General features: G+C 51.9%; 11 protein-coding genes across 13 annotated transcripts; 7 read left to right on the plus strand and 4 right to left on the minus strand.

Annotated features, from left to right (window-relative positions):
- Positions 1-6954: 6954 nt before the first annotated feature.
- ALG9 (ALG9 alpha-1,2-mannosyltransferase) lies at positions 6955-27979 on the minus strand. Its single transcript, XM_066334763.1, is given in 16 exon segments — positions 6955-7894; positions 12650-12780; positions 15231-15360; positions 16063-16210; positions 16856-16985; positions 18886-19040; positions 20568-20690; positions 24168-24273; positions 24416-24503; positions 24826-24961; positions 25323-25411; positions 26244-26314; positions 26555-26689; positions 26941-27079; positions 27797-27928; positions 27930-27979. Coding segments are annotated over 16 exon segments (1884 nt in total). The 3' UTR covers positions 6955-7773.
- A 1318-nt stretch (positions 27980-29297) lies between these two features.
- Positions 29298-33114, minus strand: FDXACB1 (ferredoxin-fold anticodon binding domain containing 1). Its single transcript, XM_066334787.1, has 5 exons — positions 32934-33114; positions 32138-32294; positions 31826-32029; positions 31143-31301; positions 29298-30823 (listed from the first exon to the last, which is right to left on the minus strand). Exons 1-5 carry the CDS (start codon positions 33097-33099, stop codon positions 29665-29667), a joined length of 1845 nt encoding a protein of 614 aa, XP_066190884.1. The 5' UTR covers positions 33100-33114; the 3' UTR covers positions 29298-29664.
- A 3690-nt stretch (positions 33115-36804) lies between these two features.
- CRYAB (crystallin alpha B) lies at positions 36805-39994 on the minus strand. The gene is made up of 3 exons (XM_066334782.1): positions 39528-39994; positions 38502-38624; positions 36805-37156 (listed from the first exon to the last, which is right to left on the minus strand). Exons 1-3 carry the CDS (start codon positions 39723-39725, stop codon positions 36953-36955), a joined length of 525 nt encoding a protein of 174 aa, XP_066190879.1. The 5' UTR covers positions 39726-39994; the 3' UTR covers positions 36805-36952.
- A 1514-nt stretch (positions 39995-41508) lies between these two features.
- Positions 41509-44194, plus strand: HSPB2 (heat shock protein family B (small) member 2). Its single transcript, XM_066334778.1, has 2 exons — positions 41509-41708; positions 43284-44194. The coding sequence occupies exons 1-2, from the start codon at positions 41615-41617 to the stop codon at positions 43733-43735; spliced, it is 546 nt and encodes a 181-aa protein (XP_066190875.1). The 5' UTR covers positions 41509-41614; the 3' UTR covers positions 43736-44194.
- A 4398-nt stretch (positions 44195-48592) lies between these two features.
- On the plus strand, positions 48593-56225 carry C23H11orf52 (chromosome 23 C11orf52 homolog). The gene is made up of 4 exons (XM_066334637.1): positions 48593-48624; positions 54483-54523; positions 55197-55243; positions 55934-56225. The coding sequence occupies exons 1-4, from the start codon at positions 48593-48595 to the stop codon at positions 56168-56170; spliced, it is 357 nt and encodes a 118-aa protein (XP_066190734.1). The 3' UTR covers positions 56171-56225.
- A 5325-nt stretch (positions 56226-61550) lies between these two features.
- DIXDC1 (DIX domain containing 1) lies at positions 61551-87797 on the plus strand. Of its 2 annotated transcripts, XM_066334760.1 has the most exons (20): positions 61551-61735; positions 70586-70715; positions 71386-71511; positions 73001-73241; positions 74831-74944; positions 79223-79335; positions 79633-79781; positions 80635-80724; positions 80804-80857; positions 81254-81304; positions 82217-82321; positions 82748-82801; positions 83339-83431; positions 83508-83579; positions 84053-84139; positions 84283-84444; positions 84543-84609; positions 85206-85314; positions 85507-85615; positions 86462-87797. In XM_066334760.1, the coding sequence occupies exons 1-20, from the start codon at positions 61673-61675 to the stop codon at positions 86540-86542; spliced, it is 2070 nt and encodes a 689-aa protein (XP_066190857.1). In that variant the 5' UTR covers positions 61551-61672; the 3' UTR covers positions 86543-87797. The 2 variants fall into 2 exon arrangements, with proteins under 2 accessions (XP_066190857.1, XP_066190858.1); XM_066334761.1 differs by lacking the exons at positions 61551-61735; positions 70586-70715; positions 71386-71511; positions 73001-73241; positions 74831-74944 and adding an exon at positions 77144-77243.
- Positions 87798-89509: 1712 nt separating this feature from the next.
- On the plus strand, positions 89510-97965 carry DLAT (dihydrolipoamide S-acetyltransferase). Its single transcript, XM_066334762.1, has 14 exons — positions 89510-89734; positions 90392-90493; positions 90746-90870; positions 90987-91143; positions 91945-92071; positions 92353-92537; positions 92933-93098; positions 93327-93394; positions 93996-94079; positions 94168-94275; positions 94721-94836; positions 95100-95262; positions 95695-95831; positions 96270-97965. Exons 1-14 carry the CDS (start codon positions 89516-89518, stop codon positions 96397-96399), a joined length of 1887 nt encoding a protein of 628 aa, XP_066190859.1. The 5' UTR covers positions 89510-89515; the 3' UTR covers positions 96400-97965.
- Positions 97966-100250: 2285 nt separating this feature from the next.
- Positions 100251-104393, plus strand: NKAPD1 (NKAP domain containing 1). 2 transcript variants are annotated; one of them, XM_066334775.1, is made up of 5 exons: positions 100251-100366; positions 101770-101870; positions 102054-102209; positions 102685-102738; positions 103221-104393. In XM_066334775.1, the coding sequence occupies exons 1-5, from the start codon at positions 100298-100300 to the stop codon at positions 103744-103746; spliced, it is 906 nt and encodes a 301-aa protein (XP_066190872.1). In that variant the 5' UTR covers positions 100251-100297; the 3' UTR covers positions 103747-104393. The 2 variants fall into 2 exon arrangements, with proteins under 2 accessions (XP_066190872.1, XP_066190874.1); XM_066334777.1 differs by having other exon boundaries at positions 102057-102209.
- A 657-nt stretch (positions 104394-105050) lies between these two features.
- SDHD (succinate dehydrogenase complex subunit D) lies at positions 105051-108522 on the plus strand. Its single transcript, XM_066334786.1, has 4 exons — positions 105051-105136; positions 105466-105570; positions 106578-106722; positions 107894-108522. Exons 1-4 carry the CDS (start codon positions 105091-105093, stop codon positions 108057-108059), a joined length of 462 nt encoding a protein of 153 aa, XP_066190883.1. The 5' UTR covers positions 105051-105090; the 3' UTR covers positions 108060-108522.
- A 1162-nt stretch (positions 108523-109684) lies between these two features.
- IL18 (interleukin 18) lies at positions 109685-112272 on the minus strand. Its single transcript, XM_066334639.1, is given in 6 exon segments — positions 109685-109724; positions 109726-109928; positions 110061-110206; positions 110954-111091; positions 111558-111566; positions 112199-112272. Coding segments are annotated over 6 exon segments (603 nt in total). The 5' UTR covers positions 112266-112272.
- A 5272-nt stretch (positions 112273-117544) lies between these two features.
- TEX12 (testis expressed 12) lies at positions 117545-119165 on the plus strand. Its single transcript, XM_066334640.1, has 4 exons — positions 117545-117550; positions 118087-118192; positions 118294-118345; positions 118612-119165. The coding sequence occupies exons 1-4, from the start codon at positions 117545-117547 to the stop codon at positions 118754-118756; spliced, it is 309 nt and encodes a 102-aa protein (XP_066190737.1). The 3' UTR covers positions 118757-119165.
- The last annotated feature ends 2319 nt before the right edge of the window (positions 119166-121484 follow it).

Raw genomic sequence — 121484 nt, forward strand, 5'->3', positions numbered from 1 at the left:
TTCCCGGAGCTCCCAGCCCTGTGCGGGGTGAAGAAAGGGAATAAATCTCCAGGGGAAAAAAATAAGGAAAAAAAAGGAAAGGAAAAAAAAAGAAAGGGAAAGAAAAAAAAAAAAAAGGAAAGGAAAAAAAAAAAAAAGGAAAGGAAAAAAAAAAAAAGAAAGGGAAAGGAAAAAAAAAAAAAAAAGGAAAGGAAAAAAAAAGAAAGGGAAAGGAAAAAAAAGAAAGGGAAAGGGAAAGGAAAGGGAAAGAAGGGGGAAAAAGAAAAAAAAAAAAAAGAAAAAAAAAAAAAAAAAAAAAAAAAAGAAAAAAAAAAAGGGGGGAAAGAAAAAAAATTAAAAGAAAGGAAGAAAAAAAAAAGTGGTTTTAACTCCCCCTTTTCCCCACCAGCCAAAGTGGAGAACATCACCACCATCATCATCACCATCACCGCAGCTAATTAGCAGCCGAGCCTCCTTTTAGCCCTGCTGGCGGGTTAATTAATGACGCCGCTAATCAGGGGCTGTCGGCAGGAGCCGGGCGGAGGGTCCCCGGCGGCGTTCCCAGGCCAACATCCGCCTGGGTCCCAGCGAGCTCCGGGTAACTGGGCTCCGAAAAAGTTATAAAGTAATAAAAACCCCCAAAATAAAATAATAAAAATCATTATTATTATTAATAATAATAATAATTTTAAAACTCCCCCCAAAAATCTAAACCAAAAACCCCCAACCAACCAACCAACAACAACAAAAAAAAAAAAAAACCACCACAAACAAACCAAAAAAAAAAAAAAAAAAAAAAAAAAAAAAAAAAAAACCCAAAAACAAAACACAAAGCAAAAAACTCAAACAACCTGAAAAACCCCCAAAACCGCCAAAAGGAAAAAAAAAAGTGTCAAAGAAAAGGTTTGTTGTGTCAGGGGTGACTCTGGACACAGCACAGCTGAGTCTGCAGGGAACAAACCCTCCACCAAGCCTTTTCTTTTTTTCTTAAAACAAGACGGAAAAGTCCCTGTTTTATAACAAAAAAAAAACCCCAAACCCTTCATGTGAGTGGAGTTAAAATACAACTGTGAAAATACAGGTTTTTCTCACACACAAGGCTTCAGCCCAAGCTCCTCTCTGCCCTTTTTTGGGACATTTCTTTTTGGTGTTCCCTACAGAGGAAAAGCACCGTGAAAATGAGCTCAGATCCCACATCCAAACCCCTCAGGGTTTTATTTTAGGGTTTTTATCCCCTAAAGGCTGCTGGAATTCAAGAGAGGAGCTGTTCCCTCCCCAGGAAGATCAGTCAAGTCCCAGAGAATTACTGAGCAACCTCTGACATCTATCATTAAATATTAATAAATATTGTAATAGAGCTTTTAATTATAGCATCTTAAATCCACTCTTATTTATATCTGCTCGTAATTGCTCATTTATCACACACCAAGTCAAGCTGGAGGCACCTGAAAAATTCCACTTCAGCTTTGAGAAAAGGTTGGGAAAAAAGTTCCCAAAGGGATGGAAACAGCCCAAAAGGGCTGTTGGAAAGTTGGACCCCTCGGAGAGAGAAGGATTTCTCCCCAAAATCCATCCTGAATTTCCCCTTTTTCAGTTAGAAAGGTCTTTATCGCGTTATTCCCGATCTGGGCTCTGACCTGAGGGGTTCAGGGAAACATCCCCACTGAAAACCCAACCCCACAACAACCTTTGAGGCTTTGGGGATTTATTCTCCCTCCCTCCCCTGCCAGGGTTTAAATCAGGGATTTTTCCACAGAAATTCCAGGATTCTTGTCCAGGATTCCCAGGATTTATTTGTCCCCACCCTCATTTCTGACTGCACCAGCCCAGGCAGGGCTAAGGAATGACAGAGCTGGGGTTTGAATAAACCCCTCAAAACAGCTGAAAGTGCAAAGGGCACAGCAGGAACCAACCAGAATAAATCTGAATTGACCAAAATAATTCCCAACAGGAGAAGTGACGGTGCCAAAAGGTAAAATAAACACATTTTTTTTATACCAATGATTCCTCCTTTCTGAGGCAGCACTAAACAAAGATAAACTGGTGCAAATCAACTTTCAAAACCATTGTGGAGGCCTCCTGCACACAAAAACTTTCAATTTTCCTCCTCCAGAGGTTCGAAATCCCAGCAGAGCCAGGCTTGGAGCCAGTGAGGAGTTACCACAAGGGACCATTGGGGAGATTTCATTTCGTTTATTTTTTTGGCTTCAGCTCCGAGGGCGCAGGGATGGATTTCACTTGGCCAAGCTGCAGAAAGCAATTAAGGAGCAGGCTGCCTTCCCCTCAGCAGTGCAGGAGAAAAGTTCCCTGCTGGAGCCAAACAACTTGAACAAAGCCAAGTTTGCCAGGGAAGAGCTTTGCCAGGGAGGATCTTCAAGCCTCTCGTCAGGGAAGCAGGAAGGGAACTCTGCACTGAAAGGCAGGGCAGGAAAATGTCATTCCTCTCTGGAAAAAAAAAATAAAATTCCTTGGGGATCATAGGAATTGCAGTTACAGGGAAATGGAGTGTGTCAATAATTAAAAATAAGAACAAGGAGCTGCAGTGACAAAGCTCCAGGTGATGTTACACACAAGTGGTGCACATCCCAAAAATCCCTTTGGACAGGGCAAAGTGTATCAGGACTCCTAAAAAAACTGCGGGGGACCGTCCTGGTGACCTTCCCTGCTGGGATTTTGTGGAGGCAGGATTTCACCTTGGGACTGAATAAATGATGCTGTGGCTTCTACTGAAAAATTCACTCTGGGACTGAATAAATGATCTAGTGGCTTCCTCAAAAAATTTCAGCTTGGGACTGAATAAATGATGCTGTGGCTTCTACTGAAAATTCCACCTCGGGACTGAATAAATGATGCTGTGGCTTCCTCTAAAAATTTCTCCTCGGGACTGAACAAATGATCCAGTGGCATTCCCTTCCCAAGCTCCAGCCTTCCCCGAGGGCTGGGACAGAGGAGAGGACACAGACATGACCTGGCACTCACTGGGAGGCTCCCCTCAGCCTCGATTTTTTGGAACACAAAACCGATTTTTTGGCTGCACAAACAAAAGCTGCCGGTGTGGGAGACTCTGGGGCAAGATTCCAATGAGGCAGGAGGAACAAACCCTCAAAAAAACCCACCCCAAAAACAAGAGAGCAGCAGCAGCAGCATTTGAACAGCTTGCCTGGGAGAGTAAATATCGCCTGGCTGAGGGGGAAAAGCAGCTCATGCTCCTTTTGGGTGGCACGGAGGAGAGGAGCCCTGCCAGAGCCAGCAGCGACACAAAGCACCAGGAAATCCCCCAGCAAATCTTCTCTGGAAGGTGGTGAGGGTGACCGAGCTGTGCCAGGGCTCTGTCACCGCCCCGGAGGTGTGGAGGGGAGCTCCAAACACCCAGGGAATTCCCGTGCCTGGGAAATGGGCTCTCCACAGCCCTGGAGAGAAGGGAGCAGAGGATGCTCCAGCAGAGAACCAAGCGCAGCTCCTCCCGGGGAGATGCTGGACTCTGCTCTAGCCGGGAGTCCTCTCTCAGGAGCCTGCAGGGTTTTGTTTTTTTTTTTTTGCCTTTTCGGTTTTTCCCTCGGCAGATTTGCAGCCAGAGCATCAGCAGCACTTCGGTCAGCTGAGGCTGAACTGGCCGGAGCTGTTCAGGGAGTGAAGAGGGGAACACAAAAAACTCACATCAGCAGTTGTCATCGGCTCTCTGAGAGGTGAGGAGCCCAGAGAAAGGGCAGCTGTGAACTCCCCGGCAGGGATAAGGGATCCTTGGGATAGCTGGAATGGAAGGGACCCACAGGGATTGTGGGCTCCAGCTCCTGGCCCTGCACTGACACCCCAAAATCCCATCGTGTGTCCCCTGAAAGCTCAGACACCCCAAAATCCCACCCTGAGCATCCCCAAAAGCATAATCCCAATGCTCCTAGAGCTCTGGCAGGAATGTGACCACTCTCTGTGACCGTTTTCCCTGTGCCCAAACACCTTCTGGGGGAAGAATATTGTGCTGACATCCCCTGGCACAGATCCAAATTCACCCCCCTCTTACCGTTCCCAAATTCCCAGCCCTTTCCTGGGAGGGGAAAAAATCAGATTTTGGGGGCTGGAAGAGAGCTGTGGATCATCTGAGAGGCCCAGCTCAGAGCTGCTGCTGCTGTAAATCATTCCTCACATGTCACACCCCAGGTGACATTGTGACATTTCAGAGGCAGCCCTTTAAGCCTCTTGGTGAGCTCCTGGAAATCTTCTCTCTCCTTTTTGTTAAAACATTTCAAACCTGCCTGAAACCCGTGGAATACACACACACTGCAGCCCAAAATCCCAGCGAGTTTTTACGATGCAGAAAAGGAAAATAAAAAGAGTCCTGTGGTTTGTTCTGCCTCCTTCTCCCGATGGTCACAAAACGGACAAGTCAGATCACCCATTTCTCTCATAAATTACTGCTCCCTCTCACCTCTTTGGGCTCAAAAATGTGAATTAGGATTGCTCCTAATCCTTCTGGATGATTGTCCTCCCCAGGCTGTCACTGCTGGGAAGGACAAGCACAGCCCTGGACTCTCCAGCAGCTCCCACAACTTGTTTTTTCTTTTGGGCTGCTAGGGATTTAAAATGTTTGTCAGCGAGACAGAGCTCAGGGAGGCCCAAGTGAGAGGGAGCAGTGAATTGTGAGTTTTCCACCCCAGAATGGATTATCTGTCGGTAAGTGTCATCTCTCTGAGAGCCACAAATAACCCAAATTAACCAGGCGCTGTCCATTGTGGCACTGGGGACTCCTCCAGGGACAGAAAGGGAGAGAAGTTCCCCTTCTCCAGCCATGGAAAACCTGCGAAACCACCTGCAACACCCCGAAGTGAACCCCCTGGGACAGAGCAGCACACGGGGGGCTGCAGCTTCCATCCCCAAATCCCAAATCCCACCGGCAGCACAAGCCCCGGAATTCCAGCCCCGGCTCCTCCCGGTTCTCCGGAGCACGGTGCCCTCTCCCGGGAGCCCGAGGAAGAGCTGGAGCAGCATTTCCCAGCCCGGAGAGGGGTTAAACCCCGCGAGGTCCCCACCAAGGAGCCTTTAGGAGCTGAAAAGCGCAGGCAGCAGCCAGCAGAGCCGGCAGAGCTGGAGGATCCCAAATCCTGCTGGGATTTACCACCCTGCTGACACTGGGCTGGATGTGTCACCCCCCAGCAGGAATTTGGGGGGCTGGAAGGGTGAGCTCAAGTAGGGAGAAGCTCCAACAGCAGAAATTCCTTTTCCTTGCCAGCCCTGGAGAGGCAGAGAGAAAATCACGGGTATTTATAAGCAAACCTGTCTCTAAGGCAGCAGTTCCCGGAGTCTAATAATAGGGTTTGGGTTTGGTTGTGGAGTGATTCAGGCAGAACTGCAGGGAGCTGCTGGGAAAGCTCCTGGCCCCGGAGCAGATTCCCGGGAAGCTGGGAAAGGAAGGAGCCAAGAGCCTGGGAATTGCCTTTCTGACCCTGCTGGAGCAGCAGGAGAACCCTGGACAAAGCTCTGTCAGGGGCTGCAGAGCACGCCAAGGGTGTGGGGAAGCCACCTGTCCCCAAAATGCAGGTGAAACCACGACTCTGCCCACCGGGCAATCCCAAACCAGACCCGGCAGTGGGAATCCACATCCAAAGGACTTGGAGCTGTTTCTCTGCTGACTCCAAAGTGTTGGAGCTTCCCCAGGCAGCTCTGAGGGGAGGGTGAAAAACAGGAAAGGTCCGAACAGGCGGGTCTTTGTGCAAGGCAGAGAACAGGGCTGGGCTGGGCAGCACCTGGACACGCTGTTCTGGGGCTGGAGCACTGCAGGGATCAGCTTCCCCACCCTGCTCCTCACTCGGAGCTTTTCCAACCGCCTCATTTCAGCACGGAATTCCTCTGTGCTCCCTCCAGTGCTGCTGTCACACCCCAGAGGGTGGGACTGGGACAAGCTTCACCCTTCCTGTGTCACCTGTCCTGTTTAACCCTCACCCCGTAATCCACCTCCCCGGCAGGATTTAGGGAGCTGCAGGACACCGAGGGACAGCACTGCACCTGGCTTTACTCCCAGCACAAAGCACTTGCTCTGTTCCCCTGGACGACATTGATAACTCCTAATTACTGCCAATTATCAGTCCCCAATCGCCGGTCCAGAACAGGAATCCGAGTGGAAAGAAAGGTGGAGCAGCAGAGTGGTTTCCAATGGGGGTTTACTGCACCAAACACGGGGCCAGGGCTGGGACAGGGACAGGGACAGGGACAGGGACAGGGACACCACAGCAGCCCTGTTGCAGTCACTGCTGCAGCAGCAGCTGGGGCTTGGTTTGATTTATTTGATTTTAAGGGTTAGCAAGGGAAGAGGCAACAAGCAAGGCAAGAGGTTTGGTTTGGATTTAGCAGCACCAGAGCCCTGTGCAAACCTGGCTGCAGGGAGGGAGAGGAGGGCGAGATGATGGACACACACACACACAGACACCCCTGAGGTCAGCTCTGCCCTCCCACACCGTGCCCTGAAACCCTCAGAGCCCCACAGCCCACACTGGGGAAGGTGAGATCTGCATTTCCCCGAGGATGGCACGACTCAGAGCCCACCCAACAGCTGAATTTCGAGCCTCAGCTGCTCTGAGAGCAGTGGGACTGCCCGTGGTGGGACCATCCAGGCTCCAGGCAGGGCACAACCATCAAAAACCTCCTCAGTGAAGTGCTGGGATTCAAACCCCCTCCATGCTCCTGAGGCTGATCCCATGACCCTGAGCCAACAGGAGCAGCTTGGATCACACAGCCCTGCTGAGACCTGCACCAACACACGGATCCCCAAGAGCTTTTCTGGATCCCAAACACCCAAATCTGCTCCCTGATGCCCCTGCTCACACCAACCCAGGCAGTGTCACACCGTGGGGCAGAGCAGAACTTCCCTCTGCTCCAGCCCAGCCCATCCCTTCCCCAGAGAATTCCAGGGATTGATGTGAGTGAAAACAGCTCCCTCCATCCAGCTGGTGATGCTGCACATTGAAAAAATGGAGATATAACAAGCACAGCACAGCTCTGAGGCATGTTGGACCCACGTAACACATCCTGGCTATTCTGGGAAACAGAACTGCCAAAAAAAAGAAAAAAAAGAAAAAAAAAATTTTTTTCCTTCTCCTCTCTGGATGATTCCAGAATTTTTAAGATGCTGATTTAGAATTCAAAGGGTCTTGAAAAAAATCATTATAAATAGCAAACGAACACGTGGCTTCACAGATAGCACAAACACTCTGATCCCATTAAACACATAATTGTCTCAGTTTGGTTTTTTTCCTTCCCAAAAGCACAGGTTTATCCCTGGAAATGTCTCCTGGACAGAGCAGCTTTGGCTGTTCCCTCTGTTGGTGCACGACGTTTCATCCCTTGAGACTCACTGCCTTCAGCCCACTGTCAGTCAGGTGTTTCTCCTCCTTTTCCCCTTGGGAGAGGAAAATTCCTAAGCTTTGTTACCTGAAAAAAAACTTTCCCTGGGTGAAAGACAGCGCTGCTTGAGCAGGTGAGGACAGTGGAGGGTGGGTGGGGGAGAGACAGACACAATCTGAGCTGAACTTTCCCAGATTTGCAGCCTGGAGCAGAACCCGGTTTGATTTCCCATTTTCCTCTTCTCTGCTGTGAGCCACAACACGGGGAGCAGCGGGGAGAGCACATCCAGAGGTGCTGCTGGATTTTCCGAAGGCTGCAGGCAGAGCAGAGCTCCTCAGGGAACCGTCCCAGCACCATCCTTCCCCAGGGAGCTGGCCGTGCCTCGGGCAGTGTCCAGGAGCCCCAGCAGATGCTTCGGGTGGCGTTTTTCTGCTGGTTTTTTGCCGGCCCAGGTGTGTGTTCCTAGCCTCCCAGCTTCTTCCTGGCTTGCTTCCTGCGGGATTTCAGGATGCTGTAGTTGGAGTAGGTCGTGTGCTGCTCCGACAGCAGCGGGATGTAAAACGCCCGGAGCAGCCGGGAGGACCTGGGAGAGCACAGAGAAAAGGCAAACCGCCCTTAAGTGACATGGAAAAGGAGAAAGGAAAAGCAAATCGTCCTTTGGAAACATGGAAGTGCAGAAAGGGAAAGTAAATCGCCCTCTGGAGACATGGAAAAGGAGAAAGGAAAAGCAAATCGCCCTTTGGAGACCTGGAAAAGCAGAAACTGAAAAGCAAAAAGAGCAGAAAGGAAAAGCAAACCGCCCTTTAGAGACATGGAAGAGCACAAAGAAAAGGCAAATCGCCCTTAAGTGACTTGGAAAAGCAGCAAGGAAAAGCAAATCGTCCTTTAGAGACATGGAAAAGGAGAAAGGAAAAGCAAATCGCCCTTTAGAGACTTGGAAAAGCAGCAAGGAAAAGCAAATCCCTCTTAAGTGACATGGAAAAGGAGAAAGGAAAAGTAAATCGCCCTTTGGAGACCTGGGAGAGCAGAAACGAAAAGCAAATCGCCCTTTAGAGACTTGGAAACGCAAATCACCCTTTGGAGACCTGGAAGAGCAGAAAGGAAAAGTAAATCGTCCTTTGGAAACATGGAAGTGCAGAAACTGAAAAGCAAAAAAGAGCAGAAAGGAAAAGCAAATCGCCCTTTAGAGACATGGAAGAGCACAAAGAAAAGGCAAATCGCCCTTTGGAGACTTGGAAAAGCAGAAACGAAAAGCAAATTGCCCTTTGGAAACATGGAAGAGCAGAAAGGCAAAGCAAATCGTCCTTTTGAGATAAGGAATAGCAGAAAGGAAAAGCCACCGCCCCCAGGTGTCCTGTCCTCCCCTCGCTGGTGCCACCAGCGCCACTCTGTGCCATCGGCAGTGGTCCCAGGGCAGCAGCTCGTGCTCACCATCCATCCCCAGGGGAGTGAGGACAGAGGGCAGGGAGCTGCTCTCATTACTGAAAGAAATTGAAACCCCAGGTAGCAGCGACCAGGAGATCCTGGGGGTCACACAGCCCCGCGTTTCCCTCTGGATTCTGCTGGAATTCCCCCTGGAATCTGCTCTTTGCCATCTTTTTGGCTGCCTTTTCCCCCCAAAGCCTCTCGGAGAAGCAAAAAGCAGCTTTGGTGGGCACTGGAGTTCTGAAGTTTGGCTCTCCAGCAGATCTCCTGTGGGAATACTGAATTACAAGAGATTCGGGCAGCTGTAAAAGCTGCACTCGCTCCGTGCCCTGCTGGCATTTCCCAGCCTCTCAAAACCAGAGGAGCACCGAGGGTTTGATGATGTCTGGGGGAAATTAGCACCTTTGGTTGGGTGGCTAATTGCTTGGCTGAGAGCGCGTTCCCCTGATGCAGGTTTCAGTGTGAGAGGGGACAAATAAAACGTCCTTCAGCTCGGAGCTTTGGGAAGCTTCAAAAATAAAAAAAAAAAATAAAATCTGAGCAGCTCATTGAAATCGGGGCTGAGGCGGAGTTTTAATTCCTCGGCACCGCAGCTCCTCTTTCCATGCCTTAAAATCAACTGGATGGGGAAATATCAAATAAAATATCAACCCTTGCCACAGTTACAGGTGTAACCCAGTCACAGGCAGCTTGGAAAAGCAGCAGCACCTCTCAAATTTGGGTTGTTGAGTGGTCAAGGATGGCACACACTTGCTGGTCACTTCACCTCCCACCTCTGCTGCTCTGGACATCCAATTCAAGCAATTATATTTTTGGGTTTTTTTGGTGGTTTGTTGGGTTTTTTCCCAGCAGAAAGTCGAATTGTGTTTTGTTTGCTTGCACTTTGGAGATCTTTCCAAAAGGCAGCTGAAGAACAAAGGCAGGAACTGCCAGTGGGAGCTGCATCTCCCCTGGGGCTCCCGAGGCTCCTGTCACCTCCACGGTGCCCTCCCAGCTCACAGACAGGGAACCTTCCCCTCCTGTCACCTCCTGTCACCTCTCCCTGTCAGCTCAGCCACCTCAGACAGCAGATGGCACATGGAAGGGGTGACAGATGACAGGGAATATATTTAATGTTCTATTTGCATTTGCTGCTAAATTTGTCCCCCCAGAGATGGAAGCCTTCATCAGCACTCACTGTGCTCCAAGCTGGGTGAGCAGAGCTCGGTTTTTTGGGGTTTTTTGGGGTTTTTTGGGGTTCTGGAGGAGGCTCTGCTGCAGGACAGAGCAGCCCTGGGTCACCAGAGCTGGAGCACAGTGATCCTCGGAGCTAAGCCTGAATTTCAGGAAGAACAAGTCAAAAACTGTCCCAGCAGTGCCACAGGAAGCTCTTGTGGGACGGGAGGAAATCCCAAGTGAAGATGTTCCAGTCCTCCCCTTGCCAAATTCCCAGAGTGACACGGAATGGCAGCACTTGGACACCTGCAGTGGTGACGTCCCTCCTAAGGTGCAGTTTGTAACCTGAGTTTGGTGACAGCAGAGCTCAGAGAGAGGCAGGAGAAGATGGGGGATGGCAGGAGGAGGCTGAACTCTGCAACAGGGACAGGTCCCAGTCACAGGGACAGCTCCCAGTGCCACCTGGATGGGTCCCAGTGCCACCTGGGCAGGTCCCAAAGTCACCTGGGCATGTCCCAGAGTCACCTGGACAGCTCCCAGTCACAGTGACAGGTTGTAGTGACACCTGGGCATGTCCCAGAGCCACCTGGACAGATCCCAGTGCCACTTGGACAGGTCTCAGTGCCACCTGGGCAGGTCCCAGTGCCACCTGGGCAGGTCCCAGTGTCACCTGAGCAGGTCCCAGTGCCACCTGGGCAGGTCCCAGTGATACCTGGGCAGGTCTCAGTGTCACCTGAGCAGATCCCAGTGCCACCTGGGCAGGTCCCAGTGCCACCTGAGCAGGTCTCAGTCACAGTGACAGGTCCCAGTGCCACCTGGGCAGGTCCCAGTGCCACCTGAGCAGGTCTCAGTCACAGTGACAGGTCCCAGTGCCACCTGGGCAGGTCCCAGTGCCACCTGAGCAGGTCTCAGTCACAGTGACAGGTCCCAGTGCCACCTGAGCAGGTCCCAGTGATACCTGGGCAGGTCCCAGTGCCACCTGAGCAGGTCCCAGTGCCACCTGGGCAGGTCCCAGTACCTCCCAGCCACAAGAAGCTCCTGATCAAAGCTCTCTGCAAACCCCGTCACGTTTGCATCTCCTCTGGGGGTTAAATTCTGCACCAGCACACAAATGTCAGAAGTAATTTAGCTGCTTTAAAAACCAAAATATGGAAAACAACTGGAGGAAAAACACCATTAAAGGGAACAAGACAGCCTCTTATCAAAGCAGGGTAATGCTCTGCTCCAACAAGGTGACCCAACCATTAATTTTGCACTGAAATTTTTTTTTTTTTGATGGAAAACCCAAGTGTTTGGAGCAAGCAGACAGCTCAGCCCTAAAGAGCTGGGAAATATGTTCCCCTCAGAGGGGAGCTGTGATATATTTCCCCTTTTCTGTGCCAGATTCGGAGCGCTCCGCCAATATAGAATTAAATGGACCTTGGCAAAGCAGCTTCCTGAGGAGCATAATTAGCTGGTGGCTCGGAGTGCTCTCTAATTCAATTAGCAGCACCATTTATCAGAGCCAGCTGAGATTCACATTTGCACTTGCTGACGTCAATGGGAGACTCGCAGCGAGCCCCAGAAGCCTCCAGTGCAGCAGAGCTGCTGGGGTCACTCGTGTCATTTATTCCATTTGTTCTCACACAACGAGAGCTGTGCTCTGGGCTCAGCTGGGGAGGGGCTCGAGGGGGTTTGGAGCTGCAAACCTGAACCCTCCAACTCGGCTCCAAAGATAAAGCAGCTCGAAGGACACACAAATGTGGTGTGAAAGCAGAGATGCACATCGAAGGGCAAACCCTCTGCACAAGGAGTGCCTCTGCTGCCTCATTAATAAAACTCATTGGCCACCTCCTTCCCAAATGTAGCAGCAGGTTCTCCTGGAAAATACAGTTCATGGAAGATCCAGCCAAGGAAAGCTGTTTGTGTCAGCAAGCTGGGAACACCAGAGCTCCCCTGGGAGCTGCTCAAACATTATTTCTCACTCCTTGGCCCTGCCCTTCCCAGCCCCACTCCCTGCAGGGCCCAAGGGTCAGGAAGCACTCAGGTCTCTCATGGAGAACAGGAGGCACTGAACCCTGTTTTTCACAGAGGTTTTTCCAGTCTCTATCCTGGGCTGACACCTTTATGAGCAGAGCTCTGAAGGCCTAAAGCAGATCCCTGTACAGCTGAAGGCTCCTGTGCTTGCAGGAATTCCCTGATCCCACTCCCTGACAGCCTGGAGCAGGGGAAATCCCAATCCCTGTTCGCACAGAGACCCCTGGCCAGGCACAGCAGCTCAGTGAGCAGCACAAGCTCTGCAGAACAGACCCCAGCAGGGATCTCTCCCCTGGATTTCCTGGTGCCCAGTGAAGGTGTGGCCCTGCTGGCTGCCTCCTCTCCCTGCCAGCTTTCACAGCATCCCTCAGAGCTCATCCCCTCTGGTGATGATTTATACCTGTCCTGGATTTGGCTGGGACAAACCAGAGTCAAAAGTCTCCTGGGAGGAGGTGACGTCCACTCGTTACTTTGGAAAGCAACCCCAAAAAACAGGAAAAATTTGTTTATTCCTCCATAAAAATACTCCTCACCACCCTCCTCACAGAGTTTCACCCTCTAAAGCAACTTAGGTCATAAATTTTGCAAGCAGGAGTTTGACAAAGGCTCCACTTGGCTGGAAACTGGATTTCAAGCTGGCATTTGCCCACGGATCTCTCTCCTCCCTGTCCACTTCTGCAAACAGAAATCACAGACTGCCATCCTAAAGCCCATCCCTCCTTCTCCAGAGAGCAAATCCTACCTGGAAGCATCAAGGAATGGCTTGTAGGCAATGGTCACCCACTCCTCTCTGTTGGAGGAGTACCTTGGCTCCCTGGGGCTCTCTGTGGCTGTGTCCAAGTCCACCAGGTAGTGGCATTTGGAGATGTCGACCTGCAGGAGGACAGACACGGATTATTTCCACTGGGTTTGGTGGTCTGTCTTCACTCCCAGCAATGAAAACAGGGTTGAATTCCCAGCAGCAGGACACAGGTAACAAGATTTGAATGTTTGCAAGCAAAAAGAATAAACCTTTGTGGGGGAATCCAGCAGGAGAGCACATGATGAAACCTCCTCCTTCCCGCTGGGATTCCTGTGTCTTACCCTGCCTCAAACTCTTCCTTGAGGGATTTCAGTTCACTCTCCCACAAAATTTTACTGCCATCTTCCTGGGCCGTGCTTGAGATCCCTTTTCTGAAGCACCTCTGGGGTTTAATGTAACAATTTAGGCTGGAAACAATTTAATTAGGTGGATGGCAGATGGCTGCACGGCATCACAACGGAGCGGCAAATGGAATTACACGGCAGGAAACGCAGCTGAGGATGCTGAATCCACTCCTTGCTCTGTGTGAGAGGAACACTGCAGGCCCTGGGAGAGGTTCTGCCTCATTAGCAGAAGGGCTCCCAAACCACTAACCAAGTTTTTCTGGAAGTGATGCAGAATCATTCAGAGAAAGACAAGTTGCTGCCTCAGGGATCTCACTTGTCTCACCCTAAAAGGGCTGGGATTTCAATATCCAGGTGCAAGGCAGGTTTCCCTTGTACTTTCACAAGTCACAGTGAAGCCAAGGACAATATTCCTCCTGCTCTGAGGGCCAGCACAGCCCCTCTGCATTGATTTGGGGATTTACACAAGCCTTGGGTGATGCACACACCTTGAAACGAAAGAAAGGGATGAGTCTTGGTGAACAAAGCTGAGAGGGATTTCTGAATTACATCCTCTCTTCTTCTGTTCCCCTTTCCTCTTCCTCCTCCCACTCTTTCTTTATTTGATGCCAAGTGGGGGAGAGCTAAGCTGGATCCCATCCTGACTGACAGGAGTGGGAAGAGCCCGGAGCTGGAGCTCAGGGCACATCTGCTGCTGCCATGGGGGCTGCATGGTGCTGGAAGTGAAAAGAGAAAAAAAAAAAAACAAACCTAGAATGGTGCTAGAAGTGCTTTAAAACCCCCTTTCTCTGAGGGCAGCTGCTGTTAACAGCTTTCAGACCCAATCTGCTGGTCCTGCTTGGATGTATCTGGGTAAGAAATAATATTCCTTATCTCTTCCTTTGCACTTCCAGAGACAAATGCACCTCCCCAGCCGGGCAAGTGCAAGGTAAGTGCTGCTCAGTGTGATTAAGGGAAGAGAGATTGCAAAACAAGATCAAATCACTCTTTCCCCAGTGTCTCATAGCAACAGGAACACTGAGGATCCCTCTTTCATTTCCAAGCAGAGCAGTAATAGATACTCACACCCAAAGCAGTTGAGATCTCCAGCCATTAATTGGTTTTATCCACGGCTCAGAAAATCCTCCTGAACCATTTGTTTTCTGCCCTTTAAATGACCATCAGCCTCGTGCTGTTTGGATTTATCCCCTCTCATAGTTCTGTCCAGTTCTTGCTAATTATTCTTCTGCCTCTTTTTTTTTTTATTTTTTTTTATCTGAATATGCTTGTACTCACTAAATCTGGGGAAAGATCTTGATCTCTTGGTGCAATCAGCAGCTCCAAAGTCAAGAGTTTTAACCCTCTGCTTAATTTCTGCTTTCTGAAGTCCCAGACCCTTGAGCTTGCAGGAGAAACACCAAAGTCGTGGGGTGACATTAAGGAAGGAGCATGAAACAAAAGTGTGTTTTGCTCTATTAGTCACAGGCTGTGGAGCAGCCAGCTGTCTGTGCTAAAAATAAGCCCCAGTTAAAGATTTCATAAATTAAATGCACTGCAGCAGACAGCTCCTCTCAGGTGGGAACACGCCTCCTTCCCATTTCCAGTAACTGCATAATGAGCCTCAAAATAGGAGTTTTAACCCAGAAGACTGCCAAGATTTAACCTGTTAGTAATTTTAAACATGCCAGCTAGCAGGAATTTTATAACATTCCTGTTTGTGCACTGAAGTTTTGTGCAGCTGAACCAGGAAACAAATCAATAATACCAATATACATTATCTTAGCAGATTCCCACTAACGTAATTAAGTTCCAAATGAAGTTCCTCCTCAGCTGAAAATATGATGAGCAGTTTTAGATTTACAAAGAAACAGAAGAGGAAAATTTCAGCTCCTGCTCAATGACAAATATTTTCTGTGGGGGACTTCAAATTACTCATTCCTGGGATCACATGAACACACTACACTAAACCCAAAACTGCAATAATTGGGAGTTCCTACTTCTGCTGCTTCTTTTATTATCATCATGACTTCTAACTGTAGGCAAAAGGCAAAGAGAAAATGACAAAAACAAGCCTGGGGAGATTTCCAAGTGGTTTGGAGCCCCCCAGGAAACAGAAATGGGGAGATCCACTCAGAAGCATTGCATTAATTTCAATTATCCAGCGAGGTTAGGGAAAGAAGGCAGGAATAAATCCTCACATATCGAGATGGCTCCTCCTTGTTCTGGTCGTTCATGTCCGTGGGGATGATCCTCGTGGCCATGGGCCCCTTGGCAAAGGGTTTGGGCAGCTGGCCCCGGAATTCTGACAGGATGAACTGGAGCTGCCAGCTGCAGACAACAGGGAGAACATTTGGTGTGGAGAGCACCAAAACCAGAACCGAGGACATCAACCCCAAGGTGGGCAGGTACAGCACAGACTCCCAGGAACTTGTGGCCAATGTGAGAATCCAAAACCCTCAGAATCCTTTATTTGGGCACTTTAACTCTGTTTGTGACATTGCTGGTGACAACAGAGGCCCCAGATCCTCAGGGACCCCACATCTATTATGATGCCCCTCATTATTGTGATGCTTTAACTTTTAGTCTTCGCTGTATTTCATGTTCTGTGGTGCCCAGGGGTGCAGCTCTGAGCTCACAGTCAGTGTCACTCAGCTCTGCACACAGCAGGGACACAAAACAAATCCTTCTCCTGCTGCACACCAAGGACAACTTTCAGCCCCAAAGCACAGACAAGGGTGGGCTGGAGGGAGGGACAAGAAGGATGGGACCTCACAGCCTGGAGCTGGAATGGGACAATTCAACCCCAGAATGGACCAAAACTGATAAAAACATGAGACCTCATGACCAGTCTGCAATCTGTGTGTGGCTATCTGTAGTGGACCCTGGGTGCAGCCTTGGTCCTGCCCAAGATGTACCTTAAAGCCCTTTCAATAAATCTTGAGTTTATTCCAGCTCAGCCTTCCCAAGGCATCAATTATCCCTCTCGTTATCCCTCTCCCCAAATTACCCCTTCCCCGTGGCAGCACTCACTTGTCTGGCAGCAGGAAGCTGCTGGGGAACCTGTGCCACTCCTTGCCCACACAGACATTGACTGGCCTCCCCTCGGGCACCGTGTGGAGCCCGGGGTCCGTGGCAATCCTGTGGAATTCCGGGTACAGGTCCAGGGGCCCGTGGTAGCCTGTGGAAAGCAGAGAATCATAACGAAGGGTAAAGTCAGGAGAGGGGTGTGTAATGAAAGCTTGCATTAATTGTGTCATGTAGAAGTTTTTAAATTGATAACTCATGGAATAAATGAACTGGCCTAAGCTAAGAAGTGGCTGGATTCAAAGCTTCTCCTGTTACCCTTGGTGCACCTACCAATTTTATTCATATTTTCCTGTCCTGGCTGTCCATGGCCACCAAACCTCCCCAAAAAATACAGCTGAGGTGGAAAGGTTCTGATTCCAGGAATATCCAATCCATCCCCACAAAGGACTCGTGCACCTAATTCAATTTTATACAGGAAAATGCTCTTCCAAGTGGGATTATCCCTTTGAAAGCTGAAGTATCTGCTTTAATTCCAGTCAGGTTTTAGATCAGTGGAGTTGTTACTGGTGGAAGGTGAAGAGGATTTTTAAGTGATGTAACTCTGGTGATGCATTCGTACATGTATAATTAATAGTTAATTAATAACTGGTGACCAGCAGAACTTAATCCCTTCCCCTGCAGCAACAACATCCAAACTCCTGGAGCTTCCTGATTTTTACAGGTGAGGCAGCACAACTTCTGCAGGCCCTGAGCCCAGGAGGCAGGAGAGCAGAGGGCAAAAATGTGAAAAACCAACCTTTGAATAAGGCAACAGAGCGTGACAGGGACAAAAGGCCAAAGAGGAAGACAGTCCCCAGGGCCAGCCAGTTGGAGGACACTGTGTAGTGCTCCAGGCGGTAGCGCTGGAAGATGAAGTGGTAACATTTCTCAGGGAAGAGATTAAAAAGAAGAGAGAGACAATATCAAGTTACTCCAACTCTGAGCTGTTCAGCAAAATTCTCATTTTTCGTAACAATTCACGTTTTTCGTAACAATTCACATTTTTCGTAACAATTCTCATATTCTGTAACAATTCTCATTTTTCATAAAAATTCTCATTTTCCATAACAATTCTCATTTTTCATAACAATTCTCATTTTCCATAACAATTCTCATTTTCTGTAACAATTCTCATTTTTCATAAATATTCTAAATTTCCATAACAATTCTCATTTTCTGTAACAATTCTCCTTTTTCACAACAATTCTCCTTTTTCACAACAATTCTCATTTTTCCTAAAGGCCTGACAACAGTGAATCCCCCACCAAATCTTTGTTGTTTTTATTTATTTTTTTTTAACTCAGAGCCATAAAAATGCACAGCAACTCACAGGGTTTAGTCACATTGAAGTGACAATTCGGGGTATTTCAAGAAGTTTTCAGCTTTTTTAATCTAGGAAGGTCTCTGGGCCTGAAGTGTTCTCTCAAGGGCTGCAGTTTGGTTGTCCCCAGGTGACCCAGGGGCAGGTGTCCCTTTCAGAGAGCTCTGTTCCCTGCACAAATTCACCTGATTTTCCATGCTGGGCTCAATTCCTAACACAAAGCTCCATGACCCAAATTTCCAGAGTGACCTCTGCTTTGTTTACCCAAACCACAGCTTTGAAGTGGAGAAAAAGAGCACCTTTCTGCATCCACCTCTAAACACGAGTCGCTCTGATAAAAGCAAAACTGATAAAAAGAAAAAACTGGTAAAAAAAAAAAAAAAAAAACTGATAAAAGAAAAATCGATAAAAGAAAAACATTTTAGTTTTTGGTGGGGTTTTTTTGGGTTTTTTTTTCCCAATTAAAAAGCCTTTCTGGGAATAGCCAGGAGGAAATACATCCAGTCCTTGGCCTGGTCTCTCTTCTTGCTGTTCTGCAGGAGTTATTATTCACCCCCTACCCTCATTAGTTTCTGTTTCTCTTGTCCTGTTTGCATTTTTTGCCATAACAGCCCAAATAAATCCACGTGGTTTGGAGGGGCAGAGTGACAAGCTTGAGCTGCTGGGTCCAGATTCTCAGCTGGATGCTCCATACTGGCCAAAACGTCATCACACAGTGGTAAAATATGCAAGAAATGCACAGGAAACTTCCCTGAAGCCATATTTAAATAAAAATAAATGAACATCACTCTGGGATGTTCTGAGAGCACAGAGGAACTCAGAGCCATAAAATTGGAATTGAGATTCCTGAGCTGGATCCTGCGTGGAGGAAAGGACTGGAACCCATCTGGGAATGAATGGAGGTGCAGAGTGAGAGGAACTCCTGAGCCAGGGGAGGATGAGGCACTGAGGGCAGGAATTCCAGCAGTGGACAGAGCAGGAACAGCAGGATGAGGCCAAACAGCTGGAACAGGCTCCAGCAGGGACTCCTGGCTGCATTCCTGAGCCTTTTTAACAGCACATGAATAATTCCCAGCTTTGGGAAGGTTTATATCAGTCTGTGTTAGTGCTTTGCTCTGTGAAGTGTTTCAAGTGATGTTTACTGAACAGCCACCTTTTGGCTCTTCCAAATGCTCAGTGCAATTTCCCAACATTTAAATGAGATCCCTTTGCCTTTTTTTTTTTTTTTCAGCCCATGGAGGGATTCCTCCTACAAAAAAATCAAAATGCTTTTCCTACACACCCACATTCCTGCCCTTAAAGCTGAGCCAGGGAGGCACAATTCCATCTGCAGGTTACTGAACCTTCAGGGAATCTCCTGGATTTTGTCTGGTGTTGGGCACTCGAGCATCACAACCCCAGGAATTCCCATGGAATAACAGCTGGGAAATATTCTCAGCTATTTATTAACAACCACTGGAACTTACCTGAAGAGCAGAGAGAGCCACAGCACCAGAGAGACAGATGAGGGGGTAGATGGGGAAGAGAAATCTCTCTTCTTTGTGGGGCTGGCTGAAGAAAATCAGCATCCAGATGTACATGGGAGCCAGGGTCAGCCAGTAGGGACGGCCCAGGTTCTGAACTGGAAGGAACACCACCTCAGCAAAGGAATCATGCAAGAATTCCTCCTCTTGCACAATCCTCTCTCACACCCACAGCCCCCTCTGGAGACCCAAACACACCCTGCTGCTAAACCCCAGGTAACACACCCAAAGAGCCAGCAGGGCTCTTTCCTCAGAGGATTTCTGCGGATTCCTACCACAATTCCAACAGCCTCAGGAAGACCAGAAGCAGAAAATGAGTGTTACAGGATCCAGCAAGCAGACACAAAACCCACCAGGAGCTGCCAGGTCTGACCAGGAGTGCTGGGTTTGCATTGCACACACACAGAGAGCAGAAAGAGCCTCCCCGGGGTCTCTCCTTCCCCTCTGTGCTGGGTTCACCCTCCCCAAATGCTGTTTAGAGCCCCCAGTTTGCCCAACCTTCATCGCCTCCTTACAAAAATAACACCACTGGAGGTCTCTCAGGCGCCTCCTGCTCAACAGAGGAAATAAAGCCATTCAAAAATAACAACAATTACCCTGAATTTCAGCGGCTCTGAGGAGGGTTCTGCATTGCCCGACAATTTCCAGTCCCTTTCCTACCCCCTTTTGCTGCTCCCAGCAGCGGAGTTCAGCAATTAAAGCCAACGGCACTTCACAGACAAGAAGAACAAAGCACTTGGCAGAGCGCTGAGTACAAGAACACCAAGCGAACAGCAGGAAATCTCGCATTTACAGGAGCCCCCACTGAGCTTTTACTGCTCTCTCAGAGTTTGTCACTCGCAGCCCAGGAGCAGATAGAAGCAAACACCCCTCAACGTGCGTTTTCATCGAGGATTGTGTTACTGTTTGCTGTAAAAAGCAGAGAGAAAGAGCAAAGCTCTGACTGGAGTGATGAATGTGGAGGCTGCTGCTGACCCTTGATGAATTTTCCAGAGGAAAACAGCAGAGAAGAGTTTACACTTCCCCTCTGGAGTCACTTACAAGTGTCATGTGCTCGAGCTGATGTCATTTTATTCAAGAAAAAGCCCAGTGTGAAGCAGGGAATATTCTGGTTCCTCCTTTTATTATTTTTTATTTTTTTTAACTCTCAGTATATCCACACCCATGGGGAGCCTGGCTGCCTGAAAATCCACAGGGCACAGAACAAACCCCAAAGAACCCCTAAAGGTTCTCGTTCTTTCTGGATTTCTTCTGTGCACTGAACAAACCCCCAAATCCACAGTGCACAGAACAAATCCAGCCTCAAACCCCAAAGGTTTCTACCTATTTCCAGCTGCAGACAAATGGGAACAGCACCAGGTCCAGCTTCTTCTCCCTCGAGGATAATTGACTGGGCCATTCCTGGTGCATTAAATGTCAGAATGAAGCTTAGGAACCACACACCTTGTCAGACTTGCTTTTTCAAACCCATTTCTCCTCCTGAGGTGGAGGCAAGGAACAATCCTGAACTCTTGAGGAGTTCCAGGGAGTTTCCTGGTGCTCCAAAGGCTTTCACTGCTCCCAGTTTCACTTCCAGTAAAGCAAAGCTGCCCCTTGGCAGGCAAACTCTGCTGGTTTGCACTCACCACGGAATTTCTGCAGCAGACACTCCATCAGACAGGTCAGAGGCAGCACGAGCAGGGCCAGCACAAAAACCACGTTGAAATTCAGAAAGCCATTGATGAAATAAAAGTACCAGGGTTCTGTACCTAAAGGGGGAGAAAGAAGGAGAAAAGAGGTTTGAAACACGAGCAGGAGCATATGGAACAGCAGCTTTGGTCCTCCTTTGCCTGGCACAGCCCACCAGAGCCTTCACACTCCCACCTGCCCGAGAAACTTCATTGTCTTCCTGCTCAGAAATTGGTCTTCTCCTTATTTTTTTTTTTCACTGGGGGTGAAAACCAGTTGGTTTTCCACCTGCTGCTGATGCATCCCAGACCACTCCAACAGAATCCTGTGACACAGAGCTCACCCCTGCATTCAGGAGGACAGCAAGGAAGCAGAGCTGGAAACCTGTAAATCTGGGAAACTCGGCCCCAAACTCATTCTTTCTTCCTAACTGCAGAGGAGTAACACCAAAGCACACAATGCCTTGTAATTCTGGAGTGAGGATGTTCACTGTGGGCTGGCAGGAACAGAAAATGCACCAAGAAGGATTGAGGAGGAAAGGAGTTTGTATTCCCACCTCTCACCCCGACAAGGACTCTGCCACTCAGCGCTGGGTTTGGCCCCTCCTTAGACTCAGCACAATTTAAATGTCCCAAATTCAGCCTGTTCTGGCACAAACAGGAGCCAGGCAGCTCTGCCTCCACACTCGGGAGCTGGCTGCAAGCTCTGGAGGATGTAAACTGAAAGAAACTCCAGTCCAACTGTCATTTATTTAGACTCTTAATTCAGGATGCTTAAAGCCCTTAACAATAAGGAATGCCAGTTCCTCTCCACACATTTCCCACTCTCTCTGTGTGATTAGCTCAATCAGCCAGTAAATGACACGCGGGGGCTTTAATCACTGCACTGTTGTGACATGTGTCACATGCCACAGCAATTTCCTGCAATCAGAGCCACTTAAATTGGGTCCGTGTTGAAATTAATCAGACAACTGAATAGCAGCAAGGAAAACCCGAAACCTCTGCAGCTTCTACAGCTAAAAAAATTAAAATAAAAAAAAGAAAAGGGGAGAGAAGCTGCAGTGGGAATGTCACAAAGGTGGCACTGGAGTCGCTGCTTGGCCAAGCAGTTTGGGTTTACAGAGGAATCCTTGAGTTAGCAACACTGAAAGCAAACAGCAATTCTAGAAATAAGATTTGAGTCTTTAAAGGATCATTCCAGGGACCATCCTGTCCCCTTCCTGGCTGCGATGGAAAGGAAATTCACCCCGAATTCACCTCTCCCTGCTCTGGTTTCTGGTTTGGCAGCCTGAGGGTCAGGAGTGAAGGACACTTTACGAAACACAACTCCTCCACAATCCAAATGCAGCCCAGATAATGCTGCTAATAAACAGATCAGCTGCTCTGAGGCACAGCTCTAACACAGAAAAAGCTGCTCGCTCACATTTTTTTGCAGTGTGACTGAATTGCCCATAAAAAAAAAAGAAAAAAAAAAAAAAAAACACTGGAGCCTCCTCTCCTTCTCCAATGAGGGATTTTCTTCTCTGTGAGAGGATAAAAAAATAAAAAGGGGAAAAAAAAAAGAGAAGAGAACAGTGCACAGCAGGCAAAAAGCACCAGGCTGGCTCACTGGTGACGCAGGCATTCAGAGGCACTCAGGCTCAAAGCCTCCCAGGGCAAAAGGGTTTTCTTTTTTTATTCCTCTTATCCACAGGGCTCAAGGTGAACTGAGACAGAAGTGGAGCCTCAAAAAGGAATGACCCTGCTGCATGTGGGAAGTGCTGGCCCAGAAGAGGAGAGCTCTCCATGCTCAGGTTAATAGGGATATGCTTCCAGAGCAGGAGAGGAGATGGAGCTTCCTGCAAGGATCCAGAGCCCAGAGCTGGGCAGGTGTGGGATACAGGAGACAGACTGGGGAAAGCAGAGGGGAAAGACCAGCCAAGGCAGCTCCTGGCACGGTGGTTCCATGGGGAAAAGCAGCTGGAAGTGTTCTCAGACCCTAAATGAGAAAATGTTTTGTGCTCTGAGGCCTGGGAATGGCTCTGGGAGCAATTCTAGCACTGAAACTCGGGAGTGAATCCAATTTAGCAGCACCTTGACCACAGGAATGGTGAGGGCAGCTCAGGCCAGAGCAGGGGAGCTGCAGGAGAGGTTTCAGATCAGGAGCCCCACCCTGGGCTGAAGGCTGAGTGCAGGAACTGCAGCTGGCAGGCAGTAACTGAGCTGCAATAACTCGGTCATGAGTCACAGCCCTCATTCTGATTCGGTGCTGCTACAATGAACAGTCTGCTCGCTGCATTTCATTTAGTCTCACTCTGCTCAGGCACCAGGGCTCCTCAGAGAAAGGTGTCACATGAACAGCTCCAGCACCTTCCACCCAAACTGAATAAAGCTGCCCCAAGTGGGACAGAACTTTGCTCACAAATTGTGACTCCTTAGAATATAAATACACAAAAACCACCCCAAAGCCTCACAATCAGGGATATACCCTCAGCAGCTATTTTCCCTTGGCTGTAGAAACCTAATCACTCCAGGGAAACATCAATTACACAGAGAATATTTATGTAGAGGGAGTGTATTGCTAAAAAAAAAAAAAAAAATAACAAATTGAACCTTGTCTCCAAAATACTGCAGTGCTTACACTGGAGATGATCTGGGTTGCTGGCTCTGTCCCCATCATGTGAACGTTGGGAAATCCCAGCTCCCAAAGCCAAGAGGGATTGTTCAGCCTTTCATCTCCCCTGGCAGTGTTATTTTTTCCCCAGTGTTTTGAAGCTCTCTAAACACACAGTGTTGTCCTGGCCACGCTGCACTGAACAGCAATCCCAGGCCAGGCTCTTTTACCAGCCTGAGGATGTTGTGTGAATGTCACTGTGAATAAAACTCTTGAGGACAGACTGGTCCCTGGAGGCTTCTGGAAACAACTCATGCACCAGCGTGGAAAAGGTCAGGCACAAACCCCTGCCAAAACCTATCAGGGACAGAGCCTGCAGTTTACTTACACAAAACTTCCACACTTCAGAGCCTTCCTGCAGAGGCCAAGAGCAGCTGCTGTCCTGCTGTGCCACAGCACAAGTGACAAATCACCATCAGCACCACCCAAAACAGCCCCTCGGCTGCAGCAGCTGCCAGAGAAAGCCCTGCTGCTGTTCACCGCTGCTGAATCCCTCCTGGAGCAGCTCCTCCGGCCCCAGACAGAGCACTGAGATGGTGCAGGGCTCCTGTGCCCTCTGCCAGCCCTGCTAGAAATTCATTCCCTGCTGTTCAGCTCTAGAAACGTAGGATACTGACAGAAAGAAGCATGGATTGTGCACCACTCCTCTCTTTCACAAAGCCCTGCAGCCTGCCTGTGAGGAGGAGCAGCCAGGAACAAACACACACAGGCCACTCGTGCACACAGTGAGACATCTCCTGGCAGCGCTGCAGGAGCGGAAAATGAACAAAAGCAGCACAACTCCCAGCGTGGAGGAGCCGGGCAGTGCATTCCCTGCCAGCTCGACAGAGACATCCCGCGTCCAGAAGCAGCAGCTGCAGCCTTTGGAGCTGGCAAATCTGCTTCTGCTGTTATCCCCAACTCACCATAGAGATCAGGGCCGTGGGGAGTAAAGACGTTGTACAAAACGATGTTGAGAGGTGCCACCACCAGCTTCCCGTAGTAATAGCTGTCCACCACCACCAAGGGCACCTGGGAGAAAGCAGATCTTAGTCCAAGGGCCAGCAGCTCTAGCTGATGTCCTTAAAGGAACTCATCCAGCTGGTTTTCTTTAAAGGAACTCATCCCTTCTACTGCCACCCATTCCCCTCTTGGTGCTGTTGCAGGCACTCACCAGGAACAGGATCAAGGACACCACACACCAGTTCAGGAAACTCTTCCACCTCTTCTTCAGGATCAACAGGTCAAAAGCAATAGGAAGCCTGAAAGAGAGACCAGCTGTCAGCTGGAGACTTGGAGAAACCCCACTGCAGGTTCTGGTGCATTAAATGCATTGCTGCATCGCCCCTCCAAAGCAAGAGAAAGAACCAGCACTTCACTGGCCTCTGCTTCTACTCTGGATTTATCAATCATCCAGCTCAGGTTTTACTCATATCAATGCCAGGAAATCTTCCCAACCTAAGATCAAAAGCCAAGAACCATCCTGGGCTAAGCTGGCAGTTCATCCTTGCTGCGTTTTTCCTCCACCCCATTCCCCCCAGGCAGGTGCAAACCACCTGAGAACGGGCAGAGAGCTCTCCTTACCCCAGGGCTGCACTGAAGGGCCAGCCCAGCAGGGCCCCAGCAGCCACCCCCAGCACTGCCACCGAGGTCCTGTCCATGTACCAGCCTGTCATGGCAACCACCGTGGTGTACATGCAGAAACTGCTGGGCAGGAAAGCTGCAACACAAAGGGGAGGGAAGGTCAGCACAGCTTCCCCACACTGCACCCAACGCCTGCAGGAAGTGTTTGACAGCGCCTGGGAAAACAGGTACAACCACAGGTAAATGGCCAAAACATCAGCCTCCTTCCTCAGAACTAAAGATGTGCAAGGGAGGCAGGCCAAGAGCCTGGGTAAAAGGCACAGCAATATAAAAAAAACAGCACCAGAAACAGGCCTGGAATTGTAACACAGAGAACAAAATTCCAATCAAGGCTTATTCTGTCGTGAGAAGACAACAAAGAGCGCCCCAGAGATGTGATTTTCTTCTCTCTGGATGCATTTTTGGTCGTTGTTAGTGCCAGTGCCAAGCCAACTCACCTGCAGAAGCGCAGAACATCCCCGTGCTGAGCACTAGGAAGGCCAGCATCAGCCTGCTCACGTGCAGCCCAAACTTCTTGCACACAGCCCTGAGGAAGCAGCAGAGAAACAGGTACCACAAAACAGCCTCAGGGTCAAAAAAAAAAAAATCAGCAGCACCCAAGGCATGCAGGATCACAGACAATCCATGAGCAGCCTGAGAGCTCTGAGCTGGGGGATTCCCAACCCTCAGCTGCTCTCTGCCCTGGCATTTTCAGACCCTGAGTGACATCAGTGCAAAATTCCTGGATAGGGCCTGGCTTCTCCTAAATGGTGCAAATTTAGGAGCTTGTGGCTGCACTGCTGCACACATCAACTCATCTCTGTGATCCCCACCCCTCACTAAACCCCACCATGCCAAAAAACCAAAAAAAAGCCCCAGCTCATTTCTTTAAACCAGAACGCTGACAGACAAAAAAAAAAAGTCATGCAAGGTAATGGTTTGAAAATCAGATAGCAGGTAAAAATAAAATAAAAATCCGGTTTAGACAAGATAATTGCATGTTAGGGCTACTGATTTTAGTGGATGTAAACAGCATTGGCAGAGAGATTACAGACAGCAGCAATCAATGTGTTCCAGTCAAATTCCCTGTGATTAGCAAACGCAGCACCAGACTCTCCTCAGTCTGCAGCACTCCCACCCTGCCTGCTGCCAGCACTGAGAAAACCAGTGCAGTCAACAAAATGCTGGAGTAGAGGTCTGGGTGGCAGATCTGGGACTACAATTTCGCCCTAATTGTGGCGTTCTGACCAACATCTCATTGAATTATCATGAAAACACGTGTTTTCTCATCCACACACGAGCCCATTTCCCGTGGCAGGAACTGGGGATGTCACTCACACTGCTCCCAACCATCCCCTGCACACAGATGTGACACTCACTTGTAGAAGTAGAGCTCACAAACGCAGCTCAGGAAGGCCAGGAAGCATCGCAGGAAATAGAAGATGAGAACCTAGCAGACACAGCCAGAGTCTCAGTGAGGCTCAGGGACACAAACCGGGTTTGAAAAGCATCAGGGGAAACCCACAAACCCTGGGAAACCCTTACAGGGAGGTCAAGGTTTGGCAACGACCCCGTGTTTTATAAACACAATAATGTTTATAAGCACTATAAAGTCCATTTCAACAGCAAACAGGGCGTCTGTTTCACACACGCTAAAGGCACGTTTCCTCCTGACAAAAGCACCGTTTACCTTGTTGGTTTGCAGAACCCTGGCGTGGAACCAGGCTGGCAAGGCGTGGAGCCACAGGTAAGCATAGGAGCGGATGGCATAAGCTGGAGAGTACTCCCAGGTCTGAAACCCCTTCCCATAAATGAGGTAGTGTGTCTACAACAGAGAGCAAAGAAATAAATTAACATGCAGCACACAGAGCGGAGAGTTTTTCACCCTCCCCACCTCTGAACCCCAGGGCAAAAAGATTTCCCATTGAAACAGAGGGATCAGCACAAGGTTTTAAATAAATCTGCACTCGCACGAGCCCACTGGAAATTGAATCAGAGATCACAAGGTCCTAAATAAACGGGTTTCTGCAGAGGCCAAGGAGAAATTCCCAGCCCCGAGGGCAGGAAGGGACTCACGGGCTCCCAGTAGTTAAAGGTCTCATCACAATCCGAGATGTTGCTCAGCAGAGCCGCACAGAACCTGGCCGAGATGAGACACTTGAACGCTGTGGATCCTTCAGGGGCCCAGACGTGCCCTGCTTTGCTCCCGGATGATCTAATCCAAAGAGTGGGAGAAAAAAACAATAAAATAAAAAATTACAAATATGCAGCATGAAGACCCAGACTCACAAGGTGACAGCGAGCTGAGCGTGGCTTTGGGGGCGGCGAGGGGACACCAAACCCTCCGTAAGGAAAACCCACCTGAGGGCTGGACCCTCGGCCCTCACCGCAGCCCCTCGGGCATCGTCCGCACAGCACCGGGCACCGGGAACCTCGGGAACCTCGGGAACCTCGGGAACCACGTAGTCTCGGTAGCTCCGGTAGCCCCGGTTCCAGCCCCGCTAGCCCCGGTAACCTCAGTAGCCCCGGGAACCTCAGTAGCCCCGGTAACCTCGGTAGCCCCGGTAGCCCCGGTAGCCGGGGTAGTCTGTGCAGTCCCGGTAGCCGGGGCAGTCTCGGCAGCCCCGGTAGCCCCAGCGGGCCCAGCAGCCCCGGTAATCTCGGTAAGCTCGGTAGCCCCGATAGCCACGTTAGCTCCTGCAGCCCCGGTAACCTCGGTAGCCCCGGCAGCCCCGGTAGTCTCGGCAGCCCCGGTAGCCCCGGTTCCAGCCCCGGTAACCTCAGTAGCCCCGGTAACCTCAGCAGCTCCTGCAGCCCCGGGAGCCGGGATAGTCTGTGCAGCCCCGGCGGCCCCGGTAGCCGCGGCAGCCCCGATGGCCACGGAAGCCCCGTTAGCCTCGGTAAGCCCCGCTCCATGCCCGGCTGCACTCACTCGTTCCGCGGCTCCTCGCCGCCCGCGGGCTCCGGCCGCCGCCCCGCCGTGTCCCCGCCGCCCGCCCGCGGCCGCTGCCGGGCGCCCTTGGCCGCCATGGCGGGTCCGGGCAGGCGGCGCCCGCCACAGGCCGCGGCTCGGCACCGGCAGCCGCCAGAGCGCCGCTGAAGCCGCCGCCGCCATCACGGCTGTGGGCAGACACCGCCCGCGGGAGGGACAGGGACGGCGACACACGGGGACAGGGACAGACAGGGACAGCGAGAGACGGGGACAGGGACAGGGGGACAGGGACAGGGGATGGCGAGACACGGGGACAGGGACAGGAAGAGACAGGGACAGGGACAGGGACAGACGGAGACAGGGACACACGGGGACAGGGACAGACAGGGGGACAGGGACAGATGGGGGACAGGGACAGGGGACAGGGACAGACAGGGACAGGGACAGACGGGGACAAGGACAGGGGGACAGGGACACACGGGGACAGGGACAGGGGACAGCGACAGACAGGGGACAGGGACAGACAGAGGGACAGTGACAAACAGAGGGACAGGGATGGGACAGGCACCGAGACCAGGACCGACAGAATGACAGGGATAGGGACAGACAGAGGGACAGGGACAAGAACCGACAGAGGGACAGACAGAAGGACAGGGGTAGGGACAGCGACAGGGATAGGGACCAATAGAGAGATAGGGACCGACAGAAGGACAGGGACCAACAGAGGGACAGGGACAGGGACTGCGACAGGAGAGCGCTGCCCCGCACACCCATGTCCATCATCCATCCCTGTCCGTCACCCACCCGTGTCCATCACCCGCCCGTGTCCATCATCCATCTCTGTCCATCACCCACCCGTGTCCATCACCCGCCCGTGTCCATCATCCATCTCTGTCCATCACCCACCCGTGTCCATCACCCGCCCGTGTCCCTGTCCCGCATAGCCGTGTCCATCATCCATCTCTGTCCATCACCCACCCGTGTCCATCACCCGCCCGTGTCCATCACCCGCCCGTGTCCCTGTCCATCACCCACCCGTGTCCATCATCCATCCCTGTCTATCACCCGCCCATGTCCATCACCCACCCGTGTCCATCACCCACCCGTGTCCATCACCCGCCCGTGTCCATCACCACCCGTGTCCATCACCCGCCCGTGTCCCTGTCCCAGTGGCCCAGGTCCATCCCCGGGTCCATCCCCGCCCTGCCGCTGCCCGCCCGGCGCTGGGCAGGGAACTGGGAATGGGGAACGCACCGATGGAAAATGTTCTTTATTCGGTCCCCCCTGCGCTCAGGAGACGGGGACAGGACAGCACGGGAAAGGGTGTGGAGGGGCTGGAGCGTGTCCAGGGCAGGGAACAAACCTGGCAAAGGGGCTGGAGCCCCAGGAGAGGCTCAGGGAGCTGGGAAGGGGCTCAGCCTGGAGAAAAGCAGCTCAGGGGGAATTTGGTGGCTCTGCACAAGTCCCTGCCAGGAGGGGACAGCCGGGGGGATTTGGGCTCTGCTCCCAGGGAACAGGGACAGGAACAGAGGGAACAGCCTCAGGCTGGGCCAGGGGAGGCTCAGGGGGGACACCAGCAGGAATTTGCATTAGTAAAGAGATCGAATCCACTCTCACAGGACCCTGGAAAAGAAAGGCTCCGCTTCATAAAACGAGGTTTCATGGCACACACAGAGAAGAGGCCAGAGCTCCGTCCTCCTTCACAGGAACTCCACATGGAAACGTGTGCAGGTGCTCAAAGTCCACCCCGCCCTTGTTCCAGGCACTGCAACAACACGGCGCTAGCTCCAACCGCAGGCAGGTGACATTCCTCAGGTGAGAACCTGGCACAGGAGCTGCTGGAGGCCCTGCAAACCACGGGAGATGTTCTACCTCAGCGTCACGCCCAGCTGCTGCTGCATCTCCTCCCGAAGGTGCAGCTGCATCTCCGCTGCCTCTCGGGAGCCCAGGGCTCTGTCACAGGACTGGAAAGTCACCCTGTAGCACAGGCTCCTCCGTCCTGTCCCTGGCTGCTGGAAACTGTCCCTTAACTGGATGGAAACGACCATTTCACCCGACACCTCCCTGGCAAGGGTGTGAAAAGCCACTTCATCAAACTCCTCCCCGTCAGGAAGCCAGAAGCTGACATCGTGCTCGTAGGAAGGTGGATAGAGGGAAAAACTCTGGAAAAGCCTCAACTCTCCCTCAGGGAACTGCCTGAGGAAGCGCCTGTCCCGTGTCCAGAGCATTCTCCAGTCGGATATTCCACACAGCAGCATGGCCAGGAGGTCCAGGTTCAGCGAGACTGAGACAACAACCAGCTCATGGCTTTTTAATTCCTCAGGAGCTGTCCTGATAACCCCCACACAGGAGCCCGAGGGCTCTGGGGCTGTCCCCACACAGAGGAAATGCTGAATTTCACCAAGCTGCCATTCAAATGCAGCAAAGCCATTCAGCTCCGTCCCAAAACTCGCTGCTTCCTGCAGGCTGACGGTGGGTTTGACACCAGAAACGCCCTGGTGAAGGGAATTCAGGGTGGTTTTAATGTTATCCACCAACATCTGGATACAGCTGTCCTCTGTGCCCCTGCTAACTGCAAGCACAAGCAGCATCTCATGGAAAACAGGCATGGAGTGGGGAGTGACCCGACATTTCCTAAAAACTGGCCCCGAAAGGACCTGTAGTGTCCCTGGGGAAAAAGCTCTTTGTTTTATTATTGCCTGAGCATGAGGCAGGAGGGAAGGCCTAAGATAAAACCTCTGTGGAACTGGGAGTTCTCCTTGTATATCCCTATCTGTGTCCTGGCCAAAATGGGAAAACAAAACCGCGTCTGCCAGACCCTGAGATGTTTTCTCAGTGCTTGGAGCCTCCCCTGGGCTCAGAGTGATCCAGAAGGTGCTGGAGTGGCAAACACCATCGGGGTGACCGTGGTGGAGCAGAGGAAGGCAGGAGCTGGTGCTGTGCAGTGGAAAAGCTTGGCTGAGCCCTGCACTGAGCTTCTCCTTTATTGTCTTTACTGGATGACTGGAATTCTCTTCCAGGAAACCCCTGTGAAAAACAAAAGTGCAAATTACAGACGTCATCTGTGATTCCTTTCCCCTGGCCGCAATCTGAGGGCAGCAATTTACCCAAAACATCCTTAAGCCAGGAACTGCCTGACCAAGCCAAGTCTTTCACCAAAGGTGTTTTACATTTTCAGGGCTGTGGTGTTTGTCTGCTGGTTACAATCAGGAATTAACTGCAATTTGCTGGTAAAAAAAATGGATTTCCCACTCACCACAGCCATTGATCTGACCCCACTGCTGGTCATTCCCACTGACAGCAGCGGATCTGCCACTGCCAAAGAGAAACTAACTATAAAACTCACCTGTTAATTTTATCCACGAGGATTTGTGGCACTTGAAAGGAAACTTTTTGGCTTCCCAGTTGAGTCTTGCAGCTCAGGGGTGTGAAACACGGGGATGCTGTGCTCCGTGTGAAAACGTGGTTCAAAGCACCCTCTACACAGAAGGATTTATCCTGACTCCTGAAAACACACAAAAACAGGCCAAAGTCACTGATAATTTCTGATATTTAAAGTGCCCCAAGTAGGCAGGAGCAGACCAGCCCCCAGAACTCCTGTCTTCAGGCTGAGATTGATATTTGTTCTGAAACGGATGCTTTTGACCTTTAAAATCCTCAGATAGTCTTATTTTTAGAGGGTGCTTTGGCAGGAAGCTTGCATTTTAATCTTGGTTACTCTGCTTAGAGATGAACAAGAGCTGCAGCTATTTTAAGGAAAATGGTAAGGGAAATGTAAGGAAAATTGAAAGGAAAATAGAAAGAGAAATGGAAAGGGAAAGGGAAATGGAAAGGGAAATGAAGAGGGAAATGGAAAGGGAAATGGAAAGGGAAATGAAGAGGGAAATGAAGAGGGAAATGAAGAGGAAAATTAGAAGGAAAATTAAAAGGAATTCTTCTCCAGCCAACAAGATACTAGAAGAACATCCTAGTGCTGGGGCATTTAAGGGCACAAACACCAGAATTTCAGCTTTGCCAGGGGATGGTTACCTGTAACCTGTGCACTTGTAACCCTCGACAGTCTCTGCTTTAAAGGGATGCACGTGGCTCAGGATGAAGCCAGCTCCTGCTGCCACAGCCACGATTTGCCAGCTGTTGTGCCACTCTCTCCTGGGTCGATCCGCAGGTGTCCCTCCTTGCCCACTGCACAGGGCCACGTGGATTTCTCCCTCCTGGGCCAGCACCTCCGTGCAGCTGGGAGACAGAAAATTCCTGTTAGCACACCCCCAGTGCCTGAGAAAACAGCTGGCAGAAAAGCTCCGTGCTTAATTAACACAGGAATTAATTTTCGGGCGTACTCGCCTCTGGAAAAAGCGGGCGAGGAGCTGCCTGTTCTTCACCACGCCGGCCTTCCTCCCGCAGTGAGGGAAGTTGAAATAAACACGATCGAATTCCCGTGTTCCCGGTAAAAAGTGCTCCTGCAGCTTGGTGCAGTCCACGGAAAACAGCACCTCGGCTCCTGCAGCAGCAAAGGCAAAACAGGGCTCTGGTGGTTATCAGAACAAGGCTTTGGTCCTTATCAAAACAGGGCTCTGGTGGTCATCAGAACAAGGCTCTGGTGGTCATCAAAACAAGGCTCTGGTGGTTATTGGGGGGGAAATCTTAAAGAGAGGTGGGAATCAAATCATCCAGGGCACTTTTGGGTGGGTGAGAGGTGCCCCGAGCAGCAGGAACCACCGGGAAGCCCTCCGGGGTTCTCTTTGCCCTTTGCTCCCTCTCAAGGCAGCAGAAACATCTGAAAACAGGCGAGAACAGTAGTTTGGGTGTTATTTCCCTCCTGTCTCTCCCAGATGGGATTTGAAGGCATTTCATTTCGCCTGCTGGGCTGTTCCAGCCCTTCCCCTGAGGAGTGCGGAGGGGCTCCCAAGGGACACGGCAGTGGATGGGGGGCAAGGACGCCACTCTGGGTGACACCAGGGTGACACCAGGGTGACACCAGCGTGACAGCGACGCCACTCTGGGGTGACACCAGGGCGACAGCGATGGCAGGAAGGTGACAGCGATGGCAGGAAGGTGACGGCGATGGCAGGAAGGTGACAGCAAAGGGCTCCGCAGCCGCTCCGTGCCCGTGCCCAGCCCGTCCCCGGCGCACACCCACCGCTGTCCCGCAGCCGGCGGATGCTCCGCGCCGCTCCGGCCGCTCCCACCGCCTCCTCCTCGCTCTCGTAGCAAGTGGCCACCACGTGTGTGCCCCGAGCCCCGCACAGCGCCGCGGCGAAGGAGAAGTTGCCCTCTCCCAGCAGCAGGACGCGGCGGAGCCCCATGTCCCCACGGAGCGCTCACGGCCACCGGCGCTCGCTCATGACGTGGGACACGGTCAGTGGGCGCTGCTGGTGGCGTGGGGACATCCCCGGGGACATGCTGTGTGGCCCGGAGGTGGCCGTGGTCCCGTTCAAAGGAGCGCTCGGGGATTGGGGCAGAGCCGTCGGCCGCCGAGCGACAGGAAATGGGAATGCGTGCAGTAAAAAAAAAAAAAAAGAGAGGAAAAAAAAAAAAAAAAAAAAAAGGAAAAGGAAGGAAGCGGCTGTTTACACGCCGAGGGATCGTAGATTCTGAGATTCACAGAGTGGCTGGGGTTAGAAGGGACCTTGCAGCTGATCTCCTGTGCACAGACACCTTTCAGTGCCCCACTGAGCGCTGCTCCATGCCCCAGCCTCCAGCGCTGCCAGACACTCCCCAGCTTCTCTGCACAGCTTCTGCCCGAGCCTCACCAGCCTCACAGGGGACATTCCTTGGTCATATCCAGTCTAACCCCGCTCTCTGTTGGCTCTGAGCCCTTCCCCCTTGGCCTGGCACTCCGGCCCTCTGTGACCAGCCTCTCTCCAGTTTCCTGGGGGCTCCCATCAGGTTCTGCACAATCGGCTCACCCTGGAATCTCTTTTTCACGCTCAACAGCCCCAATTCCCTCAGCCTTTCCTCACAGCAGAGGAGTTCCAGCCCTATAATCAACCTCGTCTGAACTTTACCTGTACCTGCCTTTACCTGTACCTGCAATTCTCCTTCTTTGACAATCTTTGTGCTGCTTGAATTCCCAAAGGGGAGAAGCAGGGACAGACAGAGAACAAAAAGAGAGGAGAAGCAGAGGAGAGGTGCTGGAAGCATCGTTTGGTGTCAGATAATTGCAGACGTAATCAAGGTGTAATAAGAAGCTCCCTAATTCCTCCACAGGGTGATACAAGGTAAATTAATTACCCTGCCTCACATAGGTGTGTGGTGCCTTTGAGAAGGAGGAAAATTATGGTCTGTAACGTCTACAGCAGCCAGGTTTGGGTGTCACCTGCCCCATCTGTGTGCCCACGGCTGCCCCACAGGGCAGGGACAGTGTGTCAGGACAGGGTTTCACACAGATAATGACAGAGGAAGGTTTGAAATGAGCAAAGCTGAGCTCCCACACAGACCCACTGCCACAGTCTGTGAGCTCTGTGCTGAGCTCTGGGTCCCTGTGGCCTTGAGAGAATCATTTTGCCTGATTTAAATGATGGCTAGGGGTTTTTTTGTCTGTTTTAAATGATGGGTAAGTGGCCTGGAGAGGTGTTGGGTACTGAGAAAATAATTACCACACAACCTTCTTATTCCAATAATTACAAAAAACCCCTCCTAACTTATATTATAGCCATGCTGAATGTGAATTTTCCTTTTCAGCACACCCAGTGCTTTGGAAACAACCTGCTTCAGATTACAGGGAAACATCAGAGAGGGAATTTTACATGTGCAGAACTGGGACAATCTGTTGGATGTGTGGAGCTTCTCGATGATGTTTGTGCCTGGAGATGACAGAGATGTTTTCTGTCATTTCCCCATGCTGGGCTGTGCTCCTGTGCCACCCCAGAACAGGTATTTCAGGTCACTCAGGGAGTGGTTCTGCATTTCAAGTATTCTTGTCTGGCTGACCTCATCCAGTTTATCCCCACGGAGGATACTCAAAACTCCCATTTCTGGCTGCTGTTTGGAGCCTGACAAAAACTCTGTGCTGTTAAAAAAAAAAAAAAAAAAAAAAAAAAAAAAAAAAAAAAAAAAAGAAAAAGAAAATTCCCTCAGTTGCCCTTTCTGGCTAAATCATTACTATATTACATTTTCTTCTTTTCCATGTTGATTCCTTTAGGATTTGAACAAAGACCTCCTTGATTTCCAAGCCACCACTCTGAGCTGGAAGCTGCTTTGTGCTGCTCAGTCCTGCTGCACCCCAGGCCTCCAGGTGGAGAAGGAAGGAGAAGGATGCAGGAAAAGCACCAGGAACCCTCAGGGCCCAGCGGTGCAATGATTTCCTTCCAGCCCCAAGACCCATCACACATGAAAGCCACATGAAAAATGTCCTTTCTGCTTTTTAATCTGCGCTATTTGTAACCTCTGTGCGTGTCTGGGGTTTCTCCTTGTGTGCAGAGGTGGCTGTGCCTGGCCAGACAAACCCAATTAACACCTTAGCTGGGAGAGCTAATTACAACCAGCTCACAGGAAACTGCAGGCCTTGGAAATGAGGGGGGATTGGGGGTGTTTGGCTGGGATCACAGAGTGCTCATTTGATTTTTCTCACCCACAGCCACAGAAGAGTGTCCTCCCTGCCCAGCTGAGGTGTTCTGTGACCCCTGCTAATGGAACCTTTGTCTTAGCAGGTTCAAGGAATGTAGAAAATAGGTCAGGTCGTGACTGAGTCTGATGATCTGTCCTTTCTGAAGAGGAATTTTTGACATTCAGTTCCAGTCAGCCAGGATTTCCTTTCCATCCCTTTGAAGAGAGGTGCTGAGCAGATGAAATGCCTGAAAAGGACTTTCAGTAGTGGTTTGTGTCGCTCAGCAATGCTGCCATCAATCAGGTTATGGCAGTAGACATCAGATCCTGCTCACTGTTTGAAGGGCACTAGCATCAGAGTTTCAAAGGGGTGTGATTTACCTCATCAGAGCAAGGTGCTTTCCTTCTCTCTGGGCAGATCTGTGTTTACTGCAGCTCTGCAGTTTTCACCTGCAGCTGCTCTGAACCGGCTGCAGCCCCTGGATGTTTCTCCATGACATGAATCACCCGAGAGATTTAAGGTACACTTGTCTGGCAGCCAGCTGTTGTCAAATACCCACACTCCAGATGGGTTGCAACTGTCCTGGAGCTGTTTTACCAGTTTAATCTCCATGGGAGAAACTTTCCTGTCGCTTGTGAAACCTCTGAAATCCTCTGGCATTGAAGGGAGGGAGAACAGAAGGTGTGAAGAGCAAAGAACTTCTGAACACCCAGATGAGCTGTCCTGACCACCCAGCACTGGTGTTCCCCGTGTGTGGCTCTGGTTCTGTGCCTGAGGTGTTTTGGTTTTCTGAAATCCTTTTCCCAGGGAATTTTCTGTGAACAGGAGAAATGTTTTTAAAACTATACCTTTGTTATTTATTCCTTTCCCTAGGAGGGAGTTCTTGATGTCCCTCTGCTCTGACCAATGGCAGTGAAGAGGTTTGTCTCTGTGTCACCAATCACATTGGGCTGTGTGAAATGGTGTAAAAGGGAGACACATCCCGAAAATCAAGGAGTCATTTTCAGCCTCCTGAATCTCAGAATTTGTGTCCTTGTGGTGTAAAACAGCTTCCCCCCTGCACCTTTTATCCCCTGCACCTTTTACCCTTGTAGGCCAGAGTGAACGAGGTGAAGATAACGCAGCAGGAGCAGCCGGTGGGGAAAGAAGAACAGGCTGAGGAAGGGAATGAGAAGGAAAAATCCTAAAGGCTGAAGATCTGGGAAGGTGTGGGAGCGGACAGGGGTGGGGAACCCGCAGTGCCTGGTCCCTGTTTGTCACCATCAGTGAGCCTGAGGCAGCCACACTTCTGCTTCTCAAGGCTGATGGATGGGGAAAAACCCCAAAAAACAACGGACTTGTGGCTGGGAAAAAGAGTGGGACTGAAGTGTGAGTGTAATGCAAGTTTTCTCCTAGGTCAGCTCCCCGTGCTCTGCCTTCTCAATCCAACCCAAAACAAAACCAATCCCCCAAAAGCTGCTTTCTCCGTGGCTTTTATTCGTTAGTAAACTTCCTCAGCATAAATAATCCGAGCGGCCATCGGGTACAACAGCCGGCACCTGGCGGAGGGAAGGGCTCCGGAATGACCCTCCAGGGGTGGCTTTGGGGACAGCAGAGACAGAGAGCAGCCCCTACTTCCTCTGGGCTCCTGCGATGGCGGGTTTGTCCTCGCGGGTGATGGGGATGGTGCGCTCGGGGACGTCGCTCTGCTTGCGGGGAGCGCTGACCGTCAGCACCCCGTCCAGCGACAGTGACGACGTGATGGTCAGAGGGTCCACGTCGTCTGGGATCCGATATTTCCTGCTGAACTCCCTGGCGATGAAGCCGTGCTCGTCCTGCATCAAAAAAAAAAATAAAGGGAGGAGGAGAGGAGGGTTTTAATTAGGGATGTTCGTTCTGTGCCGCGTTAACCGCGGGGTTTTTGAGGAAAGGCGGAGTGGGGGAGCTCAAAGGGAAGGATTTCAGGGAGTTAAAAGGGGGTTTGAAGATGAGCTGCCCTCTGCTGTGAGGAAAGGCTGAGGGAATTTGGGCTGTTGAGCGTGGAAAGAGATTCCAGGGTGAGCCGATTGTGCAGAACCTGATGGGAGCCCCCAGGAAACTGGAGAGAGGCTGGTCACAGAGGGCCGGAGTGCCAGGCCAAGGGGGAAGGGCTCAGAGCCAACAGAGAGCGGGGTTAGACTGGATATGAACAAGGAATGTCCCCTGTGAGGCTGGTGAGGCTCGGGCAGAGGCTGTGCAGAGAAGGTGGGGAGTGTCTGGCAGCGCTGGAGGCTGGGAGCAGCGCTCAGTGGGGCACTGAAAGGTGTCTGTGCACAGGAGATCAGCTGCAAGGTCTAACCCCAACCACTCCATGATTCAGTGAGTGTGACCGGGATGCAGGGGCCTGCAGGAGCCCAGAGTTCACAGGAGGAGGCTTTGTGTCCACCCCTGTGCCAGCCAAAGGCTTCCCCGCTCTCCGTGCTGCCATTCCCCAGGTGCCATTCCCACCCACACCTGCCCTGCAGACCTCCAGTGCCTCATCCCACTGCTTCATTGCCTCCTTAGCCAAAAAAAGGATTCCAGGAATTGTGTCAGGATTATTACACAGCAGCACTGGATTTCCTGGCTGACACACTGTGCTCCCAGGAGCTCCTGGGGGTGACAATTCCAGGGAAATGGCTACTCTGGGGACAGGGGATGGGGACTGGAAAATGCTGCTACATCCAGCTCTGGGCATGGTTTTGCATGTCCACACAGGTCTCCAGAGCCAGCAGGGAGAGGGGTGAATGACAGCAGAACACAGCTTTTAAGGATTAGAAACTCATAGCTGGGCCTAGGAAAGGTAACACACAGGGCAATGCGCTGACTTGTTGCGTGGCTTGGTTATTGCAGTTCATTTTTAGTTCACTGGATGCCTCCCTGCATTCCTGGCCTCTTCCCAAAAAGAGGGGAAGCCTAAAAATGCCCATTTCCCAGATGATTTTCCAGTTCAGCTCACAGTTCATGCAACATCAGCAATAAACCTGCACCCTCCTGCTGCCCTGCCTGGGATCAGCTGGGGGGGATTGCACGGAGCATCTTGATTTAAAAAAACACAAAAAATTACAAATATCTGAGACGAGCAGAGGGTTGTTTTACAGCCCCCAGAGGTGAGGGAGCTCAGAGGGGCTCCCTCAGGGCTGAGGTCAGGGCAGCGGGTACCTGGCGCTCCTCGTGCTTCCCGTGGATCTCGATCATGTCCCCGAGCACCTTCACCTTCAGCTCCTCGGGGGAGAAATGTTTCACATCCAGGTTCACGTAGAATTTGTCCTTGTCCAGCCGCATCTGCAAAAACCAGGAGGTGGTTTCAGAAAAGAGCAAGAGCAAGGAGGTGGCTTCAGAAAAGAGCAGGTGAGGGTTGGAGCTGGAGAAAAGAATGCAGCAGATCAAGCTGGTCTCTACACACACACACACCCTGAGCTTTGTTTTGGGATCTGGTCTCAGTGGCTCTGTCCCTTGCTGGCCTTGCATGAGTGCCCATCCCTACAGGACCTGAGATTCTCCACCTGAATTGCTTCAAACTGACTCTTGATTTCAAGCTGACTCTTTGTTACGGCAGCCAGAGCCTGGGTCACTAAACCGAGAGGGACATTATGCAAGGATTAAAATAATACTTTCACTCCTTCTGCTTGGAATTGCTCCTCCAGCTCCTTGTAAACAAGGCAGTTGACTTACAGGACAGGCAAAAGCCTCTTGGCTCAGCCCCTGGAGTGAGGAGGCGCCTGCTCCATGATCCTCTGGGTCCTGGATGTTATTAAAACGCTGTTTTTAATGGGCAGGGGTGGTTTAGACCAGGCCCCTTTTCCCTCAGCAGCCACGGGCTCTGCCAGGAGGATCCCACTGCCCCGTGCTCTTGGCTGCTCAGGTGGGAGTGGGGTTGAAAGACCGGCACAGAGGGCTGGGAAATCAGGGAGATGAGAGAAATTAGGGAAATTAGGGATCCTCCTTTCCCCTGGCAGCTGCTGGGGTGATCTGCCCTGCACACTGAGCTCAGTGTTCCCATCGCTATCCAGCCTCGCTCCAGCCCAAACAACGCGGAGGCGCAAACACGGCGCCTTTTCCCCCAGCCTTTTTCCTGAAAAAAAATCCCAAAAACACCACCTGTGAGCATCTTCCAAGCTCTCAGCTCTGCTGGGCCTCCAGAGCCAGCAGGTTGTGCCACAAAGAGCCCGAAGAAGCAAAGGTTACCTCCGAGAGTCCTGTCTCTAGCCAACTGGGCATCCGAAGGATGGGGGATCTCATCAGGAAGGGGCTGAAGCTGGGGGAAACAGGGAGCAGCTCCGACTCCGGCAGGTGCTCCCCGAAAATCTGGTCAAAGATACGACTCGGTGCCAACCAAGAGAAGAAAGGTCTGCGGATCAGGGGGTTGTGGATGGTGATATCCATTGGAGAGCGCTGGAGGAGCCTGGCCAACAACTGTGCTGCAGTGCCGTGCCGACAGCGGGGACAGCTTTATACCCGTGCAGCTGGCCTGGCCTTCCACCCCCCCGAGGCCTCTTGAACAGTGGTGTCAGGGATTTTATTGTCCCACTCCTGGGCTGGGCCCTTCGGCGGTGCCCAGTCGCTGTCTGAGGGATTTGAGCGCTCTGCTGAGGAGGAGGGGGGCAGGGGCCAGAGGAAGGAGAGGAGCCCAATGGGGCAGCAAAGAAGCCAGAGCATCCCGGCGCCCGCCCTGCTGCCCACGTGCTGTTTATCCACAGTCCCAGGCGGCCTTGGCCAGTGTTCCCAGCTGCTCTGGATGCCAGGGGATCAATGCAGCTCCTATCTTTGGCTCCCAGGGACAGGGACAAGGGGCTGTTGTTCCCGCTGATGGCACCGGGGCTCCGGCTCCAGCATCACCCACCGGAGCTGTGCCTGCCCCCGAGGGAGCCCCAAAACCAGGGCTGGGGAAGGTGCCAGGAGGGCTTTGCTGGGGTGGTCCTGGTGCTGCAGCTCTCCCCAGCGAGCCCTGCTGCCCTCACGGTGTGTGTGAGTGAAGGATGGATCTCTCCACTGACACCCCTTGTCTTCTGCCCACTGCAGAACACGTTTTTCTGGAGGGAGGACCCCCACGCTGTGAGCCCAGAGAGAACCTGGGCATGCTCACGGTGCTGCAGGGCACCCAGGGGTGCAGAAATCTCTGTCTGCCCCTGCCCCTGCACTAACCTGCCTTCCTGCAGCTCTCCTCCTAATAATTCACGCTTTTATTTTGATTCCTGCCTCGCCCGAGAGCCCAAATCACAGCAATGGGTTCAGCCTAGCAACTGGTGAAGGGCAAGAGCTTGTCTGCCTGCGAGAGCTCGCAATTTAAACACAATTTCTGGCTCGGAGGCGCTGCCAGCTCTGCCAGCCCTTTGCAAAAGGCTCTGAGCCTCTTCCTCTTGGCTTGCCTGCGAGAATAGGCAGTGGGATTTGCTCTGTGCAGCAGCCCAGGCCATAAATACCCTCTCCAAGTCCCCATGACATCAACAGCACTGCACCTGCTGTCCTGCACTGCGGGCCTCAAGGAAAGCTCTGGTTTCAGGGCGTGCAGAGCTCAGCTGGGCACTCCTCCCCTGCTGCAGCCCACCTCAGGAAAACTGGGTTTCCTCCAGGGTTAGCTGGTGATGTCTGGCCTCAGAATTTCTCCAAGACTTTGTGCCAAAGCCCCGGCCAAGGGAAGAGCCCGGGCAGGCAGCAGGGCTCGGGATGGGGCAGCAGTGGGATCTGGATCCTGCTCCACTCCCTGAGCCCTTCACCACTAAAGGAGCAGAAGGCTTGAGGGAAAATCAGACTCCTCACTCAGGGACTGGGAAGGGTTTGAGGGCTCACAGTGGGGTGTGGGCAGTGGTTTCATTACACAACCTGAACCAGCAGCAGCCACCCACAGGGGCTCAGGGCCACCAGTTCCAGTGCCAGGTGCTCCCTGAGCCGGCTCCAAGGAGCCTCCTTTGCTTTGGAGCAGCACAGTCTGGGATCCATCCCACTGCCCTCAGCCCTTGGGTGCGGGCTGTGCTCGGCTGTCCATCCATCCCCTGCTCCAGAAAGGCCCCTCAGAGGCTGGGGGGACATGCAGGGGGTCCCCAAGGTGTCCCTGGGTGCAGGCAGTGCCTTGCCCTCCTTGTTGGAATGCAGCGAGAAGCTTCCCTGGCCCGATGGGGCTATTTTGGTCCAGCTTTTTTATCACACACTCCTCCCTTTGGAAGCCACCCAGCTGGAGCCTTGCAGCCTTCACTCGGAGAGGCAGCGAGGGCTGGGAAGGAAGGAGGGAAGGGAAGGAAGGAGGGAAGGAGGAAGGTGCCCATCCTGCAGACTCCATGGCCGCCCGCACTGTGCCCCACGCCTACCCCATGAGCTCCGAGTACGAGTTCGCCAACCCCAGCAAGATCTACGACCAGAACTTTGGAGAAGGTAGGGAAGGGGGTGGGATCCTCCCCTCTGCTGCAGGAGGGATGGTGGGATTCCCTCGGGGGAGCTTGAGCTCCAGACAGGGGGAAGCTGGACATGAGGAGTTTGGAGTGCAGGAGCCTGGATCAAATCAGGGAATAGCCAGGGGGAAAACAGGGAATAACAAGCGAATAGCCAGGGAATATCCAGGGGAAAACTAGGGAATATCCAAGGAACATCTAGGGAATAATGAGGGAATAGCCAGGGAATAGTCAGGGAATAGCCAGGGGAAAACCAGGGAATAACAGGGAATAGCCAGGGAATATACAGGGAAAAATCAGGGAATGACGAGAGAATAGCTAGGGAAAAACCAGGGAATATCCAAGGAATATCCGGGGAATAATGAGGGAATAATCATGGAATATCCAAGGAATAACCAGGGAAAAACCATGGAAAAAACATGGAAAAACCAGGGAATAACCATGGAAAAACCATGGAAAAATCAGGGAATAAGCAGGGACTAGCCAGGGTCCCTCTCTCTTCATGTCCACTTCTCCATCCATGCCCACTGCCGCCTGTCCCGTCCCTCCCTCATGCCAGCCATGCTCTGGCATTCATGCACATGCTGTGAAAACATGGATCGAAATCTCTCAGGGGAGGGGAGGAAAAGCTTTTCCAGCCGGGGGGGACGTGCAGAAAAGCTGAGCTGGGGCGTTCAGCACAAAGCTGGGCAGTGGCCGGCCGAGGGGAAGGAATGTGGGCAGCAGCAGAACCATTCAGCACCAGCACAACAGCGTGAAAAGGCAAAAAGCTCCAAGGAAAGCCCTCTGGACAATGGCACACAAAAGGCCTTTAGTTCCTCAGGGCGGTTTCTGCAGCATCAGCAGTTTCCATGCCCATTGCTGGCTGCGGGCTCTGCTCTGCGCAGCTCCCCGAGCACCCACCGGGCCCCAACATGTGAAGCTGGATGCCAGCCCTGGGGCACACGGAGCCTGGCAGGGATGTGGCTCTGGGTGTGTTTTGGGCACACGAAGGTGGCAGCTGTGGCAGGCTCCACCCTCGCTGCGCTGATGTGGCAATGCCAAGGTGTCCTCCGGGTCCCAAACCCCTCCTGTGTGCTGCTCGGCATCAGTGTGACCAACCAACACGATCCAAATTTATTTTTCACGTTAAACTATGGTTATAGATCCTGTAGATTGTTTTTCGTGCATCAGCTCATCGGCCAGCTCGCCTTGTCCATGAGGCAGTACTCATCCCTTAGGGAATTGGGTTGGCTGCAGCTCACAGCCTTCAGGGCCTCCTTCATCTTATTCTTCTTGTCTTGGTTTCTTGGTTTTCTTGGTTTCTTGGTTTTCTTGTTTCTCAGGGTCTTCTTCTTATTTTCTTCTTAATTTTTTTCTTACTTAGCCCCATTTTTCTCAGTAACCCTGATGGATTCCTGAGGGTTCTGATAACGTAACTGCAGGTGGTTTGATAAGATCGCTCACAAACAGTTTGGCTGGAGCATCAGAACGGCCTGTTGGGGTAGACACACCGCTCCAACCCCGGAATTCCCAAAACCCCTTTCCAAAAAAACCCCTCACCGAGTCTCCTTTGCAGGCGTGTCCCCGTCGGAGATTCTAGCCCCTGCTCTGTACCACGGCTACTACATCCGACCCCGCCTCAACAAGCAGCTGGAGAGGGGCACCTCGGAGATCTGCCTGAACCAGCACAAGTTCCAGGTGTTCCTGGACGTCTGCCAGTTCCTGCCCGACGAGCTCAGCGTGCGCACCGTGGACAACCTGCTGGAGGTGGCGGGGCAGCACCCGCAGAAGGCAGATCGCCACGGCTTCGTCTCCAGGGAGTTCACCAGGACCTACATCCTGCCCCTGGACGTGGACCCTTTGCTGGTCAAGGCCACCCTGTCCCACGATGGCATCCTGAGCATCGTGGCTCCGCGGACGGGCAAGGAGCTGAAGGCCAGAGTGAACGAGGTGAAGATAACGCAGCAGGAGCAGCCGGTGGGGAAAGAAGAACAGGCTGAGGAAGGGAATGAGAAGGAAAAATCCTAAAGGCTGAAGATCTGGGAAGGTGGGGAGGGGACAGGGGTGGGGAACCCGCAGTGCCAGGTCCCTGTTTGTCACCGTCAGTGAGCCTGAGGCAGCCACACTTCTGCTTCTCAAGGCTGATGGATGGGGAAAAACCCCAAAAAACAACAGACTTGGGGCTGGGAAAAAGAGTGGGACTGAAGTGTGAGTGTGAGTGAGTGTAATGCAAGTTTTCTCCTAGGTCAGCTCCCCGTGCAGGGAGCTCTGCTCTCACCCCGGGGTCACTGTACCCTCACCTGGGAGGCTGTGTCTCAGTGGACTGTGCTCTAGCCCAGAAGGGCACTGGGAACAGAGAAAAGGGGATCCCAGAGCTGCCTTCTGAGCTGGTGCTGGAGTACTGTGGCCGTGGGAGGTGGGTGTTGGTCTGTAAAAGTGCCAGCAGCAGTCAGGATGAGAGAGGAATAAATCTGCCTCTGCTCTTGTCGTGTTTGCCTCGGGTTGGTGTTGCTCCAGTGCAGCAGGAAGGATGGACAGTGCCCAGCTGTGGGAGTGGCACCAGTGGGGACATGGAGGGACTGTGGCCACCTCTGTGCTTCACTCTATCATTGTTTGACACGAGAGGAAGATGAGAGACTCCACAAATTTCAGCAGGCAAAGAGCACAGAGAAAAGGCTTTTATTGTCTAATTTTACTGCCTTTTATAAGGTGTTCCCACACAGACTGACCATGGTTGGGGTGAATAGGAACGACACCTCTCTGATCCCACTGGTTAAACCAGAGAAACAGCAAAACCCCAACTGGAGAAAGGCTGTTTGGAGAGAGGAGAGTTGTTGGCCAGGATTGTTTTAGAAGAAGCTTTCTTGAGAGATTTTTTCCTTGGGAAAATCCCTCAGGCCCAGAAATACCAGCCCCACATCACCCCCCTGGGCCAGCTGCTGGTTTAGGGAGCCCAGAGCGAAGTCACCTCAAGGACAAAAGGGTGAGGAGCCCTTAGAAGGTCCCTGAGCATCTCCAGACCTGCAGCTGGAACGAGCCCAAGTTAATAAATCCATTCCCAGCCGCAGCTCAGCCCTTCAGTCACGGGACACCCTTCACACACAGACCCCTGTGAGGGGCCCGAACCCCAAAATATCCCCAAAATATCTGCTCAGCCCCCACTGCCTGCCCTATGTGTGAAGGCAGGAGAGGCTGGATTTGGCCCCTTCACAGACACTGAGCAATGTCCCCGTGGTCCCGGGGTGGGGACAGGGATCGTGTGTGCTGCTGGCGCTGGCAGCTGCTGCCCCAGGGCTCAGCAGGTGACACTTGCCACCCTTGTGTCGTCAGGGCCCAGCCGGGCACACAAAATGCTGTGTCAGTGGCTAAATTCGGGGGTGCCTGGCGTGCCTGGGTGAGCACGGAGGGGAGAGGAGGCTCCAAAACCCTCGAGGATGTAAATTCCTCCTCTCCCTGGGGCTCTGCCTCCACCCCACCGTGGGGCCAGGAATGCCTGGGGACAGGGATGCCCCGCTCAGGAGCCTGCCCAGCACAGCCCTGGGGAGCTGCAACACAGACAGGAGGCTGATTTTTGTCCCCTGCCAGGAAATGTGGAACCCAGAGCAGAGCAGAGCTCTGCCCGGCTATTTTCAGCTCTTTTGTGTTCCGGATGAGGAGCAGCCCTGCCTGCCAGGCTCGGGGGGCACAGGGAGGGTGGCTGAGCCCAGAGCACAGCAGATAACCGCGGTGTCTGACCTGCTGAAGGGGAACCAGATAAAGTGTCGGAATTAAAAAGAAAAATCACCTTTACGACAGGCATTTTGTAAGTCATATTAATAACGACTCCAGGCGTAATTCTGGGACTTTCAGTCACCTGCATCCCACTCACCCAACCCCGGAGGGCTGAGCTGCTGAGCCCTGTGCTGAGGGCACAGCCCCGTGCGTGTGTGGGGGCTCATTTCCCTCTTCCCCCCGTCCTAAAAGTCTCCCAGACACGTTGTGGCAGCAGCTCTCAAAGGCTTCTCTCTGTCCCTGCTCTGTGACAAATGCTGCTGGAGCCTCTGCTCACGGTTGGGATGAACTCCTGTGGCTGGGGATGGCAAACACCTGAGCCTGGAGCTGGCCAGGGAGGGCACACATGGCACAGCCAGGGCACACATGGCACAGCCAGGACACACATGGCACAGTCAGGACACACATGGCACAGCCAGGATACACACATGGCACAGCCAGGACACACATGGCACAGCCAGGACACATGGCACAGCCAGGACACACATGGCACAGCCGGGACAGACATGGCACAGCCAGGACACATGGCACAGCCAGGACACACATGGCACAGCCAGGACACACACATGGCACAGCCAGGACACACATGGCACAGTCAGGACAGACATGGCACAGCCAAGACACACACATGGCACAGCCAGGACACAAATGGCACAGCCAGGACACAAATGGCACAGCCGGGACAGACATGGCACAGGAAGGACACATGGCACAGCCAGGGCACACATGGCACAGCCAGGACACACACATGGCACAGCCAGGACACACACATGGCACAGCACATCACCAGGACAGACATGGCACAGCCAAGACATATGGCACAGGCAGGACACAGGTGGCACGGGCAGCACCAGCAGGTGACACCTGTCCCTGCCCCGAGGGAGCCCTGAGGGCTGCCAACAGCACACGGCCGGGGCTGGGGCCGCGCTGGGAGACGATTCTGAGACAAAAGGAGCTCCCCAAACCCTGCGGGGCTCTGTCCCTCGTCTCTGACAGCCGATGCCAGCTCGGGGTGTGTCTGTACCACTGCTGTCCCCGTGCCGGAGGGACCGGGACACTGTGGCCGTAAAACCGCCCCGAATTAGAGGTGACGACACAATTCCGTGCCCTCCCCAGCTCTTCCCCACCCTGGTTTGGCTCTCCCGTCTTCATCCTCCCCGCTCGGGGCGCTTGTGCTGTGCGGGTGTCACAGCCCTGTCACACAGGACCGGGGCTGGCAGTGCCCGGGGGCGGGCAGGGCTGTCCCCGCCGTGTCCCCGCCGTGTCCCCGCAGTGTCCCCGCCGCTCCCATCGCCCAGACACAGCCTGGGGAGGGAATGCGGAGCGGCAGCCAAGCGCTCCCCGGCGCTGCCAATGTTTTTTTGACGCTTTTCTGTTTCTCTGGCGGAGCTCAAAGCGGCAGCTCCAGTGCCGGTGAGAGAGGCTGATGGGAACCGGCTCCCAGCCGGGCTTTTTTTCCCTTCCCCTCCTTCCCCACAAAGCGACAAAGCCCGAGTTATCCCAGAAATCAAAACAGACATTAAAACAACAGTGTCTGCGGCGAGCCCAGAGACACGGAGTCTGCAGCTTCCCAGGCTCCTGGGAACACCTGGATTCTGCAGCAGCCTGGGAACTCGGAGTCCCGGCTCCCTGCCCCAGTCTAATCCCAAATCCTGGGGCGTTTCTCCTGCTCAGAGCCGAGGAGCAGTGTCAGAGCAAGGCTCGGGCTCTGCAGGTCTCAGTGCAGCTCAGAATCCTTCTCCGTGTGCCACTCCTGGACAGGTCCAGGCTTTGCTGTGCCCTCGGGTGGGTGACAAAAGGGGCTGTGAACCTGGCTGAGGCTACACCTGGAGTGGGAACCAGCTCCTGCCACAGAAAGGTGAATTAATGCCCCCAAAAGATGAATTAATGCTCCCAAAAGGGGAATTAATGTCCCCAGAAAGGGGAATTAATGCCCCCATAAAGGGGAATTAATGCCCCCAAAAGGGGAATTAATGCCCCCAAAAGGGGAATTAATGCTCACCCCCTTGCTGGACACCCCTGGAGGGATCAGACTGCACAGAACCGGGGCTGAGTGCCGGGTCAGGGCTGGGGGGCAGATTTACTGCTCAAGAATGACATTAAAATCATCTTTCAGGGGGTTCTGGTCTCTTCGACCTGCCTGAGATTAGCTCTCAGGAATTACCTACTCCTTATGTCCAGGAATGACCAGGGCTCTGGTCACCTGCCGCTCTCCAGGGCACACCACTGATACAATTGTATCTGTGTGGCTTTAGGAAGAGAATGGATTCAGGAAGAGAGAGGATTTAGGAAGAGAGAGGATTCCCACTGTCCCCAGGCCGTGGGGCAGCAGCAGCAGAGCTCAGCTGGGGAAAGAACTCCAAGAGATCTGCTCACCCCCAGGTGATGCCACAGGACACACACATGGCACAGCCGGGACACGTGTCACACCAGGTGATGCCACAGGTGCCACACAGGTGATGCCACACGTTTCTCCTGGTGGTGCAAGGACAGGAACAGGAGCTCCCACCCTGGGGCTTCTCCCTTTGTCTGCTCTGTCCCCTTCTGCATCCCCGCCCGGGGGACAGGGCACAGCACAGGGACAGAACACAGCACAGGGCACAGCGCAGGGACAGGGCACAGGGACAGGGCACAGGGACAGGGCACAGGGCACAGCACAGGGACAGAACACAGCACAGGGACAGGGCACAGGGAGGGACAGGGCACAACATAGGGACAGAACACAGCACAGGGACAGAACACAGCACAGGGCACAGCGCAGGGACAGAACACAGCACAGGGACAGGGCACAGGGACAGACAGGGACAGAACACAGCACAGGGACAGGGCACAGCACAGGGACAGGGCACACAGGAGGGACAGAACACAGCACAGGGACAGCCGCAGCCCGGTGGCCAGCCGCACGTTTCCCCGCAGGGACACGGGCAGAGGCGGCCCTGAAGCCGCGGGAAGGGAACGGGGACCAGCTCCGGTAGATGGCACACGGGACCAAACGCCGCCAAAGCCGGCGCTGGCAGACACTCCCCGAGCGGGCAGGGCCGGGCAGGAAGCAGGAAACAGGAGACGGGGCCGGGCACAGAAGGCTCGGGCTCCGCGGGGGACAGCGACAGCGACATGGGCAACCTGTGCGGCTGCGGCCGGCGCTGGTGAGTGCGGGGCGGGCACGGCGCGGCTCCCGCGGGGCCGGGGACATCGGAGCCTTGTGCCCGGCCGGCCCAGGCTCTGAGAGCTGCACCTGGCCGGGCAGGGACAGGTGAGCACGGGGACAGGTCACTGGGACACGGCACGATGGGGACAAGGAGGGCTTTTTGGTCACAGCTCAGCCCGGACAGTTTGGGAGGTGAAGATGGGAAGGAGCTGGTGGAAATCGCTGTTCTCATGTCGGCGCTGCCTGGCCAGGCAGACACCTCAAAGGTGTCCCTTTGAGGGGTCCCAATCACCCTTTGAGGGGTTCCTGAGTCCCCTTGAGAAGTCCCTGTGTCCCTTCGAGGGGTCCCTGTGTCCCTTCGAGGGGTCCCTGTGTCCCTTTGTGGAGTCCCTGAGTCCCTTTGATGGGTCCCTGTTTCCCTTTGCGTGGTCTCTATGTCCTTTTGAGGGTCCCTGTATCTCTTTGAGGAGTCCCTATGTCCCTTTGAGTGTCCCTATGTCCCTTTGATGGGTCCCTGGGTCCCTTTAAAGGGTCCTTGTGTCCCTTTGCGGGGTCCCTGTGTCCCTTTGCGGGGTCCCTGAGTCCCTTTAAGTGGTTCCTATGTCCCTTTGACGGGTCCCTGGGTCCCTTTGAGTGTCCCTGTGTCCCTTTAAGTGTCCCTGGGTGCCTTTGCTGGCTGAGCCAGCCCGCCCTGCCCTCACCACTGCAGCCCCTGTCCCTGCCTGCGCCTGTCGGGGGCTGATTTATGCTGGGGAAATCCTGGGCGCGTTGTTGGGATGCTGTGGCTCCTTCCCCCTGCGCGGGAGGGTGACACTGTGACGATCCCTGCTGGCTCCTGCGCCTCCCGCTCGCGGGGAAAGGGCATCCCCCGCTGCCAGGCTGGAATATTTTACACCTCTGGGCTGGAGTATTTTCCTCTCTGCGAGGGGAAGAGCCATAAATATCAGATAAAGCGCTGAGGACGTTCTCCTTCCGAGAAGTTTGTTGAAAGTGAGAGAAATTCATCCAGTTTTTAATAATTCCGAGAGGGCACAGCATCACCTAGTGGAGGAAGGCTCAGAGCTGAGGACGCCGAGGTTCTTCCAAGCCCTGAGCCTTGAGGAGTTCGGGATTTAGGAACAGGAGATGGAGGTGGAAGGCTGGTGACCCACCCAGACTCCCAGTTTTCATTTCCTCTGCCCCGTGGCAGAGGGTAAATGAGGCACGCAGGGCATGAGCAGGCGAGGCTCGGTCAGGGCTGCCTGGGGCACGGTCTGAGGGCTCGAAAGAAAAGCTGTCACAGCCGATTTATTCTGTCTGGGGAGTTATTGGTGAAGGGATTGTGCCCCCGGGTCTGGGCAGGGCCCAGGCTCTCCCCATGGAAGTGGCACCAAAATGTGCCCAGAGAGGGAGAGATGCCCAAAGCCAGCCCCCAGGATTGTGTGGGGCAGGAATGGGGATTGTGTGGGGCAGGAATGAGGGTTGTGTGGGGCAGGAATGAGGATTCTGTAGGGCAGGGATCAGGATTGTGTGGGGCAGGAATGAGGACTGTATAAGGCAGGAATGAGGGTTATGTGGGGCAGGAATGAGGGTTGTGTGGGGCAGGAATGGGGATTGTGTGGGGCAGGAATGAGGGTTGTGTGGGGCAGGAATGAGGACTGTATAAGGCAGGAATGAGGGTTGTGTGGGGCAGGAATGAGGGTTGTGTGGGGCAGGAATTGGGATTGTGTGGGGCAGGAATGAGGGTTGTGTAGGGCAGGGATCAGGATTGTGTGGGGCAGGAATCAGGACTGTATAAAGCAGCAATGAGGGTTGTGTGGGGCAGGAATGAGGGTTATGTGGGGCAGGAATTGAGATTGTGTAGGGCAGGAATGAGGGTTGTGTGGGGCAGGAATGAGGATTCTGTAGGGCAGGGATCAGGATTGTGTGGGGCAGGAATCAGGACTGTATAAGGCAGGAATGAGGGTTGTGTGGGGCAGGAATGAGGATTGTGTGGGGCAGCAATGAGGGTTGTGTGGGGCAGCAATGAGGGTTGTGTGGGGCAGCAGTGGGGATGTGCTGGCCTCGGGCAGAGGGCAGCAGCAGTGTGGAGCAGGGCAGTTCTCTCAGGCTGGCAGCTCCCACACGTCTGACCCGCTTTGGAGGGCAGGGGAGAGGTTTCCCTGCTCCCATTTCCCGGGCCACACGTGTCCCCATCCCCGGGGAGCTGCCGGGCTGTGATTGCCCCACAGACAGGAATAGCTGCAGCCCACACCCTGCACTGCTCCCTGCACACAGGGAGGCAGCCAGGGATGGGTCTGCGGGCACAGAGGGGACAGACCCTGCTGCTGCTGCCTCTGGAGGTGCTGCTCTGCTGGAATCCTGCAGCTCTGAGTGCTGGGAGAGAGAGAAACTCCTGTAAAAGTGAGATCCTGCAGCTCTGAGTGCTGGGAGAGAGAGAAACTCCTCTAAAGGTGAAATCCTGCAGCTCTGAGTGCTGGGAGACAGGGAAACTCCTCAAAAAGTGCTGCTTTGGTGAGATCCTGCAGCTCTGAGTGCTGGGAGAGAGAGAAACTCCTCTAAAGGTGAAATCCTGCAGCTCTGAGTGCTGGGAGACAGGGAAACTCCTCAAAAAGTGCTGCTTTGGTGAGATCCTGCAGCTCTGAGTGCTGGGAGAGAGAGAAACTCCTCTAAAGGTGAAATCTTGCAGCTCTGAGTGCTGGGAGACAGGGAAACTCCTCTGAAGGTGAAATCCTGCAGCTCTGAGTGCTGGGAGACAGGGAAACTCCTCTAAAGGTGAAATCCTGCAGCTCTGAGTGCTGGGAGAGAGGGAAGTGCTCTGGCACACAAACCTGGGCGAGGAGACGCTGCAGACAGGGCAGGAGGAGGCTGAGAGCCCCACCAAGGGGTGCTGCTGTGATTTAACCCCCCAAATTCCCAGAGAGAACCCCCAGGTTTTGCCTGTGGAGGTGCCCCTGCGGAGCCTTGGCCAGAGCTGCCTTTAAGCCGGGCCTGGTTAATCATTACTGGCCATTCCTGAGCTCCGTGCCGCATTCCTGGGGGTTTTTGTTTTCCCGATGGAGTGCCAGGGCACGGCTGCACAGCCCGAGGAGCTGGCACAGCCCGTGGAGGTGGCACAGCCCTGCCTGGGGCTCTGTCCCCTGCCTGGGGCACTGTCACTGCCTGGGGCACTGTCCCTGCCTGGGGCTCTGTCACAGCCCTGCCTGGGGCACTGTCCCTGCCTATGGCTCTGTCACTGCCTGGGGCACTGTCCCTGCCTGGGGCACTGTCACAGCCTGGGGCACTGTCACAGCCTGGGGCACTGTCCCTGCCTGGGGCACTGTCACTGCCTGGGGCTCTGTCACAGCCTGGAGCACTGTCCCCTGCCTAGGGCACTGTCCCCTGCCTGGGGCACTGTCCCCTGCCTGGGGCACTGTCCCTGCCTGGGGCACTGTCCCCTGCCTGGGGCTCTGTCCCCTGCCTGGAGCACTGTCCCCTGCCTGGGGCACTGTCCCTGCCTGGGGCACTGTCCCTGCCTGGGGCACTGTCCCCTGCCTGGGGCACTGTCCCCTGCCTGGGGCTCTGTCACAGCCTGGGGCACTGTCCCTGCCTGGGGCACTGTCCCTGCCTATGGCACTGTCCCTCCCTGGGGCACTGTCCCTGCCTGGGGCACTGTCACAGCCCTGCCTGGGGCACTGTCCCTGCCTGGGGCACTGTCCCCTGCCTATGGCACTGTCCCTCCCTGGGGCACTGTCCCTCCCTGGGGCACTGTCCCCTGCCTATGGCACTGTCCCCTGCCTGGGGCACTGTCCCTGCCTGGGGCACTGTCACAGCCTGGGGCTCTGTCCCTGCCCTGCCTGGGGCACTGTCCCTGCCTGGGGCACTGTCCCCTGCCTGGGGCACTGTCCCTGCCTGGGGCACTGTCCCTGCCTATGGCACTGTCCCTCCCTGGGGCACTGTCACTGCCTGGGGCACTGTCCCCTGCCTGGGGCACTGTCACAGCCTGGGGCACTGTCACAGCCTGGGGCACTGTCCCCTCCCTGGGGCACTGTCCCTGCCTATGGCATTGTCCCTGCCTGGGGCACTGTCCCTGCCTGGGGCACTGTCACAGCCTGGGGCACTGTCACTGCCTGGGGCACTGTCCCTCCCTGGGGCACTGTCACTGCCTGGGGCACTGTCACAGCCTGGGGCACTGTCCCCTGCCTGGGGCACTGTCACAGCCTGGGGCACTGTCACTGCCTGGGGCACTGTCACAGCCTGGGGCACTGTCCCCTGCCTGGGGCACTGTCCCTGCCCTGCCTGGGGCACTGTCACAGCCTGGGGCACTGTCACTGCCTGGGGCACTGTCCCTCCCTGGGGCACTGTCACAGCCTGGGGCACTGTCACTGCCTGGGGCACTGTCCCCTGCCTGGGGCACTGTCACTGCCTGGGGCACTGTCACAGCCTGGGGCACTGTCCCCTGCCTGGGGCACTGTCCCTGCCTGGCAAAGGCACACACAGCATTCCCTGGAGCCCCAGCGCTGAGCCTGGAGCTCTGCCTGTCCCCTTGGAGCTGCCTGTCCCCTCAGCTGTGTGCAGGAGGGGACACACAAGGGTTGCCACCTGCTCCCCAGCCCCCTGAGGGTGACATTTCCTCCGTGCATCTGTCCCCAAAAGGGACACGAGTCCCCTGTGCCAGGTCCAGCCTGCAGGAGCTCGGCCCCAGGCTCTGTTCTTCCAGCTGGGGTGGGTTTGGCTCCTGCCCTCTCCTGGAGCAGATTTTGCCTCTCTCTGGGCACACAGGTACAGCTGAGGGGAGGGTTTGGCTGGGCTCGCAGCGAGGGCAGAGCTGGTTTGGTTTGGTTCTGCTCCAAGAGGCAAAGTGAGAACGGGACAAGTGTCTGAAACCTTCAGGCAGACAGCTGCTGCCTGGGCCAGGGGGCCAAGGCACAGGGAGTGGGGCTGGCACAGCAGCTGACCCCAAAAAATGGGGCTGGGGCCAGCTGGGGGGGTCTGAGGGGCATCCTGAGCCCTGTGCCCTGGAGCTGGGCTCTGGAAATGGAGCTGCAGAGCTCCAGAGAGGAGTTGTGGTTTTACACCACAGGGACACAGACTCTGAGATTCAGAAGGCTGAAAATGGCTCCTTGATTTTCGGGCTGTTTCTCCCTTTTATACCATTTCACACAGCCCAATCTGATTGGTGACACAGAGACAAACCTCTTCACTGCCGTTGGTCAGAGCAGAGGGACATCAAGAAGAAATCCCTCCTGGGGAAAAGAAATGAAAATATAGGCACAGTTCACAAAAATCACTCCACTGTTTACAGAGAATTCCCTAAAACATTTTCAGAAAACCAAAACCCCTCAGGCACGGAACCAGGGCTCCACTGGTTTATACTTTTATATTATTTTATACTATTATCTCCCTTTTATACCATTTCACACAGCCCAATGTGATTGGTGACACAGAGACAAACCTCTTCACTGCCATTGGTCAGAGCAGAGGGACATCAAGAAGTCCCTCCTGGGGAAAGGAATGAATAACAAAGTTACAGCTACAAAAACATTTCTCCTGTTGACAGAAAATTCCCTGGGAAAAGGATTTCAGAAAACCAAACCACCTCAGGCAGGGAAGTTCTCCTTGCTGGGGATGCTGCTGGGACAGGAGGGTGGGCAGGGAGAGCTGGGGCTGGCTCTGGGGTGAGCTCTGGGTGTGTCCCACAAGGAGGAAAGTCATCCTCACACCTCCCCTTTGGACATTTCCCCTGCTGGAGTCACTCGGTGGGTGTGTCACACTGTTTGGGTGTGGCTCTCTGCTGGCTCTCCCTGGGCCTGTCCTGTGGTCCCCAGGGGTGCTTTGGGATGCTGGTTTGGGGATTTTCAGGGTTTGGGGTTTGATGTGAAATCTCTCTGATTTCAGGAGGTGCCCTTCGCTTTTCAAAAGGAAGAAAGAGAAGCAAGGTAAGGATGTGTGGCAATGCTTTGGAGGTGACACAGGGAGGTGACACCAGTGCCTCAGCCTGAGGTCCCCTCCCACACTCCTTCTGTACTTCACCTTCCTCAGCAGGAATTCGAGGCAGCATTTCTTTCAATTTTAAAGCAAGGAGGGTGATGAGCCACGGCGTTTGGCCAGGGGAGAGGAGAACTTTAGCCTTTAAAATAACCACGTCCCACCCCAAAACACACCCAAGTGCTCTCCAGCTGCATCCTCCTCCTGCAGGAGCCGCACACTCTGTCTGACAGAGTAAAGTGCACTCCTCAAGCCCTGTCCTGTGGTCTTTGGACTCTGCTGGGCAAAACATGTTTGCCAGGCAGCAGAGGGAATAACCAAGTTAAAAGTGGCTCTGACTCCTCGAGGGCTGACAAGGAGCTCTCTGTGCTGTGGCTGTGGCTCCTGCCAAGAGCTCTGCTGTCCACAGCCTGCTGGCACCCTGAGGAACCTTATTTTTCCCCAAAGAAACAAGCCCAGGCTTTCTTCTTGCAGGCATCAGGGCTGAGCGAACCAGATGAGGTGGAAATGTGATTTGTGCCCAGTGGGCAGAGCCCACGGGCCAACACGGCGTTGCTGCGTGCCCGGTTTTTATTTTCCCAAAATAAAGTGTTTTAAGCTGACCTCCTGGTGTTTCTTTTGCAGGGGCTAATGTGAGGCAAGAGACTCAGCAGCAGCAGCCTGGCAGGAAGGTAAATAACTTGCCAGAGGGATTTTTTTGTCCTAAGTGTGTGTTGAGGAGACAGAGCTGCCCTGGGCTCTGCGGGCTGGGAGGACACGGGGCAGAACTGAGAGCCACAAATCCTCTCATCCTGCAGCCTCTGAAGTGCCCATGGCTTGTTTATCCACACTTTTTTTTTTTTTTTCCTGCCCCTAAAGTGAAGTAGGAGAATCCCAGAATACAGAATCCCAGAATCCCAAAATACAGAAGCCCAGAATTCCAGAATACAGAATGACAGAATCCCAGAATCACTGAGTTGGAAGAGACCTCCAAGACCATCGAGTCCAACCCAACCCCGACACCTCAACTAAACCCTGGCCCCACATCCAGTCTGTCCTTAAACCCATCCAGGGGTGGTGACTCCACCACTCCCAGAGCAGACTTTATCCCTATTCCAATACTTTATCACCCTTTCTATAAAAAACCTTTTCCTGATATCCAACCTGTATTTCCCTCGGTGCAGCTTGAGGCTGTGTGCTCTTTTTCTGTCAGTGCTGCCTGCAGAAGGAGCCCAGCCCCACCTGAGCACAGGCACCTCTCAGGGAGTTGTAGAGAGTGATCAGGTCACCCCTGAGTGTCCTTTTCTCCAGGCTGACCACCCCCAGCTCCCTGAATCCCACAGCTTGGTTTATTTTGGGGTTTTTTTTCCCCCCCAAAAAAGGTCCCCACGTATGAGGACGTCCCGGATGTCCCTGTGTACGCCACGGTGAGGCAGCCCAAGGCTGTGCAGCAGGAGGAGAACATCCACTACGCCGACATCCAGGTGTTCTCCAAGGCTCCCGAGCGCTCGGCGGCCCAGGTGAAGAACCTGCAGCTGCAGAACGCCACCGAGTACGCCACCCTCAACTTCCCCAGGGCCAGGCTGAAGTATGACAGCAAAAACGGGACCTTGGTGTAAAAGGCTGGAGTGGCCTCGGCCTCCTCCTTCAGCGGGAGAAGGAGTTCCCAGCTGTAGGTGCAGGGAGAGCTCATGGACGCGTCTGGGGGATTGGAGAGGCTGCGGCTCCCACTCCAGACATTCCCACTGAGGAGGTTCCCGCCGGATTCTGCTGGGAAAAAGCATCTCCTCCTCTCTGAGGAGCTGCCCCTGGAGCTGGCAGCCCGTCTCCTGCCGGTTCTGTGGGGTGCTGCTGGGCTGGGGAAGGCTCGGGGGCCGCAGGGAGGAAATCCAACCCGATCCTCTGCGGTGGCACTGCTCCAGCCGAGCGCTGCCTTTGGGAATTCAGGGATTCAGGGCTCCCAGATTTCAACCTTGGTTATTTTAAACTAAAAGGAGGTTTTGGAGCAGGGTTTCGTGCCAGTGTTAAAGCTCTGAGTGTACAGAGTGACCCGTGGGTGGTGCTGAGGGGACAGGAGACCTTCAGCAGGATCTGTCTCCTTCCAGCAGCTGCCCGGTCCTGTGTGCATCCCCTTCCCCCATAACCAGTGTTCTCCAGCTCCTGGCAGCCAGAAATGCAGGATGAGGAGGGCACAGAACCATTTCTGTCACTGGGATGCTCAGAGGTGCATCCTCACTCCTCTGTGCAAACTTCCTGGCTCTGACTGGAACGAAGCAAGGGAAATTTGGCAATTTAGCTGCAAATCCGCCTGTACTTAGGGCAGTTCTCAGAGTCCAGCAGCTGCCTGGGACACTGGGAATGAATCCTGGGCAGCCTCAGAGAGGACTCGGACTTTGCCTCCACTTTCCCCTGGTTTTGCGCTGCCAGCCCTGGCTGTAAAGGCCGGTGACACAGAGCACACACACTTTGGGTTATCAGCTCCACCTCTGAGAACCCGCTCCTGGATTTCCAACAGCGTCAATAACTCACTGCGGCAGTGCCCAAAGGGTTTCTGTCACCGGGCAGCCCTGGGGCTCCCCAGACACCATCTGCAGGCACTAACCCAGCCCTGGCACCTCCTGCTCCTCCGCCGTGGCTGCAGGGCTCGTTTTGGGGTCTTTAGAAATGGTGCCTTCTATAAACACACGGAGCTCTGTGTTTTATAACTCAGCCAGCCGAGTTCCCTTCTGGGAAGCACCGAGGAGTTCCTGCTGCTGGTGAGAAGTGAAGCTGCTCCGGGCTCTGCGCGCCGAGGTGCGAGTGTTTGAGGACCAATCTTCCAGGTTTTCTACGTGTTTTCCTGAGTGCCCGAGCCCCTGGAATGGTTTTTTTATCTTTATCTCCCGTTCTTTGCGGGGCTCCCACATCGCCCTCGGGGCTGTTCTGGGGGCGCAGCTCATCCCGGAGACAATTCCCTGCTCCCACGGCGCTGGTTTTCCCTCCAGGCTTTCCAGGGGGAATTGTGGAAGCCGCGTGTTCTGCAACAGGGATTTTCCTGAAGGACTCAGGTTTGCAGTGAATGTTAAAATCCTCTGCGCTTTGCCGTGCGTGCCAAACGAGCGTCGGTGTGTCATTAAAGATGCAATATTTAGTTTGAAGCGATAAATCCGCACTTTGGCGAGGTTTTGAGGGGCTGGGGGGACACGTCGCAGGTCCCGCTCCCGGGGCTGGGCAAAGGCTTCTCTGAGCTGGCTCCGATCCCGATCCCGATCCCGATCCCGATCCCGGCCCCCAGCCCGGGGCGGGGCCAGCTCCATCCCGCCCCCGTTCCCACGGCAACCGGGGACGCGCTCCGGGAGCAGGTATGGCCGGAGTGCGGGTCCCGGTGCTCATCCCACTCCATCCCATCCCACCCCATCCCATCCCACCCCATTCCATCCCACTCTATCCCATCCCATCCATCCCATCTCACCCGATCCCACCCCATCCCATCCCACCCCATCCCATCCCATCCCACCCCATCCCTCCCCATCCCATCCCACCTCGTCCCATTCCCATCCCATCCCATCCCACCCCATCCCATCCCATCCCACCCCATCCCATCCCACCCCATCCCACCCCATCCCCCCCATGGATCCCACCCCATCCCTCCCCACCCCATCCCATCCCACTCTGTGCCCCCCATGGATCCCATCCCATTCCCACAGGTTCAGGTCCTTGATGGATTTACTTTCCCCTCCCCAGGTTTGGGGCTGCCGGGCCCTTCCCCTGGCGCCGAGGTGACCCCAGCATGGGGACCCTGATGGACACGGTGCCCCGTCACCCCCCACAGCCTCCTGCACCCTCCGTGAGTGCCCAGCGGCCTTCTCCGTGTCCTTGCTGTCCCTTGGGGAATCCACGGGGACCTTGGGGCGGTGACACCGGGGCAGCCGTGGCTTTAGGCAGCTCTTTGGGTTACTGCTGCAGGCGCGGCCCCACAAACCCCACGGGTGAATCCCTGCTCCAGCCTCCCGTGGTTTTTATCCCCCTCCAACCACGATTTTAGTGACCAAGAGTGTGCAGGGACAAGGGTTGGGGTCATGCTGCGAGTGGCCAGGAGATGGCAATGCCACCAACAGGACTGCCACCACCGCGGGCTGGGAGGTCACTGACCCTGGGGACATCCTTTGGGATATCCTTACCCTGGTGATGATTCCTTTGGGGAAATTCAGGGACAGTTCTGAAGCATCATTCCAGTTGGTGATGAAGTTTCTGGCAAAAGCAGCGTTGAAAGGCACCTTTGGGGTAAAACCGGCAGGAAAACACAAAACTGCCACGAGCAGCTGGGATTGGCAGCCTGAAACACAGAGAGGAAATCAGAATTAAATTTTTTATAAGTTATTTTCGGCTCACAAACCCACCCCAGCCCCATTTGTGCCCCCTGAAATGGGCAGAAGGGTGGCTCAGCACGTCCAGCCTGCGTCCTATTCTGGCGTTCAGACAGAGATAAGAAACCTCCTGCAGAAGCAAATCTTTGATGAGCAAACCCCTGAGCAGGACTGGACCCGAGCCTGGCAGGGAAAAGGAGAATGTCCGGAACATTTGGAACATTTTGCCTTTGCTGTGCTGGTGTTGGGGCTCTGCGGGAGGGAAAGGGGAGGAAAGGGAGCCCCTGGATCCCAAACTTCAGTCCCAGCTCTTCTTGGCTGACCCAAAAATGTCAGCACCCTTCCCTGTTCTAATATAAATCCTCTAAAAATATTAAAATTCAGGTGGTAAATATATATATATATTGTAATAATTATAAATACATGTGATAATTATCAGTCAAGGATGAAAGGGAGCCCCTGGATCCCAAACTTCAGTCCCAGCTCTTCTTGACCAACCCAAAAACCTCAGCACCCTTCCCTGTTCTGTTTCAAATCCTCTAAAAATATTAAAAATCAGGTGGTAAATATATATATATATTGTAATAATTATAAATACATGTGATAGTTATCAGTCAAGGATGAAAGGGAGCCCCTGAATCCCAAACTTCAGTCCCAGCTCTTCTTGGCTGACCCAAAAACCTCAGCACCCTTCCCTGTTCTAATATAAATCCTCTAAAATGTTAAAAATCAGGTGGTAAATATACATAATGTAATAAATATAAATGCATGTGATAAATTACCAGTCAAGGAGAGCATTTTAAACTCCACAGTGGAAGCCCAGAGTGTGTTTTGTTGCTTTTCCCCTCAAAAATCAGGTCACTTTTTTATCTCCTGGGAGAACCACTCGGTTTCCCCACAACATTTTATTGGAATTGCGCCGGCATGAGCTACTCAATTGCATTTAAAATAATAAAAAAGGAGGTTAAATATTTATTTCGTGGCATTTTGAAGCTCAGAAGTCAGCGGCATCAGGGCTCCAAGCCCCCAGCAGCTCCAGCTTACAAGGCTTTGTGCAAAGCCTCGCTGTAATCTGTTGTTTTGCTTAACAGATGTGGCTCAGGATGGAGGAAAACACCCAAATCTCCACTCCCAGGGAATTATAAAAAGCAAAGACAGCAAAACGTGAATAATTTAAACCCCTCCTCCTTTTGGGGAAGGGACCTGTTGCTCCTCTCTCTGTATTTTACCTGCGGCAGGTTAAAAATAGTGAAATGATCTCATTGGTTTGTCCTCAGGATGCTTCAACACTTGGGCAGAGGAAAGGAAAATGCTGTTTTTATAAATGTGTGTGACATTAGAAAGGCCTGCGGAGGTGTTCTGGACCCGGAGTCGGTGCTGGCAGTGGAGGGGGGTTCACTTTTTATTTCTTTCCTCCCGGTAAAGTGACACCGGCCTGGGGATATTCGAGACTTAGTGGTGTGATGGGAGCGCTAATTGCTGGGGAGATCGAGCCGGGGCTGGGGGTGGTTTGAAGGTTTTTCTCTAGGGTTTGGTGCCTTTTTTTTTTTTTTTTTTTTTTAATTAATTTTTTTTGTGGGGTTTTTAGTTGGTGGTGGTTTTTTGTGTTTGGTTTTTTTGTTGTTGTTGTTGTTTTGTTTTGGTTTTTTGTTTTGTTTTTTGGGTTTTTTGGGGGGGTTAGTGTGTGTTTGTGGGGGTTTTTTGTGATTTTTTTGGGCTTTTTTTAGTTTTTTGAAGTTTTTTTGTTTGGTTGTTTTTGGGTGGTTTTTTGTTTTAGTTTTTGGTAGTTTTTTTGTTCGGGTTTGGTTTTTTTGTTTGGGTTTGTTTTGTTGTTTTTTTTCTTTTTTTCCCTTTGGGTTTTTTGGGGTTTTTTTTTTTGGGGGGGGGGGGTTGTTGTTGTTTGGGTTTGGTTTGGGATTTTTTGGGGTGGGTTTTTTGTTTGTTTGGAGCTTTTTGTTTGTTTTATTTTCTTGTTGTTTTTGAGGGTTTTTTTTTATCTGGTTTGGGGTTTTTTTGGGTTAGCATCACCTCCCTCCTCCTTCCTTCCTCCTCCTCCTCCTCTCTACCCCCACACCAAACAAAGTGCACGGCGAGTTCGGAAAAAAAAAATCCCATTTACACAACGATTTTTTTATTTTAATTTTTTTTGGGGGGTGTTTGGGTTTTTTGGGGTTTTTTTGTTTTTGGGGGGTTTTGTTGTTGTTGTTTTTTTGTTGTTTTTTTTTTTTTTTCTTCCCCGCAAATGAGTTTCAGATGGGGTGGGTTTTTTTTTTTTTTTTTTTTGTTGGTTTTGGGGTTTGTTTTTGGTTTTGTTTTTGGGGTTTTTTTGTTTGTTTTTTTTTTGGTGGGGTTTTTTGGGTTTTTTTTGTTTTTTTGGTTTTTTTGGGTTTTTTTTGGTTGGTTGGGTTTTTGTGGGTGTTTTTTTTGTTTTGTTTTTTTGGGGTTTTTTTTTTTTTTTTTTTTTTTTTTTTTTTTTTTTTTTTTTTTTTTGTTTTGTTTTGTTTTGTTTTTATTATTATTATTACTATTTTTTTTTCCCTCCTCCCCGCGCTCCTCCATCTCATCAAAGCCTCGGCGTTGCCGTGACAACGCGGTGACATCCGCGCTCCCTCCTCCCGGCCGAGCATGCCCAAAGGCGGCTCCGCTCTGCCCCGGCCGCACAGATGGGACCATGAGCTCCCTTCTCCATCAGCCGCCGCCTTTTGTGCTGCCGAGGGAGAGGAGGGAGAGCAGGGAGAGGAAGGAGAAGCCACCCCGCATCCCCTGAACCCCGGGATGATGCTCGCCTGCCTGGCCAGGGGCAATTTGTTGGATATTCTTCAAGAGGGTTTCACCGAGGTAAAAAAAAATATATATATATAACCCACAAAACCTCTCCTCAGCTCTCCCCCGGGATGGTTTTGGGGTCGGATTGTTGCGTTATTGGAGCTTTGTGAAGCAAAAATAACAAAAAAAAAAAAAAGGGAGGAAAAAGCAGCGAGGTTCTTCTTGTTCCCCGGCAGGAGTTTGGTGAGGAGTTTGGGGCTGGTTTTACGGGCGGGGTTTTGCTCTGGGATAAAATTACCGCTGGTCTCGGGAATAATAGGAACTGCTGGGGGGTTGTGGGGCAGCGTTTTGTGGGGTAAATCTGCCCCTGCGCTGAGCCATGGGCCGTGTCTGAGCGTCCGAGGGTCGGGAAAATGCTTTGAGGAGTCGCGTTTCTCGGCAGAGGCTGACAAAGAGCTGCTTTGGGGTTGTTTTTTTTTTTGGTTTTTTAGGTTTTTGTTTTCCCTCCCGTCTTTTCCTGTAAATCGAATCCCCAGGAGACCGAAGTTCAACCAGCTCGGTGGGGAAAAATGTAATTTTTCAAAGTGTTGTGTTTTTTTTTATTCTTCGCCTATCCTGCTAGGAGAGAAATGAATCAAAAAATAAGGAACTCCAGAGGTGGGAATCCTGTGGCTGTGTGCGGGGAGCGCAGTGGGATTTCCCTCTTTAAGGAGGCACAAAAAAGGAGTTTTGGGGGGTATTTCTGGACTCAGCAGTGCCCATGCTGGAGCACGACCCAAGGAAGGAAAAACTGGAGGATTTTCTGGAACCACAGAGCTGCTGCTGTTTCATTTCTCACTTGGTGGCAGGGATCTTCTTTTGGAGTTTGGGGCGAGGTTTTATTATTATTATTATTATTATTATTATTATTATTATTATTATTATTATTATTATTAATTCTTTCTTAAGGCGCAGAACTTGGGGGCTGCTCCTCCGGGGCCCCGTTGTGCACAGAAAATGGACATTTCAGAGAAAATGGATATTTCAGAGAAAATGGGGATTTCACAGAAAATGGATATTTTTGAGAGAAAATGGATATTTCAGAGAAAATGAACATTTCACAGAAAATGGGCATTTCACAGAAAATGGATATTTTTGAGAGAAAATGGATATTTCACCGAAAATGAACATTTCACATCCCTGCTGGGCTCCCCAGCGGGAAAACCAACCGGGGGCTGAAACCCGAGGCCGGCTCCAGCTCTGCCTGGATGGCGCAGAGGAGCTGGAACCGCTCCATCCCCTCCTCCAGCCAGGGTCAGGCTCGTTTTTCGGCAGCCGAGGTGTGCCTTTAGCCCCAGCTCACACTTCCTGTGCTCGGGGGCAGCACATCCTCCTGCGGCTGGTAATTGATTTATTCGGGGCAGAATTAAGGCTGGGAGCGGAGCCCAGCGCCTCAGCCCCGCAGGTTTTACCCGCAGGCGGCAGGAATTTCCCTCTCCCGGCCCAAAACCAGATTCACGGGCTCTTTCCCCGCTCACACGCTGCAAACAAAAGTAAAACCAAACTCAGATGAGCGGGGCTGCCCCGTTTTGCTCCCGGAGAGGAGCTCATTCCAGCGGTGATCCAGCTGTGCGTCCCCTGTGTGCCCGCGGGGCTGTTTAATTAACAAATTAATTAACAAATTAATTAACAAATTAATTAACAAATTAACGCGGATCCCAGCGCAGGGTGGGGACCGACCCCGACACGGCCAAGAGCTTTTGGGGTTGTTTCTGTTGCCCCCTGGCCTCCTTCCCCCTCTGTGTGTCCATGACCTGACCTCAGCAGCCCAATTAGCGCTAATTAGCGCAGCAGCGCGGTGCTGGGCTGCTCAGGATGTCAGGAACCCCATCCTGCTAAAGGCACCCCTCAATTGCTGAATTATCATTTATTTCCATTTTCCCCCCTTCCCTTCCCGGGTCAGAGCCCTGGTGGGCTGCCACCTGGAGCCAGGGTGGTTTGGTTTGATGTCCAGATGCAGCAAAATCCTCCCTCGTGGGGGATTAAAGCCCCTCATTTCTGCCCTGCCCTGCCCTGGAGGTGTTGCCCTGCTCTTTGCATTTGCTCCCAGGCAGATAAATAATTCAATCCCGCAGCTGGATGGTGCCCTGGGGATGTGAGGCTGCTCAAAGCAGGAGTTTAGCATGAAAGGGAAGCGCAGAGAGGGGTCTGGCTCTGGCCATGTGTTCCCAGCCTGTTCCCTCTCCTCGGGGAAATGCAGTTTATTTCTGTGCTGACACTTCTGGAGGGTCTTGAAAACAGATGGGGCGCAGAGAAACGTGTCAGAAACGAGCCTGGCAGCCCCGAGCTGCAGCTTAACAATAACTCACCTTCTCTTTTTCGAGCTGGAGGATCATTCCTCGTGGCCAACTTAATTGCGTGGCTGCTCGTGTGCAGTGAGTCAGTGAAAAGAATTTTCTCCCAGATCATGTTGAACAAAGAACTCGCTCCAGAGAGGACAGGGAGAGTTGAAGGGCCCAAGCAGAGGTGGTTTGGAAAGCAGAGCCTCCCCAAGGAAGTGAAATGCAGGGAGACCTGCCCAGGAGGGGAAATCTCCGCATTTCTGAGGTGGGGAGTGCTGCAGGGCTCAGTCCTGTCCCTCTCCGGCTGTTTCATGGAATATTTCCCCAGCTGAGTGGGTAATTCCTGGGGTTTCCACATGGACAGCCCCTCTCCTTCCCCCTCCTTCGCTGGGGTTGGTGTTCATTGCAGGAAAATCAATCCACCAGAGCCAGGGGTTTATGTCCAAACAGGAGACAGGAGTGCTTTGACTTTATTCCAATAAAGGGAGAGGCCGTGCGGGTTTCTCCTGGGGTCTCTCTGATTTTTGGAGGATGCAGCCTCCTGTTTATCCCAATTTCCTGGGCACATTTCCTTCTCTCTGTCCCCACTGGCTGAGGCACTCGAGAGGTCCAGACTTCCCAGAGTGCCCAACACCTAAAATTCCCCTTTAATGCATAACCCACTTTTAATTTTTAATCCTCATGGAATTTACGGGTTTCCCCCATTGTTTCTTTCACCTTTCAATATCCAATTTCATTTCTCAGCAAACCCACAGTTTGTTTGTAAAGGCAAATCTCTTCTTTTCCATTCACCAGTCAGTGACATCCTTATTATTATTTCTCTCTCGGGGCTGGTTTTATCCCCCAGCACACCCAGAGTTTGTGAAGACAAATCTGCCATTGCTCTCGCCATCCTTTGGAGGTGCCTCCAGCCCGTGGGCTGTGTGTCGTGGGGCTGGTTTTGGTGTGGTGCTGTATTTGGGGTGATCTCCTGCCCGTGTGGCCCTGCCCTGGCTCTGCTGCCCTCGGGGCCGGCTCCTGATCTGTGACCGAAGGTCTCAGCCGTGTGAGCTCACCGGGAGCCGGCCCTGACCCTCTCCCTGCCGCCAGGGCTATTTATGGCATTAATAGGATTCACCACGGAGAGCTGGTTTGACTTCTGCCTCCCTCATCCCGCTGAGCCCCGGCAGCTCTGAAGGCTCCCCCGAGCACAGCAGGCTGCAGAGGTGCTGCACTTTTGTCACCTCTGCTCTGGGCTGAGGCTGTGGCTTCGTTTCACACCTTCCCCACCCTGCTGAAGGCCCGGGGAGCTGCTGGCTGTGAGGAGCCCTTTTGGGGCTCTCTGACCTGACTGAGCTGCCCTGAAAGCCCTGCAAGCCTCCAGCACAGAGAGAAAACACATCTGGGGGCTCCCCACAGCTGGATTCACCCCCAGATGTGCTTTAGCCCACCGTTCCTTGTTCTGTGGTGTGTTTTTCCCCGAGCCCTGGTGCTCTCAGCAAGGGGAGGATGGATTTGCTGCTCTATAGGATTAGGGCTGCAGCCCTCGGGACTCGATCCCTGCCCTGGTGGCTGAGCCAGGCTGGCCCTGGGCTGGGTGTCCCTGCAGGGCGTTTGCAGGGGACACTCACACATTTGTGCCTCTCACACCGTTTCGGCAGGAACAGGAAGATCTTTGGCAGCTGCTCTGTGGGGACAAAGAGGTAAAAGGGGATGCTGCACTCCCAGTGAATCGTGGGCAGAGGGAATTCAAAATTCTGTGTCCTAAATGTGCCTTTAGGGCCCTTCATCCCGGGCCAGGGACCTCCCTGGGTGTCCTCTGCAAAGTCCCTGCCTGCAGATTTTGGGGTTCTGAGGATCCTCTCAGAGCTCCTTTTTGTCCCCAGAGCATCAGGGGATGTGTCAGCACAGACCTTAGGCTTTGTTCGGGTGTAGTGGAACCATCTGACAACTCAGGGTGAATCATGTGCTCCAAAATCCTCTTTGGAGTAACTCTTTTGAATTCAAAGCTCAGCTTTTTTGCCAGTTTTTGCCTTTATTTTTCTGCCTGTAGCTGGCACAGAAACTGTGCCTGGGTGGGGAAAGGGCCTCAGGTACCTGCTGAGCATCAGGTACCTGCTCCAGGATCTTCCATTTGCATCATCAAGGCCTCTCAGAGCACAAAATTAATGAAAAAACGATGTATTTAGGCACAGGTGGGAATGACTTCATCCTGCACTGGCAGCTGGATAACTCTGGAATGGGCCACGGCAGATTTTGGCTTTATGAGAAGGGAAAAATCCAAGTGGCAGAAACAATTTGGGGAGTCTGGATGGGATGGGGCCTGGCTGTTTACACTTCAGCTCTCCCTGTTGGTGTGGAAAACTTAAATTCCAAATTCCACGTGCTGCTGGAATTTGGGCACTCTGCACATCAGCACCTGCTGGACTTGAGGGGTTTGTGGAGGAGAACTGCTGTGGGTGCTGTTGCTCATTCTGGCACCACTTTGGTTTTCACTGCTGGGTGTATCTCAGTACCTTGAAAAACCTGAATCGTGTTCAAGCATCAATTTTGAGAAGAAAGAAAAAAAAAATAATCTTTTGCTGCCTTTGAGAGCAGAGGGAATGATTTTTTTCTTTGCTTGGGGGTTGGTGCTTTCTGCTCCCACAAAAGTTCTCCTTGAACAACAACAACAACAACAACAACTAAACCAGCCAACTGGAGGCAAGGCTGGCTGGAAAATTACAGTTCCCATCTAATTAAGGTGATGTCAGAGAGCTCAGCAATCCTGCAGGGCCTCAACCAGCACGTTGGTGCAATTAGGCTGCAGCAGACCTTGGCTCCGGGGCTCTGGGAGGGAGGAACAGTGAATTCCTTTCATCCTGGGAGCACCAGGGCTCTTCTTGCTGACCCCTCTGGAGCTGGGCTTTGGCCACAACTCTGCAACAAAAGGGAAACTGGTGTAAAGAGCCTCAAAAACGTCACCTCCTGGCAGGAGGAGCCCTTCAATCCAACACTAATGATGGAGCCCGGCAGTGCACAAAGGGACATCAGTGGGGAGAGCCTCAAACCCATCCCTGCAGCAGGGTGAGTCTGTAAATCCAGCCATGAGGATGGATCCAAACCCATCCCTGCAGCAGGGTGAGTCTGTAAATCCAGCCATGAGGATGGATCCAAACCCATCCCTGCAGCAGGGTGAGTCTGTAAATCCAGCCATGAGGATGGATCCAAACCCATCCCTGCAGCAGGGTGAGTCTGTAAATCCAGCCATGAGGATGGATCCAAACCCATCCCTGCAGCAGGGTGATTCTGTAAATCCAGAGATGAGGATGGATCCAAACCCATCCCTGCAGCAGGGTGGTTCTGTAATTCCAGAGATGAGGATGGATCCAAACCCATCCCTGCAGCAGGGTGAGTCTGTAAATCCAGAGATGAGGATGGATCCAAACCCATCAAATGAATGTTTCTAGAAGGGTCACGGGATTTACTGAGAGGTGAGAGGGCAGGGTTGGCCCTCCTTGATCAAATAAACCCTGCTTTTGTTCAGCACCAAAATGTGCACAATTTTAACCTCAGAGAGGTCAAAACTAACCTGGTGTGTCCCAGCCTGTGATTCACCCGTGGAGCTCTGTGCTCTAGTCCCTAAAATCTTGCTTTAAAAACCTTCTCCTGCCCTGCCAAGTCTCCCAGGGGAAGACAAAAGCATCCCTCAAAGCTCTGCCAGGAGCAGCCCGGGCTCCTGCTCCCTCAGGTGCAGCTGCTGCTCTTCCCCACGGCAAGGTACAGGAAAAAGGGGCTTTTTTTGGCACACAAAGCTGTGTTAATGTAAACAGGATTAAGCTGAGCTCCGCCATAATCCTAAATAACGTCTGTTCTGTACAGGGAACCCCACAGCAGGCTGGTTTTCCTTGGAGAAATTCCTGCTTTGGGAGAAGCCTCAGTGAGGAGCCCTGAAAGTTCTGAGGTTGGGCTGAGCAGGAGCTCAAACTACAGTCCAGGGGAAGCAGGAACACTTGGAAAAACACCTTTGCTTCCAGAATTTTTGGGGTTTTTTTTGAGTTTTGTTGGCTAAAAGTAGCTGAGAGCTGTGTGAAGGCAGGTGGTGTGATGCTTACAGCCCCGAATTGGGGTGGAACCTGTGGGTTTGGGGCATTCCTGTGGGTAAATGCAGCCTCAGGAGGGTTTTGGTGTGCTGGGATGAGGAGCTGCTGTCCCCAGGGATGTCACAGCCCAGCACATCTTTGTCCTCCCTGTGCTGGAAGTTGATTCCTGGGTTATTTTCCAGGGAGGATGGCAGGGACGATGTCCATCCATCCCAGCAGCAAATCACCTCGCCGTGGTTGTGGTTTGATTAGGGTTTATTTGGGGTTTGGTTGGAGTGACTGCCTCGAGGCTTGGAACAACAGGAATCCTCAGGGATGAAACAAAATAAAAAATCTCCCACTTTTTCCAGAAGTCTCATTCTGTGGCTTTAGAGGTGGGAATTTGAGCACCTCGTTGAGGGCTGAAGGTGCAGCCCACCACATCCTTGTTTTTATTCCCCAGCTGGTGGAGAAATGAAGGATTTGGGACTCTCCACCTTCCCAAATTGCCCTCGGGGTTTCCACTGAGCAGCTCAGGGCTTTGCCCCCGCGTGCATCTCACAGCATTTTGCCGTTTTTAGGTCACTAAACTTTTATTCCTGGTAATTTTCCTTGCTAAGTTCAGTCACATGCTCCCCTCGGCTGCCAGCAGTGACAGCTCCCTCGCTGATTTTGGAGTTTTGCAGCAGTCCAAGGCTCTTGCTGAAGTCACTCAGCCTTGCCAGGATTTTGGGAAATGCTCCTCAGCCCAAGTGTCTGAACGTCTGGAGGAAAATCTTATGTTTAATGGAAAAAAAAAACCCAAAAGCAGCCAGGCAAGGCTGTCAGTGGAGTGTAAGTGTGCAGAATTCCAGCAGCCACGGGAATGGAACGACTCAGTCCCGGAACATCCCAGTTCCATTGCCTCAGGAGCCTCCTTTTAATGCTCCTTGTTTAAAATGTAACTGCTCTGGGATTTAGGAATGCCATTTTTATTATTTTTTTTTTACTTAACTAACAATAACAGTGTCAACCTCCTCCTGCTTTTTAGAGATAGAGACTAAAAGCTTGCCAAAATTCTTTTTTTTGGTGAACGCACAGGAATGTTCTGCGAAGAGGGACAGAAAACAAACTGCTTGAAAAGGGTTTTTCCTTTCAGTGAGACAGAAGTGGAAGAGCCACAGAGACTCCTCCAAAACCTGCGGATTTTCTGCAGGCTGGGAGGGGCTGGGGGAATCAGTGCCGGGGGAATCAGTGCTTTTTCTAATCTAAAATGATTAGCAAAAGCAGAAAATAAAGATTTCTGGGGCTGGGCATTGCTGCAGAGCCCTTCCCCAGGGGTTAATCCAGCAAAGATGGATCAGCTCTGCCACTTGTGCTCCCTTTTGTCCCAGAGCCACCAGGGACCTGAGCCCCTGTCCCCTTGCAGCTCCCCAGTGAGCAGAGCAGCCTCAGCTCAGGTCCAGGCACCTTTGGGAGCCAGCAGACCCAGCCATGAGTGATTAAAGCTGGATTTGCCATGTCAGGATAATTAAGAGCCAGGCTGTGACCAGACTGTGACTCTGATGGGCTGTAAAAGCATAAACTCTGCCTGACACCGCTGAGATCATATGGAATGGGGGCTTCAAAGCTGCTGCATGGGCACAATCACGGGAGGCTGAGTGAAAAGGGAGGTAATCCCATCAATGGATCAGTTTGTTTAGCCTCGTGCCCCACTGCAGCCCTGCCCAGGGGATGGCAGCGTCCCAGCAGCTCTGCCAGGGCTCCAGGGGATGGGAAGGTCACTGCCATCTGCTCGTTGCCTTGGGGTCATTTGTGCCAGACGGGTCCTCAGAGTGACCAGGAACACGAGTTTGAGCTTCCCTGGTCACTCAGACTGCCCAGGAACACGAGTTTGAGTTTCCCTGGTCTCTAACACTGCCCAGAAACACGAGTTTGAGTTTCCCTGGTCTCTAACACTGCCCAGAAACACGAGTTTGAGTTTCCCTGGTCTCTGACACTGCCCAGGAACACGAGTTTGAGTTTCCCTGCTCTCTCCCACACTCAGCATCCCTCCTGAGCTGCTGGCCAGACCCCATTCCTGGCTCCCAGGGCCCAAGGCAGCTTCTCTGTGTGCAGGAATAGAAACTGGGCCACTGGAAGTGCTGAGGCAGCTCCCAGGACGTGGAGGGGCTGTGCAACTGTTCCAAATGAGCCATGCTGGGAATGCTGCAGAGGGAGGCTCTTGTCTCTTCCAGGAAACCTTCCCTGCTTGTCCTGGAATTGTTTAAAGGGCACTAACTCAGGGTTCCCTGCTCCTGCCTTTGGGGTTTGTCCTTTCCTGCCGTGAGGATGGCGGGGATGGGACACGGAGCCAGCAGAGGCAGGAGGGGACAGCCCTGCTTTGGCTCAGGGGCACATGAAATGCTCAGCTCGTGGGTGCTGCCCTGCCCCACAGCAGACAGGGCTGGGATGTCAGCCAGCCTTCGGGGTGACACCTCTGCTCTTGGCTTTCCAGGCTGGAACATCCGTGAGGATCAGAGAGGAAAGTGAGATCCTCACCGCTCCCCCTGCAATGCAAACATTTTATTTTCTGTTTCCAGCACCAGCTGCAGGCCTACGTGGCCTGGGTGAATTCCCAGCTGAAGAAGAAGCCAGCAGTGAGGCCAGTGCAGGACCTGAGGCAGGATCTGCGGGATGGGGTCACTCTGGCCCAGCTCATCGAGATTGTAGGTCAGTGCTGCCATCTGGCCCTGTTTTTGCCTCTCAGCTCTGCCGCTGCGTGGAGGGGCTGCCCTGGAGCTGGCATCTGGCAGGCAGATGTTGCCGGGGGTGGCAGAGCTCGTGGGGAGGGGAAACAATCATCAATCAGATCATAAACACAATTCTATTAAAGCCCTTATGGCTCAGAGGCGGTTACAGCAGATGGGGACCTGGCAGGAGCTGCCCCAGGGAGCCAGGGGGCGGCTTTGGGGACCTGTTTGCTGATGTCCCCCCTTCTCCCTGGGCAGGGGGACAGGGATTGGGGGTGCAGGGGCTTCACTGTCCTTGCTGCTCCTTCCTCATCACCCTCATCCCCTGCCCCAGGGTGGGACAGTTTGCAGTTTCTCCCAGGTGGGTCTGTCCCGTCCTGTCCGGTTCAGCCCTTCACCCGCTGAGCCCTTTCCATGGAGCTCGGTCCTTTCGGAAGAGGCAGCTCCAGGGGGGTCACAGATCCTGCCAGAATCCTGCTGCAGCCCCCCAAAACCTCGACACCATCCCAACAGAGCCCCAAACCCTGCCGCTGGGATCGGGTTGAGCAGCACAAGTGCAGCTCCAGACACGAGATCAGAGCAGAGCAATCCCTCAGACACTCCCCAGAGAGTCAGTTCTCCTCTGGTAAAGCTTTTTTCTCTTCCTTCAGCTGGGGAGAAGCTGAGTGGCATCGAGGCCAACCCCAGCAGCCAGCAGGAGATGAGGGAGAATGTGGAGAAAGTCTTACAGTTCGTGGCATCGAGAAAGATCCGCATGCACCAGACCTCAGCTAAAGGTACGTGGCCCTGGGGGTGATTTTAGCTGCTGAAATCCTGCTTCTGGCTTTGTTTTCTATCAAACAGGTAACTTAGGAGTTAATTAATGTGTCAGTTTGTGGGAGAGTTGGGGGTTTTTCCCTCTCTGGTTTAGTGAAGGTTTTGGGTTGATGGATGGATAATGAAGAGGAAAAAAAAAAGTGACTTTTTTTTTCTGCTACTGAGCACTCAGAAGCTCAGGTCGTGGTGTAATGAGAAATACAGGCTTGGAGTCCTTCCCCAAAAGGACACACAAACCTGCTCGAGGGAAAGGAGACATGGAAAAACATTTGTGGTTCACTGGAAGCCATGGGCTGGAAACAGAGAGGAGACACAAGGCACAGTCACATGTCTGTGGCGTGGTTAGTCAGGACTCTGAGTAACTCTGACCAAATTGTTTTGGGAAATCTTGGTCTGGAGGAGTGGCTGATCCTTGCCATGACATCAGAGTGCTGGAAAATACTCGTGTGCCATCACTGGGTAGGATTAATTAACATTTGCAGGGTGCTGCAAACACTTTATGGGCACAGGAGAAATGCACAGGAGAAATTCTCCAGTGCCACCACGGGAGAAATGCATTGCTGTTCTGTATTTTTGTGTTTAAAAGCAAAGGGAATTCTCTGCTAATGAAGTCAATGGTCAGTCCTCAGAAACTGCTCTGTCTCTGAGCGAGCATTCAGTAATTATGTGTTCAGTAATTAGCTGCTGGAAATGGCCGTGAAGGGCGGCTCAGGGCTGCTCAGAGCTCTGAAGCTGTGCTGTGGAGGTGGCAGGAGCTTTGTCGTGCCCTGCACCACCCGAGCTGAGCTGGGACAGCGCTGCCGGCTTTAATTGTCCCCACCTCCTTGGGCAGCCACAGCTCTGACAGTTTTACACCACAGTGACACAGACTCTGAGATTCAGAAGGCTGAAAATGACTCCTTGATTTCTGGGCTGTGTCTCCCTTTTATACCATTTCACACAGCCCAATGTGATTGGTGACACAGAGACAAACCTCTTCACTGCCATTGGTCAGAGCAGAGGGACATTGAGAAGAAATCCCTCGTAGGAAAAAGAAATGAAAATATAGGCACAGTTCACAAAAATCACTCCACTGTTTACAGAGAATTCCCTAAAAAAATTTCAGAAAACCAAAACACCTCAGGCACGGAACCAGGGCTCCACTGGTTTATACTTTTATATTATTTTATACTATTATATCCCTTTTATACCATTTCACACAGCCCAATGTGATTGGTGACACAGAGACAAACCTCTTCACTGCCATTGGTCAGAGCAGAGGGACATCAAGAAGTCCCTCCTAGGGAAAGGAATGGATAACAAAGTTACAGCTACAAAAACATTTCTCCTGTTGACAGAGAATTCTTTGGGGAAAGCATTTCAGGAAACCAAAACACCTCAGGCACAAACCAGGGCTGCAGAGCTCCGCTGGCACTAACCCTAACCACCCAAACGTTTTGCATTTCGCAGATATCGTCGAGGGGAACTTGAAATCCACCATGAGGCTGATCCTGGCTTTGGCTGCTCACTTCAAACCGGGCTCTGGCCGAGGTGGCAGCCCCGGCTCGGGGGGCAGGAGCTGGGCAGCAGCCCCGGGCAGCCTCCGGCCGCGCTCGGCCGCCGCCGTGGCTCAAGGGGCAGTGGCCGCGCTGGCCGAGGTCCGGCAGGATGTCCAACACTCCGGCCGGGACCTCTTCAGGCACAGACAGAGGTGAGGGGCTGTGCTCGTGTGTTAGGGATGGTGTGATGCTGTTTGACACCTCAATGACACAGACTCCGAGATTCAGAAGGCTGAAAATGTCTCCTTTATTTTCGGGATGTGTCTCCCTTTTATACCATTTCACACAGCCCAATGTGATTGGTGACACAGAGACAAACCTCTTCACTGCCATTGGTCAGAGCAGAGGGACATCAAGAAGTCCCTCCTGGGGAAAGGAATGAATAACAAAGTTCCAGCTACAAAAACATTTCTCCTGTTTGCAGAAAATTCCCTGGGAAAAGGATTTCAGAAAACCAGAACACCTCAGGCACAAACCAGGGCTAAAATAGTGAATATCAATATAAGCCTCCAATCTTCTCAGAGGGCGTGTAGCAATGTTTATTAGGAGGCAAACCTTTTTTATAGAATGTTGTGACACAATTGGACACGATTGGTCATTCAAGCCAACCCCTCTTCGTAAACATCTCTGCAATTAAACAAGTTGGCAAAGCAGCAGGTATAAAAATTAGAAATTATTTGGAAGATCCTCTCTCAGCCCTTCCAGAGCAATCCCTGGGAAAGTCTCTGACTTGTTTTTCCCCAGGCTCTGCTGCTGCCTAAAAATTTCTCTTTGACCTGTCAGGCTGTGAGCACCCACAAGGGGCTCTTCTCTGGTTGTGTGAGGCTGGGTTGGATTCAAATCCAACTGGAAATGGAAATAAACACATCTTTTCCCGTTTAATTCCTGTCAGGAGGGAGGAATAACAACACCTCCAGAGTGCCCTGGCAGAGGGGGCACTGCCCTGGGCCAGGTTGTTCTCAGGTTTTACAGCACAGCAGCTGCTGGGTCTCTCTTCTTGTCCCTGGAACAGAACAGGGAGTTCCAGCGCGGGCAGAAGGAGCTGTGCTGCCCTTGGCGCTGTCTCCTTGGAGATGTTCTCATGCCAAGTGAAACACCAGCCAGGTTTCCTCCTGGCAGCTTGATTTCCAGAGCTGAGGATGTTGTTCCAGTCCATTCTGGCTCCTCCATTGCTCATCCCACCGCTGAGTCCTGGGGATGCTGAAAACCCCTCCACACACACACACACACACACAGGGGGAATGATTCTGAAATTCCCATTTTCCCCTTGCCAGAGGTGCTCTGTGGGGACAATGACAGTGACAGCAATGACATTTAACTGGGAGCCATGTGCCAGGGCTGTGCAGGGTTTCCTTTACAGAGCTGAAGGTCATTTGCCCATTTGGTATTGGCTCCAGGGAGCACCCATGAAACAGTCTGGAAACGAGGCCGAAATGGTAAATTTTGATGAAAAATGAAATGTTAAAGGTTTCCCTTCCAAAGGCCTTGGAGCTCTTCAGGAAAGCCAGTCCTCACGAGGTTTCCTTGAGCTTTTGGAGTTCTCCACTCACAGAATTAGGGATGAGTTCAAAACAACCGCCTTTGTCTGTTCTCCCTTAACACCAAGGAGACAGGGATCCCTGATAGGAAAATCGTCATTTTTCCAGCTGTCTCCTTTTCCTCAGCTTTCCCCCACCTCCACTTTGGGGAGATTCCAGCAATTCCAGCTGCACTCAGGTGAGTGCTCCCCTCCTTTTGTCAGCCCCAGGAGCAGCAGCATGGACGAGGAGATCGAGAATCCCTACTGGAGTGTGCGGGCGCTGGTGCAGCAGTACGAGGGGCAGCAGAACGTGCCACTGGAGTCCCACCCTTCCAGGTAAGGGATTTTATTGCCAGGACCTCTCCTTGGTCTGGCATTCCCTAAATTTGCCCGTTCTCCTGGCCAAAATCTGATGGGAAAGGGGCATCCCATCGCTGGCTGGTGTGGAGGGTGAAACGTCAGGAATCAACGGGAAGCAGTTTTCTGTTGTTCTCGTGGATAGAGGAGAGGAACTGCTGCCAAATAAAAAAGGCTTTTGAAGAAAAGTGACTCCAGTGAGGGAGCTGATCCAGCACGGAGAGCTTGGTAATAAAGGGAAGCCGCTCCTTTCCCCCCCAGAGAACCAGAAACTCCTGGGAAGAGCAGGAACTGCATTACTGAACACAGGGAGCTCCCTCTGGAGAACAGGTCTGTGCTCCAGTTCACCTCACCTGGAGCAGAGCCCAGGGCAGGGCTGCACATGGGGAGCCACAGCTCCTTGGGGCTCAGAGCCTCTCTTTTCCTCTCTGCTTTTCCTCGTCCTTCCGCAGCCTGGGCTGCTCCCCGAGCGTCTCCCTGCCGCTGCTGCGGGAGTGGGGAGCTCATTTGGCAAGGACAGATTGCCAGTGACAGCCTCGCAGCAGGCAGGACATTCCCCCAGCCTTTCCCAGGCCGATTTTTATGCTCCACGGCACCCACATTAATCCTCCGCGTACCTGAAAAACGAAGGTTGCTTCGCGCAGCAGAGGAGGAAAAAAACCACCAGAGTTTGTGTTTACTCCCCCGGGTTTGCTGCGTGTCATGGAGAGGGTTTATAAATAGACTTTTGGAGGAGTGTGGGGCTCCCGGGGAGGCTGGAGCAGTGCCTCCACATGATGTCAGCAGTGTGCTTTTGAGGCCGGCCTGCCAGAGGGGACGTCAAATTCCTGCTCTTGGCAGCAGCATTCCTTGGATAATGCCACAGAACCTTGGCGTTGCCTCTTGAGCTCAGGAGTGCCACGTTCTGCTCTCATCCTTCACTTCCAGGGAGCTGCAATATTTCATGGATTCTTCTACCCCATCGAGTGGTTGTCATTTCCTCGTTTTTTAGTATTTTGGCAGTAAACAAAATTCCCTCTACGCATCCCGCGTTTTTTATTTTAATTTTTTTCCCGTAATGTCACGAATTCTCTGCCCTCAGCGGTGATATTATTGCTGGATGGGCAGAAAACAGCGAGAATTTTTGCAGAAATGAACCCAAACCTGGGAACCCTCCAGCTTTTGGGGGTGTCTGTGCAGCCACAATTCTGCGCGATGGAAACGAGCTGCCTTCCCTTTCCTCGCGGGGAAGAAATGCGCTGAGAAACCGGCTGGGAGAAACGAGATGGGTTTTATTTTTTTAATTAGAGAGAGATGTTATTGAGTGCTGCTGCTGTGGTGTCCCAAGGAGCATCCCCGCTCCCAGCTCTCTCCCGGCAATTCCCGGCCACGGCAGCGCCGGCTGCCCAAAATGATTCACGGGTAAAAAAAAAAAAAAAAAAAAAAAAAAGCCAAAAAAAAATCAAATCAGATGATTCCCAGGCTGCCGAGCCCCTCACCCATCCCTCTCCCTTTCCCCTCCCCTTCCAGCAGCATTCCCTCCCCCACCCCTGAGCCAGGCATCGCGGAGAAAGGCACAGCCCGTGTGACAGCGGGAGAGCAGCCGTGCCTGGGGCTGGGCTGAGCCTGGGAAGAGCCCGCATCCCTCTGGAAGCCGGGAAATCTGCCTGGGAAGAGCCTGAATCCCCTTGGGGGAGCAGCCTGGGAAGAGCCCGCATCCCTCTGGAAGCCGGGAAATCTGCCTGGGAAGAGCCTGAATCCCTCTGGAAGCTGTGAAATCTGCCTGGGAAGAACCTGAATCCCTCTGGAAGCTGTGAAATCTGCCTGGGAAGAGCCTGAATCCCCCTGGAATCTGGGAAATCTGCCTGGGAAGAGCCTGAATCCCCTTCCCCCGAGGCTCCCGGGATGCTGGGCAGCAGCAGCAGGCTGCGATGGGATGAGGAGCAGCCCGGAGCCGGGCGATGAAAACAGCCGCCTTGCAGCTGACCAAAATGCAGCAGCAGGAGACAAATAAGCTGCGAGGGGAAGCAGCGGGAGCCGAAGGCAGGCTGCAGAATTGCCCGGAATCAACCCCCTCGAGGCGGCAGAGACCCTGAGGCGGTTATTTAGTGCGTGTTGGTGGTGTTGTTCCTGCCGGGAATCCTCTCTGCCTCTCCCAGCTTCCCGAGCAGGAGGTTTTGACAGGAGCCGGCCAGCCCCGGGCATGAGCGGGGAAGGAGGAATGAGCAGAAGCGGGATGCTGCGGATTCTGTGAGGCCACAGGTTCAAGTGGGATCATGGGAGGGAAGCAGGTCAAATGGTGAGCGGTTGTGTGCCTTGTCCTCGGGAGCAGCGGGGGTGAGGGTTGGTTAAAATTCGGGGGATTCCGGGCAGCTCCTTGCCCCGAAGGCTCGGGGGAGGCAGGATGTGGGTTAAGGAACCAAAGCGCTGAAAGGAATAAAGTGGAGCAGTTTGCATCATAAATCTCTCTTGGAAAACGCGCTTTCATTTCCCAGCCCTCGTTTCTGCACGCTTTAAATGGGGAATTGTTGTGCACTTTTAAAGGCGTTGCATCAGCGGGTGTTTCAGACTCTGATGGCTTGGACTGATACAGGACCAGGGCAAGTGTTTCCAGCGGTAATTGGGTGATGCAGAAAGCAGCCTGACCTGTGCTGCTGCTTCAGCTGCCTCTGGCTCTGCACTGTTTGCAATGTTTGGGAGGTGACGATGGATGCTGGCTGAGCCCATCTTTTGAAAAAAAAAAAATGCCCAGAAAGGGTCTGGGGACACGGGGATGCCCGAGGGAATGTAAAGCTGTCTGTCCCCACCTGTGGTCCCTTTTAGTGCCTTTGGGCTGAGGATCCAGTGCTGGGAGAAGCGGATTTGGAATGTCATTCCCAGGCTCATATCCTTGTTTTTCATCCTGCTCATCCTTTTCCTATTCCCTGTTCCACCACCTTCTCTCCCATCTGCGGCTGGCGGTGGTTTTTCTGGGACAGCTTTTGCAGGGATGAGAACCAGCAGCGCCTGGGGGTGAGGCAGGTTCAGAGGATCAGCTGAGAGCAGCAGGGAGGGAACTCTGAGATCTGTTCCTAGAAGGAAGTGAGATCTCTCCTGGCCATGTCAGGCCAGCTGGGCTTCCTGCTGGCGTCTGTGTCCTGGGGAAATTTCATCCTTTTTGGCCCTTGTTACATAAGGCAATCCCAGCAGAACTGCCAAAGCAAATCATAAACAACATTAAAAACATCCTCCCAAAAAAACATCATTTTATGCCATGCCCCCATTCAGCAGTGAGCAGCAGGAAGGGCTGGCTACAAATTTGATATTAAAAATATGTCTAATGAGGGACTGCTGTGATGGGTTTGGAATTCCTGGAGGTAAATCCTGGAGCAAAGGCAGGAGCCTCTAGAGCATCACGCACACACCTGAAAGGACAGGTACTGTCCCTGCTGGAGATTTCCACTGGACAATGGTCATTCTTTCACTTGAACACGGGGCAAGCCTGGAGCACAAAACCCTGGACCCAGGTCTGTGATTTGAATGAGGAGAGGCTGCTCCTGGCCGTGGGAGTGGGGCAGGCAGGAGCAGCAAGTCATTTCCATCTCTATTGCAGGCCTTTTCCCATTCTGTGGGAGCTGTGGGAGACGGGGCAGCAGCGCTGGGAAGATGCAGGGAGGGAGCTGCTGAAGCCTCTTCTTTTTCTAAACCTATTATATTATTTCCACACTGTTTTTCTTTTTGTTCCCTGCCCTTTGTTTCTGTGTTGGGGGAGAATGAAAAATTAACTCCTGCCCACACTCGCAAGGATTAATTCCTGCGACTTTCGGGGTACATTGAATGGGTCAGTGAGCTTCAGCCACCTTTTGATGTTGTCTGGGAGATGCACTTAGGAAGAATTTCTGAGGAAAAGATTGCTTGAACCTCCCAGTCAGCTGAGATGGCTCCTGTGAAAATATGTGGGCATTTCCAAGAAGTTTTAATCAAAGAACACACGTAAGTGGAGCCTGACTCTCAAATATATTGGGATTTAAAGTTGAAACGGTTCATCTGAAAGCTCTGGAGCAAGAGATGAAGCCAGGGTGGCTTTTTTGTGCAGCACAAGGCTGGCAGTAAATTACTCCTGAGCGTGGTCCTACCCCTGAGCTCAAAAAATTACACGTCCAGGTTGGGTTGTTGAAGGTTTCCCTGGGACACAGATAATTCTTAGATAAAACTGAACATGGAGACGTGCTTGTCGAAAATTTTTGCTGGTCGACAATCATCTTCATCTAAAAGAGCTGTTCCTGCCTTGCTCTGCAGCCTGACTTCACCCAGCCCTGTCCACAGTGCGAAGAGTGAATCCACTGTAGCCCCCTCGGAGGAGAAGGAGAGACTCGTGATCCTCCAGACTGAAGAAACAGAGACTAAAGCAGGTAAAGCATCGTCACTTTTTCATGTGATAAAAGCTGAAAAGCTGCCCGGGGACTGGAATTGTTTATTGCTGCCTCCAGGGGCACTGAGGGACGCTCTGCAAAGCCCACAGGTGCTTTTCCCCCTCTGTCACACACACTGCAAAATCTCCCTGAATCCGGTGCCAAGTGGGATAAGGTGTGTGTAGGAAAGCTCAGTTTGCCCGAGGAAGGAGCCAGGAATCCCTGGGCTGAGCTGAGCTGTCGCACTGGGCTCTGGTGGGGGCTGCAGCAGCACCTCAGCCCCTCTCTGTCTTGCAGAAGAGGCTGAGTCTCAGTTCCAGCCCGAGTGGCAGGCGGCGAGCTCCGGGTCCTACGTGGAGAACTCATGGGAGGAGCAGCTCCTGGAACAGCAGGACCACCTGGAAAAGGAGATGGAGGAGGCGAAAAAGATGATTTCGGGTTTGCAGGTGAGAGGTCGAACTTCTCAGAGGGCGTTCCCTCCCAGGATCACCCAGCCCTGCATCAGCTCGGCTGAACCTTCACCTTTGGCACATTCTCCCCACAGTTCTTTATTCGTGGAGCTTTTCCCTCATTTCCCCTCGCTGCCCCTCGGCCCGGGGCGGCCTGGGGAGCAGAGCCCCTCCAGCCACACGGTGATGGCACTGAACTCTCTCAGGAGCATCCCTTGCTGTTTGTGCTGGGAACCAGGGTGGCTTGGCGTTGTAAATATTTATGTGGCAGTCAACAAAGCAGAGATTGTGCGAGGAGCACAGGCAGCTGGGCGGCCACTTTCCCCGGGGACAATGGGCAGGACACAAAAGAGTCACCAGAAGGAAAAAAAAAAAATTTCCTTGGTTCAACTGGTAAAATCTGGCTGCATTTTGTGCCCACTGGGAGCAGGGGCAGGAGGGGCTGGCGCTGGCAGCTGAAACTGGAGTTGATTCATCGATTTTCCTCCTCTTCCTCAATAACTGAGAGGCTCCAGTTCACAGAGTCTGGCTGAAATATTGGGGATGCACACACACCCTATAAGGTGCTGAAGCTGAGACTTGACTCCCTGGAAATCTGCGTTGTCCTTGTTTGGTTTGTTCTGTGAGGAAGATCTCGGGCTGACAGACCCTTGGGAGAGTTTTGTCAGGGAATAAATATTGTTGTTCATTCCTTTAAAAAACCCCTATGTTTTGAGGGGAATAAATCAGCAGAAATGAGAAATGGTTAGGGACCGTTGATAGGAGTGACTGCTGGCCAGAGCTGCAGCTCACCTCTTTCCCTTTGAAATCTCTGAAAAGGAGATTTTTTTCCCCTCCTTTATCTCCCCAGGCTTTGTTGCTCAATGGGTCTTTACCAGAGGACGAGCAGGAAGGATCCTTTGAACTTTCTGAGCGTGGAGCCTGCCCTGAGGAGCAGCTGGTGAGAACATCCCTGGACCCAAATTCCCCTTTTGCCCTGGCCCTGCTGCACAATAACAACGCTGATATTCTGCCTTCAGATCATCATCCGAAGCCGTCTGGACCAGAGCGTGGAAGAAAACCAAGATCTGAAGGTTAGAGGGTGACAGATGGAGGAGGGAGAGAGGTTTTGTAGATTTTCTACTTGATTTTTTGGAGGGAAAATGGGGTGAGGATGAGGCAGGGAACACAGTGGATGAAATGAGGAATATTTATTCTGTTAGGGCTCCAACTCTGGAGGCTTGGGACCAGTTCTGATGCTGGCAGGAGTGTTTGATGGTGGCCTGAAGGAGAGATTTGAGGGACTGGGAAATCATTTAATAGCAGTTTTTGTCATGTTTGTAACCATTAACACGTCTCAGTGCCTGACTGGCTCTTGGATGTGTGGGAAAAGGTGGGATGTGCTTCCTCCTGCAGCAGGAAACACCAGCTCTGCTTGGTTCTGAAGGATTGACAAGGTGAGGATTAAACAAATGGTGTTGCTTTTGCAGAAGGAGCTGCTGAAATACAAACAAGAAGCTCGGAACCTCCAGGGAATAAAGGTGAGGAAAGGGGAATTCCATCCAAAAATAAATTTAGGTGAGTAGGGCCAGCAGCAAGCACACAGCTTTGAGGAATCTCACATTGTGGAAGGAGCACTGAGGGCTTGGAGATGGGGGATCCTGTGGTTTATTGCTCAATTTTTAGGCAGGTCCAAGGAGCTGGATTTCCTGGCTTCTGTTCTGTCTGTAAGACTGTGGTCAAATATTCCCCTTTTTCCTTTTTTCCTCCCTGTTTCTCCTAAACAAAAAGAAACATAAATTGGTTTTCCTGGTTCTTTAATTCCCTCCTCTCTCTTGGAGTACACACCGAGTAGCATTGGCCCAGTGAACTCATTCCTGCCAGCACAAGGAAAAAGAGCCTGGGGTGTCCCTGCCCTGCCCAAAACAGCTCAGTCTGTGCCTCTGGAGCGGTGAACACTGCTCATCTCCTCCTGACAGAGGTATTTTTAGAGCTGCCTGTCAGAAAGGAGCAAACAGCAGTGGCTGTCCAAGGTGGAGCTCCGGGTGAGTGAAAGGTGCAGAATTAGCGCTGACTTTGGCCTCTCCGGAGAGGATTTCACTGCACAACTGGGTCACACTCAGGGCTTAAGGCTGCTGGTGTCCTGGGCTGATCTTGGCCTCTCTGTGCCCTCTGGCTGGAGCAGGAGCTGCCGAGCACTGAGTGCCCTCCAGAGCTGTTCCCATCCATCACAGCCAACGTTCAGCGCTCCTGGAGAGGGAAATTGAGGCTGAGGCGGAGAAATCCCTCCGTGCTGCTGGCCAAAATGTTGGCAGGGAAATCAGTTTTGGGTAGGGGAGAGGCAGGAGAGAGTCCTCTGGGGCTTCTGGCAGCCCCTCAGCCCCGAGTGACCCCAGGGAAGGGAAGGGAAGGGAAGGGTCCCTGCCTCTCCTGCAGATGTCACCTCTCTCCAGGACGCTCTGCAGCAGAGGCTGATCCAGCAGGATGCTGCAGTCCTGCAGCTCAAGCAGGAGCTGCTCAGAGCCAGCATGGACAAGGAGGAGCTGCACAACCAGAACGTGAGTCTGCTGCTGCTGCGGTTATTTTGGCAGCGGGTTGGTGGCCCCAGGGGTGGCTGCAGCAGAGATTTCGGGGTCGTGGGATAGTGAAGGAGCAGTCAGAGGTCTCTGCACAGCACAGGCCGCTGGCCAGCTGCGAGGCTGGACATTCCTGACCTTCCCTCCCTCTTCCTGTCCTCCAGGACCTTCAGCTGGGACAGGGAGGGGCTTTCCCTGGTGTTTTCAGTGCTGTTGCATTTGTCCCTGCTCACTCCCTGGCTCAGCAGCTGGGACCTGCCCCGTGCAGGTCTCTGTCCAAAGGTTGTCACCTGAAACAGCAGCTCCCTTCACCTCGGTGGGTTTCTGGCCACCCTTTAGCACAAGGGGCAGAGGTTTTCACTCTCTGGGAATATCTGCCTCACACCTGGCTAACTGTTCTTCCTGCAGGTTGACCTCCAGAGGAAGGTTGAAGAGAGAAACCGGCTCCTGGCGGAGTACAAAGTAATGGCACCTCTTCCATGGGGGTTTGGGTGGTTCTTCAGTTCTGGGAAGGGGGATTGCTCTTTCCCTGGCACTTGGACAGCCCTGGGAAGGAGCTGCAGGAGCCAGGGGGGTTTGTAGTGAGGTGGAGGGGTCAGAAGTTCTTTGCAGTCCCCCCACAGCTTCTCGCAGACCTTTTGTTGTCGTGGTTCGTGGCGGTGGCTGCTGAGTGTCCAACACTTGTCCAGATGAGGTTGAGTGACCCATTTGTCCTCTGATCCCTCGGGGGTCTGTGTTCTCTGGGACAGCTGTGTGGCCTCAGCAGCAGACCTCTGGCCAAGGGGACTTTGGGCAATAAAAACTTGATTGATCTTGTCCAAAAAAAAAAAAAAAAAAAAAAAAAAAAACAAAAAACAAAAACAACTCTGACACTCAGCTCTAACATCTGGCAAAGCACGCCCTGTGCACATCTGGCAGATGACACGATTTCCCCTGCCATGGGAGGACGACTGAGCCTCCCTCCCTGCCCTGCTGACCCCCTGCATCCCTGTGTTGCAGAAGGAGCTGTGCCAGAAGGATCGGCACTTGCAGCAGCACCAGACCAAGCTGGATGAGATGCTCAGGCAGCTTTCCGAGGCCAGCTACCAGCAGGTAGGGAGAGCTGGGGGCACTGGGAGCCAGCCTGGCTGGCCCAGCCGGTGCTGAGCCCTCTGCTGGCCCTGCGCAGGTGGATTTGGAGCGGGAGCTGGAGCACAAGGAGGCTCTGCTGGCTCACTGCATGAAGAGAGAAGCTGAGGAGGTACGGGAGCCTTACTCCACACGTGGGGTGGGGTTTGCCCTGTAAGCACCCAGAAACCTTTCCCCTTCACCCCAGAGAGGTCTGGCTCTGCCCTCTCACCGTCAGAGCCTGACCAGGGCAGGAAAAGCCCCCAGAGCTCCCAGCTCAGAATCCTCAGGGATAAAGCAGTGAGGGAAGCCAGAACGTTTCTCAGCTTCCAGCTTCACCTCTGACCCAGGCAATGGTTAGACCACAGCTCAGTTTACCTCCTTCTCCTGCTGAGCCTGGTGTTGAGTCTTTCCACCTTTATGTGAGGAATGTGGTCTGTGCTGTGACCAGGAACTCCCTGCACACTTTAGGGAGTGCCTTTACCCAGGAGAAGACGAGTTTTACCATTGATGTGGAAAGCTCTCATTCCCTCTCATTCTGAAGTCCATAAACAGGGATTTTTTTGGGAAATCCTGACACTCACACTCACATTTTCCCCTGCCCAGGTGATGGCTTACAGCAGCCACAGTGCCCAGAGCAATGGCTTTCTGCAGCCAGCAGGAAAAGGAGCTGCTCCCGCGGCCCACCGAGGGGTAAGCGCACCTGAGGGGTGCATTCCCAGCCAGATACCCTGCAACTCTTATTTTTATACCTCGAGAGGGGTTTCCTCTGGCTGGGAAAAGGAAGCTGAGGAGGCAGCAGCCTGGGCTGGGCTGAGCTGTGCTGTTTTGGGCAGACCAACGACCTGCAGCTGGTCCGGGATGCTCTCCGCAGCCTGAGGAACAGCTTCAGCGGGCACGACCCTCAGCACCACACCATCGACAGCCTGGAGCAGGGCATCTCCAGCCTCATGGAGCGCCTGCACCGCATGGAGACGCAGAAGAGGCAGGAGAGGAGGGTAAAAACTGCCCAGGCACGGCTCCTGCCCCTCACACAGCACCCAGAGGTGCTGTGGAGGTGACGCTTTGTCCTTGTCGTTTTGGCTTTGTGCCCCAGGTCCGGGGGAAATCACCGGCGAGCAGAGCGACCAACGAGTGCAGAGATTCGTGGCCCCCCAAATCCAGTGAGTGCCTCGCAGATCTCACCCTCCCGCTGCCAAATTCACTGCTCGGGTTCCTGGGTGTGGGATCTCCATGGGGATCTGCCCCCTCCAGCTCCACCCGAGCAGGATCCTCGCTGCATCAGCGTTCCCAGCGAAGGGACACACATTTATGGCTGGTTTTTTGGTAGAGCACCATCACAGTGCGAGTCTGGGCCTCTTGGGCAGGCTGCAGCACAAATAACCATGGCAATCCCTGGGAAAAGGGATGTCATTCCAGCTTTCCTGCTGCTTTGCACCATCTAGTGGGGACAGAGAAGTGTTCCCTGCTCAGTGCTCACTGCCTTTCATATCCACAGAACGGCGCAGCCTTTTTTAGCACCACATTTCCACGTGTCCAGAGTATTTTCTGCCTAAAAGGAGCTTTAAAACTGAGGAGTTTTCAGTTCTTCTGTCTCAGCTCCTGGGGGGGAAGCAGGGAACAAGGAATTGGGGAGAAAAACACAAAGGGGCAAATTAAAACCCAGGCACCACCGTGCATCCTGGCCGGCTGGAATGGGAAGATGGGGAGGGATAACGATGGTAAGGGACACGATAATCAGCCAGTTGCTGCCTTGCAGAGCTGCCTCACTCTCAGAGCACGCCCGTGATGAGCACCAGTGCCTGCACCAAAGTGTTGTACTTCACCGACCGCTCCCTCACCCCCTTCATGGTCAGCATACCAAAGAGGTGAGGCTGGGCCTTCCCAACCCTCCTGAGCCCCTAAAACCAGCACTCTGATTTTCTGGGAATGCCGCCGGCCAGCACAGGTTTGCTGTGCCTTAACTGGGGAAATGATCTGCAGTAGTCCCTGAGCTTCGTTATTTTGTATTTATTTCCCTTATAAATACTGGGGTATTTATTTATTTCCCTTATAAATAGGTTAGGGGAAGTGACTCTGAAGGATTTCAAGGCAGCCATCGATCGGGAAGGAACCCACCGGTACCACTTCAAAGCCCTGGATCCAGAGTTTGGCACAGTGAAGGAGGAGGTAAATGTGGGCCTGGGCTTTGGGAAGTGTCCCCACAGTGTCCCCACACAGCCCTGGGGACCACGGTCACCTCACTTTTAAACTAATCAAATAGTGGATTTTCCCCCAAACAAAACTCTCTGCTTTCCCACCTGTGGGTTAAGCTCCTCTTGTGCTGAAATATTTTCATCCTCAGCAAAAGCAATTCCGTGGATGTGGTTGTGACTGCCTGGGAGGTGCAGAGCCCCTTGGGCAAAGCCTGTCACACAGCTCAGCAAAAATCTGGGCTGCAGGGTTTATAAAACCTGTTGCAATGGCAGAGCCTGTGTTAAAAATACAGCCCCTTACTTCCTTCTGGAGGTTTTTCAGAGAGAACTGTGTGTGTGTGGCATTTCTGTCCCCTTTGTGTGCTGCAGTGCAGCCCTGCTCGTGCTCAGGCTGGTGTGAGTGTGGATTGCATTCATTACAGGTTATTGGGACAGTTCTTGCTTCACAGATTGATTAGGACAAGGACAAAGGGTCACCCTCTCTAGGGAAAGGCAGCAGCAGCAGCAGCTGGAGGTCACGGTCTGGCTCAGAAAAGGCGTGTTTCCAGGCTTTAGTTTACCTTTAATGTCAAAACAAAAAGCCAATAATAATCCGGATATTCATTGGCTAACGAGGCCTGGTCTGTTGTTTACCTAAATTGTGAAAATGTGACTCATACCTCAGCCCATCATTCCCATGTTTTCCCTGGATTGTTTTAGGAAATCTGAGCTAGGGTTTGATTTCATGCCCCTGATGCCCCTCACACTGCAGAACCGTGTATCCAGACTCCAGGCATGATTGAAATCCTTTTTTAATTTTTTTTTAATTTTTTTTTTGTAGGTATTCCATGACGATGACATCATTCCTGGCTGGGAGGGGAAAATCGTGGCCTGGGTGGAAGAAGACCACGGGGAGAATTAATGGAGCTTTCCAGCCCTGTTTCTATGGAAACCTGGGACTGTCTGCAGCGCTCAGAGAGTGACCAAGGAGCCCAAGGGCTGGGGAGAGGCCAACCCAAGCTGCCAAAAAAGAGCCTGTGTGCCAGCCTCGGGTGGTGCAGGCTGTGTGCAGGGACAGCTGGCACCTGAGTGCCCGTGCCCGAGGGCGGCTGCTGTCCTGGGGCTGCAAGGACGGCTCTGTGGGACAGAAACACCCGCCTTGGCCCTGCCAGCAAAACCCTGGAGGCCTTAAGGATGCTTTGCCCCCTTCTCCTCCATCCCTGCACCGTGTGCTGCAGGCTCAGCTGGGCACCTCCTGGGCTGGTGTCGCAGAAAACTGCACACTGATGGTGAAAACGTGAAGCTCTGCCTTCATGGAGAAGAAGCTGCTGGATTGTGAGAGCTGGAGGTTGGAGCAGCTGTTATCTGCAGGAGCAGAGGGACTCTGTGGACACTGCAGGATGACAGGACCTGCTCTGGGTGGGCCAAGAGTCCTCTGGAGGGTTCGTGCATGGTCTGAAGCAAAGCTCACCAAACTGGCCAAGCTCCCTTTCCCCCAAACTCAGGCTCCCATTTCCCAGCCCTGCTTTCCCCACTGGCTCCCCAGAGCTGGTCCCACTCCCAAGGTTTGCTCTGCAGCTGTGGGATCTGTGTGGGACTGTGGGATCTTGGTGCTTGTTTGCTGAAGGATTTCACGGGTGAGGGAGCTGGAACCAGCTGCTTCCTGAGGTCTTCACACCCCTGTCCTCACTGAGTCCCTGTCCCCGCACTCTGCTGTCACCTCCTGTGCACAGGCACCCCTCTGCTGCTGTCCCCAGGGCCACCAAGCACTTACCCACCTCTTTCCTTGCTACCCTGAGTCCTGAAGGATCAGGAAAGAACTGCTGGGGAAAGAACAAGCCCTAAAATCCCCCGAGGGTGGATTTTTTTTTTTTTCCCTTTGGTTTTGTGGTTTTTGTTTCCCTACATCGCCTGGGGGCTCGGGGGGTCAAATGGGCTCTGCTCCTTCCCAGCTCCCGTGGGCTGTCTGTGTGTGCTGTGCATGAGGCTGGGACAGGGGGCAGCCTGGTTTTACTGTTTTATATCGACATGTCGTTTTGTAAACATGTTCTTGAAATTATTTTGTACCGATTCACATTTGTCTGAGGACCGTGGATATTTTTATACCAGTGCAAGTGCTCTCTGTATATTTCTGCACGCATTATACTGTGTTTTACTCCTTTCCTGCTGGATGCTGAGATGTTTTGTATCGTCGTCTGTCGACATAACACTGGCCTTGTAATTTTATTTTACTACGGAAATCCAACTGGTTGATTCTGGATTTTATGTGATTTTGTGCCACATTGGCACAGCACAAGCTGCCTCCTGTTCTGGACAATTTGTGTGACTTTCTGCTTATAGACAGCGAGAGGAAAGTTCATCAATGAACAAGTTAATTAATGGGGGAAATACATCCTTTTTGGGAAAGAAACAAAGATTTTTCTTTCTCCCCTGGACATAGTTACTCTGTTGCATGGTGTCTAGTGAAGAGGGCACTGGCTTGTGATACTGAGATCAATTGTATTTGAACTGCAAATTTCTCACCAGTGTTTCATCCCTCGGGTTTTTCTCATCAGCTTTATTTCAGCAACAGCCACACTCCCGGGCTGGAGTTTCACGGAGCAAATTACGAAATTTTTCAAGGTCTGCTGTTGCCCAGCTTCATGTCCTTCTCTGCTATTCAAAGGAGCAGTTTGGTTTGGGAGGTTTCTCCCTCCTAAAAGCAAGAGGTGTCACTTTAAAATGAGTTTTACCTCTGACTCCAGAGTGCTACAAGGTCAAGTTCACAAGTACAGGGACAGGAAAGTAACTGAGGAAAGTTGGGCAGAAATAAACCATTGTAAACAGCGAAACAAAGCTGGGCTATGGCAGTGAGAGCCCGTCTCAGAACAAAGCCACCCTCCACGGAAAGCAGTTCTTGCTCAGGCTGAGGTGGAACTTGGCATGTTTTAATTTACGGGTTTTCCTCCTGTCTCACTGAGCCTGGCGCTATGCCCTGACAGCCCTGAACACATTGATGTGTTCTACCCCATCCACTCAGCCTGGGGCTGTTCCCTCTCCTCCTGTCCCTATTCCCAGAGCCCGATCCCGGCTGTCCCTCCTGCCAGGGAGCTGTGCAGAGCCACATTTCCCCGGTCTGAGCCCCTTTTTCCTGGTCTGAGCCCCTTTTCCCTGGTCTGAACCCCTTTTCCCTGGTCTGAGCCCCTTTTCTCTGTCCGATCCCCTTTTCCCTAGCCCGATCCTCTTTTCCCCAATCTGATCCCCTTTTCCCCGGTCTGCTCCCCTTCTCCCCGGTCCTATCCCCCATTCCCCGGCCCCATCCCCTTCTCCCCGGTCCGCTCTCCATTCCCCAGCCCGATCCCTTTCCCCAGTCCACTCTCCTTTCACTGGCCCGCTCCTCTTCTCCCCGTTCCGATCCCCATTTCCCCGGTCCCATCCCCATTTCCCCGGTCCTATCCCCATTTCCCCGTTCCGCTCCCCATTCCCGGTCCCGCTCCCATTCCCCGTTCCCATCCCCATTCCCCGTTCCCGTCCCCATTCCCGGTCCCGCTCCGTGTCCCGGGCTCGGGGCGGTGCCGAGGCGGTGCCGAGGCGGTGCTGAGGCGGTCCCTGAGGCGGGTCCCGCCCGGCGCCGCTTTACGGCCGCGCCAGTGTCGCGCGGCGCCGCCCGCACGGAGGTCACCGAGCGCGGCGGGCCCGGAGCGCCCGGCACAGCCCGGCCCAGCCCGGCACAGCCCGGCACAGCCCGGCACAGCCCGGCCCAGCCCGGCACGGCTCGGCACTGCCCGGCCCAGCCCGGCACGGCTCGGCACAGCCCGGCCCAGCCCGGCACAGCCCGGCACGGCTCGGCCCAGCCCGGCACGGCTCGGCACAGCCCGGCACTGCCCGGCACAGCCCGGCCCAGCCCGGCCCCAGCATGTGGCGGGTGTTGGCGCGACGCGTGTCCCGGGCCGTGAGCGGGGAGCCCGGCCTGGTGCGGCCCCGCCGAGCGCTCGGGGCCGGGGTAGGAGCCGGGGCTGGCCCGGCCCGGCGCGGCCCGGCCTGGGGTAACCCCGCGCCTCGGCCGCTGCTGCCGCCGCCCGCCTGGCCCCGGCTGGTCCCGCACCGATGCTGCAGCCTGCCGGCCCACCAGAAGGTGAGAGACACCCCCGTGCCCCTTCCCGTCCCGTCCCGTTCCCTTGCGGCTCGGTTTGCCCCGGGGACGGAGCTGTGGAATGCTCAAGGCTGGAAAAGCCCGCGGAGCGCAGCGCCCACACGGCGCTCAGGCGCCTCCGGGGACGGGGGCTGCAGCACCTCCGTGGGTGAACCCATCCCAAAGCTCAATTCCTGCCCGAACTGGGAAAAGATCGGCGTTTTCTGTGCCTTTGGCGGCACTCAGCCTCAAGCCCGTGGGTGGCTGTCGGGTGCTGCCTCCATGGCTCTGTCCCTTATCCCGGCCCCGCTGTGGGTCCCTCGGCACACCCGGGCCGAGACCTGCCTCTGCTTAACCCCTCCTCGGTAGAATCATGGAGTGTTAAGGGTTGGAATGGACCTTAAAGCCGCGGGCAGGGACGCCTGCCTCTGTCCCAGGTTGCCCCAAGCCCCATCCAGCCTGACCTTGAACACTTCCAGGGATGGAGCAACCACAGCCTCTGCCCTCAGCACCCGGCGTGGCTCTGCCCAGGGCTCTTCTCCTGCAGCCTGGGGCTTTGCAGCCGCCCTGTGCCCCACATCCCAGGATTTTATCTGTGTCCTGTGTGTGCTTCCTGCTGCTGGATGTGCCTGGCTGGTGACACTGCCCTGTCCCTCACAGGTGACCCTGCCAGCGCTGTCCCCCACCATGCAGATGGGCACCATCGCACGCTGGGAGAAGAAGGAGGGGGACAAGATCAACGAAGGGGATCTCATAGCAGAGGTACAGTGGGGACGAGGCTGGGCTGGTCTCTGTGAGCTGCACATGTGGCCTGGGGGCTGCCCCCGGCTGAGGACAGATTTTGGATCACAGATCCCAAGGGCTGCTGGTGGGAAGGAGTGGCTATCAGCCTCTCGGGGCTGGTTTGAGGGCAGACTTCCCTAGAGCTGCTGCCTCAGGGCGGTTTTTCCAGGACTGTGACCCTACAACAGACTGGGAGGCTCTGGGCTCACCGTTTCCTGTTCTCTCTCAAAGGTGGAGACAGACAAAGCTACAGTTGGCTTTGAGAGCCTGGAGGAATGTTACCTGGCCAAGATCCTGGTGCCAGAAGGAACAAGGGATGTTCCTATTGGGGCCATAATATGTATCACAGTAGAAAAGTATGTATTTTCTTAACCTTTGACATGAATTTCCCCTCTTGGGGCTTCTGGGGTGCCTCGAGTGAGAGACTGAGACCATCACCTGATGGGGTTTGGGGCTCTGTGTGTTCTTCTAGGCCTGAACATATTGATGCCTTCAAAAATTACACCCTGGATTCTGCAGCAGCTGCTGCTCCTGCAGCCTCAGTGCCTCCCCCTCCAGCTGCAGCCCCCTCCCCACCACCTCAGCCTTCTCCTCAGGCCCCTGGCAGCTCTTACCCTCCTCACATGCAGGTAAGAGAGCACTGCTCCTGCTTGAAGGGCTTCTTGCACTCTTTTTCTGCCCCTGGCATTGCTGCCTGTGGGGCATTTTGTCATAAAAACTGTCTGGAATGGGAATTGATTAACGTGAATAATCTCTGCTCATATCTCAGAGCAGAGCTGCAGTCTGTGATGCTCTGGTGAGCACAGCAGATGGGTCTGTGGGTGACTAATACTGAATTGTGTGTGTGGATATAACCTTTTTGCTTTGCTTAGCTTTAGAAGTGTGTCCACTGACGGGTTTGAGCACTTTGTGCAGGGGGTTGCTTTGACGTCCCTTTGGAAAAGAAAATCTAGAATATTGGACCCCATCCCATGGATAAAACATGGGAACTGATTTGTCTGAGGTGTTACTCAGAGCCAGTAATAGAATAATTAATGAATGGCTTCTAAGTTTGTGTTTTGGCTACTGAAGTTGCTTCCTTCCCCCTGCTTGCCCCCTGTGCCCAGTTTTCTCCACGTGTGTGTGTCACAGTGACAAAGTGACGTGCTCCTTAAGCCTTCCTCAGCTTTGCAGGCTGCTGGCAGTGATGATTATTTTGATTTCTCCATCTCTTGCCCTCTGCTCTTGCTTGCTCTCCTGCTCAGGCCTTGCTAAAAGGAGCCAAAGCAGCACAGTGGGACAGCTCTGCTTGGCTGTCACGGAGCCAGACCTAGGAGTGCATTAAAGCTGCTTCTTTAGGTTGGCATTCTCCTTTCTCAGGAGTTCAGACTGTGTTCCTGAGCCTTCTGGACGAGCAGGATGTGACTGTGCTGTGTTCTGTGCCTTCCCAGATCACTCTCCCTGCTCTGTCACCCACCATGACGATGGGCACAGTGCAGAGGTGGGAGAAGAAGGTCGGGGAGAAGCTGAACGAGGGAGACTTGCTGGCCGAGATTGAGACAGATAAAGCCACAATAGGTGAGTCCCCAGCCAAGGAGGGGTGAGGTGCCCTTGGAATGGTCCTGAGCAGCCTCTGCCACCTCCTCTGGCTGCTCAGGGGGTGATGCTGTGGGACAGGTTCTGCTAACATCCCATTCCACTGGAGAGCCGAACACTGGAGCTCCTAAAAACACTTTTATTTCCTCATCAATCCTTCTTAGCAAGCGCATGGAGAGGTTCCCTGCTGAAAGGATTCTCCTGCAGGACAGGGCTGCAGAGTCTCCAGAGCAGCTCCTCAGCGTTGTTCCTCTCCCCTGCAGGCTTTGAAGTGCAGGAGGAAGGCTACCTGGCCAAGATCTTGGTGCCTGAAGGAACAAGAGACGTGCCCTTAGGAACTCCTCTGTGCATCATTGTGGAGAAGGAGGCTGATATTCCAGCCTTTGCTGACTACCAGGCTGCTGCAGTCGCTGACAAGGCTCCAGCTCCTCCTCCTCCTCCTCCACCGGTAAGAGAAGCCAGGGGCACCCCTGGCAAGGCTGAGCTGAGCTGCTGTTGCCAGTGTGAAGCCCTGCTCTGATCTGTGAGTGCAAGGCTGATCATGTGTTGATCAATAATTTGCCCTCCAGGACCTACAGCAGGTGTCATTCATTCTCATCTTTTCCCCAGCTCGTTGCTTGTGCCGGTTTCTGATTCCTCATCCTTGAAAACGGGGAGCAAAAGTAGTTTATTTTATAAAAGTCGTTTATTTGGTGTATGGCTCAGCTGACCTTCCCAGCGAGTTTCTGACATTATTTCTGGGAGCCTTTGTGCCCATGAGCGATTATCTCTTGAATGATAATTAGATGGGGCACCTCTCTTGCTGTGCTGATGTTCCACTGATGGCTTTGATTCTTTGTTAAGGTGATGGCAACTCCTGCAGCTGCTCCTCCTCCTCCCCAGCCCGCTGCTGCTCCTGCTGCAGCAGCCCCCACGGCGGGGCCACCCCGCAAGGGAGGAAGGGTGGTGGTCAGTCCCCTGGCAAAGAAACTGGCAGCAGAGAAAGGAATCGACCTTACCCAAGTGAAAGGTACCTTCCCTTTCCACTTCTTTGCTCTCACTGTCAGTTTTCTGTCCCTGTAGATCCGTGTTTTCTTGTTTTTCCTGACTGCAGCTGTGGACCAGGAGTTGTGTTCAGTGACTGAACCAGGAGTTGTGTTCAGTGATTCCCCTCTGTTGAATAAAACTGGTGCCTTTAGAAGTCAAGCCATGTTGGAAATAATCAAAATCCTCTCCCGTTTTCCTTTGCCCCTTTCAGGTACTGGACCAGATGGCAGAATCACCAAAAAAGATGTGGAGTCATTTGTGCCATCAAAGGCTCCTCCAGTGAGTAGGCTGGAAATCTGTGGGAATGGGTGTTCCAGGAATGGACAGGCTCTGTGGAAGGGCAGGTCCTGCATGGAACTGGCATTGCTGGATTGTGTGGGTGGTGATGACTGTGAAATTTAACCTGCCAGAAACACTGGTGAAGCCTTCTCCCTTTGTTTGCCCCTTTGATATTCCACTGAGAAAAAAAAAAAAGTGCTCCCAGCCCTTCCTTTGGGTGCTAAATCTTCACAGGCTGGGGTCACCCAGTCCCAGCTGGCCCAGCTCAGAAGGAAAGGCAGACCCAGCAAACCCCAGCCTGTCACTGCTGCCCCAGAAGTGTCCTGATCCCCTGGTTTGTGTTGTCCCTGAGCTGGTGGAGGTGTTTCTCTGTGTGCTGTACAACACCCAGAGCAGGGCTGGCTGGGCTGGGAGCTTCACTGCAGCACATCTCAGTGTTCAATCACTCAATACTGCATTTAATACTCAAATGCAGGGGTTAGAAGGAGCCTGGTGGGTACTGGAGAGGTGGAGATAGCTGCTGCTCTTACCAAGAGGCAGCTTGGCAGAGCTGCAGTTGCTCTCTGGGTGTTTTTGGGAGTGACACTGGTGTTCTCTGCAGGCTGCAGCTCCAGGGGCAGTTCCTGCAGCTGCTGTGGCACCCGAGGGGACCTTCACAGACATCCCCATCAGCAACATTCGCAGGGTAAGGCCGCAGTCTTCTCCACGATGGTGGTTTGTGGCTGTGACTTTCCCAGGCTGACGGGTGTCCCCTGCTCTGCACACTCCCCCAGGTCATTGCTCAGAGGCTGATGCAGTCCAAGCAAACGATACCTCACTACTACCTGTCCATCGATGTGAACATGGGAAAAGTGCTGGTGCTAAGGAAAGAGCTCAATCAGGTGAGTTCTGGCATCTTGGCTTGGAAAAAACCCACTCTTTCCAGTGCTTCTTGTGGGTCACTTGTGGACTGTCTGTGACAGAATGAGGTTTTCCTCATAGCTGCTGATTCCTCGTTTCCCAAAGAGGCTGTTCTGAGCTCTGCTTGATGATTCATTATTTTAGGCAGAAAATAAAAGGATAGAAAGCTTTTTAGTAGCAAGAAAGATAAAAAATTTCGGCAGAATAATAATTCTAGGCCAAGTTTGAGGAAAACCAAACATTGAAAAAACTACGTTCTTAAATTATGGAGATACTTACACCTTCTGAATTATCTCTGAATTGTAATGCTTGCAAGTGGTGTGATTGTTTTATAACAGCTGCTTCCTGTGAACTGCAGTGGCTGCCCCCGTTGATTTGGGTGATGTGCAGGGGACAAACTGACACCTGGAACCTCTTTATTTGCAGGAGGTCTCAGAGAAGATTAAGCTTTCTGTCAATGATTTCCTAATCAAAGCTGCTGCTTTGGCGTGCCTGAAGGTGCCAGAGGCAAATTCTTCATGGATGGACACAGTTATCAGGCAGTAAGTTTATGGTCAGAGCCAGAAACTTCCTTTGCTCATGGCAAAACAGAACTTCTGCTGGGATTTGAGGGAAGGGAAAAATATGAAGTGAAGGCGAGAGGTTTTGTTAAAGTGATAAAACCTTTGAGTCTAAGGCTGGTGGGCAAGGTGAAATAATTATAGCAAACTAACGTTAACTTTGGGTTGTCTGGACTGTTTTGAACCTTTTTTTGTGTGTGTTAGCTGTCTTGCTGGAGTGGTGCCAGCTGCTGTGTGTGTTGCAGGAACCACGTGGTGGACGTGAGCGTGGCTGTCAGCACCCCTGCAGGGCTCATCACCCCCATCGTGTTCAACGCTCACATCAAGGGCCTGGCTGCCATCAGCAAGGACGTGGCCTCCCTGGCAGCCAAAGCCAGGGAAGGGAAGCTCCAGCCCCACGAATTCCAGGTGAGACACTCGTGGTGGTGATAAACTCTGCTGCTCCTGGCTGGTTTCGAAGGAGCAAAGGCTGTTTTGTGATGTTTGGCCTTGTTCAGTAATCGCAGGATATCCTGAGGTGGGATCAGTGACTCCAGCTCCTGGCCCTGCACTGACACTCCCAAATCCCAGCCTGGGCATCCCTGGAGTGGTGCCCAACCCCTCCTGGAGCTCTGGCAGCCTCAGGGCTGTGCCCAGCACCCTGTGGGGAAAAACTTTCCCTGAGCTCCATCCCAAATTCCCCTGGCACAGCTCCAGGCACTCCCTGGATCCTGTCCCTGCTCACCAAAGAGCCTCCCCTCATCAGGACTCTGCAGACTGGGATGAGATCCCCCCTCTCCTTATGTTCCCACATAAAACAGTTCTGTGAGTTTCACTATGAATCTGTTTGTTTTCTTCTAGGGTGGTACTTTCACAATTTCCAATTTAGGGATGTATGGGATTAAGAATTTCTCTGCCATTATCAATCCACCTCAGGCCTGCATCCTTGCAGTGGGTTCCTCAGAACAAAGACTAGTGCCAGCTGATAATGAGAAAGGGTGAGTTTCATCTGATCCTGAAGTCAAACTTTGTAATAATGCCTAGTTTCCTAACACCTACCTTAGATAGGTTTTAAAAACCCATTTTAAAACCCCTAAAATGTATTGCTTTCAGTACTTCCTTAAACTTGCATTTAAGAAAAAACCTAAAGGATATAATATCCCCATGCTTGGAATTAAAATGGTTCTTTTTCTGAGTGGGGCTGTCGTTGTGCTGCAAGGAAAGCTGAGCTCCCTGCCCTAAGGGGAACACACAGAGGTGTTTTTAGTGCCTGTGGGAAGTTCCTTCCTTCAATTCCCTCAGAGAAGGGATGAACATGATCTGCTCTCTGGTGCAATTGGGGAAACATCTGTCACCAAGCAGCAGCTGCTGTTCCTGGCTCTTTGCTGCCTTGCAGAGGAGTTGTGTTAACCTTTGTTTCCTTGTTTTTCCCCCAGCTTTGATGTGGCCAGCGTGATGTCTGTCACCCTGAGCTGTGACCACCGTGTTGTGGACGGAGCAGTTGGAGCACAGTGGCTTGCTGAGTTCAAGAATTTCCTTGAAAAGCCAGTAACCATGCTGCTATAATTTAACCATGCAAAGCAGAATTTTCCTGGGTCACACTGTTGTGTTTTAAACAAGCTATTTAGACTTTAGTGTTCAGACTTTAAGAGAGTTCCTTTTTTTTTTTTTTATTTAAAATATGTATTATATTATCTGGTAATGTTATTTACCAGTCTGTACAGAAAAACAAAAAAAAAAAAGTTTGCAAAAGTGCTTTTCAGAGCAATATTACTGCTACACTGTATTTTTATACAGTTAGTTCACTTGCAAACTCTTCCAAAACAGAGTTAAACATCCCAGAATAAAAAAGAAAAAAACCCAAAATTATCCTGGCATTGTGCCAGCTGCTTCTAAACTCGGGTGCCCAGGGGGTGCACACCAACACTTCCATGACCTCAGTGTTGTCAGAGATTGGAATTTCAAACATCTCTTCACAGGAGCGCAGGTGAGGTGGCCACAGAGAGGTCCAAGGAGGAGGGGAACTCCCACGTCCTGTCCCTGGGGTGGGGGACATGCCCAGCACTGAGGGACTCAAGTGCCTGGGGACAGTGTCTCAAAGGCCCAGCGCTGCTGTTCCAAAGCCTTTTTTTTTGTTTTTTTTTTGGTGGGATTTTGGCACTGGCAGGGACCTTGTGAGCTGCGTGATCCCTTTTGTGAGCACTTTAAAGGTCCAGGAGCACTGCTGTGTGTGGGGGCCCAGCTGTGGGCTGCCCCAGGGGTGTGCTGTCTGCTCACGGACCCTCACTGACATCTGCTTTTTTGTAAGGAGCCCGTAGCTGCTGTTCCTGTGGCTGAGTTCACCCCAGGCTCTGATGGCCTGGAAGTCACTGTGTTGTGCAGAGTGTTCAGTGTGTGTCAGAAGCCAGCACTGACAAATCACACCTGCTGATAAATCACCCCACCAGGGGATGGATGTTAATCATGTGAGCACTGGGATGGTTGGGATTTTTCATTTCAGGCGTTCCGCCGGAGGAAAGCTCTGACTTGAAGCCACTGGAATTGCAGACCTTCCCTGGATTGTCTTGTGTTGTCCAGCCTCAGTAAAGCTGCAGAATGTGCTCTCCATGTACATATTGTATGTAAGGTGCTTCTCCAGTCTGTTGGACTCGTGTCCCCTTATCCCAGGCATTGCATCCCGCAGTGCTGAACATTCTGAAATTCCAGTTTCCACATGGAAATGTTCATGTAAAAAAAAAAGAAAAAAAAAGAAAAACAAAGAAAAAAAAAAAGGACAACCGTGCAGTAATGACAGAGTGACCAGGAGAATTAGATAGGGGGGGCAGAGTTGGAAAAAAAATAAAAAGGAAGAAATTTTTCAGGCTGATCCTGTTATTCTGTATATTGCATTAAGTACTGTCTCCTGTAAAATTCTGCATAGTTCACTAAAGATATTGGAAGAAAATACTGTGGAAATTAAATATTTTTGTGGGAACTATTTAGTGTCTGGTTGCTGTGATGCCTTGCTTAAGCAAAAAAAAAAAAAGTGCTTTAAGATTTTGGATTTTCCTGAATGGCCTGAAATACCCTGATTCCAGACTGGCTCTAGTGAACCCATGTTCCATTAAATGTTTGGAATTGACAACTACTAAACCATGTCCCAGTGCTTTTCTCTTCACTTGTGTGTGGCTCTCCTGCTCTGGGTCAGTGCTCTGCAGCTTTTTCAATTTCACTGTGAAACTCACGCTATTAACCTGGAATTTAACCACAAACCTTCCCACACATTTGCTTTTTTTTTACCGTCTGCAGCTTCTGCTCTGTTCACTGTGGGGCTGTGTGTGCCAGGTTCTTCCAGCATTAAACACTTGAAGAGAGCTGCTCTAACCATGGGAATCCTGTCCATTTATTGAACCGAACCACATCACCTCTGTTACTGCAGTAAGGCATTGGTGCTTCTTTACTACAGCAGGTAACAACTGCTGTAACCAAATATTCAGGTTTTTTTTTATATTTACAGTCTTTTTTTTTTTTTTTGTCTTTTTTTTTTTTTTTTTTTATTTAAGTTTGGTGGTGCTGCTGTTCCTCCAACTTTCCTTTTCTGCTGGTATCTCTAAAGGCTTTTGAGATATTCACCCCTCATGAGTCAAAAGTGAATTAAAAACGCCCTAAACCTCACCACCACCAAAGATTTTCACTCTGGGCTTTTGTGTAATCTGCCAAAACCTTGAAGAAGTTTCAGTCTTTTTCCCGAGCTGCGTTTCTGCAGAAGGATCTTACAACAGCTTTGCTAAACGCTGGCTAAAAATATCCACGATTAAGGAAAACAATTAATTAAACGGTAATTAAAACAATAAATTAAATTATAAGCAAGACTTAAAATTGATAAAAAACTACTATTTAAAATTTTATTGAAGCCATTACTTAAAGTTGAACTTAAACCATTACTTGAAATTGGTTTTAAACCATTACTTAAAATTTCATTAGCTAAGTAACTGATTGAAACCATTAACGAGTTAACATCGTTTCCAGCATCACCCAGCCACATTGCTCCTGGTAATTTTTACGGTTAGTTTGGGTTATTTTTTTCCCTAAAAGATGATCGGGGTATTTTTTCCCCAAAGGAGGACCGTTGTATTTTTTTTCCCAAAAGAGGATTGAGGTATTTTTTTTTTCCCCAAAAGACGATTGGGGTATTTTTTTTCCCTAAAAGGAGAACCGGGGTATTTTTTTTCCCCAAAAGAGGATTTCTTTGGAGGTGCCACCTGCTGTCCCCGGCCACCACCGCCGTGTCCCGGGCGGGGCCGGATCCGGGGCCGGTACCGGGCCGCTCCGGGTTCCTTTGGGGCCGCTCCGGGTCCGATTAGGGCCGGTTCTGGTCTAATTTGGTGAGGTTCGGGTCTGATTAGAGCCGGTCCGGGTCCGATTAAAGCCAGTCCGGGTCCATTCAGGGCCGGTTCAGGTCCGATTAGAGCCGGTCCGGGTCCGTTCAGCCCGGCCCGGTTCCGTTCAGGGCCGGTTCAGGTCTGATTAGGCCCGGCCCGGTCCCGTTCAGGGCGGCCCGGTCCCGTTCAGCGCGGCCCGGTCCCGTTGAGCTCGGCCCGGCCCCGTTCAGCCCGGCCCCGTTCAGCCCGGTCCCGCTCAGCCCGGCCCGGTCCCGCTCAGCCCGGTCCCGTTCAGCCCGGTCCCGCTCAGCCCGGTCCCGTTCAGCCCGGTCCCGTTCAGCCCGGCCCGGTCCCGCTCAGCCCGGCCCCGCTCAGCCCGGCCCCGCTCAGCCCGGTCCCGTTGAGCCCGGCCCGGTCCCGCTCAGCCCGGTCCCGCTCAGCCCGGTCCCGCTCAGCCCGGCCCCGCTCAGCCCGGCCCCGCTCAGCCCGGTCCCGTTGAGCCCGGCCCGGTCCCGCTCAGCCCGGTCCCGCTCAGCCCGGTCCCGCTCAGCCCGGCCCCGCTCAGCCCGGCCCCGCTCAGCCCGGTCCCGTTCAGCCCGGTCCCGTTCAGCCCGGCCCCGCTCAGCCCGGTCCCGCTCAGCCCGGTCCCGCTCAGCCCGGCCCCGTTCAGCCCGGTCCCGTTGAGCCCGGCCCGGTCCCGCTCAGCCCGGCCCCGTTCAGCCCGGTCCCGTTGAGCCCGGCCCGGTCCCGCTCAGCCCGGTCCCGCTCAGCCCGGTCCCGCTCAGCCCGGTCCCGTTCAGCCCGGTCCCGCTCAGCCCGGCCCCGCTCAGCCCGGTCCCGCTCAGCCCGGTCCCGCTCAGCCCGGCCCCGCTCAGCCCGGCCCCGCTCAGCCCGGTCCCGCTCAGCCCGGCCCCGCTCAGCCCGGTCCCGTCCCCGCGGCGCTCTGGGCCCTGGCGGCGCCGTTGCCCCGGAGACGCCGCCGGAAGCGGTGCGCTCGCGGCCCCGCGCGTTTCCGCGTCCCCCGCGCGGCCCGGCCCGGCCCCGCCGCCACCGACACCACAGACACCGGCACCGCGGACACCGGCACCGGCACCGCCCGCAGCATGTCCCGAGTGCCCGTGGGGAAGGTGCTGCTGCGCAACGTCATCCGCCACACCGGAGCGCACAACAAGGTGAGGCCCCGGGCCGCCCGCGCCACAAACGGGCCTGCGGGGCCCAGCCGAGCGGCCCGGGCCGCGGGGACAGCGTCAGGCTGCGGGGACAGCGTCAGGCTGCGGGGACAGCGTCAGGGTGCGGGGACAGCCCTGGAGTGCGGGGACAGCCCGGGCCGCGGGGACAGGCCGATGGTGGTCCCGGTACATCCCGGGCTGCCGGTACATCCCGGTGGTGATCCTGGTATATCCCGATGTGCGGGGACAGCCCGGTGGTGTCACACTGTGATGGGGGAACATCTCGGGCTGCGGGGATCTCCCGGTGGTGGTCCCGGTACACCCCGGGGTCCCGGTACATCCCGGGGTCCCGGTACACCCCGGGGTCCCGGTACACCCCGGTGGCGGTCCCGGTACATTTCGGGGTCCCAGTACACCCCGGTGGCGGTCCCAGTACACCCCGGTGGCGGTCCCGGTACACCCCGGTGGCGGTCCCAGTACACCCCGGTGGCGGTCCCGGTACATCCCGGGGTCCCGGTACACCCCGGTGGCGGTCCCTTGTCACCCCAGGGTCCCGGTACACCCCGGTGGCGGTCCCGGTACACCCCGGTGGCGGTCCCGGTACACCCCAGGGTCCCGGTACATCCCGGGGTCCCGGTACACCCCGGTGGCGGTCCCGGTACACCCCAGGGTCCCGGTACATCCCGGGGTCCCGGTACACCCCGGTGGCGGTCCCGGTACACCCCAGGGTCCCGGTACATCCCGGGGTCCCGGTACACCCCGGTGGCGGTCCCAGTACACCCCGGTGGCGGTCCCTTGTCACCCCAGGGTCCCGGTACACCCCGGTGGCGCTCCCGGTGACGCGGGCACATCCCGGAGGTGCGGGGCAGGTTTGGTGGCCCGGTGCTGATCCCGCAGGGCAGAGCGGGAGTGTTTGGCAGGAATAAACGGAGTTCGGGAAATCGGCCACATCCTCAGGGTCGCTTTAGTTTAACCCCGTTTCGGTTTTACCCGAGTTTCAGTTTCACTCCGTTTCTCTCGAGTACTCACCCCGGGGTGAGGGAATATCTTTGTGTTTGCTTAAAAAGCAGTAAATCTTTAGTAAGTTTTATTTGTTGCAATTTGAATGTGCTTTTAATTGCCTGTAACAGTTTGAACTTTGTGTGCACAGGTAGGATTTTACTGCAAGATTAAGCAACTCCGTAAAGTTTAGCAAACTAGTTAATGAATCATAATTCAGCAGGTCTAACCACCGTCAGGAACTTCTCTTTTGGCCACAGATGTGTGTGAATAATCCTTTGTTTTAGGGGTGGCAGGAAAGGAGCCTGTGAGTTTTCTTACCAGGGGTGTTGAGGCTGGAGCTCACATGCTGCACAACTGCGGATTTTCCCTGATGTTCAAGTCTTTTCCCTTTCTGTGACCTTCAGCTCCAGGAGGAGACAGAAATGTGGAAGATAAGGGAGTGGGAGAAGCAGACAGAAGAGACTTACTGGAAAAGGCAGAGCAGAATGCTGTCAGACACCTCCAGGTGAGATACACCGCAGAAAGATTTCTCCTTGAGGACTCTCTGGAAAGAGCTCAAGCCTTTGCTTAAGCCTGACCATTTCTGTGCTGGTTTATGTGTGAGGTTGGAGGTCCCAGGTGGGTGAGGAGGGGCTCTGGGGCTGGCTGGGAGCTGTTTCCCCAGCTGAAGGAGCTCTTTTCTCCCCAGCAGCCGCATGCGCAGCGACGGCTTCGACGACGAGGGGCACAGGGCAGACTGGAAACCCAGGAACCCACAGCTCCTGGACCTGGTGGAAGAGGATCTCCTCAGGGCCAGATCCTGGAATAAAAAGCTCTATGAATGCGAGGCCAACATGCCAGACAGGTCTGTGGGGGGATTCTGTGGTCTGTGGTTGTAATTAAAGCGTCTTTTTGGAGCCCTGTATCAAAAAATGACACATTTCTGTTTGGTGTGTGCTGTGATGAAATAGAGCTTGAGCTCGTTTTGAGGATGAATAACGTGTACAAACTTCTGCCATGTCACAGAATAACCAATTTGAGCTCATCTGTCAAGTTTCTAAGCCACATTAAACTGCTAAAGCCCAGCCCTAAGCTTAATATTTGTTACTCTGCCCAATAAGCTTAAAAAAGTCTCAAGAAACACAAGTCCAGAGTTGTTTTTCAGAAATCTGAGTTGTGCTTTGAGAACATAAGGTGTATTTAAACAGCACCAACCAAGTCAGTCCTATTTCCTTCCTCCTTGTCTGCACTCAGATTCATTCTGTGGCTGTGCCTTTTCAGAATTGCATTTTTGTCCTCAGACATGTCTGTTTTTAATGGGTGGTTCTGCTCTCTTACAGGTGGGGACACAGTGGATATAAAGAGTTGTACCCTGAAGAATTTGACACAGACAGGTAAGGCAGACACCCCCACTGATGGATCCAGAATCTGCCTTCTGACAAGTTCTGCAGGGAGTTTTACAAGCTGAGCTTTAAATTTTGAACAGAGATCAGCCTTGAGTGCAAAGCCTTACTGTTAAAAAAATCAAATCCATTAATGTGGTGTGAACCTTAGGAGAATCTTGTGTAGTAATTAAGATATACAGGTTTAGCTGGAGTTACCAAAATCTATGAATCTAGGAGGTAAATAAATTCTTGCAGTGTCTTGGAGAGTGGAAAAACAAGTTTTTAAGAGAGAATTAATTATTTTTAACCTACACCCAGCAGAATCATCAATATTTTCCAGGCTTACAGGTTGGATATAAACAAGATTTTAAGAGAGAATTATTTTTAAGCTACACCTAGTGGAATCATCAATATTTTTAAGGCTTACAGACCGGATATAAATGAGTTTCATCACTCAGTGGCTTTCAGTTCAACTCCTGTTCTTTTTGCAGTGATAAGCAGGAGGGAGATGAGCAAAAAGCTGTCAATGGGAAGAAGAGATCCCACCTGGGGAAGCAAACGGCCCGCGAGTCCCACAAAAGGAAAAAAACCAAGAAATCCCACAAGAAGAAGCAAAAAAAGCGCTCACACAAAAAGAGGAAGAAAAAGAAAAAGGAGCAGGGGAGAACTTCCACAGATTCCTCCCGGGGGGACAGCGAGGCCTCAGGAGAGGAGACTCCGAGCACCCGCAAAGGAAAACACAAGCGCAAGAAAAAGCCCAGGAAAGTGCCTGCCAAGGAACCTACCTCTTCTTCTGGGCAGGAGAGTGACTTTTCCCATGCAAGCAGCTCCAGCACCAGCAGCTCTGAGGACACTGAATGCGAGGGCAGGAAGGAGCAGGGGCCCTCCAGGAAGAGAAAGAAGCGCCGCGGCTCGGCGCCCGAGAGGCCGAGTGAGGTGCCCGAGAAGAGGAGCAAGAGGAAGAACTGGAAGGTGGCGGGGGATGAGAAATCTGAGGACAGCTCTGATGAGGACTGAGGGCTCGGGGTGCAGCTCAGAGCAGGAGGGGAGGGCAGAGGCAGGTCTTTGTCACTCAGCACTGCTCTGACACTGTGGTTTACACACGGCCTGGAGCCCACGGGCTGCGCAGTGCAGGACAGCACCTCCCTGCCCCACAGCTTCACAGCCTTGGGCTGTGATCAGGTTGGGGAGGGGTTTTTTTTTTTTGGTTAAATTATGTTTGAACAGATTGCTCTTTTGGCTCACCAAAACAATGGCCAGCTGGAGAGGGGACAGGCTGATAAATCAAGCTGGTAACGGAGGAAATGTCACTGTAACCCCCACGGCAATTTTGTCTTCCCATCCTGTACCAAAAGCAGAGCTGTGGGGGCATGCACAGGGTCAGCTGGACACAGAGGGGAGCTGAGGGAATATTCCCATTCCAGCTGAAGGTGCAGTGACTTCTTCCCTAACAGTGAAAAAAGTCACCAGTTCTTTTGCTTGGTTTAGATTCCTGTCCAGAGCCTGCTGTGGGCTGGCCACCGTGTCTGCCTGTGCTGACAGAGAGGCCTTGGTGGGTGCTGTGTCCTGTCTCTGCTCTGCCCAGTGTGTTACTGGAGAAACTGGTACCAGGCCGTTCTCCCTGCAGCCAACAGCCAAGCCTTTTAATAAAACAAATAAATCCAGATGTGTCTGATGCTTTTGTCATTGTTCTGGAGCAAAGCCAGCACAATGCTTTGCTCTGGCAGAGCACAGGCCCGGGAGTCTGGGTGGTGCCTGTGTTCTCCCTGTGCTGTTTGTCTCTGCGTGACCACACTTGCAGGAGATGAAATCAGGGCACTGGGGGAATGTGTGGGGTGATTGTTGTGTCCTGGACAGACACAACACAGCGTCAGCGGCCCTAAATCCTCACTCCAAGCCATGACTCCTGTTCCTTTTTTCCCTTCGAGTGGAAGGAAAATCAGGATGTTCACGGAGGTGTTCATCATGTGCACAAAGGTGTTTCAGTAGTGAACGCAGAGGTGAGGAGCACCTGGGTCTGCTGCGGGTGCTGAGGGCTTAAAGACAGAACTACAGAATAGTTCGGGCTAGAAGGGAATTCAGAGATACTCCAGTTCCGTGAGCACAACACCTTCCACCAGGTACCTCCAACCTGGGCACATCCAGGGCAGCCACAGCTCCCGTGGGCGGCTGTGCCAGGGGCTCCTAGGGGAGGACTCCTTCCCAAAATCGCAGCCCGGGCAGCCGCGGTGTTATATTTTATCCGTTTACCGGGCTGTCCCGGGCTGTCCCCGCCTGTCCCCGGCGCTCCCGGCCGCAGGAAGCGGAAGCGGAAGCGGCGGCGGCGGTTCCGGTTCCGGGCGCCGTGCCCTTGGAGCGGACATGGCGCTGGCGCTGCTGCGGCCACGGCCCCGCGGGGCCGCGCTGGGTCAGTGGGGCCGGCCACCGGGAACAGGGGCTGCGGGACCCGGGAGGGGGCGGGAGGGCGGGGGGTGAGGGTCCCCGGGGATACGGGATCCCCCGAGGGTGCGGGACCCTTGGGTGGTACGGGACCGCGGGGGTGCGGGATCCCGGGGAGTGCAGGACTCCGGTGGCTGGGGGGTTCCCGGAGGGTGCGGATTGGCTCCTGCTGGCTCCGGGATGGATCCCGTGGCTCCGGGATGGATCCCGTGGCTCCGGGATGGATCCCAGTAACTCCGGGATGGATCCCGTGGCTCCGGGGTCCCCTCGCTGACGCCGTTCCCGTTGTCCCCGCAGCTGTGCTGGGCTCGGCGCTGCTCCGCCGCCCCGCCGCTCTCGGTGCCGCCGCCGCTCGCTGCGCTCCGGCCCGCGACAGCCACGGCCCGGCCCGCCAGGGACACGGTACGGCCCCCTCTGTGTGTCTGTGTGTCTGTCTGTGTGTCTGTGTCTGTCTGTGTCTGTCTGTGTGCGGGGGTCTCGCCTCCCCCCGATCAGAGCCCCTTTTCCCATCCCCGGAGCTGTTGCACGGAGCTCCGAGCACTCGGGTCTGGCACAAGGCATCCTGCCCACGGCAGGCGTTGTGGTTAGGTGATGATCCTGAAGGTTTGTTCCGACTTCTGGATGTTCTGTGATCCCGTCGAGAATGGGTTGTAAAGGAACAAATTTTGGGTTGGGTCCTCCAAGGGACCAACAGCGGGGCAGGGATGAAGGACAGAGGTGATGGAGGTGGTACCCCAGGGCCGTACAGGGACTTAAAAACAAAATGAGCTTTGAGGTCCCTCCCATCCCAAACCAGGCTGAGTTTATCATCATTTTGGGCCACTTAGATTTTAAGTGGTAGCTGTAACAAAGAACAGAAAAGACTGACACATAGTACAGTGGTTTTCTTGGTGTCTTGTAGCGTTTTGGGTGTTACCAGCAAAGGAAAAAACAATCCTAAGTGCCCACTGATTTAAGGGCAAAGTGAAATGCTGAGCGTTGTTCGATAGGGCAGGATCTGTGCAGAGATGTTGTTTGTGATAAATAACGGTGCTGCTGTGGTGCCCCAGGCTGTGAGGAGTGTGTGTGCCCTCACCGTCAGCAGCACTGTCACCACTCAACAGCTCTTCAGGCTGCACTTTGCCCAAGTCCAAACTTCAGATCCTTTGCTCTCCTTGTCTTGTCACTGTCTCAGTTTCTTTTCTCCGTGCCAAAACGAAGGAAAACATTTGCATTTTGGTTTGGGTGGATGGATGATGTGTGTTAGTTGAGTATTTTGGGGGTGTTGCATTGGTAATTTCAGACTCCATTCTTGATGCTCCTGTTGTGTTTCCAAGTGTTGCTCAACGCTGGGGTTTTGGTTTACAGACACTCCAGATTTCACAGCCCTTGCCAGAGGGGCTTTTCCCTGAGAATGTTTCTCCTTGCAGGCAGTTCCAAGGCTGCATCTTTGCACTGGACAGGGGAGAGAGCTGTCAGTGTGCTGCTGCTGGGGCTGCTCCCTGCAGCCTACCTGTACCCTGGACCAGTGGTGGACTATTCCCTGGCCGCAGCCCTCACCGTGCACGGCCACTGGTAAGCACAGCAGGGCTCAAATCACAGCAAAAAAAAGAGGTTTGGTGACTCCAAACCTCAGCCTGGGCCAGTGGAAAACTCCTGGAAAAAGTCCCTTGTTCTCCCAGGTTCTGTGACAGTCGTGATCTTTGGCAGTGGTCGTGCTTTGGTCTTCCTTTCTCACTCTGTTCTCTCAGTCAGAAAAGGAATCCATAAAAAATTTTATTAGAGGCACTTCCTTGCCCCTGCAAGTGTAGAGTCCTGGGTGGTTTTAACCAGTGTTGTGTGAACAGAGGGAACAGAAAGAGGACAGGTCTGTATAAAAATAATACAAAAATATTCTGCCTCTCTGTGCTTCGTGCATCTCAGTGGTGATGGGGTTCTGCATCACAAAGAGCTCACAGCAAATATCCCACGAAGGAGACCTGGAGGATTATCTCCTGTATTCCTGATGGATGTTTGCTCAGTGTAGCTCTGATTAGGAGTGGATCCAGCTCCGTGGTTGGCCAGACTGGCAGCATCCACCTTCTGTGGTGATCCTGGTTTGGGAGTTCCTTGCCACAAGGATGAAGCAGATTTTTATGGTACTTTGGGGGTGCCAGGTTTTCTCAGACCTCAGTTTTGCCTTTTATTGGATTTTGTGTCTTGCATTTTCCTTGCTCTGACAGGGAGCTTTTTCCCAAAACAAGCGTCCTGTGTCTTGGATAATTCAAATCTGGCCAGGAGTTCCCTTCCAGACGTAGAAAAAACTGAAAATATGCTGATCTCTTTGGTTGCCACTCTTCTAATCTTAATGCATACCCAGGAGTCTTCTGTGTCTTTGTGACCATGGCTGGTCCCAGGTATTTCCTTGGTTTTGCTCTTTTCCAGTCTTTGGAAGTCAGGTAAGAAGGCAGATTGCAAGGATTTTGTTGTCTGCAGAGCTGTGGTCAGCACAGCTTGGTTTCCTCAAGAAAACTCTGAGCCTACTCTGTGCCTCTTCAGTAGAATCTGTGGAATGTGTTGTTTTGTTTTTGAGATAGATCCATCCTCTTTCTGAGTGGGGACTGAGCATCCTTCGGGAAAGGCTGATGGCAGCAGGGAGAGGAAAAAAAAACCAACCCAAAATAGTGAATTGTCAGAATGAGGACACAAAGTGGCTGCATTCCAGTGAGTGAACTTTTGCTGATTTGAGCTTTTCTCTCTCGTCCAGGGGTCTGGGCCAGGTAATTACTGATTATGTGCACGGAGATGTGCCCAATAAAGTGGCCAACGTGGGGCTGTACGTCCTGTCTGCCCTGACCTTCGCCGGCCTCTGCCACTTCAACTACCACGACGTGGGCATCTGCAAGGCTGTGGCCATGCTCTGGAGCCTCTGAGGACACACACAGATTGTCCTCTGCTGCCTCTGCTTCATCAGCTTCTGAGCAACATCCTGCACAGCCAAGGAGCAGCCAAGGGTCCCCAGTGAGCCTGCAGGGGGCTCAGAGCTAGTTTAGAATAGAGAGAGAAAAAAAAAACAAAACGGTTTTAAAACCAGGTTTAACTAGAGAATGTCCAGGGAGAGTGGGTGGGTTCGAGCTGCACTGTGAATTGGGGTGGATTAATGACATCAGTGGCAGACTTGCATGGCTAAAGGGAGCTCTCCTTGTAATACCAGCTTTAATGAGTGTTTTTCTAACTGTTGGTTGGATTGTTGTTCTGTAAAAGGAGCTTGGCTTGTGGGAAACTGAGCTGCTTCTTCTGACATCCGTGTGTAAGGCAGACCCTGTAACTCTGGGAGTTGATGTAGAAAAGGGAATACTTTTTTTCTTAATCCATTCAATAAAGAATTTGCAGAAATTCTATGTGTGCTTCTGAACCATTTTTACTGCTTTTGGGTTGCCTGAAATGTTTTCTCTGCAGCTAGATCTGCTCTGCCTTACTTCATAAACCAAAGAATATTTGTATGAATTCATACTTAGAGATGACTTGGACTTAATACAGGAATAATTAATATCCTTAGAAAATACAACGAGGATTGACACAGAATAAAAACACTTTTGCAGATGGACTTTGGAAACATTTGACTTTCAAGGTTTTTATGTTCATCTGCAACACCTTTTTGAGGTGGATTTTCTAAATGCCCTGGTCTGTGTTTGTCCTGTGTGACTGAAAAAAACCAAGAGGAGGCCGAGGGAATGCTCTGTTCTTTTAGGGATTTTTCAGAGGGGAACTGAGATTGTGGGTTTTGACTTTCTGCTTCGTCCTGTCAGACTTCCACAGCGCTGCGGAGTGGAAAGCTCTTCCCACATTCTCATGGTGTTTTTGTGGCCCTATTAATAGTGAGAGGAAGAGAACTTGTGTTACCCTTAGTGATTATGCAACGAACAGAACGACCAAGTCGCTGTTTGAATTCTGCAAGAATTTCTGATTAGGTTTGTTGTTTTTTTTTTTAAACATGCATTCGAAATTATTTGCAAAAGGACATAGCTGGGCAATTTTTTTGTTAGTGTCGTAATCAGAACAGAGCTGTGGTGAGGTTTAAATGCCAACATTTGTTCTTTTGGCCCAGGAAGGAGGAGGCCAGTGCAGATGGTGAGTCATGGGTAAATCCCCCTGGGAGAGCTGAGGGTTTCTCAAGGAAAGTGAAGTTTCTTCACACAGGATGCAGTTGAGTGTGCTGTTTAAATTATTTGGGTGAGAAATTCATTATCTGAGAGTTTTGGGGAATGTAAAAGCCCAAACCTGATTTCAAAAGCTGTTTGGTCAACAGGCATTAAAGAATTTAGGGATTGAATTTTACAGGACATTATAGACAGGCACATTCGTGGTTCTTCAGTGTGTAATTCTCTCCTGTCTGACTGGAAAACATTCTTCTACTTCTTGCCAAGAAAGTGCATTTATTTTTTTAATAAGTACTGAGAGTAGTTAAAACAAAAAAATGACTTGTTTTGGATAAAGACAGACAAAAGTTTCTTTTATAAAAAAACCCAGCTGTATTTTAAAACCGTAGAATGTCCCATCATAGGCTGTGATTTTCATCCTGAGTGAAATTAGATAAACATCTTTATGGTTTCATCCACTTCATCTTTGGACGGTTTCTTTAGGATTAATTTCCTCAAGGAGCCTTCCACCTCAAAGGCCAAGAACATCCCTCGTTCCATTGAGTATTCAAACTTAAAGGCTTTGGAGGAGCAAGATGTGAATGTCTTTTTGAAAAAGATGATGTTGCTTTCACCAGGCATTTCTTTGGGAACTTCTCCTTCCTGAGGAAAATAAAAAAGGGATAATAAAAATAAAAAAGGTTAATCCCAGCACAAGCCCTGACCACTTTTACTCCAGTTGATAATTCTGCCTGTCGGGTTTGTACAGCTGAGGAGAGGGAAGCAGATCCTTACCTTGAACCTGATGATCATTTCTCCACATTCCCTCTCACAGCACATGTAGTAACTTTTGTCTCCCACCTGCACGCTGAAGGCCACGGGCAGCCCTGCCAAGGGCGTGGTGGTTTTGTAGCAGTGAATGCTGAAGAGCATCCCTTTGTCTGCAAATAAACGGGTTGTTACTGATCACCTGCTCAAACCCAGGGAATAACTGAACTCAGTGGTGTTTTATCACTCCCCTGGCAGCTCTGGCTGCCTTGCCAGGATATTTCTCCTGACAGAAGAGCCAGGACTTGAATTTTTATGGCTTCTGGTTGTGCTTTGTGCCATCAGGGTGTCCCAAAGCAGCTGAGGTCAGCAGGCAGGGTGAGGAGGGGTCACACCCTTCTGTGTGCATGAGAAAGGGAGACTGGCACGTGGAAGTGGCTGTCAGTAAAACAGAGCTGGATAGAGGTGTTCCAGAAATTATTATGGTCAATAAATAGTTGTAAATAAATTGCTGAAGCGCCCCAAAAAGTCAAGGCCAAACCTGTGAGATTATAGTTAATGTTAGAAGAAAGTAAGACCTTTTAGTGCCAATACATTGTGTGAATTTTAAAATGATGTTTTTGTAATCCAGCGTTAAAAAAGGGAGGGAAATTAGAATTTTGTGATCAGAGCCAAGCAAAAATCTTAACAGCCCTTTTTCTGCACGTGACATCCTGCAGGCTTTGGTCTAACCCAGAAATCTCATCCCTCACTAATGCCCAAGACACAAAATTTCACTCTCAGCTTAGTTCTATTCTTCCAAATGAAGTTTTAAGTCCTTATTCTCAGTCCCACCATTGAGCAGATGATTACAAAAACCCAAAACCACCTCCGGGCGAAAGCAGCAGAGCAGTGGTTGGTGTTTTGTGTCTGGAAATTACCAGATTTAATCTCCTGGTCTGTCACATTCTCAAAGGCTGCCAGGTTCAGGTCAGGGCGCACCACGAGCAGTTGGCTGTTCACATTCCTCAGCACTCGGTGCAGAGTCTTCTCCTTGCACAGGGCATCACACTCCAGCCCTGCAGGGATAACGGAGCAAAAGTCTTCATATTTTAGCTGTTGTCTCCTCTCCAAACCTTGGCAGTTTGCCGCCAGCCTGATCCTGGCGTTAGGGTGTGAAAGGAGTTCTCAGAACGACATCAGACAAGAGGGAGGCAGCATCCACCTTTTAACACCTCTGCTCGAAGCAGATTTCCCAGGATACAGGGATTTATTTACACAAGCAAGGAAAGCTGCTGTGTTTGTTAGTGCTTGGTAAGGAGAATTCAGAAGCCTCAGTTCTCTTTTGCCCAGCAATTAAAGTGCACTGAAAGGAAGCCACTACTCAGGGTCTTATGAGGAATTAATGCAACATCAGCATCAGGAGGAGCGGTGGAACTGCAGCTCTGGTTTATTTGCAGCCACTCTCAGTTTGAAACTTGTCCTCTGTGGATTAGTGAGTGTGAAAGGAGTGATAAAATCGTAAAAGATGAGTTCTCGGCTTACCGTCGTCGTCTTGGTTCCACGTGAGCAGTGAAAAACAACAAAAAAAAAAGGAAAGGAAAACAACATTAAGCTCTGCCCCCGCAAAAGAAGTCACTTTTAGCCCAGGCAGCCACCTACACGTTCCCTCAGCCCAGTGCCACCAAAACTGAGCTGTTGTCACTACAGACAGCGTTTATCTGGGAGCAAAACACATGAAAACCCAGTCATTTGAGAACTGCAGTCACCACCAAACCAGGCGTATGCAAAACGCCTTTTTAGGGTTATTTAAGAAGGTCACTCTAAGCCTACAACTGAGGAATAATTGCATGCAAATATTTTGGTTTTATCGGTGCCTTTATGTGAACAAAAGGACAAGAAGAACTCATTACAAATTGCTTTTAAAGAAGAAAAGCAATTTGTTTTCTAACTGACATTTTTCCATAAGACCGGAAATTACTGACTCACTCCAAGTCCACCTCCCATTATTCCAACATTTCTGAGTGTCTTTTCCCAAGATTTTTTCATATAAGCAACAAATGTTCCCCTGACTCAGATACTTGGCCAACAACACTTAAAGCTGAAAGTTAGGTGACATCGGACTGACAAAAGAATTGTGTTAAATCAGTATTCCAACAGAAAAGGTCATTAAATGCTTTAATTACCGTCAAAATAGAGACAGAAATTTTTCCCAAGTTTTACTGGACACATCAGAATCTCTTCAACACTCATCTTCACCCTGCCCACAGCACAGGGAGAGGAATTCAGAGTTCAGCTCGATGCTTCTTACCCCATAAAGGGATAAAAAATCTGCACAGTCTGACCTGAGCAGGTTCCCCCGAGAAAAGCACGAGCTTCCAAAACACCCAAAAGTTAGAACCCATTCTGACTGCTCCTAGAAATGTCATTCTTTGCACTAAAGGCAATAAATGTCTTGAAACCAGGTGTGCAATGAGGAGCTCTGGCTCTTGGGCTGGGATTTTATTGTGCAATAAAATTGCCAGCTCACTGCGAAGCTTTTCACCAATTAAAAATGACTTTATACACGGAGTGAGCAGTATCAGTGTAAGTAAACACACACACCCAGATAGATTAGCGTGAGGAATCACCGTGGGTTTCTTTGTCCCTTTAGCAAAGCACTTTCAGGACTGTATTTGAGAATGATTTTTTTCTATGTTTTTGCTCTAGTTGTAGCTGTGCAGAAGCGGTGGCAGGCTCCCAGCAGCATCTTTGTTTGCAAATATGCACATCCAGGCCTTGGAAACGAGATACCACAACACCCAACCGTGCAAGCCTCATTCTTAGCACATTAACCACAAAATTCTATTATTCTAAAGCCCCGGAGGCAAGCACGGGCAAGGTTTTTGACAGAGGATTAAAAGAAAAAGTGGCCCTTGGTTTAATTTTAATGGGTAAAACAAAATGACTGTGCTTCTCCCCTTGATCATAGAATCAAAAAAAGTTTGGAAAAGACCTCCAGGATCATCAAGCCCAACCTTGAGTAATAAAAGATGATTATCTCCACCTTTTTACCGAGGAGGTTTGAAAGCAAGGGCAGAATCCCAAATGAGTTTCCGACTGTCGGATACGGAATGACTCACCCAGGGATGCGGGGCTGGGGGCAGAGATGGCTCTCGGTGGTCCCTTCTGGCTCCTCGGGAATGTTTTTTCTCACTCCTCGGGCGATGCAAGCCGGCGATGGGGGCCCGGAGAAGCACAGGGTGTGCGCGGCTGGGAGGAGAAGTGACTCTCGGTGGTCCTTTCTGCTCCTCGGGAGTGTTTTCTGTCTCTCCGGGACGCGCAGCCCGGCGGTGGGAGCCGGGAGAAGCACAGGGAGAACGGAGGGGAGCAGAAGTGACTCTCAGTGGTGTTTTCTGGCTCGTCAGGAGTGTTTTCTGGCTCTTCGGGACGCGCAGCCCGGCGGTGGGAGCCGGAGAACCGCAGGGTGTGCACGGCTGGGAGGAGAAGTGACTCTCGGTGGTGTTTTCTGGCTCCTAAGGAGTGTTTTCTGGCTCTCCGGGACGCGCAGCCCGGCGGTGGGAGCCGGAGAAGCACAGGGTGCACGGCTGAGAGCAGAAGTGACTCTCAATGGTGTTTTCTGGCTGTCCGGGACGCGCAGCCCGGCGGTGGGAGCCGGGAGAAGCGCAGGGAGAAGCAGAAGTGACTCTCGGTGGTCCTTTCTGCTCCTCAGGAGTGTTTTCTGTCTCTCCGGGACGCGCAGCCCGGCGGTGGGAGCCGGAGAAGCGCAGGGTGCACGGCTGAGAGCAGAAGTGACTCTCGGTGGTGTTTTCTGGCTGTCCGGGACGCGCAGCCCGGCGGTGGGAGCCGGGAGAAGCGCAGGGAGAAGCAGAAGTGACTCTCGGTGGTGTTTTCTGGCTCCTCAGGAGTGTTTTCTGGCTGTCCGGGACGCGCAGCCCGGCGGTGGGAGCCGGAGAAGCGCAGCTGCGGAGCTGTGCCAAGGCCACCCCCGGGTCCCAGCCGGGGCTGCCCCAGGCGCAGGGAATCCAGCGCTGCTCGCCGCTGCCTGCAGGGGCTTTATAGCGGCTGCTGGCGGCCGAAATCGGGGCTCGTTCCCCAGCTCTCTGCCCACGCCCGCTTTTCTGGAGCGGCATTTCCCCTCCTCGCTGCTCTCCTATGCAAATCCGGGTTTCCCAGGCTGGCTTCGTGCCGCCCGGGGGACGCCGATGGTCAGCGGGACGGTCCCATCGCTCCGGCACGGAGCCTCCAGGGCAGGCGCTGCCCTGTGCTGGCCCCCGGCAAGGAGCTTCGGGCCGGGAATTCGGGAATTCGGCACGGGCTGGGGAACGGCCCGGGACAGCCCCTGGAACAAAAGCGGCTGAGTGGGAAGAGTTCGGCTCCGGTCCGGCGATGCCCCGTCCCCGCATCCCGGGCGCTGCTGAAAACAGCAAACGCGGGGGCTGCATTTATTATTATTATTATTATTATTATTATTATTATTATTATTATCATTATCATTATCATTATTATTATTATTATTATTAGTGCAGAACATTCTTCTTCTTCTTCTTCTTCTTCTTCTTCTTCTTATTATTATTATTATTATTATCATCATCATCATCATCATCATTATTATTATTATTAGTGCAGAACATTCTTCTTCTTCTTCTTCTTATTATTATTATTATTATTATTATTATTATTATTATTATTTGTGCAGAACAAGCCCTAAAACCCAAAGCAGCGGGATTGGGACTGAATAATTTCCCACTCGGTTACGTCTCCACCATGCCTGGATTTGCTGTTTCTAACGCTGGTCAGAAATTCACCCACTCAGCCCTGCTCCTTGGTGGGTGAACTGAAGACCCTCAAATTGTAGAAATGACAAGAAAACTCCCAAATCCCCACATCGAACCCAAACCCGAGTCCCCAAGACGTCCTCTCAGACTTTTACTGCTCCTGGAGTTTTTAAAAAAGGACCCTCAAAGTTCATAGGGAATACTTTAATATCTGTATGAGAAATGTGAGGAAATGATTTTGAGGTCAAAAGCACGTCTTCCAACTTCATTTGAAATGGTAAAGATAAAAACTCTGCCTCTTTTACTAATAACTCTGGATTTTGGCTGGTTTACACAATAATATTTTTCAAAAATTATTGCCACACTAATAATTTATCATTTAAATAGACATTCAGGTCATTATTTGTTTTGTATTAGCTGGTGGCATTAACATTTTTGGCCTATTGATATTCCATACAGAGCTATCAGGAAGGAGGACTTGGTCTTTCATGTCAACCTTAAAATTAATTCCTGAATTAGTTCATTGACCACATTGAATAAAAGGCATTTCCTTCTCTTTTGTGCACATATTTGCATTTTTCGGTACCAGATCTAACTCATACAATGATTTTGTGATACAGTTTAAACTTTTATTTCTCCTGGAATTTAATATCTCCAATTTTAGAGGAACTGCAACTACTTTTAGAGTAATGGCTTAGATAGTTTTGCTCCAATTTTTAAGGAACTGGAACTCCAGTAAGAGTGAACTCTCTCCCCTTAAATAATTTTCCTTTAATGTTCTTTTTAGTCTTAAGACTGAATTATTCATAGATTATCATATCCATAAGAGAATGGAAATGAAAATTCAGATGTTTAATTTGTTTTACTTCAGGAGGTCTGTTAATAAAACCATGAAACGATTAAGTGAACATCTCAAAAATGTTCTCCTAACATGTTCTATACTATCTTCTTCCTAATGTTTAGATAATAACGCTAATAACACAATTATCTATTAAATATTTGACAATTAAAGGAAGTGCCCCATGGCAGCTTATTTAATGTTGTTTCTACTTTGAGGAAGTATGTAGTTCTTGTTCTTTCAGCAGTTTGATTTCTCATGCTGATAATTTAATTTTTCTGTTTGGATGATGTACGTGAGGTGCAGGTCCTTTCCTCTCTTCAAAACAGAAGACAGAAAAATAAAGAAAAAAATTAAAAAAGAAAAACACTTAGAGGCAAACTTTACATAACATCATATACCATAAGCTAACTGAAATAGTGGACAGTGATTTAGGAGAGCAGTGACTTGCTGTGGTGTTTAATCTCTTTGAATGCTGAAAGTTCTCTCCTGGATTGTGGTGTCCTGTTTGTTCCTCTTGCACAGGAACCACAGGGTGTATGTATGTGAGATTCAGGTCCTTTCTTCTCTTCAAAATGGGAAATAGAGAGAAGAAAAGGAAAAAAATAAAATAAAAAAAAACCCAAACCAAGCCAGAGGCAAACTTTACGCAACATCACATACCATAACTTAAATCACGTACCATAAAACAACATCTCATAACGTAAATCACGTAGCGTAACATTCACATAAATGCTGACCTTGCCATTTTTTATTTCACTGTAGGGAACAACGACATGATTTAGGTATTTAATGTGCTTCTATGTTGAAATTCTCTCCTGAGTTGTTGTGTGGTGTTGAAAAGGAGGCACAGGGTGACTCAGTCCCTCCTCGCTGAAACCACGTACCACTGTCACCTGCAGAAGTGAAACACAGCCTCGGGAAAATACAGCTTTATTCTCCATTCTGCAGAGAGACAAAATGGTCCTGGCAGACGTGTGGTATTACTCATTGTAGTGTTCACTCAGTGGTTTTACCCATTGTAGTGTTTGTACCCATTTTAGTGTTTGTACCCACTCTAGTGTTTGTACCCACTCTAGTGTTTGTACCCACTGTAGTGTTTTCACTCATTTTAGCGCTGTGACACATTTTGGTGCCTGGTCTCTCATTTCTGACTCGTGTTTCGAGGCACATCCATCCAAGGAGCTCGCTTAGAAGGTGAAAACTGGACGGGAAAGGTTTTGAGGAATTATTTAAAGCTTTTAATTAATGACCGGCACCGCCCGGCCCGGAGCCGCTCTCAGGGACACCTCGGGCCGCTGCCGCCGAGCCCGGGCAGGGCTCCGGGGGGATTCGGGGAGCTGCTGTGCCCTGTTCCTCCTCCTTTGTCTTTTGTTTTTCATCCCTTGTCCCTTATTTTTCATCCTTTCCCCTTGTTTTTCATCCTTTCCCCTTATTTTTCATCCTTTCCCCCCGTCCCCAGAGGCGCGGCCCCTCAGCGCGGCCCCAGGCCCGGCTCGCTCCCGGCGCCCTGAGGCTCCGCAGGGCTGACAGGGAATAAATCCTTCTGCAGGGATGGCAAAGGGATAAATCCCCTCCGCAGGGATGGCAAAGGGATAAATCCCCTCCGCAGGGATGGCAAAGGGATAAATCCCCTCCGCAGGGATGGCAAAGAAGGGATAAATCTCCTCGGCTGGCGAATGGAGGCTGGCCCCGCCATTCCCTCTCTGAGGAGCTGCCCCCGGCCCGTGAAGGCAGCGCCCTTTGCCGAGGAACCAGCCGCAAGGTTTTGTTTTTTACACGTTTTGTTTATTATTATTATTATTTTTTATTTAAACCTTCTACCCCAGCGTGGCCGCTCGGCAAACACAGCGTGCTTTTCGGGAGGCAACTCGCAAAAAAAAAGGCAGATAAGACTAGAAATAAAAGCAAAAAAGATGGAGGTGAGCGGCGCTGGGTGAAGGAGGAGCCTCCCCAACCCCAAATCCTGCCCAGGACCGAAGGCACACAGATCCGCGGCACTTTAGGGAGGTTTAGGGCAACAAAACCAACTTTATTTCATGTGGGAAACTGCAGTTTCTTTGGGGGCTTGAAGCCCAACAAAATTGGGTAAGCACTGAGACGTGTTTAGGTAGAACTTCTTGAGAGAGAGCTTCTGAAGTACACCAGAGTATACTGGAATCACATCAGAACATCACAATTTTACTGCGAGATATGTATATAGATATATAATACATGTGCTCATATATATATATATGCATATATATGAATAAAGAAGTGTGTTTATATACAGAGATCTCGATCTGGTACTTCCCACTCAATCCCCAAGATGCTCACACTGCTGTGAACCCACTTGCGTTTTCTCCAAAAAATAACCCTCGAGATCTTTTTAAACCTCTTCTTTCTCTCGGCTAAGCTCTGTGGAAAGCTTGTTTTATATCCAAGAGTCTGTATTTTCCCTAATGTGCTCTGTTGTTAGAATGAAGCTTCAGAACATCCACAGCTGTGTGACAAAGCAGATTTCGCTCCTTCCGAGGACTCGCGGCCCCTTTCCAAGACTGAACCGCTGGAAAAGGTTTTAGATGGTGACGTATTAAATGTGCTGGAAGTTAGTGTGGAGTGACCTAATTTCCTCTTGAGATTCAGCCAAATGTTTAAATGAACTTTTTTTTCTCTCTCTTAACAGAGATGAGCAAAGAAGTTAATAACTTGTTATCGAATTATGCTGACACTATAAGGCAAGTTAACTTCGTGTTATTTGCGTGGCAGTTCTAAAATTAGCTAGGTGAGGTGGATGGGTGGCTGCAGTTTAGGGGAATTACCACTGAAAACTGCCAAACACAGATCTTGAAAGAAAAAATGCTGGTTTTTTATTACAGCAGAGGATTAATTTGGTCAGAAACTGGGTATTGATAGACAACCCATTTTTAAGAAAAAAACATAAAAGCAGTGAGAAGGTTAATGGCATTAGCATTGATTTTAACGACAGATTTCTTCATTTAAGTTCAAGAGCAGCGTTGGATTCTTCTCATGTCCAGGAACTTGATGGGATCCTAAGAGAGGCCAGGGCCATGGACAACAACTTAAAGCAGAAAAGGGAGAAGCTGAAGCAGAGATTCGCTGTTATTGCCAATAGTCTGCAAAACTAAATGGAGTTTGTTATAGAAATACAGAGCCAAAGTTGTGTCTGTGTATGAAAACAAACTTGGACAAGTGTTGTGATGTCTGTTTCTTGTATAAATATTTCTGCCCGTTCAGGAAACTTCCAACAAGTTAAGCAGCTACTTAGTGTTTAAATACATAGTGTAGTGGTAGTTAGTAGAAATAATTCTGAGTATCTGTTTTAAATCCTGTGAGTCAAGGGATTAGGACATTAAGCTATGTTAACCCATTAAACATAGCAAAAAAAAAATAAATAAAATTCTGTGAAACGTGGAAACTTACGATGTAAGTGGAAAATGACCTCAGATTATTTCATGTTAACCGTTTTCTGGTTATGTTTTTTAAAATTCCTTTCTACTTTAAAAAATGTTTTTGTGCTAAAATATTGATAGAATATACTTGGATCTTACTTCCATTTTCCCTCAGAATGTAAACAGGTTGAAAAGATCAACTTAGAAATAAAAGAGCTCTATGAAGAACTTGGAGAAAGTGTAAAGTCTTAATTTCAAATGCACTGTACATGTGTTACATTTCAAACCCGTGTTGTTTTATATAAAACATGATCAAAGCTTTGCTGTTGATGTCAATAAATAAATAGATGATGTTAACAGGACCTAGAATTACAGTGTTATTTTGTTACTTGGCTGCAGGAGTGTTATTTGCTGATATTCTGTTTTTTTCTGAGAACACTGAGCCCTTTTTCTTTCTTGTCCTTCCACTCTGTTAAAAAAAAAAAAATAAAAAAAAAGAAAGATGGAATGTACAAAGGATCACTTGTCCAAAGCGTGGGGGCTCATGTAATAAAGAGAAGTGCAGGAACAAGATACATTCCCATCCTCACCCCGGTGGTGTGCAGTGATTTCCTCCTGAAATCCTCTCAGGCCTAATCCACCCTCCTTTCCCCCTCTGCTGAGCCCCAAGCCGAGCGTGCTGCGTGTCACAGCGCCACGATTTACAGCAAAGAACGGGAGGAACTGGACCTGCAGGGTGAGATTTAGAGCCCTAAAGATGCAGATATGTCCTGAGCAGGATTTTCAAAGTGCCTAAGCGTGGCGTAAGCGCCTTACACGCTTAGGAATTTTGGAAAATCCCATAAGGTGCCTATCTGCATCTTTAGCATCTGAAGGCTTTCCAAAGCCTCACCCTGCTCTGCCATCACATTTAGCAGTCTCTTGGTTTTTTTTTTTCCCCCTGATATTCTCACACTTCTCCCTTTGTACACAGAAATGTGGGAGAAAAGGAGAAGCTTTAAGAAGCGGCATTTTCTAAAATATTGTGCTGAGGGTTTGTAAAATCTGTGGTTATTGTTCATCTGTAGTGATGACATGACCCAGAGATTCAAATGACGTCTGCCGAGGGCCTGAGCTCTGACATTCACACACAGCTATTTATGAGTAATAAAGAAAAGTCACACAAAGTTTCAGGACTGAGGAACATCAGCCTGTGGCTGCGTTTTTGCCGTTGGTGCTTGGGGAAATCGTGCAGCCTTTTTAGATCATCAGGATTTGGATTATCTCCATTTCGTTTATGTGGCCAATATATCTCCAGCCATTAGTGTCAGAGCTTAGATTTTGAGATATGATCATTTCGTAAGTTTTTTTTTTTCCCTTTGGGGATTAAGTGTTCCTGTTGCAGCAGTTTGCTCTATTTCAAAACTTCATAAAATCCAACAAAAACGAGTAAAACTCCACTTTTTAAAACAATGGAGGACTGCTAAGTGCAGTTCAATCCCAAGATATATTTTCAGAATGATGACTCTTGTTTTTTACAGTGATTTTTTTATACAGTTGGTTGTCATTCCAATTAATAGCATTTAATGGGGATAAATATCTCTGGGATAATAAGAGGACTTTAGAATTTGAGGAGATACTGAAAGTGAAGTCAGAGTGTATGGCCACAGTAACCTAGGTGAGCTTATGAACAAGGTGGTTATAATTATTAATTTTTTTTAATTACTAAGAGCAGCAAAGCTTCTGGTTTTGCTACACAAATATAGGTGAGGACATATATATATTTAAAAAAAAAAGTAAAATGAATGAAATGTCTATTTTATAGAGTTTAGCCTTGAAATGGTGAGTTCAGAAAGTTCAAAACATCCATTGAAAAAAGTCAGCCTCTCCTCTTGTGAAGTTAAATAATATTTCAGCAATAAAAATATATTAATCACACCTTTATCTCTCCCTGGTTAATGGGAGCTTTCCAGAATTATCATTATTAATTAATTGAATTATACAGAGCACTTTTCTGCTGGCTGCTCTTTAGTGTCCCACTCAGCATCCTAATGTATGGACACACTCATTACACTCTGTTTTCCTTCTAAACCATTAAAATAAAATAAAATTATCACTTCCCTCAACATTTTACACCTCATCCAGCCCACGAATGATGCTGCTGATTGGCCCTTTTATGGATTTCAGTGTTTATTGGGAGAAAGAAAAGGAGTTTTCTCTTCTGATGTGACCCTAAAGGCTCCTTCATGCTCTGTCTGAGGAGTGAGCTCCTCATGAATCCCATCCCATCCCACCCCTATCCGCTTTCCAGTTTTACTGCTGGAGGTTTGGACAGAAAATTAATTGGCTTTAAAGCTGCTAAATCTGATCAGCAAAGCTCTGCTGGTAACTACGTTTTCTTTTAAGCTTCTCCCCTCCTCGTTTAAGCCCCAGCCTATAAATTAGCAAAGAGGTCTAAGATGACAGATCAGTGACAGAATATAAA

Source organism: Sylvia atricapilla, chromosome 23, assembly GCF_009819655.1.
Source record: "Sylvia atricapilla isolate bSylAtr1 chromosome 23, bSylAtr1.pri, whole genome shotgun sequence".
Taxonomy (NCBI): domain Eukaryota; kingdom Metazoa; phylum Chordata; class Aves; order Passeriformes; family Sylviidae; genus Sylvia; species Sylvia atricapilla.

Coding starts and splice junctions, on each gene's coding strand:
- SDHD (XM_066334786.1), top strand. CDS start 105,091: ATGGCGCTGGCGCTGCTGCGGCCACGGCCCCGCGGGGCCGCGCTGG. Junction 105,137..105,465: donor GCCCCGCGGGGCCGCGCTGG/GTCAGTGGGGCC, acceptor TTGTCCCCGCAG/CTGTGCTGGGCTCGGCGCTG. Junction 105,571..106,577: donor CCCGGCCCGCCAGGGACACG/GTACGGCCCCCT, acceptor TTCTCCTTGCAG/GCAGTTCCAAGGCTGCATCT.
- DLAT (XM_066334762.1), top strand. CDS start 89,516: ATGTGGCGGGTGTTGGCGCGACGCGTGTCCCGGGCCGTGAGCGGGGAG. Junction 89,735..90,391: donor GCCTGCCGGCCCACCAGAAG/GTGAGAGACACC, acceptor TGTCCCTCACAG/GTGACCCTGCCAGCGCTGTC. Junction 94,080..94,167: donor CCATCAGCAACATTCGCAGG/GTAAGGCCGCAG, acceptor ACACTCCCCCAG/GTCATTGCTCAGAGGCTGAT.
- TEX12 (XM_066334640.1), top strand. Junction 118,193..118,293: donor GCTGGAAAAGGTTTTAGATG/GTGACGTATTAA, acceptor CTCTCTTAACAG/AGATGAGCAAAGAAGTTAAT. Junction 118,346..118,611: donor AATTATGCTGACACTATAAG/GCAAGTTAACTT, acceptor TCTTCATTTAAG/TTCAAGAGCAGCGTTGGATT.
- HSPB2 (XM_066334778.1), top strand. CDS start 41,615: ATGGCCGCCCGCACTGTGCCCCACGCCTACCCCATGAGCTCCGAGTAC. Junction 41,709..43,283: donor CGACCAGAACTTTGGAGAAG/GTAGGGAAGGGG, acceptor TCTCCTTTGCAG/GCGTGTCCCCGTCGGAGATT.
- FDXACB1 (XM_066334787.1), bottom strand. CDS start 33,099: ATGGGGCTCCGCCGCGTCCTGCTGCTGGGAGAGGGCAACTTCTCCTTC. Junction 31,302..31,825: donor TACAAGTGCACAGGTTACAG/GTAACCATCCCC, acceptor GTGTGTTTTCAG/GAGTCAGGATAAATCCTTCT. Junction 30,824..31,142: donor CTCGTGGATAAAATTAACAG/GTGAGTTTTATA, acceptor TGTTTTTCACAG/GGGTTTCCTGGAAGAGAATT.
- DIXDC1 (XM_066334760.1), top strand. CDS start 61,673: ATGATGCTCGCCTGCCTGGCCAGGGGCAATTTGTTGGATATTCTTCAA. Junction 61,736..70,585: donor TTCAAGAGGGTTTCACCGAG/GTAAAAAAAAAT, acceptor TTCTGTTTCCAG/CACCAGCTGCAGGCCTACGT. Junction 81,305..82,216: donor GGAACCTCCAGGGAATAAAG/GTGAGGAAAGGG, acceptor ACCTCTCTCCAG/GACGCTCTGCAGCAGAGGCT.
- CRYAB (XM_066334782.1), bottom strand. CDS start 39,725: ATGGATATCACCATCCACAACCCCCTGATCCGCAGACCTTTCTTCTCT. Junction 38,625..39,527: donor TAGAGACAGGACTCTCGGAG/GTAACCTTTGCT, acceptor TGGTTTTTGCAG/ATGCGGCTGGACAAGGACAA. Junction 37,157..38,501: donor GGAAGCACGAGGAGCGCCAG/GTACCCGCTGCC, acceptor TTTTTGATGCAG/GACGAGCACGGCTTCATCGC.
- C23H11orf52 (XM_066334637.1), top strand. CDS start 48,593: ATGGGCAACCTGTGCGGCTGCGGCCGGCGCTG. Junction 54,524..55,196: donor AAGGAAGAAAGAGAAGCAAG/GTAAGGATGTGT, acceptor TTTCTTTTGCAG/GGGCTAATGTGAGGCAAGAG. Junction 55,244..55,933: donor AGCAGCAGCCTGGCAGGAAG/GTAAATAACTTG, acceptor CCCCCAAAAAAG/GTCCCCACGTATGAGGACGT.
- NKAPD1 (XM_066334775.1), top strand. CDS start 100,298: ATGTCCCGAGTGCCCGTGGGGAAGGTGCTGCTGCGCAACGTCATCCGC. Junction 100,367..101,769: donor ACACCGGAGCGCACAACAAG/GTGAGGCCCCGG, acceptor TGTGACCTTCAG/CTCCAGGAGGAGACAGAAAT. Junction 101,871..102,053: donor ATGCTGTCAGACACCTCCAG/GTGAGATACACC, acceptor TTTTCTCCCCAG/CAGCCGCATGCGCAGCGACG.